This window comes from Choloepus didactylus, chromosome 4 (genome assembly GCF_015220235.1).
Source record: "Choloepus didactylus isolate mChoDid1 chromosome 4, mChoDid1.pri, whole genome shotgun sequence".
NCBI lineage: Eukaryota > Metazoa > Chordata > Mammalia > Pilosa > Megalonychidae > Choloepus > Choloepus didactylus.
The window spans coordinates 86,992,038-87,136,216 of NC_051310.1; the positions used below are offsets into that span (position 1 = coordinate 86,992,038).

Consider the following 144,179-nt stretch of genomic DNA (forward strand, 5'->3'; position numbering starts at 1 on the left):
AACACATTCATATATGTGTATATATATGTGTGTGTACATATTCAATTCCTGTAAACACATGCATATATGTGTTTATGTCTGTGTGTGTACATATTCAATTCCTATAACACATGCAATATGTGTATATATGTGTGTGTACATATTCAATTCCTACAAACATGCATATATGTGTATGTGTGTGTGTGTATATGTATATATATGTGCATATGTGTGTGTATAAATTTTGCTCAAGCCTGTAAGTTTGACTCTGAGCTTTCTATTCCCTTCCATTCATCTACTTATTTATTCTTTCCATACTATAAAAGTGTTTTTATTAATATGTTACTATGGCCTTGCAGACAGTCTTACTGTTAGGAAATAACCCTTTCTTTACTCTTCAAAGGTTGTTTTTTTTTAAACCTATTCTTGCATCTTTAGTCTTCCATATAAATTTTAAAGTAAGTTTATTGAGTTGCTTAAAAAAACAGAGTTTTGAATGCATTGGATTTATACATAAATTTGGGCAGAATGTATATGTTCATAATAAGTTATGTCATCCAAGGGAATGAAATGTAATATGTCTCCATTTATTTAGAACATTATTTTTAATGTTCTTTATTGAATTTTAAAGTTTTTCATAGATGTCTTATGTATTCTTAGTGAAGCTTTTTCCTAGATACTCTATGGTTGCATTGGTCTAGGGAATAATGTCCAATTTTTAATTATATTTTTTATATGGTAGGAAGGGTCATATAGAAACAAGCTGATGAGTCTTGTAGGTTAAGTCTCTTTACTGGGCTCTGATTAGATGTATGGTTACTACTGTCACTCTATGTTTCTTGTCTGTTTTTATAGACTTTAGTCTCTACATCTCTTAATCTTTCTTCCATACTTTCTGTCTTTCTCCCTTTGCTACATTTGGATTAATTTCCAGTTAATTCTCTCTTCAGCTGTATCTACCGGTGATCCAGCCCTCCAGTACATTTTTAGAAGAAAATATTCTCCCCATGTTATCATGTTATGTCTTGTTTTAAAAGATGGGTTTATTGAGATATAATTTACAGACAATAAATTCACCATTTTAATTGTACAGTTTGAGCAGATTTGACAAAATTATACAGTAATGTAACCACTAACACAATCATTATATGTATCATTCCTATCCCCCTAAAATGTTTCTCATGACCCTTTACAATCAATTTCCTCTATCCTCCCCCAGCTCTTGGCAACCATTGATCTATTTTCTGTAGAGTTTTGCCTTTTTCTTGAATGTAATATGAATGGAATCATATAACATTTAGTCTTTTGTACCTGGCTTCCTTTGCTTAGCATAATGCTTTGAGATTCATCCGTGCTGTTACATGTATCAGTAATTCATTCCTTTTTATTGCTGAATAGTATTCCATTGTATGGTTGAATCACAGTTTGTTTATCCATTTGTTAGTTGATAGACATTTGGGTTGTTTCCAGTTTTTGGCTATTATGAGTAAAGCTCCTATGAACATTTGCTTACAGGTCTATGTGTAGTTATATGTTTTATTTCTTTTGGTAAATAGTAGTAGAATTTCTGGGTTGTATGGTAGATGTATGTTTAACTTTGTAAGACACTGTCAGAAATTTTTTTGAAAGTTGCTGTACTACTTTGCATTCTCACCAACAATGTATGAAAGCTCCAGTTGCACCATATCCTTGAGCGCCCTTAGCATTTTCAGTCTTTTTTTTCCTTTATTAGAGAAGTTGTGGGTTTACAGAACAGGAATACATGAAATACAGGATTCCCACATACCACCCCACCACCAACACCTTGCATGGGTGTGGAATTGTCAGTCTTTTTTAAGTTTAGCCATTGTAGCAGGAGCACAGTATTTCTGCAGTATATTTTCAATTTCAATTATTTTTCATTTCTAGTTCTATTTAGTCCCTTTGCAAACCTGCTTAGTCAATTTTAGATACTCCCACTCTACATCCATCTCTGCTTTACTTAAAAAAAAAAATTAAACATCAAAAACTTTATATTTTGTGTCTGGTGATCCCAGTTCCTACAATGTTTGCAGGTCTCATCCTGCTGTCTATTTTTCCACTGAGCTTTGTTTCATAATTTCTTGTTGTTGACTGTGAGCTCGTATGACCTGAAACTTTACCTGTGGGAACGCTTTGAGGGCTGGGTTGACGATGACTTCTTAAGTCATGGCTGCTGTCAGTTATCAGGGCATTACCAACCCAGGAGTCGTTGAACTGTATTTTTACCTTGACATCTCTCTGAGTTATAACTTGGAAAGGAAGTAGTGCGGGGCTGGGGCAACAAGTCCAGGGAAGCTCAAGGTGAGAGAAGCAGCCCAAAGCACAAGGGTCCTGTACCGCAACCCCCCTCGGTCCCCCACACCCCACTTTCAGCGCTCTCGGGGCCCATCTGGGCTGCTGACCACCTAAGGCCCCACCTGGCTTGGCCTCTGAGCCTCTGGAGGAAGAGTGCCTCATCCTGCCTCGCTGAGGTGCAGACAGGAAGGAGGGCCGCTGAAGAACTAGATCCAGGGGACGGGGCTTGGGGTGGATGAGATGATTCAAGTTGCGGCTGGAGGGAGTGAGGACCACGTTTCTAAAGCGGGAGAAAAAGATGGTGAGAAGTAGGAGAAGCACTGGAGGACTCCCAAAGCACAAGAGGAGATTAGCATTGGTCACCAAATGCCAAGGAGACGTTGGAGAGGAGGAAACGAATGAGACCACAGGTTTGGGGAGTGATCTTGGAGCTTGGGAGTAGTTTGAGAGCAGCCTGGGGCTAATGAGAGAGTGGGAGGCAGAGGGTCCTGCAAGGTAGAGCACTCCTTCAAGGAATGTGACTGCCAAAGATTTGGGTTAGAAGTGAGAAGAGACTGTCGGAATCAGTTCAGTTTGGTTTATTTAAGAATGGGACATCTGAAATGCTGGAGAGTGAAGGGATTGAGGTCTCAGAGCTCAGAAAGGTGGAGTCAACAGCTCTTATCCAAAAAGACTCCCCTGAGGATGATCTCAGGGCTGCCAGGTATAGTTGTATGGGTTGTGCACTGTACAACCTGTACATAAGCTGAGAGATAGATATAAGCAGAGATGGCTGGCGGTGAAGCTTCAGGTGCCACGTGACAGTTCAGATGTATAAGAGAGGACCCTTACAACCCTAAGTTGACCTTGCCCAGCTATTCAGCTTACAGTGATGGGCAAACTGGCCAGGATGACAGTGCAAGGTTAGTGGGAAGGACTTTCTCAATTACAGGTCCATAAAAGAGAAAAGAGCTGATTTCTATATACTGTCCCTTGAGTGAAGCTGGCTGTGTCATCTTGGGCAATAAAAGTAGGAGTTGTTGGGAATGGATGTGACATCAAAGCCTCCAGCTCTGCAGTCACCTGGTGCATAGGCAGACCTCTAAATGGAGAGGGTGGTGGTGTTTCTTCCTTTCCACCTGCGTGGAAAAGAAAGTGAGAGTCTCTACCTTGTGGGAACAGCTGTCTTGGCCTGCTATGGGGATGCAGCTGCCTGCCCCACAGTCCACTTTCCTCCACAGCTGCTGCTGCCACCTTCTCCATCACCCAGGCTCCGGAGGTTGCCCCGGGCCACACCTGGTGCAGCCCAATTCTGCAGCTCCCCCTCACTCCCCATCCCAGGTCTCCATCACGCCACTCCCAGGAAAGGAAGAGAGCTGAGCGGGGTCAGCCTGGGGAAGAAGTGGGTGGCTCCACTGCTTCCTCAGTGCCCTGGTTGCCTCCTCCCTGGGCATGGATGAAATGAGCCCAGGATGTAGGAGCACCTGGCACAACCTTGGCCAACATGGCCAATGGCATACTGATAACTAGCTCTTGTTGAGCATTAATCACATACAAAATTCTTTACATTGGATTACTTCACTTAGGCCTCCCTACCTTAGAGCTAAGTACCATTTATTAACCCATTTTATAGATGAGGAAGTTGGAGCACAGAGAGGGTAAATAGCTCTCTCTCATAGCTGATAAGTGGTGGGAGAAAAAAATCAAGTAGGTAGTTTGAATTCTGCCCGTGAACTTGCACGAGTCTGACAGGAGATTACAAACCCTCGGGACATGATTTTTCTCCTCTACTCCTCACAAAGGTTTAATATGGATAACTTTTCTTGCAGTCCTTGGAGAGGCAGGTTTATTTCTAGACCATCCTGACACTGAGGGTGTAGTGTTTAGGGTCCCAGCTTTTTGTTGGGGCTCTCCCAGTACACTCTCCACTTTGCATGGGCCCTGAGCTTTGCTATTCCACAGGAAAGACAGGGAGGAAATGGAATTGGGCAGGTGACCAACACTGTCTAAGGTAATGCATGCACACACGTCCTAAGATGAGGAAATACAAGGGCAAAGGAGCAAGACGGAAATCCTTACAGGTTTACCTGAAGACGGGTGTGAGCTGACTCTGAGGACTTCAGCAACAATTCTGCTTCAAGGCGCACAGACCATTTTCTCATTCTAGAAAACGTCTTGGGGTTCTCTCTAGCATGCCCATAGAGCTGAACTACTGAGGCATTTAATTCCTCTCTCTCTCTTTTTAATATTACTAGTGTTATATGGTAGAAACGACCACATTCCAACTTGGATGTGAAAAAAACGTCTGGGAGTGTCTGTTCAAGGCAGGGATTGAGACCTCGTCTGCTATTGTAATTCTCTAAGCATTCTTGGATTTATTACTTCTCTGCTTGTCTGATAAACTCATTAGAACAAATTACTAGAAGCAGAATTGTTGGGTTAAATGTATGCTCGTTTTAAATTTGGAGAAGTATTACCTAATTTTACTCCAGTTCCTCTCTCATCAGTAGTGTGCAGGAGTTTCTTTTCTTCCATATCCTACCTAACACTGGTTGTAATTAATTTTTGTAAAATCTTTGCTTATCTGCTAATTGACATATTGTTTTAATTTCCATTCATTTTATTACTAGTAGATTGAACATCTTTTAACATTTATTTTTCCTCTTTCATTTGCTCGTGCATGTCCTTTGCAAATTTTTCTCTTAGGGTGGCTTTCCTCCCTTTGATTTGTAGGAGCTGTTTTTATCTCAGCCCTTGGTGGGTGACAGATTAGGGTTGAGAGCTTGGGTTTTCTGGATATGGCTTTGGACTAAGTGATTTAAATTCTTTGTAGTCACTTCCTCGTGTCTAAATTCGTTCCTGTTTCATAGGCACGAGATATCACTGCTTTTTTTCTCACACTGCCCAACTCAGCTACAACCCTCCAGGGATAATTGGAAGAGACAATTATTGGTAGCAGCCGAGAGAGGATTGGGTGACTACCTCATAAGGAAGTATCCTGAGAGGGCAGTGATCATCAAGAAGAGAGAACAGACATTCTAGAGGATGAATGTAGGGAGAGAAGATTAAGGATGAATGTACAGAGAGAAGATTGGCAGCTCCTATACTCTGTGGGACATGGGGAAGGTAGATTGGCTAAACTGTGCATGTATGTGTTTAAAGGCAGATTTTCTGGGTGTTGTAACCTTCTCTTAGCAGACTGGCTCTGCCCCCCCCGGACCTATTTAGCAAATAATGTTCTTTTTCTGAACTTTGACTCAGAACTCTGTTTCTTTAGTATATATTTCTGTGTTATGCTGGCTTTAAAGAAAGCAAGAAGGCTCTCCTGACAAGGGGAAGTAACAGATGGGGTATGTGAGGTGCGTGATGCAAATATTTCCCCCAATTTGTCAGTAGTTTTAAAACCAAGTTTATGACATTTTTGCCCCTTAGAAAACATTTCTTTTTAACTTTAAATATTTTTAAAATGAAATTTATTACACGTGTATCAGGTAGGGTGGATTTGGCCTCAGGTAACAGAAAACCCAAGGCCAAGAGCCCTAGACGGTGGTCAAATGGATCAGCTCCCGTAAAAGGACGTCTAGCGGTAGGGAGGGCCTCAGATCAAAGACGCAGACCTCTTCACCTCTCTGCTCCAGCCTTTGGAGTGTCTGCGACATCTTAGACTGATTTCTCTTGTGGCTATAGGGTGCCTGCCAGCAGCAGCCAGGGCGTCTCCCTTCCCTGGTCACCTTCAAGGGAAAAGAGAGAAAGTCTGGCTCACCCTCTTGGTCTTTTTGAAGAGAAGGAAGTCTTCTTCCAAAAAACGTCCATCAAGCATCTCACCGTGCCTCCAGTGCTGTCGGCATCCTATCCCTGAGGCCATCACCAGCAAAAAGGAGGAGCATTCTGTGCTTGACTAAAATCTGGGGTTCTCAGAGTGTGGCCCCCAGAACAGCAGCAGCACCGCTTCTTTGAAATGCAAGTTCTCAAGGTCCCGACCCAGAGCTACTTGGGGTGGGGCCCAGCACTCTGTTTTAACAGGGCCTCCAGGAGATGCTGAAGTTTCTCTTGAGTTCGAGATGCTGGGGAGGCATCAGCAAGGTCCACTATGTACGACAAGTGGTCCATAATTCAAAGCCCAGGTGACCTTTTACACTTAACTTTTTAAATTGAAAAATTAATACATGCACATAGCAGAACATTCAAATTGTAGACAGAGTATGGGAGGGCATCTGATGTTCCCAATTCTATACTTCCCTTTTCCACGTGATATATCAAGATTGTTTTACATCAACACCTACAAACTTCCCTCATTGTTTGTAACAGCTTCATGTTACTCCATTTCACAAATGTTCTAAAATTTATTCAATCAGTCTCCCATTAATGGATCTTTAAGTGGCCTCTAATTTTTTTGCCCATATAAATGATGCTGCAGTGGCATCTGTTGTCTATATACCTTTGCGCGTGAAAACATAAGTAGAAGTGGAATTTCAGGCTCAAAGGGAGGTCCATTTAAATTTTGATAGATATCTGAAAATTGTCCTCCAGCAGAGTGGCAACAATTTATACTCCTACCAAGAATGTATGAGAATGCCTCTTCCTAACGCCCCACACCCCACCAGCACTGGATATTCTCACACACCTAGATCTTTGCTTATCTGATAAGTAAAAATGTTATTATTTTAACGTAAATTTATCTAGTTATTTAAATTTGCATTTACTTATTTATGAAATATTTCTTATTTTCTTTTTCATATTTTCCCCCTTTCATATTTTCTTAAGCTTAAAATTCATTTTTACCTCTTTTTCTGGGGACCGGCCACATAGACATTTGTATTTATGTGGTCCCCTCTAAGCTTTCTGGCTTCAGTAGCATGCAAACAAAGATCTTCTCAACTCCAAGATTTTAAAGTGATGTTCTAGTAGGAAAGACATTAAAAAGAAGACCTCTGGAGAGGTAAAGAAGGTTAATGTCATTCTATTTGCAAAAATGTACTCGTTTGCAACTTTTCAGGAATGCATGTCTTGAATGTAGAGCTGCACGGGTGTATTTCTTTACCATCCAGATGCCTAATAAAAATGGCTGCTAACCCTTCTGTTGTGCAAGTAGGAATTGCTTCAAGCCTCTGCTTTTGGAGGTGGCCGGAGCTCTCTGTCCACAGGATGAGGTGTTTGCAGCTCCAGGTTATCTGGGACTTTGGTGGAAGCCCCCACAGCATGCCCCCCTCTCTCCCTTCTGTTTGCCTCCCATTCCTAGCACCTGGTTGATCCTCTTTAGGTTGCTTTCAAATACCAGCTCCTCTGGGTCCTGTTAAAATACTTTATCAATGCCCATCTTTCTCGGCAGGGGTGACCTTTAACTCATCTTTGCTGTCACTACCTGACTTGGATAACCTCCAAAGAAAGGTTGCCATGGCGATCCAGCATTCAGCTCAACCAAATCTGGCTTCTGTATCTTATTAAATGTTCCCTAAAAAGGAAATCACATGGAGAGACGGAAGATGAGGGTCATTCACATGTAGCAAAATATTCTGTTGTTCTCTCCCCCACCCCAATTGCTTCCAATTCCACAAGCTCGGTCACGGCCCCTCTTCTCCTTTTCCTAATCTCAGTTGTCATGGCAAGTGCTTAAATTTCAGGGAGCCAGGGCATGGGGATGGTTATGGCAAATGTCAATCTGCCTTTCAAAAGACGTTTTTACAGCTCAAATCTAAGTAAGCACCACTGGCAAATGTCAGAAGTGGCTGCATAATGAGGCTGTGTCAGAAACACTAATTGGGTGGAGAGCCGCCTTTTTGTTTTATTGTGGCATTTCTCCCCTTTTTCCAGGGGACTCTGTTTTCACGGTGATTCTCATTAAATCTGAAGAGATAATCTCCCTTTCAACTACAAGCTCAGTGCACCTTGCACTGGTAGAGTCGCTGGAATGCACAATCACTGCTGGTGACTTCCCAGAGGTTGTTTTGTATTCACCCCGTGGTTAAAAGAAGAAGGAAGAGGGCAAGAAATATGTGTCACCAGTTGCGGGAGGACAGATCGGCCACTTGCTCCTTGGGTAACGGCCTGGCAAAGAGATGGATGACTGGGTTTCGGGGAAGGCAAAGGCCACTCTTGGAAAGGAGAGGGGAGACCCGACCCTCTGGTTAGCAGACAAGACGAGTGGGAGACCCGGCAGGCAGAAGACGGGGGCCATGCCGGGTGCTGTGAGGGAGCCTCGCCTCCTTCCGGAATGTCTTCTCCACCTGCTCCTCACCAGCTCTTGTTTCGGGGCCACTCCTTCCCTGGTGCTGTGTTTTCAGAGAAACAGCCTGGTTTCTGCCTGGAAGCCTGTCTCAGATGCACGCAAGCCGGAACAGCGTCTGGAACCTCATTTTCAGTAGGTGTCAGTTACAGGAGTTCAATAAAATTTGATGTTCAAATAATGCAATAACCTGTTCTTAAGGAGGTAATAAAGCATAAGGTTTCAATGAAATAATAAAAGTTGTAGGTTAGGTCGCTCGTTACATGCTCTCATAGCTCCCTCTTCTTCTCTTTTGTTGGACTCAGCAGAGTCATAATGAATACACCGCTTGCCTAATTATTAGCTTATTGTTCATCCACTCCACTTGACTAGATGCTCAATTGGGCCAAGGGCCACATCTGTTTTCATCATCCTGTATCCTGAGCACCTTGCATGTAGTGAGTGCTTGAAAACTATCTGGCAAATAAATGAATTTATGTGCATCTTATTTCTTCCTCTCTGAGGAAACCCATGATCGCTGCCTCAGATGCTTTTCAGGCAAGTCTGTGTCCAAATCCCACACACACCCGACAATCCACCCACAAGCACCGGAAGGGTGGGGCCTTCCCCAGACAGTGGCTTTGCCTCTTTCCTCCGCCTCCTCCTGCATTGCCTTAACCCCAGAGCTAAACACTGGTCCTTCCCTTTGTTTTCTAAGAGACAAATGCAAACAAGCTTTGCCAAGGCTTGAAGGAATTACATTAAAGACAATAAAACCTTAAAACCAGCCCTAGGGCTTCAGTTGCTTCAAAGCCTTTTGTTCCTGTGATTTCCCTGGGGTCCTTGCTCCTGTCTCTGCCTTCCATCCCATAGCCATATCTTCTCCTAGCTCTAGGCCCACCTCCAAATTCTGGGGCCTCTCTCTCCATAGGTGAGGGTCCCGTTTAATCAACCCCTCCTTTCCTCCCCTACTCCCCTTCTAGAGCCACTAATCCCCAGTCTCTGGACCAGGTTGGAACGAACAAAACTTCACTAGTATCAAGATGGTCTTTGAAGAGATGTCCCCTGACTTCTGTGAAGAGATCCTTTTATGTTGTTAAACCTGGTGTTTCACATCCCAATTAGAGCCTCTGCATCTGCATTAGCAGGCCCAGCCCTCCCTACTTGAGGACACTCGCATGGGACGTCCAGCTGTGCCCGGTGTAAGAGCCAGAGTGGTCTCTCCCAGCACAAGGGAGAGCCTGCCCCAGAGAAACATACCAGCTGCCGCCCCAGAGCTAAGGGTAATAAGTCATCCCAGGCTTTGGCTTCTAACCATTCAAACCTCAGAAATACTGGGGTTCAGTTCAAAGACCCCTATTTTGCAGATCTCCCTCCCTGTAAATGAGGGCCCAGGTGACATTCTAAGATGTTAAGGGTGGGTCAGCTCTGAAAGGCTCAGCTTAGGGCAAAGGGCAGTGGGATTGCCCAGTGAGGCGTGGCCAGCCCCAAATGGCCTGCTTTCCTGGGTGATGGTAACTCCCCCAGTGCAGGGCGAGTCCTCGTAACGGGCTAAGTGGAGTGGGAGAAAGAGTGGGTTCTGGACCTGCCACAGGTGGCCAGTCCTATTCTGTCCTCTCGGCTCCCTCTGCAGACCCAGGACCAAATCAGGGCCCATCAGGGCAGGCCCTAAAGACAGGGCCTCCCTGGGAAGAGCACAGTGGAGCCTGTGCCTCCCCCAGGGCGTGGAGCCCCTCAGCATTGGGGAGTCTTAGAGAATATCCCCACTAGGTCTGCCCATGAAGAGGGTGAGGAGATGGGCTGGGGGTCAGCACCCAGGCCCCACACAGGGAGCTGCTGGGTGTGACCGTGGAATTAGCTGAATTCCCTGGATCATGGGCTGTCACCCTGACCCAGGTACTGGGCCCAGTATTTCCCACAAATATCAACACTCCATTTGTTATGGCTTGAATCGCGTCACCCCAAAAGGCATGCTCAAGTCCTAATCCCCCGTCCTGTGAATATGCAGTTATTTGGAAACAGGATCTTTGAAGATGTTATTAGTTAAGATGAGGTCAAACCAGAGTAGGGTGGGCCCTAATCCAATACGACTGGGGTCCTTATAAGGAGAGGAAAGTGGACACAGTCAGAGAGCGAGAGCGAGAGAGCAATAGAGAGAGAGAGAGAGACACCACCCTGTGAGGGAGGCAGAGATAGAGTTTTGCCACAAGCCAAGGAACATCCTGGATGACCGGCCCCCACAATAACCACCACACTTCAGAGGCAGCTTTAGCCCCAGCACTTTCACTCAGACTTGAAGTTTCCAGAACTGTGAGACAATAAAATTCTGTCATTGAAGCCAATAGTCTGTGGCATTTTGTTGCAGCAGCCCTAGGAAACCAAGAAGCCAGTGGGTGTCTAAGCCTTGTGCTCAGGGTGAGAGCTTGGGGCAGAGTGTGTTTCCAGGGTGATCAAGGGGCCAAGCTGGAAGCGGGTGAGAGCCACAACCAGCCCCACCCCAAGGCCCAGAAGGGCGGAGTCACCCTGGGATCCCCCAACAAAGAGCAGCGGAGAGCCCGGTCTACAGGGCATGGAGGCCAGGAATGCTGTGTGTGGGGGGGAGGTATAGGGGATGCCTGAGTTGACAGCTGGCTCCGAGAACCAGGTGACATCCCTGCTCCATGCTGCAGCACCACATAAATCTCTGGGATTCAGACTCAGCCAGAGGGAAGCAAGGAAACCCTGAACTGACTGAGTTAAGAGTTTTCCCTAGACTGGTGGAGTGAGTTGTCGAGAGAAGAGGCAAGTTTTATTACTTGTACACTGAATTGGGGACTATAATTTGTGTCTGCTACACATGTTACAAGATTTAAAGGCCATTTCTTCAGGTGGCACAACTCTGGGCTAGTTCCCAGGTAGGGTGTTGGAGAGCAAAGAGAATGGGGCAGGGCCATTCCCGAAATGGCATATAGGGAGATTCAGGCTTCTATGGGGCAGGGGCTGATTGGGGTTGGGGAGGGCAGGTGGGAGAAGGCTATATTTGGTTTCTTGTCCCAGGAAAGGGGGTGATGAGGCAGGGGTCAGTGTCTCAGCAGAAAGTAAATCATCCAAGCCTTGGCTTCTAGTCAATTTTCTTTTAGAAGCAAGAGTTAGCTCCCACCCCAGGTAGCCAGGCCCTCTATCTGAGATTGAGCGCCAGCTCAGCTCCATATGTCCTGCCTCATCCTGTTTCTTTACTTTTACAACCAAGCCCATGAAGCTTGCCTAGATTGGCACTTGCTGGGTCAGCTGCTGACAAATAACTTCTCGATGAAGAATGCTGATGTGTGTGCTCTGAGGCAGAGGGTACCTGATATAAATTGTACCGAGGCTCATACTGAGTGTTACAATGAAGAAAGGGAAGGAAGAGAAAAGAAAAGGAAAAAAAAAGAACCTCCATGATTTTCCAGCAAAAAAAAGTCCCTGAGCCACCTTTTCAAATAACCTGCATGTTTTTGTCTTTTGCTTAAAATGGATACTGGACAGCCAAAACTGTCTTCTGTTAATTTCCTTCTACCTTTTTGTACTCACCTTAAAAGCACCAGAGGCCACATAATAAACAGATGCAATAACTTCCATAACCTCCAACAAATCAAGCAATAAACAAAGTACAATGGCTTTGTACCCACCACGTGGTCTGCTACAAAAAAAAAAAAAAAAAAAAAATCCGCTTCTGACCGAAGGATTCTAGTAACATTTTCTCTTGGAAATGATTCAGGTTTGGGTTGCCTTGAACTCCACCTTCTGTGATCACCTGGGATTCCCTTAATGCATGCACTTTTGAGAATGTCTCCTGTTTAAAATAATCCTGGTAGCTTTTCACAATAATTCTGCTTTATAGCAAGAAGCCAAGAAATATGTGTCCATGACTCCTGCGTCTGCCAGGACCCTGACAGATGGGAGGTGAAAAATTGGTCTAAAAAGTAAGATTTCCAACAGTGGTGCTTAGAGCTCTCAGATTCTTTAGACGTGTCAGGATTTTTCCTTTGGGGGAGGGGGAAGCCATGAGCCCCCCAACCTCTCTTCAAATGGAGAGGTTCTTCTTGCTGATTTCCTTTCTGGGGGACAGTCTATGTTGCTGAAATAAGTTTGAAAACCATATGACAAAGACAACCAAGAACGGATGATGAAGAAGCATCAGGCCTTCATTCCGTAGAAAAAGACCAGCAGTGTGGGGTTTTTTGATGAACTTTGGCTTTGATCACTGGTGTGCTCTGAGTCACATAATAAAGTGTTAAGGAGACAGAGAGGAGGCCATCATTCAGGCTCCGCCTGGTCCAGGTGGGAATGATGCCATCACAGTTTTTTGCAGACCCCAGACTGCACTGCTTTGGATAAGGAAGTAGTCGGTTTTCCTGTCAGCCCTAGTACTTCAACCACAGGCTGAGCTATTCCAGTGAGAGATGCACGAGCCTAGATGGGTTTTCTGTCAGGGGCAGCCCTGCCACCTTGTCCTGTTTAATCTCAGCATTGGCTTTGGGAGAGGAACGCCTGGTTTTGTGTCCTGGTCTGCCACTTCCTAGCTCTGTGAGCTTGGCAAATGTTATGCATTGAATTGTGTCTTCCAAAAAGATACATTGAAGTCCCAATGGTCATTACAGATGGAATTAGGTAAGTTAAAATGAGCTCTTACTGGAGTAAGGTGGACCCTTGATTCAATATAACTGGCGTGTTTACAAGAAGAGGAAATTTGGACACGGACAGAGAGAAGACAGCCATGTGATGACAGATGCAGAGACTGACTTATGCCAAAAACCAAGGAATGCCTGGGATCGCTGGCCCCCGCCAGAAGCTGGGAGAGAGACATGGAACAAATTCTCACAGTAAGCCTGGCCCTGCCAACACACTGATTTCATTCTTCTAGCTTCCAGAACTATGAGACCATAAGTTTCTATTGTTTCAAGCTACTCGGTTTCTGGTACTTTGTCATGAAAGCTCTGAGAAATTATGACAGCAGCTTACTCTTTTGTCTTCAGCTTCTTCATCAATAAAGTGGGGAGAATGGTGCCAAACTCAGGAAGTCATTGTAAGAATGAAATGAGGTGATTCATGTGTAATGTAGAGCATGACACCTGGCTCAGAGTAGAGTGGCACCACATCCTTACAGTTATCCCCATCCTTTGGTGACAGCATCCAATTGCTACTATGACCTCGGGGGTGGATGGGGTATTATTCAGTGACTGAGCAGTGACTGAAGGCCGCTGTTGAGTTGGGGCTGCCCGTGAGCCCTTGGTGACATTCTCACGCATTCTGTGACGTGGAGGCACCACACGGTCAATCGTGGATGAACTTGAAGTTCTCTCACTGCATTTAGGAAGGGCAGGTCTCCTGCTCACCTGGCCTGCTCACTAGAACAAGCGGTCCGTGGAGATTATTGGAGCGGCATGAACTGGGCTCTCACTCACAAGGTGACTGACGACATTAGGCAGCTTTTTAAGAGCACTTTCTTGAATTCTGCCTCTCAGCCTGGACCTGGGGAGTTGATGCAGGACCAGCTGTGGCTAGTGTTGTGAACCTCTTAAAATCTGGCCCATTACTGCAGCCAAAATGCATAGTGGATTTTCCTGGGGGGCAGGGGGGGGGATGACACAATAATAACTTAATAGAGAGTAGCTTGAAAGAAGGAAAAAAAGCATTTTGTTCCTTCAAGGAGACTATTGAACACTCAGTCCACACACTAATTCATTACTTTACACCAAGCAGACATCTTTTAAATTAGGCAGAATACAAACGAGTCTTGTTTTGTGCCATTAATTTCAATGGTTTTACACAATATTTGAATCACTGGCTTTTCTTCTCCTTTGGAAGCAGACCAAATCAGGCGGAATCTACTTGCATTAAAAGCCATTCATGGGACCCAGCCAGCCCTATCTTGCAGATGGAATGCCGTATGTTTTGACTGCCCCCACCCCATATGGAACAGTAATATGCAATCCAGGAATAGAATGCACTATTTCTCTGTGTCTGCATTCCCAGTCACCTCTAACCCACCTATCTGGATAGAGGTAGGCAAGTTCATCTGGAAAAGATTAGAAAGATGCTGAGAGACTAAAGTGATGGATTTTGTTTTCTCTGGCTCCTTCTAGACTCAAATATAATCAATTGTAAGAGTTTAGTGCACCCACGATGTGGCACTTGGAAGTATTCCAGTTTTACTTTTCCAGGAACACATTAGGCCTTCTAACTTGAGAGTGTAACATTTGACTTATGGCTGAGGTCTGGAGGCTCTAGAAATCTAGTTAAGTGGTTCTGGTCCATTGAGAAGCGTTTGAGCCTAATTTGATGCTTCTTGGAAGGATCTTAGGATGGTAACGATGGCATCTGGATCAAATCTACAACTGGAAAATGCATTGTGTTTTTGGAGAGGCTTGATGGGAAGGATGAAGCAAATAAGTCTCCACCAAAGGTAAATAAGAGGAAGGGGTCCTTTCCCCTTCATCCGGGTTAGGCTATTGGAAGAACATTGGACTGGAAGCAGGAGCACACAGGCTCTTCTCTTTTCTCTGTTGTTGACTAGCCACGTGATCTTAGGCAAGTGATAGAACTTGACATTCCTCACCCATAATATAGGAGAATTAGGTAGAATTGGGGATGGAAAATATATTTCATCACTATTGCCCTCTTGGATCAATGGATATCGGCTAATGATGGGCTCAGTGGACAGGGTGGTTGGATTAATTAGATGTTTGCCAAGAGCACAAAATGTGAGAGGGACGTGCCCTACCACTTATTTGATTCAGACTAGAACATCTCCAGGTCCCTTGCAGCAATAACATTTTATAACTACAATTTAGTGTGTCCAACAATCAACCTTAAGAGACCTGGGCACTGTTCAGAAGCCTCTGAATGACTGAAGAAGGGTACTTCATCTTCCAAATCATTCTGACGCTAGGAGAGCCAGCATACAAACTTCTATACCCATCTGTCCGTTGCTGTAAAGTTTCACTTCCTGGCTAGGGGACAATTCTAGCAACAGACCATTTGATGTCATGGAAACAAAGATGCCACTAATCTGGAATTCTGATTTTGATGAGATTGTAAACCAGAGGCAAGGGACAGATAATACTTCTTCATCTTGTTTCAGATTGTCAAGGTCAGGCCTCAACTTCTTGCAGTTCTTTAACTTCTAGTCAGCCATAATTATGGCCCTTGGGTTATCAAATTTCTATCTTCTAGGTTCTTAGAGATTGAACTCTAAGAAATGTAGGGTCAGACCCTTGAGGATAGGTTTCAAGTGAACTGTCTGAATTGCCACCTGTAACAGCATATAAAAATGGGACTGTCCGTCTCTCTTTAAGCTGAGATGACAAAGGCCAAGGACAGAACAAATGCTGCAAAGTTCCCTCACATTCCAAACTTAGGTGCTAGACATCTATACAGGATTTGCAAAGGGGGTGGCCTAAAATCAGCATCCTGACCCTTCTCCTGCCACTCGTCTCAAGGGTGTAGAGTCATTGAAATTGGCAATTGGAAAAAGGGGATATTTTGGGAGAGAGTGTGATGGTACACAACGTGATCTGCACCGTAGCCCCAATCCACAAGCCCTAAGGGAGGGAGGTGAAAAAAGTGAGAGGCCATTGGGAGGACATTTTGAAAGCTAGTGTCTTCTCTGTAATTGGAGACAGTGGACTGGGGCCTGACAACTGCTTGAATTAGAGGCTGAGGCTGTCAACCTGAGGCAGCAAGGCTGGGAGAGCCAGGGCTTCTGGGAGGCAGTGACGTGAGTTTCCCATGAGTCAGATGGACCTAAGGAAGACTTTTGGCCTGGAGATGCCTTGCAAGGGACTTTGTCCAAGAGGGCCACCTGGAAAGGTGATGAGACCCTTCCTAGAAGTCACCTGAAGGGTACCAAGGGGCTAACAGTTGGAATTGTATATGGCCAGTCAGAGGAGCCCTGTGCCATGGTATTTTAGTTTGTTAGGCTACTCAAGCAAATACCATGAAATGGGTCGGGTTAAACAATGGGAGTTTATTTGCTCATGATTTGAAACTAGCAAAATGTCCAAATCAAGGCATCATCAAGGTGATGCTTTCTTCCTGAAGACTGGCGTTCTGGGACTGGTTGCTGGTCATCCTCGGTCCTTAGTTTGTCACATGGCAATGCACATGGTGGCCTCTCCTGGCCTCTCCATTCTCTTCCGTGCTCTGTTGAATTTCAGCTTCTGGCTGCTCCTTGGGGCTTTCTCTCTCTCCTTGTCTGAATAGGTTTAAGACCCATCCTGATTGGGCTGGGCTGCACCTTAACTCAAGTAACTTCATCAAAAGTCCTACTTACAATGGGTTCACACCCACAGGAATGGATCAGAATTAAGAACCTGCTTTTCTGGAGAACATTCGGCTTCAAACCACCACGCTTGGTTAGAGAGCTGGAGGAGGAGAGGGTAGAGCCAGGAGAGAGAAAAGTTGAAACTCCCTTTCCTTCCCCACTCCCTCACTCACAGGCTTTCAGACAAAAGCGTTAAAGACCTGAAGGAAGGGAAAAAACCTCTAAATTCATCCATGTATTAATAGACTGCTTCTTTTTATTGCTAAGCAGTATTCCTGGATATTACTGTTTCACAATTTGTTTATTCATTCTCCTATTGATCAACATGTGGATTGTTTCCAGTTTGAGGTTTATTAGAAATAAAGCTGCTATGACTATTCATACACAAGTCATCGTGTGAATCTATGTTTTCATTTCTCTTAAATACCAAGGAGCAGAAGAGATGACTCATAGGGTAGCTGTATGTTTAACTCATCAGGCACAAGGGCCATGCTGATTTTCTCAGTACATATGCTGACAAAGTGAACACTGTCTGGTTGTTTTGGACTGTGTGCTGCTCATTTTTTAGAAAACTTATTTGTGGGAAATCTTTATTAGAGTCAGGGCTGGAAATCAATATAAAAGCCAGATTTTGGTCATGATTGCCCAAAGAAAGCTTTTAGAAGTTTTGTTTTTTTATTTTTTATCCCTCCTGCTCTGCTGAGTACCAAGGAACCTTTCCTTACAGATACCTGGGTATGGGTGTAAGGTTTCCTTCTGATTTCCCTTTATCCTGGTGTTGTCACCTTTGTTGTCCCATTAAAACCAAAGCTTAATTTCACTTAGAATGGCACAAGCCATTGCTCAATTTACCTCTCTGGATTTCTGCTTTCACATAGGTTTACGATGGACCGTAGATTACTCTCTTGCCAATGTTTTGATGTTTTTAATATTTTATCCAGCATTTTTAGTTGTTTTCAGGAGGAGCGTTGGTCAAATAACTTTTCCTGCTATATTATTAGATAGAACGTATGTGGGTCTACTTTCATTTAGTTTGCAGGACAGTTGGTGGGCATTTTAAAATTTCAATTTGCTAATATTTCTCCCCTCAGTTTTTTTTCCATTCTTTCTCTCTCTCTTACTCTCTCTCTCTTACTGAGATATAATTCACATACCATAAATTCCACCATTTCAAGTGAAAGTTAAGTGGTTTTTAGTATATTCCAAAAAGAAACCCTGTGTCCGTTAGTGGTAGCTTCCCGTTCCCCTTCCCCACCCTTCTCTGGCAACAACTAATCTACTTTTTGTCTCTACGGATTTATCCATTCTGGATATTTCACATATTGCAATATGTGGATTTATCTGTCTTCTTTCAATTAGTGTAATGTTTTCAAGGATCACTTATGTTGTAGCACACATTAGTACTTTTTCCTTCTAATGGTTGAATAATGTTCTGTTGTATGGATACACCACATTTGTTTATCCATTTACCAGTTGATGGACATTTGCCTTGTTTCCATTTTCATTTTATTATGAGTAGTGCTGCTATGAACACACATGAACACACATGAACAAGTTTTTGTGTGAACAACTGTTTTTGTGTGAACAACTGTTTTCCAAAGTGACTACATCATTTAACATGCCTGCCAGCAGTGTATGAGGATTCCAGTTGCTCCACATTTTCACCAATCCGTGTTATTTACCTTTTTTTTTTTAAAAAATAATTATTATAACCATCTTAGTGGGTGTGAATTTACATATAGGGAATTATAGTTTCCTAATGAATAATGATGCTGACATTTTCCATGTGAGTTGTCTGAGGGCATTGCTTTTGGAAGTGACCCGGCTGGCCACAATGAAAACACACAGTGGACACGCCTTTGGCAGGGGTATGCAGGGCTGTGGCAAAAACCCGTGCCTTATGGGTTTCAGTGCCCACTAGCTGGCATGCTTTGATAAGATCACTGATAGCTTGTGCTTTAGTGCGAATGGGGCCTGTAGCTTGTTGGCAATCTGCATTAGCATTTTCAAAGGCTAATTGTAAAAGAATGATGTTAGCGGTGCTGCGATGACTGATCTGCTGCCCTATGGCTTTTGTAAGCTGATCAACAAAATCTAGGAAAGGCTCCTGTGGACCTTGATGGATGTTAAGGAAAGAGCCTTGGGTGTCTGTGCCTTAGTCAGGTAAGCATTGTCAAGCTGGTAAGGCACAAAGTGCTGCTTGTTGATAGGCATTGTCTGGCCAATTTAACTGTTGGTTCACATCTTCGTATTAGCTGCGTCCCTGAAGCTGTTGTATAGTGATATTTACTTCTGCTAGACGATTATGAGCTACTTGCTCTAAACAACATTCATCATATTCTGTACGCCACAACAAGTAAGCACTAGATTCAAGGATGGTGTGAACTAAAGCATTCCAATCCCAGGGGGTTAAAACAAAACCTTCAGACAAAGCTTTCAATAGCTCTTTAGTAAACGGACTTGCGGCACCATTCTCGTGAATGCTGTTTCTGAGTTCTTTGTAAGTCTGATAAGTTAATGGCTCAAACACTCTTTGATTTTGCTGGTTAAGCATAACAGGACAAATGAGATCACCGGCTAATGACACCTCATGAAGACAGCGTTGCAAAACTGGTGCGGCACTTCCAGAGACGGAAGGAGGAGGTGGTGCTTGTGGTGGCGGCGGGGGCCAACCCATTTCTGCTAGATCCCCACTGCCCTTATCAGCTGTCGGCAGAGGAGCTGAAGGGTCTGGAGGTGGAGAGCCACAGACAGAGGCAGTGGCAGCCTTCCCCTCATGTATTTCAGTCTCTGCAATATGGAGAGGGGCTAAGGCAGTGCGAATGAGAGGCCATGTGGTAAATGTCTTAGAGGAAACCTTTTGTCCCTGCTCAAAATGACGCTTTAAATTCTGCCCAATGCATTCCCACACATCAAGATCCAATGTGCCTTCCTCTGGGAACCAAGGGTTGTGCTGAACAACATCATGCAACACGGAGTGTAAAGTGTCTTCCAAAACAGAAGCTCCACTAGCCTGCAGCAGCCATTGCAAAGTTAAAACATATCAGTGCTGGGGAACAATAAGAGACTGACACATAATGTTGAGTGGCTGAACTACTGAACCACCGCGAGACAACTCGCTTGTACTTACTGTGCAGCTTTCCAAAATTGTGGTCAGGATTGAAATGCCTCATATGGGGCATCAGTTGTGGTTTTCCATCCAGCAGTAACCATGGTGATGCAATGAATTACTTGAGACAAAAGTCAAGAGAGGCAAGAGTCAGAACAACTCAAGGGAGAGTGTCTTCCCAAGCAGCTCTTATCTCAGTTTTTATTGAAATTTTTGGGGTAGGGAGATGTGCTGGCACTCAAGGCTGTTTAGGGAGGCAGGAGGGGAGGCAGGACATTTTGACCTTTATGACACAAAGATCAACAGGCAAGTAGACAACAGATAAGCCTGGCCTTGGGAGTGGAATGGACTATGTGCAAGAACATAGCATAGCAAAGCGAGACATTCTAGTTTACAATATTTTATCTACAGAATTCCCACACATGTGCTCATTGTCCTTTTGCATATCTTCTTTGGAGAAATGTCTATTCAAGCTCTTTGGCCATTTAAAATTGGGTTGTCTTTTTATTGTTGATTTGCAAGAGTTCTTTTATATCAGTCTAATTTGGTTGAATCCCAGCCCAATTTCAATAGTATACAAAACTTTACTCCCAAATAGTTCCATCTTCCATTCCCCCATTATGTGTTATCGCCACAAATAACATCTTTATATATTGTGTGCCTATATCAACATAGATTATAATTAATGCTTTTTCCAGTTGTCCTTTAAATCATATAGAAGGAAAAAAGAGCTATAAACAAAAATACATTTAAACTGTCTTTAATGTTTACCTACGTAGTTACTTTTCCTGTGCTCTTTATTTCTTCCTGTGGATTTGAGTTAGTGTCTATTTTCCTTTCATTTCAACCTGAAGGACTCTCTTTAGTATTTCTTGTAGGACAGGGCTGGTAGTGACAAACTCTCAGTTTTTGCCTATATGGAATGCCTTAATTTCTCCTCCAGTGTTGAAGGTTAGTTTTGCCAGATGTAGAATTCTTGGTTGCCACTTTTTCCCCTCTTAACACTTTGAATATGGCATCCCATTGCCTTCTGGACACCATGGTTTCTGAAGAAAAATCAGCTGTCAATATTATTGAGGATCCCCGCTCTCGTGTATGTGATGGGTAGCTTCTCTCTTGTACTTTCAAGATTCTCTCTTTGTCTTTGGCCTGTGACATTTTGATTATACTATGTCTAGGTGTAGCTTCATTGAGCTTTTTGGATGTGTATATTGATATTTTTCATCAAATTTGGGACGTTTTGGCCATTACTTCTTCAAATATTCTTTGTGTCTCTTCTTTCTCTTCTCTTTCTAGAACTCCCATTATACATGTGGTGGTATGCTTGATTGTGTCCCACAAGTCTCTGAAGCTTTGCTCATTTTTTTCCAGTCTTTTTTCTTTCTGTTCTTCATATCTGATAATCTCAATTTATCTATCTTCAAGTTTGCTGATTCTTCTGACTGCTCAAATATACTGTTGAGCTCCCTTTTGAAATTTTCATTTCAGTAATTGTGATTTCAACTCTAAAATTTCTATCTCTTTACTGACACTTGCTATTTCGTGAGACATTCTCAAACTTTTCTGTAGTTCTTTAGATGTGGTTTCCTTTAGCTCTTTGACCATATTTAAAACCATTGATTTAAAATCTTTGTCTAGTAAGTCTACCATGTGGGCTTCCTCAGGGACAGTTTGTATTGATGGCTTTATTTCCCTGTATATGTATAATATTTTCTTGTTTCTTTGCACATTTTATAATTTTTTTGTTGAAATCTGGATAGCTTAAACAATGTGGTAATCCTGGCAATCAGATTCTCTCTCCTCTCCAGGGTTTATTGTTGCTGTTAATTTTTTAGATGCTTTTGTTTGTTTAGTGACTTTTCTGAACTAATTAAGAAAATTCTATATATTCTTTGTCATGTGTGGCCACTGAAGTCTCTACTAGGTAAGCTTCATTGTTACCTAATGATTGGTAATAGATTTCCTTAAATGCCCCAAACCAATAAATCTCTCCGTCTTTGCCAATGGCTCTGTCTGTGTGCTGTGTTTGCCTTCAACACTTGGCCAGGCAGTTTACAACTCCACCTTAGCTTTCACTTCCTGCTTACATAGATATTCAAGATCATACAGACATTAGAGCTTAGAGCTTTTTCAGGTCTTTTCTGAGCATGCATACAGCTACACACATGTGCCTAGACTTCTAGAGTCTCAGGAATATGTCAGAGCTTTTCAGAGTCTCTATGGTCATTTCATTTACCAGATTTCCCTTTTAAGCTTTTGTTTAGCCTATTGTTTCCCCATCTGTTATCCATCACCTCAGGCAGCAATAAAGTTAAAAACACTTTGGACAAATGAGCTCCTGGGAAGGAGACTGTTAGCACTGGGGGAACTCTGAGTCATACTTTAATGTGGGGTTTTCCAACAAACCAGCAGATGGGTCAGATAATGACACATTTGGAATGGAACTTTGAAAGAGCTCCAACTCCAGTTTGTTCTCTCCAGTGGCTGCCAAGCCACACCAGAAATGTGGATTGTAAGTTTTCCAGGCTACTGCTGAGCTGGAATGCAGGAGATGGGACTAGGGAAAATTACAAACACTCCTAATTTTGCTGTTCTTGTTAAGATTCAGCTGTTTCTTAAAGAAATACTTCCTGGGTTATTATAAGCATTTGGTTAATTTCTATTTCCAGATTTCTAAAAATGTTGATTCTGACTGTTAAAAATTTTTTTTTTTGGCCAGTTTTTCATTGCTTTTTATGGAAGGGTGATTTTTTTGGAGGTCACTACTCTGCCATTTTCACTGACACGACCCCCTCCATAGTCTTTTGGAACTGTGGTGGATCTCCTAAATTGTCTGTATTTTTTTTGTTTTATATCCTTTCTTCCCCCATCTTTGTCTTTTTGTCCTACTTTCTGGGAGAATTTCTCAAGTTTCTTTTCAAATTCTTGAATTTTTATTTTTTGCTGTTGTATTTTAAAGTCTAAGAACTCTTTTTTGTTCTCTGAAAGCTATTTTTTCCCTCGATCTAGCATTTCTGGTTTCATTTCTCAAAGGCAATATCTTCTCTTATTTTATTTAAACTATTAGTGTTACTATTTCTTCTCTTACTTCATCTATGTTTCTCCAAACTTCTGTCTTCTGTTTGCTTTAGCCTCTATCTTGCATACTAGAAGTTTTCCCCAGATGTTTGGTAACCCTTGACTGCTCATGTTTAAGCACTGTTCTCCAAAAAGCTGATTGAAAACTGTGTGTGTGTGTGTGTGTGTGTGCGCGCACGCGCACGTGGGTGCTTTGTATTAGTCAGGAGAGATTAAATTTATATTTCGAAACAAACAATCTCCACTTGTCAGTTGCTTAACACAATAAAAGTTCATTTCCATAACAACATATCCAGTGAGAGTTTCTGTGGTGCTCTGCTCCACAGAGTCACGCAGGGACCCAGGTTGATCTGGGTTCCATTCTTCTGTGCTTATTCCATCTGGAGCATGCAGCCTTTTTGGGCACCTCAGTAGGGGAATAGACAGCCAAAGGATTGTGTGCAGTTTCTTCTGTGTTTTATCCAGAAGTACCATGTCACTTCTGCCTATAGTGGATTGGCCAGTACTGGTTATAATTAGGTCCTGCCTAAATGTGAGTGGGTTGGAAAGTGTGAGAGAGCAGATGAAATGCTTGCAGGCCACTGCTGCCTTTGTCACAAGTTTTTTGACTTTGGACTTCAGGGTACAGTGAATTTGCTTGCCCCTGGTATAAGTATCCTTAGGTATTTTCTCTTGAGCTGTTCATACATTTCCAAAAGAAGTCTCTTCTAATCTTCCACCTAGAGGTTGAGTCCTGATAGCCAATGATCTGTAAGCCTAGAGGGGGAAGAAGGCTAGCATGGAAAGGGAGATCTCAGTGTTCAGTACATATTTGGTCACTCAGTCCTCCTGTTTTCTGTTGTACCCTTGTCCTCAACTGTGCCTGGTGTCCACAGTTCTTTGGTTCTGTCTTCTCCAGGGTTGGGTGTATGAGGAGCTGTCATCTAGCTTCGAGGTGGGGAGAGCCAATCTGAGGGTCTAATTGGTTCTTTAAAGTCTTTTAACCAATTTTCCTGTTTTTAGCTCTGACTTTATCCCCACTTTCATGGGCACCTGCTGCCACCTTTCCTGTTGCCAACTTACACTGTAGACACATCAGTTCCCATTCATCCATCTGCTTTCCATCTACAAAATTTCTCTTGTTGTTTTCCATCCCATTCTTCATATGCCCATGGATTTGTATCCATTTTTTAAAACTCATTTTAGTGGAGTTTCTAGAGGGAGTGGAGGTAAATGGATGCTTTCAATCCCCATATTTATACATATTTTTCTTATTGGCTGACTGTGCCTGGAATCTTAAACTTATCATTCCAAGTTGTTTTCACTGGAACTTGAGACAGCTCTGTCTCACTGCCATCCAGGAAGCAAACTAGGGCATTTTTACTCATCCAATCTTCCTCCTATTTGGAGAGTGATTATATTGCTTGGTTTTGGGAATGGCAAGAATTCAAAGCCACTAAGATGAGAAAGACTTACCTGCTGAGGCTCAAAAGGGCCAGTTCGTAAGCCAGGTTGTTTTTTTTATAGCTTGTGGAAAAGCTGATCTTGGAGCATTTTTGTAGATTACAGATCATTGTTAATTTTAAAAAGCTTGGTAGAGTAGGATCACTGAATATAGAAAGGGAATGCTCTTTCTTACCATCCAGAACAGAATGCACCCACCAATATGCTCTCCAGACCCAAAATTGTTGTGCTGTGTCTCTGATACCATAAACTTTCAAAGTATAAAACAGTAGCATATTGTGGCTTTATCATGGCCTTTTTCAACCTAGAAAATGTGTAGTGTCTCTTAATGTTTTGAGAGTTTATTTAATGGTTTATTTAAAGCTTTTTGGAAGCTCAGTTTGTTTTCTTTATAGGGAGTCATAAAAGACCTGATTTTCAGAAACGCATTGTAACTTAGCTGATTTTTTTTTCTTTGAAGATTTTGCTTGAAAATTATGGCAGAAGGAAAGGAAACTTTGGGGGTGGGAGTGAGACACAGGGACAGTATGTATAGCTTGCAGCCTGGAATAGACTTCTCGCAGACTTCATTTTACCTCCAGTATAAGTGGGCCTTTTTTCCCCTCTCTTTTTTTTTATCCTTTCCAAAGGACAACAAAGTGCTTTGTGCTTAGGGTTTGGCTTCTAAGCCCTGGTATTGGGTTTAGAAGGGTCTTGGGACTCAGTTAACCAACATGCATTTATATCTACTCTGGATCTACATTAGGTACATTAGAGCTACCCCTATATACTTACTTACATGGGGACATCTGGCATATTCAATTCCTTGGTGCAATGCTAAGATGCTTCTAAGGTAAGCCTAGCGGCAGCCACCTAGTTTCATGAGTAGGAACCATGGGCTAGAGTTTCAGAGCCAAAATAGGCCCCTCCATCCTTTCTAGGCTAGCTTTCTGCCTCTAGCACATCCAGGAGGAAAAGTTTGGTTTGAGTCTAGCCTACGAGTTACTGTTCCTCTGGGAAACCCCATAGCAATTCCAAAATGGAAGTCATGTTGTTCTTAAAATTATCTCTCAGGATTGGCAAGCACATTGTCTGAAGCAAAAGCAGGGAAGCTTCTCTTTGTGCCCCAGCTCCTGAGAAAGGCCAGATTCTCACATTGTGCCTGCTGTTTTAAAACAGCCTGAGTTCAAAGGGATCATCTGGTATAGACAGAAGTCTAGCCAGTGTTTCCCACGAGGGAATGAGCCCAGGGATGAATTCTGGCCAAGGGTTGGCATCTACACTACGGGCCATGAAGTTATAAGCCCTGGGTAAGGCACCACCACTTAACTTCATGCCTCAAGGCCCTTCTTTCACTTTGCTTCCTCTAACATCTTTTCCTCAGTTTTAACAAATGTTGGGTCAACTTACTACCTGAAATATTTTTGAAAATACACCAGTTTGGAGAATGGGCTTCATTACTTCTTCTATCCAACCCCAGATATGATTCTTGGGAGATCTTCCTGCTAGGATTTCTTTTTATTTGAGGGAACAAATTGTGAGGCATCCGCTATTTATTGTGTTGCATTTATTTCTGCCATCCATCTCTTCCTCTTGAGGAGGTGCTCTGATTGGGACCTCATCTCACATCCTTCATCCACAGACGGGGTGAGCAAGATGCCCAACAAGAATAATACCCTTGTTCAAGGATGGAGGTTTTGGTAACCTCAATGAGATTCTGACTGATAACATCATGAAGTGTTGAACTTTGCTCCCCATACCACTAAAGGTCTGTTCCGCTTTGCTAATGCTGCCCTTTTGCAAAACACCAGAAATGGATTGACTTTTATAAAGGGGGTTTGTTTGGTTACAAAGTTACAGTCTTAAGGCCATAAAGTGTCCACGGTAATGCATCAACAAAGGGGACCTTCACTGGAGAAAGACCATTGTCATCCGGAAAACCTTGTTAGCTGGGAAGGCACGTGGCTGGTGTCTGCTCCAGAATTCTGGTTTCAAAATGGCTTTCTCCCAGGACATTCCTCTCTAGGCTGCAACTCCTGAAAAATGTCACTCTTGGTTGCTCTTGGGGCATTTGTTCTCTCTTAGCTTCTCTGGAGCAAAAGTCTGCTTTCAAAGGCCGTCTCCAAAATGTCTCTGTAAGCTGCAACTCCTCTCTCAGCTCCTGTGCATTCTTCAAAGTGTCCCTCTTGGCTGTAGCAAGCTCTCTCCTTCTGTCTGAGCTTATATAGTGCTCCAGTAAACTAATCAAGGCCCACACTGAATGGGCAGGGCCACACCTCCATGGAAATTATCTAATCAGAGTTACCACCTATAGTTAGGTGGGTTGCATCTCCATGGAAACAAAGGATTACAATCTAATCAACACAATACCTCTGCCCACACAAGATGTATCAAAGATAATGGCATTTTGGGGGACATAATAATTCAAACTGGCACAAGGTCCTTTTCTCTCTAGGCCAGAATAGTCCTTGGAAAAATTACCTCCTAAGTCTGAACTCCATTTACTCAATATAGCATTTGAAGAATTGTGGACACTTGATATGCTGCAATTGGGATACTTGCATTCATCTTCACTCTCTTCTCTGTTGTATCTCTGGGGCTGGAATTCCAGGAACTACATTTCCCAGCATCTCTTACCAGCAGATTCTGGTTGAAGTTCCACCAATGGGAGGTACACATGCATGATTTGTAAAGTAGATGAAAAACTGAAGTCATTATTGCTCCAGCAATGTGATGGGTAGGAACATGGGCTTCAGGAGACAGCAGATGTGAGGTTTTGACAGTGTCTTCTGGAACCTCTTCCTAGTGTTCACTCACTTTGGGGTAGCAGATTTTCAGATCACCAGTGGAAGTTTTCTGGGGTCCCTGTACCTTCCAATTTCCTGAAAGTTAGTGGTGGCTTCCCCTGACTTTTATTCTCTCAGCCCATTCAACTGTACTATATGCCTCTAATTCCCTGCATTGAATCCCTGCCTATTTGAAATACCTAGAGTGGTTGGTTTTTGTTCTCCTGGCTGAATCTTATCTACATATCTGATTTTTAAAAATACAAAAAACAAAAACAAAAACAAAAAAAAAACTGGTGAGAGAAAACAGTCTGATGCGTTCTTAGTAAGAAAGAGGAATATTTGAAAATCTGAAAGATTGACTCTGGGGACTTGAATTGGAACAACTGCAGCTGATTAGAGATTTGAAAATTAGGAAAACTTGGCAGTCTGATGTTTTCTTAGTGAGAAAAAGGAATATTTGAAAATCTGAAAGATTGACTCTGGGGGCTTGAATTGGAACAATTGCAGTTGATTTGAGATTTGAAAATTGGGAAAACTTGGCTCAGGTTTATCCAGGAGAGCTTGAGGAAGAGAGGATGGAAAATCATGAAGACCTGAGTAAGAAACGAGATTTCAAAATTATTTATCTTCCTCTGCCACTGAACAAGGAATTCTTTTTTTTTGCAATTTTATTGAGATATAATCACATAACATACAATCACTCAAAGTGTATAATCAGTGTTTCACAGTATCGTCATACAGTTGTGCTTTCATCACCACAATCAAACTTTAACATTTTCATTACCCCAAAAATTAAAATAAAAATTAAAATAAAAAAGAACATCTAAAACATCTCATTCCCTTCCTCCTCCCATTGTCATATGCTTTTTTTAATACAGTTTTATTGAGATATATTCACACACCTTACAGTCATCTACAGTGTACAGTCACTCACAGAACCATCATATAGTTGTGAGTTCATCACCAGAATCAATTTTTGAACCTTTTCTTCACTTGAAAATAAAAATAAAAGCAAAAAAGAACCCCTAGCTCTTTCCATCCCCTCTATCCCACCCTATTCTTCGTCTAATTTTTGTCCCCATTTTCCCACTCATCTATCCATATGCTGGATAAAGGGAGTGCGAGCCACAAGGTTTTCACAGTCACACAGTCACACCATGCAGTCTACATAGTTATACAATCGTCTTTAAGAATCAAGGTCACTGGGTTGCAGTTTGACAGCTTCGAGTTTTTCCCTTGAGCCATTCCAACACACCAAAACCTAAAAAGTGATATCTATATAACACATAAGAATACCCTCCAGAGTGACCTCTAGACTCCATTTGAAATCTCTCAGCCACTGGAACCTTATTTTGTTTCATCTCTTTTCCCCCTTTTGGTCAAGAAGATCCTCTCAATCCCACAGTGCTGGGTCCAGGCTCATCTCCAGGAGTCATTTCCCACCTTGCCAGGGGGATTCACACCCCTGAGAGTCATGTCCCACATATGGGGGAGGGCAGTGAGTTCACCTGCTGAGTGAGCTTAGCAAAAGAGGGGGCCACATCTGAGCAACAAAGAGGCTCTCTGGAGAGGACTCCTAGGTACAATTATAAGTGGGCTTAGCCTCTCCTGAACAAGGAAATGTTGACAGCAGAATGATCTTGAACAGAATAAATTAAAGAAAGAAAAATGTAACCAGAATGAAAAATAATCTTACTAATGCCGATGTTCGTGAGACTGTAGGTGGAGAAAAGCTGATTGAAATAGAGATTTATTCCATAACAGACAGAGCGGTGGGGAGAGGAAGAAACCTACCATCGCAATGAGATGATAGCTCTTTAATGTTTTGCTGGACAAGCATTGTGATCCCTTTCAAATGAATGTCATCTGTACCACATACAAACAGCTTTTTTTGGAGTTTGCAAATTGTAAGATTTGAATTCTCCCTATCTGCTGAGAAGCAAGATTTCCCCTTCTCCCTTGCAGACCATAAGACACATCTTAGAGGGGATCCTAAGTTGCACCCTGGTATAAAAGAAAGCCTAGAATTTTGATATACTTGACAATGGGGTGTGGATGCCAATCAGTGTCTGCTTGTAAGGGTTCCCTTCACCCGCTTGTTTCATACAGATTTTCAGTAAAAGACAAAGCCTTATTTTAAAATCTGAATCAGTTATCTTTTTTTTTTTGAGTCAGTTATCTTATTTCCCCCCACAAAATCAATCCAGATAAGGGAGCAATTATTAAGGAATCCAGGATAAAACAATAGGGATGTGTTTCTTCTGTTATCTGTTAATGGCTACTCACACCAGGCTGGGCTTGAGAGAAGCAATTTCTCCAGATGGTTCTTATCTGAGCTTCGTCTTTCTTTGAAGTTTAAATGCACTTCCTTCCTGTCCTAATACCTGGCAACTGGATATGGAGTGCCTTGAGGGTGGGGCCTGGGAAATCCCTGTGGTCTCCCACCTGGGCTGCCTAATGGGAGATTTTTTGGGGGAGACCCTAAGGCTAAAGGATGGACGGAGAGGAGTCAGGGGTGGACCTGAGCTAGGAGAGGATATGGCAGGTTGAGCCCAAGAGGAGCAAGCAAACAGAGATGCTACATCTGGAGACTGGATTTAGCGAAGCCCATGGCTGGGTAAAGAGTGGGAGCAGACACAGAGCCCAGAAAGTAAGCAGGACCACCTTGGACATAGAGGAGCTGTGGTTGCTGGATTGGGCCCTGACTTTTGCGATCTTGAATTCTCATGCCTGATTGCAGGTGATGGCTTAAGGTGTCCAGCTCCCTCAAACTCCAACTTCTCCTACTATTGGGTAGATTTGATCAAATAATCTATTATTTTGGCTGAAGCACATATATTAGGATAAGTAATAAACTTGTTTAAAATGCATTTGTTTAGGAACTTTAAGGGAGTTGTAAAGGTATAATGTGCTTCTATGTGTAGACATAGTTTGTTATATTAGAGAATTAATGCTAAGTAAGTCAAGAAAGGGGGTCCCATTCAGTAAGGACCAGGAGAAAGAGAGGCTAGGAGGAGTTAGCCACGGAACTTGGCTGCAAGTGAGGAAATCCAAGAGCACAGCTGGATGTTGACCAAGTGGAGCAGTGGAGCAGAGGGTGCAGCCAAGAACACACTGAGCAGTCCTCCATGCTCAGTTCATTTGCTGTGGCTGCAGGGTCTTCCGTAAGAGAACATTCAGGGTCCTGCTAACCCAGCTCAAGAATCTACGGCACTGCCACTGCTTGCACCCTTGGTTCCTCTTTTCTGTCCAGTTTGACTCCTATGAGAGGGCAGCAAAAGACTTCCATCTTCCCCAAGAAAGACCAGGAAAAAGCTGTTTTGTGCCTCAATGTCATATTCAGTTAACAATAATCCTGGGGAACTCTCTAGTATGTCCTTAGAAACTGGACTGGTGACTGGTGTTGCAAGGAGAAGAGCCATCAACAAACAAAGGAAACTGATTAAAAGTGGAACATTGAGGTGTCCAGGGAAGGTGCAGTGGAGAGTGGATAAGGGCATGAGAAAACAAGCTGAAGCTGCTTGGCTCAGTCCTGGCATGGCTGAGACAATTTTCCACAAACAAAGGTCTCATGAATCCACGTGGCCTCACTTGTGATGACATCATGACCTGGAGAGGAGGATGGACAAGAGGTGGCAGGGCTTATTTACTTGGTGACTTGTAAATTGGTGGGGGTTGTGAGCAGTGTGGCAGCCAGCTAGAGTACTTTCCTTGCTCTTTGCTGCCCACCGAGGACGGTTGAGCCTTTTCAGAAGGGGTAGGATAGGTTGTTGAGAGAGTCAACATCTAATGATCAAAATCCCACTCATCTTTCAAGATACAGTTCATTTATCATCTCCTCTATGAAGCTTGCTCTGAATCCGTCCAGTTGCTTGGATTACTATTTCCCCTTATTTCATGTTGTCATTTTAGGTTGTAATAAAGAATGTGACTGATCTTTGTCCCTGGTTTCTGGGAGGTAACTGCCAAACTCATGGAATTTCTGAGCATCTTTGTTATTCATGGTGAGGGTCTTTGGACTACACCTAATGGCTTAGGCTAATGAGGTGACTCATGATGAGCCCCTAATTAGTTTATGCCAAAGAGATGACTTGGGAAAAGAGGCCAGAAGACCAATCATGTGATCAGAGGGTTGGGGCTTGGAGCCACGTGATAACAGCATAACCTCCTGGTTGGGGATGGGGACTGGAGATTGCGTTCATCTTGGTGGACAATGATTCAATCAATCATGCCTGTGTAATGAATCCCCAATAACAATTCTGGACAGTGAAGCTTGAGTGAGCTTCCCTGTTGGCAATACTCTTGAGCATTGTCATATTTTGATGTTCTGAGAAGGTGATGTGTCCCTGAGAAAGACAGAAGATTTGTTTTTGAACCCTCCCTGATCTCACCCTATTCATTTATTCTTTTGGTTGGTTCTGATTTGTATCTTTTTGTTATAATAAAACTTTAATCATAAATATAGAGCTTCTCTGAGTTCTGTGAGTTATTCTAGTGAATTATCAAACCTGAGGGATGGTGGGAATGCCTGAATGTGTAGCCAGTTGGTCAGAAGTGAGGGTGGCCCTTGAGAACCCTGAGCTTGCAGCCGATATCTGAAGTGAGGGTGGTTGTCTAGAGGACTGTGCCCTCTAATGGTGAAGTTTGGGCCAACTCTGGGAAGTTAGTGTCAGAAGTCATTGCAGGTGGTTTTTGCATGATTGCTCCTCCCATTAGACCTGAGCACTCAGAGGCAGGTCCTGTGTCTCCAACAACGGTCAGAACAGATGCTGGTTCATTCCCATCTCTCAGTGGTGTTGGTGGAATTGAATTGAATGAATGGAGGCAGAGACTCTGGTGACACATGGGTCCTCTCCTTCTTGTTGGCAAGACTGATTTGTTGGTTCACAGGTATGGCCTGTGCATTGCACATGTGGACTACACCCCCAAAGCCCCCAAGCTGGAGGGCTTCAAAGTTTTGGAGGGGGGGTGAGAACCAGAGTATCATCAAGACCCATGCCTGTGTCCTACTCTCAATCTTCCTTTGCAGTCTTTGTGTCAGTATAGGAAAGGCAAGTTGTCTTCACAGGCTCGTGAATTCAGTCTCTAAGCCTTTTTTCAGAGTTCTGTTTCCCCTATTATTGTATAGAGAATGGCAAGTTGAAGAGGAAGGAGCTGATGTGTTAGCAAGGGACACACTCATTTACTATAGGAATTCAAATGTCTCCTCTACTGTGAAGGCTCCTTGAAGTGTCCTTCTCCACGGGACACCCCCTAGTAAGCAAAATCCCTTGCTCATTTCTTTGTGCATGTGCTCTCTCTCTCTCTCTCTGTCCTCTCATAGCAGCAGTCTGTCCATCCCTCTATAACAGCCCTTCCAGAGCTGTACCACGTGTCTGCCCTCCACCTTCAGTTCCCACCCCTGGACTGTGAACCCCCTGGGAGCAAGGACAGGGTGTTTATGTACTGAAATACCTAGCGTGCACTCCCTGATGCATCTTAAATGAGTGGGTGATGGGGTGAATGAATGAATGAATGAATGAATGAATTTGTTTCAATTGCTGGGTGGATTAGAAGGCAAAGATTCCTAGAAAGCAGCATCAAGTTAAAAGTGGGTTGGTTCTCAGCTCTACCACTTACTAGCCACACAATAAACCATGAGCCTTGGCCCCCTTAGCTATAAAATGGGGTCAATGATACAGACCTCAGAGGGCTGGTGGAGGAATGAGAGAATGGAGGCAAAGTGCCCCATACAGGGGCTGGCACATGGTAGGCACATGACAAATGGAAGGCTCTATGGTTACTTGACCCTGGTAGGATGCTTCAGGGGCACGAAGTCATTTGGAGAAAAGTACCTCTTTTCTCCAAATGCAGTGGGGAGGGAATTTAGGGGTGCCAACATTAAATTATGGGTGCTGACTGGACACTCAAAAACTGTAGCTATCTGCTATGTTACTATGACCATAACTGTGATTTCAGGTAGAAGGAGGCAGAGGTATGGAAACCAAGGCTCACGGAGTCCACCTGTTGAGTAGCCAGAGAGAAATGTTTTCAGGAAACTGGGAAGCATCCATTCATGCATTCATTCATTCATTCATTCAACAGTTTATTGGGCATTTATTCAACAATATTTATCGGACATCTACTGGATGCCAGGTCCTGTCCACTTGCCCAAGTGACAGCTAACTGAGCTGGGAACTGAGTAGTTCTCACCACAAACTAGACTTGGCCTAGAGAGATTGAGACCAGAGAAGAAGGAAGTGAGTTGCATTCTTTGGATAAAGAATTTAATATTCTGACTTAGCTTCCAAGCACTGCCCTAACAAATTACCACAAATGAAGTGGCTTAAAACAAGAGAAATTTATTGTCTCACAGCTCTGGAGGCCAGAAGTCCAAACTCCAGATGTTAGCAGGGCCATGCTCCCTCTGAAACCCATAGGAGAGAACCCTTCCTTGCTTCTTCCAGCTTCTGGTGTCTGCTGACAATCCTTGGCTTCCTTGGCTTGTAGCTGCAGCCTTTGAGCTCTGCTTCCATCATCACACAGCGTTCTCCTCCCTGTGTCTGTCTGTCTCTTCTTCTAAGGACGTCAGTCATAAGGGATTAAGGACCCACCTACTCCAGTATGATCTCATTTCAACTAACTCCATCTGCACTGACCCTATTTCCAAATAAGTGCATATTCACAAGTCCTGCACTGGGAATTAGGACTTGAACTTATCTTTTTGGAGGACCTGATTCAACCAAGAACACGTGGCTGATCTGATTTAATCATGACAACATCTGAGCCAGGCAGGTTTTTCTCGTTCCCATTTTACTTGCGAGGAAACAGAGATGGGGAGTGAAGTGGCTGGATCCACTTTGCCCAGGCAGAAAGTGGTGTTGGCAGGGTTAGAACAGGGGCCATCTGACATGTACAGTTTCCCAATGCTGCAAAGGAGGGCTGAGGGTCATTTCTCTGCCATAACCCAGTCTGGTGCAAATACCTAGTTTGAGGCAGATTTTGGAGCAAGTATCCTATCTTGGACAGCTGGTAACTGCTGGCAGTGTTCACAGCAAAGTGTGATGTCCTTTCCCACCCGTATTTGTTGAGTTCCTGCTCTTTATCCATTGGCTTCTGTTGTCTGACTTGTTGGATTCACTCTGGGTTTCACATTTTCCTACCATACCAGCCTGCAGTCTGGCAGTGCCCTCACCTCATCCCTAGTTCCTGGGCCCAGTAGCCCGGCTGGTGTGCGCAGAGGAGACGTTCAATCCCAGCTCCCCCATCAAGTTCAAAAGGCAGCAGCTGCAGCCACGGGACCTGAGGCTGTGCAGCCAGAGCCTGTCACTGTCGCTGCACTAATGAACATCTCTGCTGGGTGGACCTGGGGGTGACAGCTGGGGGTGGGAAGGGGCCAGTGGCGGAGCCTCACCTGGGAACAGCAGCCGTGGGGGGTGGTCGGATTGCTAAAGGGCAAGGCTGATGTGGCGTCAGGCTGGAACTGGACCCCTTGGGTGCAAATCCAGCTCAATCACTTCCTAGCTGTTTGACCTTGAGCAAGTTAATCAATGTCTATGCGTCAATTTTCTCATCTGTAAAGTGGGAATAATAACAGCACAGGCCTCAAAGGGGTGACTGTGAGGATTAAATGGATCTGTAAATGTAAAGCATTTAGTGTTCCAGGAGAGTTACCTGCTCTTTTACATTCAGGTTGGCTCCCTCAGTTTGCTGATCACCCTCTTGCCCCTCCCCTGTGCCTCTTATAGGTACTATTCAAGACAATCATTTGCCCATTACTAGTCCTGGGACTGTCATAAGACGCCTCTCCACCTTCTTGTGCCTCTGATGCTTTCACACTTGAATATGCAATCTGTAGCTCACAGCACTGAAGAGGGTGCAGGGGTTCAGGGATTGGGTCTGGGTCAGTGGGTCCCAGCCCAGGCTGCACTGCGGGATACTGATTACGTGCTTCGACTTGGCGGGCCTGGGCTGGGGGACCTGATCAGCCCCTGGGGAGGGTGGTGGGCATGGGCGACAGTGCCCTCCACAGCCCCCCAGGCTTGGGAAAGTGAGGCCGGAGGCAGGCCCCATTTCCTCACCCAAAAACCAACCGTTAGAGGAAGCTTGCCAGAGAAAACTGCCTCCCTTATCTTGCCACACACTCCGCGTTGCCAGAGCAACTCCCGCCCGCTGCAACAGCTTCCGCGTCCTCTCAGAACCAATCCTAGCCTTTCTCCCCTCAGCATTACCATTTAAGGCTCTTACACCCCCACTCCAACCCCTCCCTTCTTGCCAGCCTATATAACCTGTGCTCACCCCTGAATAAAGTTCCTTTTGTTCTACCCCCACTGGAGGAAGAGTGTCTTTCCTTTCCCTTCTCGCCGCCCTCCACACCTTGCACGCCACCGCTGGGGACCTGGCCAAGTCCCCCGCCTCGCCTTCGCCTCCGGGAAAGAGCCCCCGCCGCCGGTACCCTCAGAGCAGCGCCGAGAGCTGAGGGTTCAGCAACCGGCCGCCATCCCCCCAGACGATTTAACTGCGACCGCAACTGGTGCCCCGTGTGAGGCTGGTCCTCTCCACACAACGGTCCAGTAAAATCACCCGCTCGCCCGGACGCCTCTCCAACTCCCCTTCTCCTCGCCTGCAAGGTAAGGGCCGCCTCTCCCTCACCGCCCCGCGGAGCCGCCTCTCCCTCGCCGCTCCACGTCCGGAGACGCCTCTCCCTCGCCGCTCCGCGCCCGGGCCGCTCCTCCCTTCCCGAATTAACCCGGCTATTGCCCCCGACTACCTTTCGTCTTCTCTTCCTATGTCCCCCATTCCTCCTGACACTCTCCCTCTTCCCCTCCATTACTTTGCTGTAGTCCTTTGTGTCTTTGTTTCTTTGTTTGGCGCGGTGTGCCTCTTTGCGACCGCCCCCCCAGACTGCTCCCGCTACCAGAGGGTCCTGCTTTCTGCTCTCGCCATCTCCTTCGGCCTTGCGGCCACGGTTTACCTCATTCTCCTTGCTCGGTAAACAACCCCCCCCTCCTTTCCCCTCCGCTATGGGTAATCGTTTATCCACACGCCAAGCGCCTCAAGTTCGCGCTCTGGCGGGTCTCCTAAACACACATCATTGTAAGGTGTCTGTCCGGCAGCTGCAAGTATACTGGGACCTCCTGCTGCCCTTTAACCCATGGCTCACCACTTGCCATCTTTGGGACCCTGTTACTTATGATCGCCTTATTGATCGGGTCACCAACGCCATGGAACATGAGAGCAAGCGCTTCCCTCCCGGCTTGCTCCCCACCTTAATAACCATCCGCTCCTGCCTTCAAGGCTCCCTCCCCCCTGATCGAGGCCCCATTAAATCCAAGGAAGCCCTATCAACTCAATCAACAGATTCAGACAGTGAGACTAATGCGGACCACGATTCGGACACAGAATCCTTAGTCGAGCAGATTAACAACGCGCTCGAAGTCGCCCCCCAAAAATGAAACAATACCGAGCCTCGCCAAGATGGCGAACTTCCTCCTTCTTCTTCCATCGAGGGGAGGAAGTGCTCCGGCGATGACGTCAGCCCTAAGCTAGGCCGGAAACCGCATGCGCTTTACCCCGCCCTTCCACAGGGCGGAGCTAGTCCGCCATCTTATGCCTTAGCCACGCCTACCGCGCCGCCATCTTGCGACGCTTGGGGCCTCCCGCTTCCGTCTCCCCCTTTGGCGAGCTCCCCCTTGGAGCCGCTACTGGCGGCTGCCGCCGCCCCTCCCACCCCGCCAGCAAACAACCCCTGGCTGCCTTCTACACCTCAAGGCAACCCTTGGGGCAACGCTGCCCCTACCCCCACTCCTGTGCCAGGCCCTCTGCAAGCGCGTCCTCCTTTCTCTCGTGCTCTTCGCTGCTTTCCCCTTAATGTTACCCCCACGCCGCAAAAACCGTACAACTGGTATCCCATTGACTCAGATACTATCAAGCAGCTTCGCAGGGCCGTCAAGGAAGACGGGTTAGGTAGCCCATACGCTTCCCAAATACTGCAGGATCTCACCATGGACTTTTGCCTCCCCCAAGACTGGGCCTCGCTTGCCCGTACCATCCTTAACCCCGGCCAGTTCGTTGATTGGCGTGCTCACTTCCAGGCGGAAGCAGCTAGGCAGAGCGAGCAAGACTCAGCCACTGGAGTCTATCATCACCCCGAAGCCTACTTGGGCACGGGAGAGTTTATACACGCATCCACCTATACCTATGCACCCGCCACCTTTTGGCCTATCCTTCGGGGAATCGCCTTACGAGCGTTTGCCAACTGCTCCGCCTGTCGGCCTAATAAATTCACCAAGCTCTTCCAGGAGCCGAGTGAGCCTTTCGCCACCTTTGTCTCCAGAGTCAAAGAAACCTGCTCTCGAAAGGTTAGTGATCCCCAGGCCCAATATTACATGTGCCCATCCTCAAATCCTGGAAAATCGTACTGCAATTCCCCCAACGAGTACTACTGTGCATACTGGGGGTGTGAAACATTAGCCACTAATTGGAAGCCTCCTGTTCCTAATCAATACCTTACCTTAAGGTGGGCCCCTCCAGGGTGCAAACTCCCTACTGTTAACTGGCTTGGCCAAGAAAGTGAGGGATCCTGCACACATCTTAATCTTACAGTGCAGCTCCCCACTGATCCCTCCTGGTTACTCGGTCGAACTTGGGGCTTCAGAATCTATGAGAAAGGAGCCGACCGAGGATCACTTATTCTCATAAAAAAGGAGGCTGCAAGCCAACCATGCCAAAATACTGCATTAAAAACACCCTCTGGCATCGGTCCCAACCAAGTCCTTAACCCCCTTAATCCACAGCCCTCCAGCCGTACCTCAAGTACAAGCAGCGCATCCGGAAACCGCACCTCAGCTACAAACAGCGCATCGCCAACCCCACCACCCCAACTTTTCCTACCCCCCTCTCGTTACTCCTCTCCCCTCCTCAGCCTTATCCAAGCGGCCTTCACCTCAGTGAATTCCTCCAACCCCAATCTTACCTCCTCTTGTTGGCTTTGCCTCTCCACTTCCTCCCCCCTGTATGAGCCAGTTGCCTCCAACCTCTCCTTTTCAGAAAACACAGAGGACAGCCCCTCGGAATGCAATTGGAATACCTCCGCCGTCCCCCTAACCTTTCATTCAGTCTCCTTTACAGGAAAGTGCATCCGCCCTCGCTCAAGTAACTCTCCCAACCTCACAGCCTGTGCCAACTACTCATCTCCCAGCAGCTCTGCCAAGTTTCTTATTCCCCACAACTCCTCCCAATGGCTCTGCTCCTCTACAGGACTTACCCCCTGCCTTAACGTCCAAACCCTCAATTCAACTAATGAAACTTGCCTCCTAATTGTCCTTATCCCTAGGGTCCTGTACCACAGCGAGGAAGACTTCTTCCTCCGCCTGGAAAGAACTGCAGCTCCTGCCCCTCTGCAAAAGCGAGAGCCCATCACCGCCCTCACGATTGCCTCCCTCCTAGGTCTTGCAGGCGCTGGCACCGGAATCGCTGCGTTAGCCAGTCAGGGTTCCGCCCTAACTCACCTCCGGGCGGCCGTTGACGAGGACATTCGTCACCTACAAAACGCTATATCCCATCTTAAAAACTCTGTTAACTCCCTCTCTGAGGTTGTGCTCCAAAACCGCCGAGGTCTCGACCTTCTTCTCCTCAAAGAAGGAGGCCTTTGCGCCGCCCTAGGAGAAGAATGCTGTGTTTATGCCAATTCCACAGGTCTCGCTGAAGACAGCCTAAAGAAAGTCCGAGAGGGACTAGAACAGCGCAAAAGGGACCATGAAGCTGCCAGCTATTGGTCCCACATCTTTACCTCCCTCCTCCCTTACCTCCTCCCCCTCATAAGCCCCCTACTAATAATTATTCTAGCTCTCACCCTAGGACCCTGGGTTATCCGCAGGCTTCGCCAACTTGCTAAAAGCCAGGCCAATACCAATGCTATCCTCTCATCATTTGTGCAAGTCCAGTATCAACAACTTGCCTCCACTGAAGAAGCTAACCCTCCGCAGCGTCGCCACCCTCGTCCATCCCGCAAGCAGCGAGGCCCCTGTCGAGCGCCCGGGCGCCACACCAACGTCAAGCTCCAACCTCGCTGAGCCACCGTCAACCCCTTTTCCCCTCCCCAGCCTCCCCCTTCCCTCATCCCTTAGCGGACCTCTCCGGTAAGCTTCTTCCTTTAATTAGAACAGAAGGGGGAAATGCGGGATACTGATCACGTGCTTCGACTTGGCGGGCCTGGGCTGGGGGACCTGATCAGCCCCTGGGGAGGGTGGTGGGCACGGGCGACAGCGCCCTCCACAGCCCCCCAGGCCTGGGAAAGTGAGGCCGGAGGCAGGCCCCATTTCCCCACCCAAAATACAACCGTTAGGGGAGGCTTGCCGGAGGGAACCGCCTTTTCCCCACCCCCTTATCTTGCCCGCACACCCCCCGTTGCCAGAGCAACTCCCGCCCGCTGCAACAGCTTCCGCGTCCTCTCAGAACCAATCCTAGCCTTTCTCCCCTCAGCATTACCATTTAAGGCTCTTACACCCCCACTCCAACCCCTCCCTTCTTGCCAGCCTATATAACCTGTGCTCACCCCTGAATAAAGTTCCTTTTGTTCTACCCCCACTGGAGGAAGAGTGTCTTTCCTTTCCCTTCTCGCCGCCCTCCACACCTTGCACGCCACCGCCGGGGACCTGGCCAAGTCCCCCGCCTCGCCTTCGCCTCCGGGAAAGAGCCCCCGCCGCCGGTACCCTCAGAGCAGCGCTGAGAGCTGAGGGTTCAGCAACCGGCCACCATCCCCCCAGACGATTTAACTGCGACCGCACTGCACCTTAGAGCCACGTGGGGAAATCCCCAGTTGCTCCCGAGATGAATTGCATCAGAGGCCCTGAGGGAGGGTCCGGGTCTTTAAAGCTCCCCCAGGGGTTCCAATGTGCAGCAGAGGCTGACAACCACTGGCAGAGGTCCTGGGGTGGGGCTGGGGTTCTAATGCCTGCTATGGCTGGAAATGAGCCCCTGTGTAAGGCAGTGGTCATGAATCACTGTAAGTGGCTGAAATGGGGACAGAGAAACTCTCCCACCAGCTGCGTTAAAGTGGGAAGAGTCACCTGTGAGAAATTCAAAGCTGGCCTGTGTGCCCTAAGAGTGCCAGGGAAGTGGTTACATTGCCAGCCAGTTGCCAGCAACATGGATGGAGACATTAAAGACAAATTAGCCCTGAGCCAAGAAACTGTAGGATCCTGATGTTGGCAAATGTACAATTGATTACCCTGGAGGGCGGCCACTTCTGCCACCCAGGGCAGAGGGACTCTTGTGAAAAACAAGCACCCACAGAACATTCTAGAAGTATAGGCAGACAGTAAAACAAGGGAGTAAATATGTGTTTCTCAGTCCTGACTGTGCAACAGAAGGATCAGTTCCCAGAGACATTGTTTAATCCTGTCTGGGGTGTGGCCTGGGCAGCAGGATCTTTTACAAAGCTCCTCAGGATTGAAAACTACAAAATAAATGAGATAATTCAGATAGTTTTCAGGGATTTAAAGACAACCTAGCAGGATAATGTGATATGTAAGAGAGAGTAATTAGTTGAGGGTGGCCAGGGAAGGACTCCTCCCAGAGGGCACATTTGATTTGAGACTTGAAATATGAGGCAACCACTATGGGGCTGGGAGAAAAGCTTTCCAGGCAGAGGGAACAGCAAGAAAGCAGAGGCAGCAGTCCTGAGACTGGAAAGTTTGGAAAGTTCTAGGAAAAGCATAAAGGCCAGCATGGCTGAAGTGTTGTGAGTCAGAGGGGAGGAGCTTTCAAGACCTTTTAGGCCATGTAAAGAAACTTGGAATTTTCTTCCAAGGGTGATGGAAAGCCAGGATAATGGCACAGACTGATGTGGGACAATCAGAATCCTCAAAACTCACGGCTGCATTCATTTCATTTGCTCTGTGGCACTGAACCTCTCCCACCATGTCCAATTTCTCTACCCCATCAGTAGGTAGATGTCATCTCCTTTTTCTAGAGGAGAAAACACCAGAGCTGAGTGGCCTCATCCACAACCCCTGGGTTCTTGAGTGGCAAGTGTTTGAATCTTCTGGTACCCACTCCCGAGCTCTTGCTCAGAGATAGGAATGCTCATGGGCCTGATAAGCAGCCATGCAACCTGTCCCATGGTTGTCCTTATGAATTACAGTCTTGTCAACCTCTGCCATTGGAATGGAAAGCACAATTCTGGCTTTCCTTGAGAAAAATCGCTCACATGAGCATGGTCTTTGCACCATCCAACTTCCATTAAGTACTAATTATTCTGATGAGCCTGTTGACCCTTCACAGACTCTGTCCAGCAGCTCTACTGTCACAATCTTGTTTTAGAAGATCAAGGCACTGGGAACCAAATTGAAAGGGTGTCTTTCTGCACCAGTCTTGGTTTGACTCACCCAATACAATGCATCAGTCCTCCTTATCAGTGGGGCCCGTCAAGTCAGGGTTCACATGGGGCATGGGGCAGCTATCCCGCTTCTTAGCTGTTGGGTCGCCATTTTCTATTAATTCCCCTGAGATTGGCTGCTCATGGGTGGGCTCGGTCAGTTTTGAATAAGCCTCTTCAATAACTGAAAATATTGTCGTGGCCCAAGCTTTTGTGTACTTTCTTGTCACAGTTCTTGGGAGCCCATTGTCCACCCCAGACTCAAAGGGAAGGTGAGATGGCTGAGGAAGTGGTGAGAATGGCTGGGAAGGGCTACAGAAGGCCTTTCTTCTCCCTGTTGAGTGGTTCTATTGGGCTATGGCCATGAAGAACTGGGCGGATTCGAGACCGAAGGTCTGATAAGGGACTGGATGGCTCCGTGCATTGAAACCAGCTCCTCCCACCTTGATTGCTAAGGATGGAAATTAAACTCCTACTCTCATCAGACAACCCAGGGGCCACTGAAGCATTGCTCCTAGACAGTAACCATGGAAACCTCCCTTTGTTGCGGACATCCTGCCACCAGGACAGAAGCCTCTTTGTTTCACTGTGTCCCCGAGTATGGCACAGATGCTCACCATCCTCCTGCCTTCCTGCCATCTCACCACACTTCCCTGGGAGAGGGTTCAGGTGCCCAGGAAGAGCTGGATTTTGGCTCCCCGGGCTCTCCCTGCTCTTGGTGGATGCTGAGGGGAAGAGCCCTGGAGAGTGGAAGCAGGAGGATGGGAATGGAGATGGGAAGAGATGATATCCAGCAGCGCTGGTGAGACAGGCAGGCGGGGCGGGCTGCTGGTGTCATTGGGGAAGCTGTTAAGGGCATTCGTGAAGCATCACGCACGTCTGGAGGCCCATCTGATCAGCATCAGCAAGTGTCCCCGTTCCATTCATTCTGGAGGGGGAGCCTTAATTAGGCATGAAGAAATTTATCAAACAGCAGCCCCTTGGAGCGGTTGGTCTCGCTGCCATCTGGACTGATGGCTTCCTGTTGCAGGGGGAATGATTTATGAGGTCCTACAGCTCCAGCTCCACCCCCACCGGGCCTGAAAAAACCCAAGTGGCTTTTGTCCTCCCCAGCCCCACCAAAAGGAGCGAGATGTTCCCTGTGTTGATGAGCACATGTGCTGGGTTCATGGGAGGTTCACCCTGGTGAGTCAGGGTTCCTTGCACTTGGCTTGCAGTGGAGAAGGGCAAGGTCATGACTCCGTGAAGGTGACACCAGCTGGGGCGCAGCCGGGCCTGTGCTCAGAGTCAGTTTTCAGCTTACAGTGATCCCTCTACAAAGATTAACAGAAAAAGCCTGGGAGTGGGGGAGAAAGGACCTGTAGATGCCACCGGCGCACTCTGTGGCGTAACAGCCTTTTGCCTCAGTTTTATGACCTAGAAGATGGGGATAATGATTCTTGCTTCTTCCCAACCCACATGGTTTTCTGAGGTTCTTGTGAGATCATGGATGCAAACGACTTCATGAATTATACAGCCCTCCACAGGGGTTCAGGATTTCATTCACAAACATTTATTGAGCGAGCAACTGCTGTGTGCTATGCACCACGCCGGGCACTCTGATGGACACAGATGAATAAAACACAGTCCCCGCCCTTGACGAGCTTACAATCTAAGAACGGCCCTAGGACAAGTGCACAAATAACTATAATACAAGGCAGAATGTGGTAAGTGCCATGAGACAGGTACAAATAAAGTGCGACGGTGGTTCAGCGGAGGGAGTGAGCCCAGCGGTTGGTGGAGGCCTTCATGAAAGACGTGGTCTCTGAGTGGGCCTTGACAGGAACAGAAGAGAACATTCCAGGGCATGGGAGGAGCAAGACCAAAGGCACAGAGAGAGGAGGATGCAGGTGGCCTTTCAGGAATGACACCTATTCTGGTTTGAACGCTGGAGGGTGTAAAGGAAGAGCAGGACCTTATTGGGAGGTCCTTATGTCAGCATAAACACTTGGTACTTTGGTCTGTGGGGATAGAAACTTTCCAGGTGCATGAATGACTGGAGATGGAAATGCCTACGGATGTTCAGGATGGATTGGAGAATGCCAGCGTGTGAAAGGAAACCCAGGAGAGAGACTGCTGAAATTGTCCAAGTGAGAAGGAAAGAAGGCGAGTTAGTGCTCGTGGGGATGGGTAGCGAGGAAATGCATGGGAGCAGAGCCAAAGGTGACTTTAGGGTCGCAGTGCCAGGTGGCTGACAGGGTCATGGGTCTTCTAATTGGAAGAGGAGAGGTCATGGGTGAAGAGAAGACGGAGATGATAAACTTGGCGTCAGACATGTTGAGTTTAGGGCATTGCAAGAACAGGTAGGGCCAATGTCCAGCAAGCCGTGTGCAATTGGAGCCTGCAGCTCGGAAAAGAGCTTTGGAAGGCATGGCAGAGATGGCGGGCAGGAGGTGTAGGGATGTAATAAAAAGGGGCTGAGCAGAGGAGCCCGGGGAAAGTCTACATGGCAGGGCAAGGAGGAGAGGAAATGGTCAGCTGTATCTTGACTCCTTTCCACATCAAAGGAGGGGTAGCAATAAATAAATCATAAATATACAAATAAATAAATAAATAAAGGGCAAAGAGGGGTTGGGAGGTAGGAGTAAAACTGTGAAAACATGGCATTCTGGATGCCAAGGGGGCAGGGGGTGTCCAGAGTGGTCACTTGGGAGCTTAGCAATGCAGAGAGCTTTCATGATGACAAGGGGCCTTCCAACTTGGCAGCAGGAAGGGCTCTGGGACCCCAGCCCCAGGAGCCTGCCAGACTCAGAAAGCTGGGGAGGAGGGACTGAAAGCTGGGGAGGAGGGACTGAAGGCTGTAGAGGAGGGACTGGAGACTGGGGAGGAGGGACTGGAGGCTGAGGAGGAGGGACTGAAGGGGAGGAGGGACTGGAGGCTGGAGAGGAGGGACTAAAGGCTGGGGAGGAGGGACTGAAGGCTGGTGGCCGGAAGGAGAGGCAGCAGTAAGTGCTGATGTGTCTTCCCAGTTGCGGTGGTGAAGGGAAGGTGAGGGAAGTGGCTGCAGGGAAAGTGACTGAGGGTGTGGGGGAAATGTGACTGGCAAGAGGAAGGATGTTGCTGCCTCCGAAAGGGAGGGACCAGGTGAATGGGGACATTCTCATTTCAGAAGGTTCACTCTCTTTAGTGAAGGGGGAGGCTGAGAGTGGGGTCAGTTAGAGTGTTGAGTGTGAAGCAGTGAGGGTCCAGCTACAGCTGACTGACCTTCTGGGTTGTCTGCAACCAGTGCAATGATGAGTCAGTGGATCAAGTCACAGGTGCAGGCTGTGACTCCTCAGGGCCACCCAGGGCCAGCTGGCCTGTGCCCGAGACTGCCGTGGAACCTCACTCACACTGAGTTCTAAACAGACAGGAGGGACACACTCTGCCTCTTTGAGTATGTGTGCACAGATGGACAAAGACAAGGAATGAGGGAAAGCCAAGGTTCCCGGAGCTCCTGTGGCCAAAGCATTTGTCAGCGTGGGACCCTCTGAGCTGGAGAATGGTGCACATGTTGATGTCCTGGTCTCCAGTCCTTCTTGAATGGAACTAGAAGGCAGGTTGTAAGGGCTCCTTCCCCTTCAACTGCCATCAATTTCAGCTTCTCTCTGACGGGTGGGAATGCTGCCTGGTTGATACCGTGACATCCGGAGCTCCTCAGGACTCACTATGGAACATTCTGGAATCCCAGGCCTCTATTCTGTACCTTGGCGGATCCACTGAAGCTCTGCTGGTGATTCTGTCAGGAAGAGAGAACACTGCAAGCCTCAGAAATTAAATGTCTTCTGAGGCCCTTGAGATCCTCAGGATGAAAGGCCCTGGAGAAGTGTAAAATATGATACTAATTATTTCCACTTCTCATGACGAGTCCACACCACTCAGTTCCCTCAGAGGCTATTAGGACTTTTGCTTTTTAAAATTTTCATTTTATAATGCAAATCCCAAATCTCCAAAGGCAAGCAACAACAAGAACGACGATGAAGAACCTCCAGAGATGCATCGTCGCAATCGCTGCCTTCTGTGTGCGGGGTGAATGGTTCTGGGTAGCTCCTACCACGGCCACTTGCTTCCTGTCAGCCATTAATTTAGAGCAAATGCTCTGTTCCAAATTGCCATTGATTAATTATGTCCGGTTGCATACGTTTAGAAACAAACCTTGATTACTTTTCTCAACTCCTTTCACCTTCAAGATAATGGTTTTGTACTTATCTTTCAAACACGTTTTAAAACACTGCTATTTCTCAGGGAAGGTAATACATCTAACAGATCTAGCCAGCTAATGCTTCTCTGTATGACCTGCGATTCCATCCCCCAAATTATTGGCACAGAGCCCAAATCTCCCTGGGAGATGAGGTCTAGTGTTTGGATACTGCATTTGGCTTTGGGTTTCAGAAACAAAGTTTTAAATGTGAATCTTCATGGGGGAAAAAAGGGCTTTTGCAAAATTCGAAAGTAACTGCCCCTGTGGGGATGGGGGTGGGGGCCATTGGGACTTCTCCCTGCAGAGTTGGAAACCTCAGCGTCAGAGCTCAGTGCTGGCTCGTGTGACCATCAGGATTGGAAAGTGACGAGCAAGTGACACAGACACAGCAGTCTGCCTGCAGAGGCCCCGCAGAGTGCGGAATGCAGAAAGCAAACAAAGAGAGTTGCTGCAGAGAAATGGAGCTGGATATTTTAACATACTTCCGGGTCTCACACTCTGGGGCTTTTTGAGGCATCCAGAAAGGCAATCATATATATATTTTAAAAGGGGTGATATTTATCTTGACAGTGCCCTTTCCAGCTTTTGCTGTGGCTTCCCTGGTGGGAGAAGAGGACAGTGCCGTCCCTCATGTGACATTTTTACAGGGCGGGAGGGAGGTTAGCCCCTAAAGTGAAATCCTGGGGTCTCTTCCTCCTTGGCTGACTCAAGTTGCTTTAAAGAACACCTAATGCAACACCCCATTCTGGATACCCTTCTGCCGTATTCTCAGGTGAGGTGATGGCCCCTCGCAGGTAGTCTCGAGTTTTCAAAAACACGGTTTGAACACCCTCGTTCTCTCAGTGTCATGTGCCTGCTCCACCCAAGGTTCCTGGTGGGTCTGGCCAAGCCAGAAGATGAACCGTCCACTGGGTTTTCTTAGCCTTCTCTCCATAGCTACAGAGGCCCTTCCGGAACATACGGATCAAACCTGGTCAACCTTGGACAGTTTAACTCTGTTTGTGGAATAGACCCTCAGCTCGGAGGGGGCCCCTGCTTCTTGATTTGCTTGTGCTCCTTTGCTTGGCTGAACCCTCCAGCCTCCCTCTCCTTCACGAACACCATTGTAGACTGGGTCAAGTTGTCCCCTCTGGGTCTCGGCTCACCCAGAATCCACAAGTCCCAGAGGCTCAGGGCAGCTGAAAACAAGTGTCTCTCCGTTTATCCATTAGCCCAGAGATCCCTCCAACCCAGGAGGCCGTGTGTCAGCCAAAGACACAGGACTGGCTTCTTTTTGTGCCGAGTCCTTCTGCCCCCAAAGGTGGTCTGCGTGTCAGTCCGGTTCAGGTGGATCCTCCACACCTTTTTCCTGTGGCTTATCTGCCTAATGCTAGATGAACACCACACAGTTTTATAAATACTCAGGTCAATATATATATGCAGGTATAGATATATATATTCTGGTCACTGTTTACACTTTAACAAAGAAAACCACTAGCCTGCTTGTTCTATTGTTTGTGCCACCCCGACTCTCATCTGCCCGTGGTGTAGCTGGCAGGAAACGTGAGCCCCCGAGTCCCACGGGGCGCCCGCCTTACGTGGCCCCGTCGCACTGGCCCACAGTCAGTTTCAAAGCCCCCTGCTCGTGCAGGCCCTTGAGAGCCTTGAACTCTAAGGGCATGGTGTGGGGACTGGCCTGCGAGGTGTAGCCGTACTTGAGGCTGTCGTAATAGTGGTACTTGACGGGGTTCTGGTTCTGATCTAGCGGAAAGGGCCAGAAGCCGTAGAGGTAGATCTGGTTGCAGAAGCGCGTGGCCAGGGTGTACATCAGGAGGCCGGTGGTGGGTCTTTTGATGTGGACTTTGTTGGTCAGCCAGTATCTGGGAAAAAAAAAGAAAGAAAGTGAAAAAAAATAAAGAGAGGAAAAAACCCACATATGAGTTTGGGAATTATCCTTTCTGGGAGGAAGAACATTTTATCCCGTCCAGCAATGCCTCCCAACACTCCGGGAAGAGTGGAGACCAGCCAGGTTACTGATCCTGGTTTCCCACTTCCAGTCCTGGAGGACTGACCATTGCCCCTTAGGCTGGGTGCTTTCTAATGAGATTCATAACACAAGTCTGTCGGTAGGTACAGATGCAGAGACGAAGCTCAGAGATGAGAAGTGGCTTCACCAAGGTCAAGCAAGGAGAAAGCTGTGGGTCCGTGACTTGAACTCATGCCTGTTGAAAGCTAAAGCAGGTGTCACCGATTTTTGCCTTAAATATTTCTGAGTTTTTGCCCACACAACCTCTGTTGCAACCACTCAATTTTGCCACTGTCGCACAAAAGCAGCCACAGATGGTGTGTATGGGTATGGCTAGATTTGGCTTGTAGGCCATAGTTTGCAACACCTGATAAAGTGCCTGCTCTTGCCAATTCATTAGTGCTTTGCTTCCACGTCTCTTGAGCACTGCTGGATTTCCGTCATGTCCCTGCCTGCTGCATGCCCACCCTCTGACCCCGGTTGACCATCTGTGACCCTGCGTGACTTCCTTGGAGAGCTGAGGGGTCCCTGGCGTGGTGTGCCCCGTGAGGCTGGGTTCTGCCCACACTTTGTCTCCTGAAGATCTGTCACCTCAGTCTCGGTGTATCTACCTCTGAAATGAGAGTCGTTGCCTCCAGTCTCAAAGGGCAAAGAGAGGCGGCACTGAGTATGGAAAGAGAGGGTGTTAGACTGGGGGATTCCTAGGTTGAGTCAGGCACTGTGCTAGTTCTTTTCAAACAGGATCTTGGAGTATCTTAATCAAGAATACAGTGAAGGAGACACCATCCCAGAGGACCTGGGTTTTAGGAACTGTTCTGTCACCAGTGATCTGGGTGCCCCCGAGCAAGCGTCTTCTCCTTGCAGGGCCTACTTTTTCATATTTATGCATTGACGGGGCACAGTCCAGATGATCTCCAAGATACCATTCAAGCTCTAACATCCCACAACCACCTAGAAGCTTCTGTAGAAGTGAGAAAACATCAATCCCATCTGCCATCCTTCTTGCTTTCCATCACAGTTCTTCCCCTGCCTGGATTTGGTGCTCACTCTGATGTGTGTTCTAAACCTCTTTATTTCTAGTAAAAACTTCCACTTGACCTTTAAATGTAATGAATATGCCTTGGTAAAAAGATGTAATTCCTTACCACAGATTCCTTACCACTGGGTCTCCAGACCTGGCATTGTCCACATTTTTCTGTCCTCAAACACCCTCAGTGGGCTCCCATCCCACATACTCCCATTTGCCACTGGAAATAAAACTCACTTCCCATCTGTGGCAAAGGCCAGTGCAGATTCTGATGTGATGATGTGACATCTTGGTGCTGTGTTGTCTGTGACTTTATCATTAAACCCACTAGTTAAATCATTAATTCATGCCAGAAGTAAAAGTATGTCAGACTCCATGTACATATTGCTGAAAGTTGAAACTATTTCACATTATTTACGAAACTTTTAGTTAAAGGGTGCAGGGCAGGGGGGCAGGCTTTCTAGAAGTCCAAGTGCCTCCTTCCTTTTGCAAAACTTTCCTCAAATGAGGGGACTCAAGAACCTTCTAGAGAGTCAACCTTGATCCCCTGAGTCAGCCTCTGAAACAGACATGATTATAGATTCCTAATTACCCACCTAAATTGCAGTAAATCATCTCTTATCTGATAGAATGAAATGTATTTCAAGGACTTCTCCCCACCTGCAATCTGTCTGCTGGGCCTGGATGATTTGAATCTTCCCAATGGCGTCACCGATGGAGGCCGAGGTCACAGATGGCTGAAATCGGTGTAAACGTGATTCTCCTGGGCTCCGCCTCCCAGGACTCTCTAATCAACCACATTGTCTCATAAACCTGTCAGCTGAAGACCCTCTTCTGTGTACCTCTTCCTTACAAATCCTGTCTGGGCCAAGAAACTTTCCTTTGGCTGAATTCCCCAACTGGGCATCTGGTGGACAAAGGCCCAATGGGCAAACACAAAAAGAATTCAAGAACAGGAGCAACTGTTTGTGTATACACTGCTGACCTTCATCACTGCTTCCCTGCACTGTCAGAAGTCTCTGTGGCTGCATCCCACCCTGAGATTCACCCTCCACACAGACATCCAGTTCTCTCTCCATCTGAGACCTCTCCTGGCTGTAGGTAAAATCCAAGCTCCATGGTGTAAAGCACAAACTCTGCAAGACCTGGCCTCTGCCTACCCCTCCAGCTTCACCACCCACCTCCCACTTGCTCCTCCCCAGCCTGAAGGACCCGCTGCTCCCTGGGACACTGCATGTCATACTGCCAGACCTCAGCCTGGGCTATCCCCTCGGCCTCCCCTCCCCTACCTCTCCTACCAAGGCTCCAAGGGAGAAGTCTTTCCAGTTTTTCTCATGGCCTCCCCTCTCTCCACGGGCTAGGGAATCACAGGGCTGTGGAGTGCACACAGTCCTCTCCCTCCATTCTCCGGGGTGTTCTCCAGCCTGTCATCTCTCTGACACCCTTCCAAGCACAGCACCTGTGCAAAGGGTGCTTTGGGGAGTGAGAAGGATGCTTCCTGGAAGAAGTATGTGTGTTTGTGTACTGATGACAAAGAGATGGGTTATTTTTTTTCCTCTTGGGCCATATCAGACCTTCTAGGGCTTAGGTGGAGGTCTGGGTGGGGGGAGTGCTGGTCTCCAATAAAAAGTTCTGGGAGTGGGAGGGGCAGCCTTTGGGTGGCATTTCCTGCTGAGTCCCTGCCAGTGCTCCTTCATGGTCCCAAGATGCCACCTCCTCAGCCACAGGCAGGCCAGGGCGGGGTCAGAGAGAACCCAGAAGTGCATCTGCCTTCCGAGTCTGCTGCTTTCCCCAGAATGCAGAAATCATTTGTCCCTATGGCTTCTTTCCCTCTAATGGAGCGCCCCTGGCTGTCCAACCCAGGAGGAGGTGGAAGCCAGGCTAAGCGCACATGACAGGGCGGCCTCTCCCTTCTCTTGGGACCACAAACCCCAGGGCAGGCCCCCTGGCTCACCCGGTTCCGGGTTGGTGGGGGCACCTGGGTATCAGCTGTCCCAGCTTCAGACAAGGGAACTCTGCCTGGAATGCCGACACTGGGGGCCCCAGGCCAAGTGACGAACCAGTGCCACGACCTGAAGACTTTCCATGAAGCTAAAACTATTGATCACAACTTCTTGGCTATTTCCAGCTGGCTGAATTGTGATCAGGGTTATGGGACAATAGCCCCACTTCTCAACTCTGCTCTGAGCATTTAGGTAAGGTCTAAAGGTCTGATTAGAAAAGATACTCTCAAGCCTCTTTCTTGCATCTTCAGACCTTCCTGGCCATTAACATGGTGATTCCCCTCCCTCCCTATTGCCCAACTGAGATCTGGACCAACTTCAGTAACCCGCTCCTAGCATCTCCACCCAGCACCTCACACAGTGTGCTCACCTTCCTACAACACAGCCTCAGGCCCAGGAGGAGAAGACAAGGCACCACAGCCCCCAGCTGGTAAGGGGTAGAACTGGGGTCTCCTTCAGGCCGTTTGATTCCAAGTCTAGGTTCTTGCCCCTTCATGATGCAGCCTTAACAGATACCTGGGCAGCCAGGGGAATGGGGCCGATCTACTGTGTTTAGGATTACTCCATGATGCCATCTGCTTATTTGTTGGCAAACATTTAGGAGGCACAGCAGTGGCTCGGAGGAAGTTTGATGTGAGATTGGGGCTTATTATATAAAGAGCCCTTCCCTGGACCACCTCAGCACAATACGTGCTCATCAGGGCCAAAATGACTTAGGAAGGACCCTTGGGGACAAAGGCAGGGAGCACACAAGGAGACAAATCCTATCTGAGCCACAGCTGGGGTTAAATCCTCCCACACATCCTTGGAAGGGCTCATGTACCTTGGTTTAAACACCTCCATAATGGGAGCTCGCCTCCTGCCCTTAGTTGCGTCATTGCCTCTTTAGCCTTAACTCGGTGGTTCTCAGCCCTGGCTGCACACTGGAAATATGTGGAAAGCTTTGAAGGGATGCACGCCTGGGACCCACCCCCTAGATATGGCTGGGACACAAGAATTTTTAAAACCTCCCGCAGTAATTCAAACGTGCAGCCCAGGCTAAGAATCCCTGCTCTCACTGTGGTAGGTGGTTCTGCCAAAAGAACTGAAGAGTGAGACATAATTTGAGAAAAGGAGTAAAAAGAGTTAGAGTAATGACTAGACATGGATTTTTAAAAATGACTGAGTCCAGAGAGCTCATCTAGTGGGGCTCTGGTGGAGGGAGCTGGGCACCGGCATGCACGTATAGAAAACCAATGCCTGGCCTCGGTGGTGGAGTGGCGGGGACACTGCCATCTAAAGAGGCAGCCAGTTTTATTGTTACCCTGTGGGAAAACCAGTCCAGTGGTGCCCAATTTTCTGATTTTTTAAAAGAGTATCCGAAAGCTGGATTTTTAAGGAAAATTCTCCACATTTTTGATTGTTAGGAACTAATTTTAAAAAATTCAAGAACACTGTGAGAAGATCCATTGGGTGAGCTGAACAGACCATTCTGTGGGTGACCCCAGGCCTCCTGGATTAAACTGTTCCTCCTCTTTCATTTGTCAGAGGAAAGCACGGGAGTCCAGGGTGACTCCTGAGACCATGCAGTTAGTTCGACAGAGCTCTGATAAAAAGCAGGCCCCCTGGTTCTTGGGTGTTTTTCACCCCGAGGTGAGTCAGGGAGACCCCCGGATTGAGCTGGCTGCCGCCGTGGCCGACCCTTCTCGGGGACACACCAGCCCCGGCAGTGCCCCCGCCTTAAGCATCTGTCGTTCTCTCTGTGAGTGAAGACAAGACCTTACGCTGGCCCGAAGCCATATGAGGGATTTGTGGTTTGTTTATTTTCTGGTAGTCTCGCTGTAAGGTCTTAGCAAGGGAAGGCTTTCAGAAGTGAATCTCTTTTCAGACCCTCAATGCTATGCCTTAGAAAGGGGGATAAAATAACATAACCACTGGTGTAATGTGGTTCATAGGTGTGTCTGAAGGTCACACAGGCTCGTGTTTACTCACACCCCACCCCAGATGCTTTTCCCCAACATGTCTCTTTGGTGAACGCTCTTTTCTCTCCTTTAAACAAGTACGGGCATCACATCTTCCTGGATCTTCCTGGATCTTCCCTTCACTCCATCCTCTTCTCCCCAGCAACTGCGTTAGTTACCTCCCCCATTGTGAGTTTGCGTCTCCTTCTCTTGTGTGTATGAGCGTGGGCTGGAGATTCATTACTGCCTGGCTCGGTCTCCCACACAAAACCGTGTTGGGGTCTTCCCAAGGGCAGGGGCCAGGCCTTTCACTCCTTTGTGTGGGGATTCAAAGGCACCTGGCTTCCTGCGGGTGCTCCCCTATGTTTCCCAGCCTCCCTGTCATTAGGCTGGGGTCACAGGACTAGCCCCGATGTCACTTCTGGGGCAAGGGTCTTCCAAAGTGGGTTCTCCCACTTTCTATTCCTCTGCCTCGGAGAACTTCAAAGCCTCGTATTAAGACGGGGTCATCATAAGATGGAGGAATCCTAGATCTTCGAGTCACTGCTTGGAAGAGAGCGTCTCCCAATGCACATCGCAGTTTGCAAGAGGGAGAACTGCACTTCTGTTGTGCTAACCCACTGAGATTCCTGGGTTTGTTATTGTAACCCAGCCTAGAATTGATTATCCAGACTTATGTTGTGCTCACCAAATGTTTCATTCGAATGAAATTGAAAAATGGATAGAAGCAGAAAATAAGAAATGTGGAAGCTAGCAATGCAAGCAGCTTTTTAACTGCGGCCAGCTAGGACAGGAATAGAAATGCCTGACCTGTCAGATGTGGTGCCAGGCTTTTCACCCAGAATCACTAACTGGAAAAGGTGTTAACAGCAAATAAGGCTCCAAAATGAATTGAGAGCTCAGCGGCAATGGAGGGACCCACTTATTTGCAGTCCTGCCTCCGCGGGTAAACCAGAACTCCAGAGCGAAGTCTGACAGGGACACGAGGGCGCCGTTTAATGAGCAGCTTGTAATAGAAGCTGACTGAGTTATGCAGGAACAAATCACTCTTGATTTCTTTTATATCTTCTCAGTCATTCTGGCCAATTTAGAGACTGTGTGTGAGGTCAACTTGTAGACTCTTTCCTTAGGATAACAGCTGGGTGTTAAAACACAAACTAATTAATTTTGTCTTCCCCAGTGAGGTTAGCTGGTGCATCCTGGACATTGTAGTGACAATGCACCTTTAATATCCCAGCCCTGAGATTTTAATTAGAAGGCAGTAATTATTTTTCAAATTGGCTACCGCAATTGCCATGACGATTAAGCACTGTATTTCACGAACACGGAAAGCAATAAATGAGGATTGCCAAAATCCTCTCTAAAGCACATTTGTCCCTCTTGCTAGATTCCTGGCTCTGTATGTGGTACGGATCTTGGCTGTCACTGTTGGAAAAAAGGACGAAAAGGGCTTTCTCTAAGAAGCAAAAATCACTTTGTGGGTTATAGCTCAGATTGTCCTTAAGGAGCAGAAATGTTTTAGAAGTGGCAATCAAGAGCAACTTGGTGAAGCTTTGTGCAAGATCATTTGCAAAGCTGGGGCCAGAGCTCTCTGACTCCTGGCTCCTGGCCCCGGCCTCTGCAGCCTCGCCCCTGCTCCCCTTCCTGGGAAGCACTGATTATGGCTCCGGTGTCCTGGGGGATATCTCTGGGGTATCTCAACTTCGTGGTCTGCAGATCTGGGTTTTGTCTCAGAATTTGGGGCTGAAGTGCACAGTTGGTCAAGACACAGAGATGCTTGAGGCCCATCTCTGTTTCTGGGCCTCCACGCTCACCCACGCCAAGGCTCTCATTCAGGCAGGCCAGGCTGACCTCACAGCTGACGACGCAACCACAAACTCGCCAACGACTCACAGCCTGAGTCCACGGGCTAACATCCAATTGCTCAGCCAGGCTTGGGAAGAACTTGTGATCTGGGCCTGCAGATCTCTCCAGACTGCTTTCTCCCCCAACTGGCCTGCACGCCACGCTGCTGGGAGGAACTGCATTTGCTTCTTCCAGGACACTACCACTTCCCAGCTACCAGCTCCTTCTTACCCTCTCAGCTTCAACATTGCTTCTGGACCTCCCCGGATTTTTTTTTTTTTTTTTTTTTCTGGTTCTTTCCCTGTCTAGCACTTATCATGCTACATTTAATGGCATGTTTACTCGTCTTTCTCCTTCCCTGTAATTTTAAATTCTATGAGCAAGTGGACTGACTTCCTGCTTCTTTATCACTATACACTCCCACAGCCTAGCCTCGTGCATGAACCACAGTGGGTGCTGCACAAATCCTTATTTAACAAGGTAATGAATGAAAACTAGCAAGCATAGGCCAGTGGCAGACTTTGGGGGCATTTTTGGAAGAGGTGAGTGAGCCCAGCCTCATTTTAAACCCTTCTAGGTCAACCACCAGGTCTGTGAATCTAAAAGGCAGGCTGAAAACATGCTTGAAAGTAATGAGCCAAAAGAAAGGAGGAGGGTGTATGATGCAGCTATTTGAGGGGCTTCTGCTACAGGGTAGACCCCTCAGGATCTCAAGAGAATGTAGTTCCTAGAGGCCCAGCAGGGGTCCAGCAAGACCAGTTCTTGGGGGCTGACAACTTGTGGCTGGATTCTGGAATTTAAACTGACACTAATCGAAACAGCAAAAAACATTCAACCTTTATTCTTAATTAAAGAAATCCAATTTCAAGCAATAATAAGATACCATTTTTCACTGGATCAACAGAGATACAAAATGTTGATGACACACCCTGTTGGTGAGGTTATGGGGAAACCGGCACTTTCAGTATTGTAGGTGGGAGTGTAAATTGGTACCTACGTCTAGGGAAGGCAATTTGGCAATATCTACAAAAATTAAAAATGCATGGATCTGCCTCCCATTTTGGCAACTCTACTTCAAAAAAGCAAGCCTATGGATGCACATATTCTCGCAGCTATCAGGACAAAGCTGACTGCAGCAGAATTGACTATATCAGCAAAAGACTGGAAACAACCTCAATGCCTGCTTCTGATTACGTAAATTATAGTACACAGACAGTGGAGCTCTAGAGGTGGCTGAGAAGGAGAATGAGGCAGTATGTGTTGATCGATATGGAATAATTTTCAGAGTTTAGCAAGGTGCTTATGTGTAAAATGGGATATTTCTGGAAGAATACACAGACAGAAAGCCAGTTTAATAGGCTGCCCCTGTGGAGGAGGACTAGGAGTCTGGGGTGGAAACTTACTTTCTTGTTAAATCTTTTTATATTATTTGGATTTTTCCATTTACTATGTGCACTGCTATTTAAAAAAAAAAAAAAAAAGAAACAGAACAAGAAAGACAATTCATTAAAACAAACCAATGCCGGCTGGTCAGAGTGCAGTGGAAGTTACAGCTTATTGATTACAGTCAGTTACAGATTTCTTTGTTCATTGTCTTCATTCTCTACTCCTACTGCTTCACTTGACTTGTCTTAAAAAAATACACACAAAAAACAAAACAAAACAAAAACACAAAAATCAATGCCAGTCACTACCTGTGCTTTAATACTGTAGACCTCCCTCTTTTTCTTCTCCATGTAACAGACACCCACAAAAGAGACTTCTAGAAAGGCGAGTCCAGTTCGCCCCAGTCCCTTTGCACGGGAAGAGACTGAGATGCAGAGGGGGGAAGCGACTGGCCTGGGAACCCACTGTCTGGATGGTGATGGGCATGCCTGGGGGGAGATGGCCCACCCATGTCTTGCTTACTCTTTCATCCCTGGGCCTGCCCCCTGGCCCTCGAGTTTCTGCCCACTGCTGACGGACAGCAGGGCCTGCTTCAACGCCTGGGCTGGGACGCGAGCTGGATCAGTGCCGTGCTAAGGCCCGGGCTTAGCACTCGCGGGTGCCTAATGAAGCACAACCATGCCAGGCCTGCGGGCAGCTGAATGGGCCAGCCACCACCTTCCTGCCCAAGAGGCTGCCCTCTCTGTGGGTCACAGCCTCCTCCATTGTGGTAATTGAATTAGAGCCATTCACTACCAGCTGCCCACCAGTTTCCCACTTCCCGCAGACTTCCTCAATTGCCTCAGTGTCTCTCCTCCCCTCTGTGGCTGGGCACGGTGCCATGCTGAAAGCAGGCAGAGTTAGAGGCCCCCTGGAAGTCTGGATGTGTGCTCAGGCTGGGGCAGGGGGCCGAAGCCTGCCTTGTTGGCCCAGAGGCTGGGTTGCCAGTGGCTGGGTGAGCTGGCTGCTCAGAGTCTCTGCACCAGGCTCCCCTTGCAAACCCTGTGATTCCAGAATCCACCAACTATATCAGACGGACAGCAATCTTGAGGGCACGCTGTGAGTCAGACGTGAGGAATCGAAGTCTCAGAGTGGGAAGGGGGACCATTAACCCCAGTCTGTAGGACGTTGTGCTGGTTTGGATGTGTTAAATCCCCCAAAACGCCATGTTCTTAGGTTAGAATCCTTTGATTGAGTGTTTCCATGGAGATGTGACTCAATCAACTGTGGGTGAGAGCTTTGATTAAATAATTTCCATGGAGGTGTTACCCCACCCATTCAGGGTGGATCTTAATTAAATCACTGGAGTCATATACCAGTTCACAGACAGAAGGAGCTCAGAGCAGCTGAGAGTGACATTTCAAAGAGCAGCTAAGAGAGACACTTTGAAGACAGCCACCAAAAGCAGACTTTTGCTGAAACTCTGTAGATGTTAGTGTGGAGTTTGCTCCTGAGAAGCTAAGAGAGAACGAACATCCCAAGAGCAACATTTTGAAGAATGCACAGGAGCTGAGAGCAGAGCTAGAATACAACCAGGATCAGCAGACACCAGCCACGTGCCTTCCCAGCTAACAGAGGTTTTCCAGATGCCATTGGCCTTTCTTTGCTGAAGTTATACTTGTGTTGATGCCTCCATTTGGACATTTTCATGGCCTTCAGACTGTAAATTTGTAACCAAATAAACCCCCTTTCGAAAACCCAATCCATTTCTGGTATTTTGTGTAATGGCAGCATTAGCAAATCTGAACAGATGTGGATTTCCTTCTCCATGTCCCCACTAAGAAGCATTCACTGCTGACTGAACATCTCCAAGGATGTTGAACTCACTACTTGTTAAAAAAGAGATGGGTCTTTACTTGTCGGATGGTTCTCCTCAGTGCCCAGATGAAACCCAGCTCCTGGAAGTCATCTCCCAGCCCTGGTTCTACACCCGGAGCCTCACAGGCCAAGCCTCTGAGTCCCTCAAGGGCACGGACCTTGTTTTTTTGATCTGTGAACTTCCCCAGCACAGACTTGGAGCCAGGTAGGTGTTCACTAAGGATCTGCTGAAGAAAGAGAGTGTTCTCATGTTCCTTGGAGATGTCTTCTCTCCCCAAACCCTTTAACGTTTGAACTTCTCTGCCCTGTGGTCCCAGGATGGTGCTTCAAACAGAATGTGATTCTCCAAGTGGGATTTGCCTGTGCAGAGAAAACAAGGCCATCGCTGACCTCTGTGACTCTAGAAGATGTTATGCGTCCACTGCTGCATCCCAAGATCACTTAATCCTTTTGAGCAACCACACGCCTGCTATGATGGACACTGTTCAGCCCTCTGTACTTGCCCAATTGTTCTTTACAAGTACACAATCTTGTATTTGTCTGCATCAAATGTTATCCTCTAAGATTGGCTCCTTGCTTCAGCCAGTCAAGAGATATTCAGATTCGTCTCTGTGGCCCAAAATATTGAGTATACCCCAAAAGTCATGCCACTCGTGAATTTCCTACACAGACCATTATGTCCTCATTTAAATAATTTAATAAAAAGGGGGACAAGGACCAAGCCTGGTGGCAGGCTCATAGAGATCTCCCCATTAGTCAATAAACATTAATCAAATTAATTAGTATTCCTTAAATATCAGTGGACAATCAGAAAGGATCTACCAGTAAAGATATGAAAAGGGGGGAGGTAGGAAGAGTAGAGACCTTTGAATCCTTTGCATGTGGGTTCTAATCCCAGCTCCCTCCTCCTCCCACTTGGGCAATTTACTTAACATTTCCAGAGTCAACATTTCCTTATGAGTAAAATGGGGATGAAAACAGAAGCTAGGTATAAGGTTGTTCCGAGAAGAAAGTTAATATTCTTTCCCTTTTATTCCCCAAACTGTCAAAATCAGGTCACAGTTCTCCTGGCTATCCAAGAATCGCTCTGTCAAAGCAGCCGGCTTCAGTGCAGGTCTGAAATGATTGCACTGTTCCCCAGGCCTGTCTACTACTCTCCTTAGAAAAGGAAACCAGAATGGCAGGCCCAGGGGTTTTCCAGGGGGCACATCCTGCTCTTATTGTTGACCTCTCCATCTTTCAGGGTTCACGAGCCATTGAGGCTCTGGCTTGGGGTTGACATCACGCTCACTGGTGTCCAGCTTTCCCCCGGGATTAGAAAATTGGAGCGAAGATGGCCCATCCCAGATTGTCCGTCTCCAATTCTGCATTATTTGGTGAAGATCATGGTCAACTGCCACGTTTTCTCCTGGCATGTGGCTTGGTCTTGATTTTGTTGAGAGCAGTGGTCCTCAGATTTGGGTGTGTGTAACATTACCTGGAGGACCGATTAAAACAGAGATTGCTGGACCCCACCCATGAGGTTTCTGATTCAGTGGGTCTGGGTGGGGCCTGAGAATCTGCATTTCTAACAGGTGCCCAGGTGATGCTCCTGATGGTCTGGAGACCACTTTGAGAACCACCGGTTTAGAGCAACAAAGTAGGACTGCAAGTAAAGATACTAAAGACTTGTTACCCTGCCCAGGGAAAAGATAGGGTACTTTTACCGAGAAGAAAGATGCAGAGTAGAAGTGGAGGGGTCCACTTTCCATTTTTCTTTAGAAGCCTCCACACCAACCACCTCTATCTTTTTGGTTCTTCTTACCCTAAACATGACTTTCAAAACCCACTGTGTTTTTCTCAATACTTAGGTTCAAACTCATCCTGGCTTTTGTCTTCCTGATGTTCTTCTTCTGGGGTCCCTGTCACCATGTCCTGGTTATGGGCAATGGAGAGGAACAGGTAGCCATCAGGAGCAAGGCGGGAGCCCCAGGCCTATCCCTTCCCAGACCGTGCTCAAGTTACTTAGCCCCTTATGCTCAATTTTCTCATCTGTAAAAATGAGGATAATGGTAGTCATCCTCTCATTAAGTGAGTTAATGCTTGGCATTAGCTACAGTTATATGTGCCCCTTATCTATTTTGCTACGTGTCCTTTTTCAGTCTGAGTTCCCTGGAGAGCCCCCAGCCAGTCATCTGGCGCTCTCTGAGTGTTAGACCTTGGGCAGGGGACAGGGATGCTACATGGGGAAAAGTGGCATTGTTCCTGCCTCCTGGCTCTTATGGCTTAAATAACTGGTAATGAGACATACCATAAAAATAATCACAAATGTGGGCCAGGAAATTGTTTAAGTGGAGGATCTGACCCCCACCCAGGTCTCTTGATATTCTGAAGCCTGGCCCTGCCATGCACCAGGTTTTAGAGCTAGATGGACTTTAACTAGCATTGAGCTCTAGGAGATGGGATGTATGTCAATTATTTCATTTGGTCTCATGGCAACTCTACTTGCTATTATGAGGATATCTCAGTTCTTCCCACGAATGTTCAGCTTGGGGATACTGAGTAAGTGCTAGCTGCACCCTGACTTGTACATGGACATGTCTTCTGTGTTACAAGCTATGCACGGAAGCATTCAGAATACGCGATTGAGGAGGCCTGCCTTTCTTCTGAGAAATGGTGTGGATGTGAAGGGGCAGCAAGCGAGTTTGAGGCCCAAGGCAAAGGTCGAGAAACAGCTGGGACTGAGAGCCTCAGCTGGAGTTTCAACAAGACTGTGCCATGCTTCCAGTGCTTGTGGGTGGTTGGTGGGACTCGGCGGTGTTCTATCCTTCCAGCTTGTTCCACCTGGTGGAAAACCCATCCCGTGCTCTGCACAACTGTGGGGTGTACATGGATCCTTGATGTGCAGCTACCCAGCCTTGGGCTACAAAGACCACTTCTGTGGGGTGGTGGCCTCCAGCTCCCTAAGCTCTTTGGGCTCCAGATCTCAAAACTGGATGGGTGCAGTTTTCTGCTGCATCCAATGCATTGCATTGGTGTCAGATAACATGATTCAGTTCCTGGTTTTGCAGCTTAGTGGCTGGGGGACCTTGTACTAATCATCGAACTTGTCTGAGCATCAAGTTCCTTATTTGCAATATAAAGATACTATAGTACCTCAAAAGTTTACTCCTCCCACCTCCACCCCCCATTCCAATAAAAAGGGAGGCTACTGGGCAATAGAGTAAAAAAGAAAAGGAAACATGATTCTGCAAACTATAGTTCATTATTTGAACTTAGAGATAAAGAACTCATGATAGGCTAATTTGACTCAGTCCATTGCTTTGTTAGAGTTATTTACCAAACCGGGTCTAAATGTACTTTCTTCCTTGTGGCTTGACCTTTTGGTCCTAGTTTTACTTCTTGAGTCAGCAAGACAACTCTAGTTTCTTTCCCAGGTGATAGCTCTTCACGTGGTTGATGGCAGCTGTTATAATCACAACGACCACGATTTACTGCATGCCTACATCTGGATCTGGTTTGGAGGTACACAGAGTTTGCCAGGGTAGAGATGGAGAAAGCAGGACTCAGGGACACAAATAACCTGCTCAAGGTGGTCATGCAACCAAGCAAGTAATGGAGCTGGGATTTGAACCCAGGTCTCCTACCCAAAGCCCATCTTTTTGACACTAGGCCACAATGCCTCTTGCCATGTTCCTCCTTAGTCTTCTTCTCTACAAGCCCCTTGTTCTCTTTGCATGTGGCTTGGTTCCACATCCTTTGCCGGCCCATTCATCCTCTTATGGAGAACACCAGTGTTGGGATTGAATCATGCCCTGTATCCCCAACAAAAGACATTTTCAATCTTAATCCACATTCCTGTAGATGTGAATCCCTTTGTAAATAGGACCTTTGAAGATGTTTTTATTAGCTAAGGTGTGGGTTCATTTGTGAATAGGGTCTTTGAAGATCCTATTAGATGAGGCCAAATGGACTCAGGGTGGGCCTTAATCTATATGGTGAAAAGTCCTAATAAGGAGAGGAGATCTAGACAGAGACACAGATGACTGAGAGGGTGAAGTAGAAGCCAGAAAGAGAAGCCACATGACTGAGGCAGAGATGCAAGCCAAGGAACCCCAAGAATTGTGGCAAGCCAACACCAGAATGCTACAGACTGTGAGAAAGTGTGGCCCATCGAGACCTTGATGTTGGATTTCTGGGCTCTCAAACTATGAGACAATAAGTTCCTGTTGTTTAATACAACCTGTTGTGTAGTATTTGTCATAGCAGCCGTGGCAAACTAACACAGCCAGAAATGGGCTCACCATGACACTGCAGATGCTGCTATCTTTTCAATGATACCCTCTTAGACCCCACACCCTACGAGCTTCAGTGGCCCCATGGAGGAGAAGATCATTGACAGAAATCCATTCCAAGGCCTCTGATGTCTCTTTCCCTGACCTCCTCCTTCTCCTCTCCTTACTAAAAGCAGAAGTCCAGTCTACCCTTCTCTCCTGTGCTATTTCCTCCCAGGATTTCCTGCAAAGGAAGATGGTAAAATCTCAGGATTAACAGCCTGTTTGTTTAAAGGGCTTATTACTGCTGCTTAATGCTATTTTGACAGATGAAAGTGAGTCAATTATAGCTGGAAATAGCTCTGGCTTCTCAGCTTCCTTCCAGGTGGTTGCCCATCCCCTCCTGTCCAAGGAACTTTCTCTCAGGTTACCGATGGACATCCCTTCTCCTTCTCTTGCCCCTTTCAACCCCCAAACCATCAACACAGTTTCCTCCTTCCAGGAAGAAACAATACATGAGGCATGGAGCCTAAATCCATGAGCTCAGGGTTGCTGCATAGTCCCACTCTGTGACAGGGAGGATGTGAGGATGCTGAAGGGGTCTTGACAGGTTGACCTCCAGGATACAGGATGTGGCTCCTTGGCTCTGGGTCCATTCAGGTGTCACTCTGGCTCCAGTGGCCACAAGTGCAGCTGCCTCTCACGGAGCCTCTCCCCAGGTCTCTCTTGGGGCAGTGGTTGGTGTGTGAATACCCACTGAGGACAACAAGAATCCTGGGCGGGTGACTCAGAAGGTGTCCTGGGGTCTCATCAGTTATGTTAAGGCCACAGTGAAGAGCAACCCAATGTCCCTCAGTCAGCTGGGGGTTTATGCACTGGCCTCTCTCATGTCCTTGGAGCAAGATTGAGATCTGCCATGTGGTTGGATGGGCACCTGGGTGCAGTGACTGAGCCCAAGCTGGGAGGTCAGGAGTGTGTGTGTGTGTAACAAGCATCTTAAAATTATACGCCCAAGAAAGAGCTTGTTTCCTCAACACCCCCAAAGACATGTGTGCTTCTCCCAACTTCTCCTATAATAGAAAATGGCACCACCATCCACCAAGTTCCTCAAGCCCCAACCCTAAGGGTCATTGTGGAGTTTTCACTTTCTGTCACCCCTTAAGGTCCTCAAAGGGGATCCACTGGCAAATTCTGCCACCTCTACCTCCAAATTTTATAGCAAATCCAATCAAACTGCTGCACCCCTTTGTCACCTCTCTAATTTAAACCACAATTATTTCCTGCCTGGACTGTTGCAACAGCTTCCAACAAATATTTCTGCCTCCATTCTTGTTCCCTGATCATTTATTTTTCACACAGTGGCTGGAGGGATCTTTTAAATACATAAATCAGACCCTGTCCCTCACCTCCATGGCTGCCCCTCAAACTTAGAATAAAATCCAAACCCCTTCCCATGGTCCACAAGGGCTAGGTATCTTCCAGCTCCTGCTCCTCTCACCAACGTCATCTCCTACCCCTTTGGTCCTTGCTCTCTCTGCTACAACCACACATGCTCCCACCTCAGGGCCTTTGCACTTGAGGGTCCATCTGCCTGGAAGTTTCCTCCCCGAGATCTGGGCACAGCTGATACCTTCTCACCATGCAAATCTTAGCTCAAGCCAACATCTTTCCAGAGAAGGCTTTCCTGATAGCACTTTCTGAAGGTATCTTATTTGTTTACTTACCTGTAATTTATCTTCTATAAAAATGAAAGCATTTATGAGAACAGGGACTTTGTTTTATTTATGACTCTATCACAGTGTCTAGAACAGGGTCTGGCCCATAGTAAGCACTCAAATATTTACTGAATGCATGTGTGGAGGTTTTAGAAGGTATTCACAAATTCTTTGATACTTCTCCCATTGAGAAGCGGGGCTTATGCCTTTCCCCTTGATTCTGGGCCACCCTAGTGATCGGTTGGACAATGGATTATGAGAGAAGTGACAAGGGGGTCTTAAAAAGCAAGACAGCTTCTGCCGCAGGCTCCGGACCACTTGTGCTGGGGCCTGGACCAGTGTCAACAGTCTGACTGCTCTCAGGCCACCAGGCTGGGAGAAAGCACAGTCTAGCCCATGCAGAGAGACCACACAGAGATTACACGGAGAGATGGAGAGAGAGGGCCGTGTTGTGGTCAACCCCCAGATGCTCCTGTACCCCTGTTCCAGCTCCAGCCACCATCTAACGGCAACTGGATGAGAGATCCTAAGCTGGAATCATCCAGCTGAACCTGTGCTGAATTCCTGACCAACAGAAATTGTGAAAAATAATAAAATGATTGGTTTTTTTAAGGCACTAAGTTTCGCAGTCATTTATTTCACGGTGCTAGGTAACTGTGATAGAGTGAATAAATGCTTAATATCCAACTATTCTCAGACGGTTGCTATGGATGAGCACTAGTATTATAACTAACCAGTTTCTTTGTCCAAGAGTCGGCCTGGGAGGTCTATGCCATGTCACATCAATGCAAGAAAGCAAACAGGAGGGTAGAAGTTATAACTCGTTTGGTTGGGGCTGTTGAAGAGCCTCATCTGAGGGTGGGGGGGGCATGGACTTGTTAGCAGGAGTAGTTTAGACCCTCCTCAATATTCTCTATTCATCTTCCTTAATTCCTGGAATCCTTCTTCTGGAATTAGAGGCCCACAGTGTAACCAGGAGAACCGCACATGATCGGTTACTCCAATCCTGCTCAAAACTCTTCTCAGGGAGGGGGGATTCCAATGCCTGAACTCTTCTACCTCTTTCCAACTCCCTAGGTGACACTTCTCCTCCATCACAGGAAGGGACCTTGTGGACAAAAACAAACCTCATCAGACCCTCTTTTGGTGCTCTCTTAGCACGGCCAACAAGCTCTGTTATGCAGTTAGAGATTGTTTCATTGGGAAGGAGAGATGGTGACAATGATGATGATGATGATGATGATAACATTGGGTGTCTCTACTGGCATCATACTCATTTTACTAGATATTTTAGGTAGATTTTACCATTTAGCTTTCATATAGTTATGATATTTCTATCATAACTGTATTTTAATGATGAGGAAACTAAGCTTTAGAGGGCTTAAGGTGACTTGCTCAAGGACACATGAAGCAAAGTCCACCTGATCCTGCTCCTCTTTCTTGGAAATCACTACAGGGGAAGGCAGATATATGACCCACCAGCCGACATCTCCCCTCTCACGTCCTGGCATCTGTGCCCACTGAGCCTCCACGCAGCCTCAGGCTCATGCTCAACCCAGCTCTCCAGGCAGCCACACCAAGTGGTCAAAAGTGGCATGCTAAACGAAACCCATTTCTCAGCCCCCTTGTTTCTTAAGAAATGAAGACTCAGAGAAGTCCGATGGCTTGCTAAGGCCATACAGCGGGCACGTGGCAGAGCTGAGACAGATGTGCATCTGGGAAAGGGAGGTTGCATGCCAAGCCCCTTCCCTCCTCAGTGACTACCCACCCCAACCCCACTTCCCTAGGGGAGGCCGCTCACCCGCGGACGGCGTGCAGCAGGCGCAGCGAGGGGTAAGCAGTGCGGACGTTGACGTGGTGCTTCAGGATGAGCTCGTTGACCCAGTCGACGCGCTCCTTGCCACCCCTGGCCATGAAGGCTGGAATCCACAGGATGCTGCCGTTGAGGCTGTGCAGCCGCTGCAGCAGCTTCTCCCGCCATGTGGCGTTGACCAGGTCCTCGAAGGCCCGCTGGATGACAGAGGGGTTCATGGTCACCAGGTCAGTCTTGAGCCCCACGTCCTGGGCGTACTCCTGCACCGGAGCCAGGTTACACCTGCAGGAGGACAAGGCAGCAGGGTCCTTTGGAGAAGCTGAGGCAACACTGTATCTGTCAAACTCCATCCCACCCCTTGCCTCATCTTTCTTCCTCCTCATCTCCAAATCAAAGATTCAGAGCATTTTCCTGCCCTCACTGGTGCCCATCTGTCATTCCTCCTCCTTCTCCTACCACAAACATTTGCTGAGCTCCTACCACTTACCTGGTCCTCTACTAGCCCTGGGGAAGTAAAATGCCTGCCTTTCCAAGTTCAGGATCTAGGAGAGGCGGCAAAAAGCAAGAAAGCTCACAGCCACAGGATGACGATGCTGTCAGCAGGTGTATCCAGGGCCCACTTGGTGATAGAGAAGAAGGCTCAGCATGCAGATTCTCAGGTTCAAAACTCTGCTCTGATATGTTCTACCTCTGCAATTCTGGGCCCCACTTGCTCAACATCTCTGTGCTTCTTTGTAGCTCCCTTTGTAGGAAGGAAGGAATAGCTGAAACAGTTTCATTAGCTATAATGGATGTCACAACAGGGGCTCCCTCACTAGAGTTAAAGGAGTCAGGAGAAATCCAGCACTCGGCACACTGCTGCTCTATAATAAGAGCTAAGTACATGTTAACTATTGTCATCATGTTTATAGGTAAAGGGGCGTATCAGGTTGTCTTCACAGAGGTGGTGACCACTGATGGATGTCTAGAGGATGACCGAGTGGAAGTCCATTCATGCACAAGGTACATTATAGGACAGTGTTTCTCTAGCACTTCATAAGAATCACCTAAGGCCCTTGGTAAAAATATGGATTCTACATGTCCCTTGCCTGCAGATTCAGATTCAGCAGGTGAGGGTAGGAATTGATATCTTTATAAGTTCTTCAGGTAGTTCTTATAATTAGATCTCTTAGGAAACACCATGGTATTTAGGGGAAGGCAGTGATTTGTTCTGCCTTGGTGGAGAGTGTGGAGGAAGTGGGGGTAGAGAGGTAGGCAGGCATCTGTGTTTCAGGAACCTGGTTCCCAGGGCAACAGGGAGCTACTGAAAAGTTTAGAGCAGCAGAGTGATATGGATTTGCATTTTAGACAACAATGAGATTAGGTTGCAGCACGTATCAGAGGGTGACAGAGGTCAAATTAAGAGTCCCCTGCAATCTCTTTTTGAACCAGCCAGGAGCCCTGGGGAGGGGCAGTTTCTATTATCCACCAGAAGTCTCCTTCTTGGGGGATGTGCCAGTCTGAAACTGTTATGGACCCCAGAAAAGCCATGATCTTTTAATCCAATCTTTTTGGGTGGAGTATTTTGATTGAATATTTCCATGGAGATGAGACTCACCCAATCGTGGGTGAGAACTTTTGATTAGATCATTTCCATGGAGGTGTGGACCCTGCCCATTCAGATTGGGTCTTGATGAGATCACTGGTGTCCTTTAAGAGAGCTGAGAGACACATTTTGGAGAGAAGCTAAGATATGTAATCCAGAATTTTCCCCAAGGAGAATCAAAGAGCCAACACAGACTGAGATGCTTGGAGACACCGGGAGATGCAGACAGAAGGATGTTTGGAGATGCTAAGCTAAGAGTTGAAGCCCAGAGTCTGCCCTGGAGAAGATAAGAGAGGACTCCCAGATGCTTAGAGAGAAACGGCCTGGGAGAACCAAGCAGAGAGCTGAGAGAAGCTAAGAGAGACAGAAGCCCAGAGACATTCTGGAGAAAGCCATTTTGAAATGCAACCTGGAAGCAGAGGACCAGAAGACACCAGCCACGTGCCTTCCCAGCTGACAGAGGTGTTCCAGATGCCATCAGTCTTTCTCCAGTGAAGGTATCCCCTTGTTGATGCCTTAGTTTGGACACTCTTATGGCCTTAGAACTGTAAATTTGTAACCTAATAAATCCCCTTTATAAATGCCAATCCATCTCTGGTATTTTGCATAATGGCAGCTTTAGCCAACTGGAGCAGGGACTTTCCCATCTCCCTGGGTGCTGTCTGGGTACACATACTTGGACTTTTGTCTGTGCTGAGGGCTGATGGGATGGGGGGCAGCAGGGGCAGTGCTGAGGAGGCCTGGCAGCTACCTGCATTGAGAATTTGTTGGTGGCAAAGCCCTTTGGCCAATGGAAATAGATCTGAGAAATAAGAGAACAGAGGCTAGAAATGTGAAGACCAGGGGCCAAAGTCATTGCCAAATGAACAGATTCAGAAGAAACAATTTCTCCCTCTTTTTAAGCAAGGACTTTCCTCCTTCAACAATTGGGGAGAAAAATAGGATCATCAGAAAGAAAGTTAACACTTCCTAAGCATCTGGAATGCAGCAGCCACTGGCTGGCCCTTTCACAGAGGTGAGTGTATTTTATTCCTCCTCAGCTGTAACCACCCTCATTTACAGATGAGGAAACTGAGGCCCAGATGTGCGAATCAACTTGCCCAAGTCACAGAGCTGGTCAGGAGACCACGAGGGTTCAAGCTCAGGTGTGTCTGACTCTAAAGCCTGTTTACTATGTCAGACTGAACCCCCTAAAATGTCCACTCTCCACATTCCCACCCTTAGGGCCTTGCTACCTGACTGGGGCTAAACACTGCAAGGGGATGGAACTGCCTTGTGACACTTCAAGAGTCCTGGACTCAGAGAAACGGGGTGCCATATACAGCACATCAGCCCACCTGGGCCACCCAGGTCTCGGTTACCCCCTTTGCCTTGAGGCCAGGCTGAGCCAAGTTCCAAGACTTTGCCAAAGGTCTGGGGCCTCTTCCAGGCCAACCCCCAGGCCCAGGGAGGCAGAAACAGGTGGATTCTATGCAGTTCAGACTCACTGGGGTTTATCCAGGGCCAAGAGGAGCTGCAGGAGAGGCAAAGAATGAAGCAGATGTAGAGCTTGCCCTGGGTGGGCTTAAGGGTAGGGGCAGGAAGCACACACCCAGCTATGACACTGGCCAGTCTGGGATGGGGTCCACCAGAACCTGAGGGCTGTGAGTTCTCCACTGGCCGGCCCACTCTCATTCAACTTATAACCCAGCCCACTGTCGGCCTCCATACCCACGGGAGAGAAAGAGGGAGGCAGGAGAGAGCTGTGACATCCAGGCTTCTCCAATGGCCATGTCTCAGGGTCTACTTGCAATGGAAGATGCTCTGCCAGCTCTGCCAGCTCTGCCTGTGTGCACCCTCTGGACATGCTCCTGCTCCTGAGCTTGGGGTGGGTGAGTCAGAAGGCTCCTCCTTTTCCACCAGTGGGCCAGAACCCCGATAGTTACTCTGTGTCCTTATGGGTGAGCCCCATAGTTTGGATGGGCGTGGATCTGAGCTAGAAAGGAGTCAGTCCCTTCTGGAACAGCCACATCTACTGGCCCATGATGAAGAGAGAGTGCCCAGTGAGAGAGGGGGCAGCTTGGGCAGGTTCTGCAGCCAGACTGCTGAGCCCATAGCTTGACCCTGGCTCTTACTAGCTGGGCAGCCTGTGGGTCCTTGCACCCGACTGTCCTCACTGCCCAGCTGGGATAAGAACCGAAGAGCCCTAAAGAGTGGTTGTGAGAATGAGCACCTGATACATGCTAAGTGCTAGTAAATGTCAAGTGATGAAGATGCTGCTGCCGATTTATCTGTGAAAGGGCATTTGTTCATAGGCTTCTCCCTATGGAAGTTGTGCGTGTATGTGTATGTGTGTGTGCACGCATGAGCACACAATGAAGGTTTGATTTCCAACCATCTGGAAATTTATCTCTGCACACATATGATCCTGAATTAGGCACATTCCCTTTAGCCTGGAATTGCAGGCTCATGGGGATGTCATGGAGACCAGCCCCCCCGTCTCAACTGGACTCACACTCAACTCCCAGCAGAGCTCTGCAACCTATGCTCGGTCAAACAGACAGCCTCCCAATTCATGAATTTACCTTCTGGTGCCCATGCCTTTCTCCTGCTGTTTCCCTCGCCTCACCCTTCTCATCTGTCAAAGTCAACCACAGTGGAAGGCTGACTCTTCCTGAAGCCTTCCTGAACTCCCCCTGGGAGGATGTGGCCGCTCCATGCTTTGACACCTCACTGTCTCTTGCATGCAGTGTGACCCCCATGACTCATGTCATTGTGGATGTGCTCATTTCCCCCATACTGAGCGCTTGAGAGTAGGACGAGGTTGACTGTGCCTTGGTGCTCTCCCCACTGCACCATCTCCTACTGAGGAGGTGCCCAGTACATTGGCAAGGTGGACTGATTGAAAACTCAGGTTGGCAGAGACAGAGACCATCTCCATCAGGACTTTCGTAGTATCTGTTGTTTCACCAAAGCCATCCAAGTGCTGGGCATGACCTTGGCATTGGAGATACAGAGATGGACGTGCCAATTTGCTTTGGAGGAGTTCACAGTTGTGGGGAGAATGGGGTGGAGACACAGGGTTGACAGAAGACTCTCATTCAGAGACAAATGCCACAGGACAGGTGTGTGCTGAATCGTGGGGGACCCCCACCAACCCCAAGGAAAGGCAGGGAAGGGAATTAACATGTCATGTGCCCCTGTTGGGTGGGCACAATCATATATGTCACCTCATTCAAGGCTCCCAATGTCATACTCCACTTATTCTTTTTGTGCAGGGCTGTGGCCTATAAAATGTCTCCAAGTGGGGGGCACAGAATGATCCCTAGGATGTGAAGAACTTGGAGGAGTCCATATCCTTAGCAGCATCAAGTAAGAGTTGTATACACTATGGGGCCATGTCTTCTTGTCCTAAACACCACTCAAGTCTACCCAGAGACATGCAGACTTCTGAGAACCACATGCATAGACCTAACAGCCAAAGGGCAATAGCATCTTTCTGAGTTGCCCTCTCCTTGGCATTTCAGATCCCTCTTTTCCTAGTATGTGCAAACAGGTGTGGACACGGCATCAAAGAGTAAGGCAAAGCCAATGACACTGTGCTCCTCCATGTGTGGTCCACAGATCTGGAGCACCTCCCCTGTGAGCCTGTTGGAAATGCAGAGTCTCGGGCCCCACCCCAGACCTGATGAATCTGCATTTAAATAAGCCCAGGTGATTCGCAGGCACATCAAAGTTTGAGGAGCACTGGGCTAGAGCATCATGCAGTATTCACAATGGAAGGATCCTCACGTTAGTCAGTCCAATCCACCCATTTTATAGATGATGGAACTGAGGCCCTGAAAGGGGAGTGACTGCTCCAGGATGGTGTGACAAACTGGCAGAGCCGTGATTGGATTCCCGATGACACCCCACACACCTTGCTAAGTAAGCGTCCTAAAAGGAAATTATTGGCTCGAATTTGCCATTTCCTTTGTAAATCCCTGGGGCAGGGCCCGGTGGAGCACAGAAGGCTCACTGTTGAAATTCATTCCTTGTGACAAAGGAAGAGGCTCCTCTTGTGTGGGTCACCCTGGGTCAGAAAGGCCCCCTGAACTCACCCCGACACCCCAGCAGTTGCTCTGACCTCACTGGGATATATCGACTGCTCTATGCCCCCACCTTTAGCACCCATCCCATCCAACCTTCACCCCTTCTCTGCCTTCTAGACAAACCTGCCACACTTCTGTCCTTTCCCCTCACCTCACCTGCCCTCAGCGAATCTTTAGACCAAAGGGCTTTGAAAAATAGGGATTTAGCTATTGGGCATGCCAGGTACACACAGAACCGAGCAAAGAAAAATAAGAATAAAAAAAACCTTGGCTGCTATGCTGCAGCGTCTCTTCGATCTGGGAGGATTCGAGAGTAAATACACCGACAGGGAGCTTGACACAGAAGCCCCAGGACAAAGCTCCCTCGTCAATAGACACTAGAAATGTGAGACATGGTGTGCGGTCCCGCCAGGGCTGGGAGCTGTTTGCAATGAAACTCGAGGCTCTGCATGCCCTACTTTTGCTCAGGGAATGGCAATGCCTTGTTTCCAAGTCTGTCTGGGTTGGGATCAGATGTCAGGATCTGAGTAACTGTGTCCCAATGTCCCAGGGAACTGAAATGTGAGCACTGATGCTTTTACGAAAGTGATGGTCAAGTACAAAATCCAAGTTTCTGTCTCTTTGCTTCCCAGACTTTGACCATAGGATAATAAAATTACTCAAAGAGTGCCACCTTCCAGGGTTTTGCAAACTTGGACCAACAAATATCCAGCTCAGGTGATTTTCTTTTAAGACTCTAGATCAGGGTTCAGCAAACTTTTTCTGACTCTAGTTCAGGGTTCAGCAAACTTCTGTGAGGGTCCAGATAAGGAATACTTTAGGCTTTGCAGGCCACAGGTCTCTCTGTAGCAACTTACTCATCTCTGCCCAATTTCTCAACTCTAACATGTGGTGTGAAAGCAGCCACAGATGACATGCAGATGATGGGCACGGCTGTGTTCCAATAAAACTTTATTTTCACAAAGAGGTGGTGGCCTATAGACTGCCCACCTCTGCTCTAGTTTAGTGATTCTCAGCCTCGGCTGCACACTGGAATCACCTGGGCTGCCTGGGTAACACCCCCGCCCCACTCCCCAAAACTGGTTTAACTGATCTGGGGTGCAGTCTGGCCATTGGGACTCTTGAAAGCTCTGCAGGCAATTCTAATGCACAGTCAAGGTTGAGAATCACCACTCAGGGACTAACGCGACCAGTGCTTTTTGTTTTATTCTATTGGGACAGGGACACCGTTACCTTATGACAAAGCTGTGCGTGTCAATCTCCTGCCCGCAGCCACTGTTCAGCAACACCCCCGAGTTGCCCACGATGGCACAGGTCCGGAAGTGCTTGTTCTTCAGCGGAGAGATTCTGGGGAGGAGCTCGTACAGGTTTTGGGACACGTTCATCGTGCTGTCTCGGTCAAAGATGTAATGAATTATGTCTCCGGGCTTCAGGGTCCCCTTGAGGACAGAAATGTCCTTCTCAGCATCCAGGAACTTCAAGATTTGCTTCCTACAGAAACCAAACACATGTGAGGAAAAAGTCTCCCTGTTCAACCCTAGCTTTTCCTGTCTCACTGTGCCCTAGTCTAGGAAACGGGTAAAGTGAGCTGAGTTCAGATGCCTTCAGTGAACGGATTTCCGGAAGGGCTGGTCAGAAAAAGCCCAGGGCCTCTATGGCGGTGGCCAAGCTGGTTGCCATGCTTACCCCCATAATGGTTTGCCCGCGACTGCTTGGTTTAAGCAATGAGTCTCGGTCCCAGGGCCCCTCAGTCTTGGACAAGTGGAGTCAGCTGGTCACCCACTCTGCACCCCCTCACTCAGAGGGCTTCAGGGCTGTCGTCCGACAAGGAGTCCTGGGCTAGGAAGGGGAAATCAGGATGACACATGCTCCCCAATCCCCCGTAGCCTTATTTCCTTCCACGGAAGCCTTCTCTGGGCAAAGGGCTGCCCCTTGGGCTGAGTGTGAGTTTGGACACTGGGAAGTATATCAACAATTCTACCTTTGAGAATCTCAGAACACGGCCTTTCTCCTGGGAGCTGCCCCATTTTGTGGCACGTGCTCCCTAGCTCTCCACCATGGACTAGGGTGGGGTGTGCACACGTTGGGAGTGCTCTGTCCCCTCAGAGAAGGGTTTCTTGGTGAATGACAGCCGTCCGGGCTCTAGGGTGACATGGATTTAGGTGAAAGCTTCTCCAATCATCTAGCATACAGAATACGATGGAGTGGGGTCAGGAAAAGGATGGGTGGCCTCTCCAAATCACCAGGGAAGTTTAAATTAAACCATAGGAACCTGGCTGGGAGTTTTACTTAGAACACATTTTCACAAAGCCATTGAATGATAATGGATAAAGAACAGTCTGAATCACCCAAAAGATCTCTAGATGTAATTCAAGACATTGAGAAAAAGAAATTGGGTGACCAGATCTACCCAAATTAATTTCATTTCTGGCAACGAGGCTCTACCTAGAAGGATGCAATGGGCCAGAGGGGGGTGGGCAGAGCCTAGAGGGACAGAATCTTCATGCATTTTGCAGATGTGAAAAGCTGCACAATGGTTCCCCACTGCCCAGTGTTAACTGATATCTGAGAGACAGACATCAGTGGCTTGGAGATGCTTGCAACATGTGGCTCCCCCAGGAGGTCACACACATTCAATCACTTGGGGAACTATAAGGAATTCAGAAACAATAGGCTGACCCCTGAGAAGTTCTAATTTGGAGAGAGCCAAGGGGCAGTGCTCTTCAAAAAACTCCCCATGTAAATATACCATGGTCAGATTTTTTTTTCTCGCTCTCTGGATTGGGGCTAGGACAGCTGATTCAACAAAAAGTTTTTCTTTCTTTTTGTTCAGCCCTAATTTCAGCAGATCAAAGATGTGTTCAGGCATTCCAGATAACAGGTGTTATCTTTAGATATTATATTTGACTTGTCATGTTAAATATCTGTCCTTAATGGGTTTGAGATGTGCATCTCTCATTTTGTATTTTTCATAGACTATGCTATGGGCAGAATTAAAGTCACTGGCGTAACACTGGCCTGGTCGGCCCATCAATGTCAATCTGTACTCACGGCAGCTTATCTAACCAGGGGTCCTAACCACTAACATTGTGACTTTGCTTTGAGACCCTTCCTCTCCCGGATACTGAGGTGCTATGAAGCCATCTGACAAAGATGCATCACATGCCTGGGGCTGTTGCCACTACCTGATTTGTTTATTTGCAATTTGAGCCATTTAAAGACCAATAAACCTCCTTTAAGCAAAAAAAAAAAAAAGCTCCCCAGGTGATTCCCATGGGTTAGGAGACAGGCATAGCCCAGGGGCAGCTGGGACACTTGGCAAGCTGGACACCCTTCTTCAGCCCTCTTTCCTTATTAATGACCTGGATCTCTTGCCGTCTCACAGGGGAAACAACCCTTGCTGAATAATTTGTACCTCTTGATGGAAAACAGAGGCACTGTTTTTATTTACTGGGCTTTATGCAATGCGACAAGCCAACGCAGACTGGAAATTGCTAAGACTCTTGCAAGTTGCTTACCCTAAAGTATTTAAAAGCAAAGAGAGCCCCCAGAAAGCCCATAAACAAACACTCTGTGAGGGAATTAATTCCTAACCAATTATGAGAAATTACTATCAATTATTAAACATCATTCCAAATCACCTGCGGAATCTTTTATTATAAATAATTTGAGTGAATAATTGGCTGAAGTTGAAATAAATTCTTTTTCCCCCTGGGTGGAGGCAAATTGTTCCTGCCAAAGTGCCTGTGTGTTTGCAAGCTCACCACGAAGGCTACAGCCTGGTTTTCTTTGAAAGGGTGAGTCCATTTCTCCACCCGGTGGTGGGAGAAAAAGGAGAAGGGACTGCACGTGAGCTCATTTTGGCAGGAGAATTTCACTTACTGGTGGTGTAGAGGGCTGAATGCTGCTCCCCCGAACCCCAAAGATTTGCCCACTTCCTAAGCCCTGGAACTTGAGCATGTGGCTTTAGTCAGAAAAAGCGTCTTCACAGACGCAAATAAGTCAAGGATCTGGAGATGAGATCATTGTGGATTTCCTGGGTGGGCCCTAAATCCCATGACAAGTGTCCTTACAAGAGACAGAAGAGGAGATACACAGAGGAGGAGGCCATGTGGCCACAGAGGCAGAAATGGGAGTGATGTAGCCACAAGCCAAGGGATGCCAGCCAGAAGCTGGGAGAGGCCAGGAAGGATTCTTCCCTAGAGCCTCCAAAGGGAGCACAGCCCTACTGATGCCTTGTTTTCAGACTTTTACCCTCCAGAACTGTGAGATAGTACATTTTTGTTGTTTTAAGCCTGGTCAGGGCAGCCTTGGAAAATCAGTATAAGTGCTCTCACAAACTGCACGGTGCTTGCTATTAAAGGGGTCAGCAATGCCAGCCTGCAGCTGCCGGGGAAGCATGGCTAGGGCAGAGGGCAGCTCCCAGCAGAGGGAAACAGAATGGTGGAGACCAAAGTCAAAGCTCCTTTAGATGGTTTCTCAGCTGCCAGGTCCCCAGCTAGAACTAACTCTTCCCCATTAACCATACCCCTCCAGGTCCCAAAACACAGTCTCAAAAACTAGGGGGTGGGGGTATTTCCATTTTGACAGTGAGCCCAACTGGAAGAGGCAGCTCTTTGCTCTGTGTGGCGGCACTTTGGGTGGCTGTGGTCAAGGCTGACCGCTGTACTCCAGCCCCCCTCTGCTTATTTTTCTCAGGGTGATGGCTCTGGAAGGTCAACCATGAAGGTCAAGGCTTTCCCCCATCGGGTCCTGGCTACTGCTCCACCCTCATCGCCCCCCGTTCCCCACCTCCCACCTCATGCTCCAGCCACACTGAGCACAAACATCACGCTGCTTCAGACCTTGGTGCCTGCAAGATGGAGCTCTGCATGCCTGGAAAACTCCTAATCATCCTTCAAAACCTATGGCTCCTGACCAGTTTTTCCTGGCCAGCGCTTTTAGTCCCACTACAAAAAAGATCACTCCCTCCTCAGTTTTCTCTCTTTATTTCCAGTGGTCTGCCTGCTGAAACAGCACCTAATGTGTCTACCACACTGTGCTCTCATATCTTTGTTTATACATGAACCTTCCACCCAGCACAAGGCCTGTACATGAATGTCTGACTGATACTGACTGATATTTGCTCAGTCCATCACAGCTCTATCAAAGCCAACAGGCCAAGGTGACGAAGTTGTAATTCTGTCTCTATAGTTCCCCCCAACAATGGTGATTTCCAGGCTCCGAAAACACCACTCTGCAAAGATCGGAGTCTGTGGGCATGTCAGTTCTTGGGGTCAGCAATGCTATTTAGGGATTTTCATTTTCATATTGTAGAGGAGGGAGAGGCCACTCAAGCTCCAAGGACTGTGGGAGACGGCAGCTCTCCAAAAACAAAGTGGAGGACTACTGCCACCCAAACTAAGGGGCAGGTGGGTCTGAACGAGCAGTGTCTTCTTAAGGCAGCAAAAGGCATGCTCCTTCTGGGGCAGGACCCCTGAGGCCCCTCTGAACCCGGGACCGCAGCAGGGTGCCCCTACCACCTCCCCGGCCCAAGTCGTTGCGTCCACCTGCTGGGCTGCTGGACCTGCCTGGGGTGATCGCTTACAGAGGAAACATGCCTCAGCGAGAGGTACACATTTTATTTCTATCCTGAGTTCTTCAGATTGATCGAGAGTGGCAATTTGCCAGCTTATTGCTGAAGAGGGGCAAGCCCGTCTCCTGGCCTGTAGGTAATTACCAGTACCTGATTCTCAGAGAGAGTGTCTGGTTGTGTCTCCACTTGGATGAGGCTGGTTGGATGTTGTGTTTAATGCTTTCATTACTTCTGTCAGCAACAGCTGGCGATGAAGAGCTGTTTATTACAACTTCAGCTCTGGAAGGGAAAAAAAATTAAAATAAATAAATAAAACCAGGAAGAGGGAGACATGATCTGTTAGCACACCAATGACAAATCTAATAGTTTTGTTTTTGCACTGGCTTGAATGTAAACTTCTTTGGAAGAGCAAAATTGCAGTAATATTACCTGAGAAGGGAAGGGAAGTCTATTTATTTTCTAAGATATACAAACTCTCTCCTTTAGGTATAACCCACATACATACAAGAAGGGGGGGATGATAAAATTATCTTTCCCTTCTGCCTCCATGTTTCCTCCCAGTGAAGCCTGGCAGCCACTCTCAGAATAGGAATATTTCTCATTCAAGCTGCTTACAAGCCACTCCACAAGTAGCAGTTTATTAGCAGCAAAGGGTCATATGATGGTTTATGAAGTTCATAAAAAGAAAACACAACTCATACCAGGACAGAATAATTGTAGCCTGCAGTTTTGCCCCACTCTTCCATATTCTCATCAAGCCCTCGTTTGTAACTTGGGATGCCATTTGAAACCCCCTCGCTCTTGTTCCAGAATTATCTGTGCAGTGTTTCTCTCTTCCTGCTGATTCTAAGCTGAGGATCTCCCTCATGTGTCTCGGTATTCCCCAATGATCTAACATAGCAGGTGCTCAATAAACAAGCATTTGTGGAATTTCAATATGAATTTAAAGCCCGGTGAATTTTCCCCCGGGGAGTTCTGGCACGATGCAGGAGCTGGCTGGCTTTGTTTGCCCAGGGTGGCTTGCAATTCTAGGTGCATGGCATTTTCCAGCCCACTCGAGAACACCAGGCATTACATGATGCTCTTTAATTCAGAGGCTTGAAATCTATGCCAGTAGGTTTCTAAGAAACTAGGTTACAACGATGTCTTTAAAGGCAGTGTGGGCGCCAGGCTGCTTTCCGTGGATGCACACAGAAAGCACGTGGGTCACATCAGAAGTTCCTTTTGTCTGGGCTGACAGCAGATTCTGTCAATTAGAATAAGTGGATACGTGATGCCAAATTCTGCAGCTTTAAAGAGTTGAAACCAAACATCTACGCCCTCTGCATTTATCTTGGAACAGCCTAGTTAAAAAAGATGAAATCCCTTCATACAAAGTCTAAGCCCAAAGCTCTAGTTTGCTTTTTTTGTAGGCAGAGAAGAAATTTCTTGGAGGGGGGCACTTTTAAGCACTCCCCACATCCTCCACTCCCCTATTTCCCAATACTCCTGACTCCTCTAGTTGACAGAATTTGTCTTGTTTTCAAATCTATGTAACTTTTCAGAGGAGAGAAAATTAAGAAGGCCTGTGAGAAGAAACAGGAGACCCAGACTTTTGGAGATTTTGTTGTTTTCATGAAAGGAGGCAGTGAGTCTAGGGGAAAGCCTTCATAAGCTGTGTGACTATGGGTAAAGCAGTTTACCTCTCTGAACCTCAGTTTCCCCATTTATAGAAAGAGGATGTAGAAGAGGATGATCTCCAGCTCTAAGATTCTAGAATTCTGTAAGAACCACAATGTTTCCTGTCCCTCATGAGGCTCCGGGAGGAGCTGGCAGGGGCTGTATCCCTCCTCCTCCTTCTGTGGATGCCAGAGGCCAGAGCTGAGACCACAGGACACATACTTAGCTGCCATAACCCAAGACCCCAAGGCTTCACCAAACTAACATCTGGAGGTATGTGAAACAGAAACACTTTACCATTTTGTGACAAGGCACAATGTCTTCCGAAGAGGATAGCTGGGGTTCTCATCAGTAATCAGAGTATATTAGACGTGGAGAGCTAACTCAAGGAATGAAAGGGTAACTGGGGCTTTCATGTTATAGTTTAAGGTGGATTCAATCTAGGGCGATGCTCATCAGAAGCTGGGGCATGTGGGATGACCTTGGGCTGTCTCAGGAAATGTATTTTATCATGGATGTCTGCAGAGGGGCCCTGCTCAGAAGCTTCCAGCAGTGGTTTCCAGGCTTCTCTTGAACACAAGGTCATGGACATAGGAGAGGGAAAGAGATATATTCTGGAATACATAGTGGCAAAATTCCATTCCTGTCTCCACTTCCTAGCAAACCCTTGGACGATGTCGTTCACTGTCAGCCATGGTCTTAGTGGGCTTCACTGCTATCTAGCTGGGGACTAGGGGAAAGGCGCTTCAGGTCTCTAGCCTCTGCCTTCTTATCTGGAAAATAGAGGGAGTGGATTAGATAACCCCAGGGCCCACCTTGGTTCCCGGGATTTATATGTTCTGTTACACAAATAGTTGAACGGGTGAGTTGAGATATGCCTCTTCAGTGAATGTGTCATCCTGCCCCCAACTTCCCTTCCCTACCTCTATATTATGCCACAGAGGCATTTCAGGCTTAAGTTGCTTCATCTGTCAACTTCACCCTCAGCGTTCACTAACATCAAACCCTGATGCCATGCGTATGTCTACAGTGGTAGTAACAGGTGCCTTCTCACGTCAGCAGCTAGGCTAGACCCTTGCATTCACTACTTCCAATCCGTGGAACACCCTCCGAGAAGGCATGGCATTTTATTCTAAATGAATAAGGAAACTGACGCTCAGAGGGGTAAAATAACTTCCCCAAGCTCCCAGCCTACAAACACCCAGACTATACCTCACCAGGCATAGCCTAAGCTTCATTGGTAGCTCCAAGGTGGTTAAGAGGCCATTAGTGATCTAGACACAATGATGTCAGGGACAGAGGAGGCAGTTTTCCAAGTCAGTCATACAGAGTCAGGAACAGGCATTCTTGACAGCTCTCATGTCATCAAGAGACTTAAAAAACACAGAAAGGTGGCTAACAGTCTGTACTATGAATAATTTGGACCTCTCATTCACAGGGTGACCAAAACAGGGTATTTAGAAATTAAAGCGAGGCCTTCGTGTTGAATAGTGGCCTTTGCTTATGGCAGAAAACTTGGCATTCCCTTCTCCCGCTCACTGCTCCTTAAGCTCAGGCTTGCAGGACTGTAGGTCAGGGGGACGGGGGCAGTTATCATTGGAGAATGGGGACACAGGCATGGCCCAACAAGAGCCAGGGGCCAGCTTGGGTCTGTTGATTTGCAAAGCATTTGCATGCTTCCCTGCACTGGGCTGCCTCCCTGGCCCAGGACAGGCCCAGAGTCCCCCATTTCGGCATGGTTATGTAAGGCCATGCTCCTCCAGAATTTGGTATGCACATTCAATAATCAGGATTAATCTGAACTGAGCTGATTCCTTAAATATTTTAAGAGGTCTCAGAAAAGTTCCTGAATGCTTCCTTTTCTGTCTTAACCTCCTGGACAAGCCTCTGCTACAATGAAATTGGGTGCAAGTTCTGGGTCCCTGCAGGCTCTCCACTGCTCAGCAAAAACGTGAGTTACTAGTAAGCTCATTGGTGGTCCCGGTGCTTCAAAGTGGGTGGGCTCTTACTCATCTACTATGTTTTCCATCTCTGCAGCCTCTAGACCTTGGGCGGTTTCATGTGATCTTTCATTGACAGCTGCCCCCAAAAGTGATTAAGGAAATGCAAAGCCAAAGTGAAACGAAACAGATCTGTTTGCTAAGTAAGAAGGGCATCATCCAGCAAAAGAGGAGAAGCAGATTAATAGCTGCCTTACAGCAAAAACAAATGAACACAAAATCTAATTTACAAACCTATTAGATTTGCTATGTAAGCTGTTCACAGCTGATCTGATTGTACCTCTGCCTCCAGAATTCCTGCAAGACAAAGGAAATGCATTATTTATAAACCCAGCTCTTCTTTACAAAGCCCTCTTCTATCCTCAGGAGACCCCACAGCCCACCTGGAAAACTACAGAGGGAGGATAAGATCTTACTCTGGCCTTTCCAGAATGGGCAACATTGGGGCCCAGTCACAAACCTTGCCCCCACCCCATCCCTCCATACATTGCTGCCTCCTGTTTGAATATTGTTTTAATAGCACCATGGTTCCTACTTGAGACTTGTGGAAAACCTCTTTGGGATTAGTCTCCCTTTGTTAATCCCACACCAGAACATGCCTAAACATAACTCAGCATCTGCTCTAACATGACTTAGCATCTGCACTAGCATGATTTAGCATTTGCACTAGCATGACTCAGCATTTGCTACCTGTCTTCTCCTGCTTTTACTCATACTTGGTAAAATGTTGTCCATCACATTCTCTCCAGACTTGAGACACTGGAAAGTCAAAAGAGGCAGTGGGATTAAATCAAAAGTGCCTTGGACCAAATGTGATATCACATCTGCTCTTTGGTGGATGGAGAAATAATAAGTGGTGCCACTTCAATGGGAGTTGGTAGATGGGTTACTGGCTAGAGGGGTCCTTTGTCCTTCCTCTGGAAAATAAGCCTTTGGAGTAAAAGCACCCCAAGACCCTTTGCAGCCCCAACGTCCCTTCAGTTCTGCTGAATTCCATTCTGGACCAGAGCTGTCTGGCCACACACTTTTGCCCTGCTTCATCATTACCTTGGACCAGGGGATGGGGATTGGTGTGTGCCTGGACTGATGTGCCCTGCATGTGTTTTAGAAAAGTCATGTGTGAGCTAATTATTTGCATTAAATTAAATCATTTTCCACTGGTTTATAAGATGTATGGTTTGGGGAGGTACTTCTTAGCACTTTTCTCATTTTTTAAAGTTCTATCTAGCCTTGCAGACAAGGTGTTGGTGCATTCCACAGAATAAATGAAATCATTGGGGAAGCTGTATGTTTGAAGGAACCCTGTTATTTAATGAGGACTCTTTGGGGGAATGTAATACATATCTAGATAATGGTTTTAAAATTGGATTTTTCTATCCTCTTTCTTTAGCATTAACATATTTGTGTATATAACCATTTGTGTGTGTGTGTGTGTGTGTGTGCGCGCGTAAACATATATATGTCTTTTCCTAATAGATTGAAATATTATTTGGTGCATTTCAAAGCCAGACAAGAGGTCAACGTGAAGGGTGCTGTGATTTGTCCAGCGTCTCATCCCATGTAATTCACTCTTCAGGTCTCCAATCTCATCACTCAAGTCTACTACTTTATTACTTCAAGTATCATTTGTTCTTCTGATTTTAATTTAAGGCCTAATATTTATTTATTTTTGTTCCTCCCACATTTCCCTTGGGATGCCGGAGCTCTTGCATTTCTAACTTGGGATCTGGCCCTGTAACCTGTAATCAACTCAGGTCAAGACCAAAGTGCTTTGCAGGATGCGCTGCTGCCAACAGGTGACACTGATCTTTCACATCCCTCCACCCCCACTCCAGCCCTCAAAATGTTTGTGTGAAGGGAAGATCTGCTGGGTCAGATAGTAAGTCAGGCACAGTGATTTAAAGTGCGGTAATAGCTCAAGAAAGATTAATGGAGCAGACATTATGTTGCACATTGGAATCAATATACGATTTAAAAAATCATTATCAATAGAAAATTCAATAAATGATTTGGAGGAGTTGGCTAACAGTTTGGGGTGAGCTGAGGGGACATCAGTTGACTGTTACTTTAGTCTAGCCAGCAAAATAGAGTTCAAATGGTTTTAACCAGCCTGGCTGACTTGGGCATCACAAATTCACAAGTTCCCACCATTGCTTTCTCCAACTCAGGTTTGCTCAGCCTCAGTACTATTAATATTTTGGGTGGGATAACTGTTGTGGACTGTCTTGTGCATTGTTGGATGTTTAGCAGCTTATCTCTACGCACTAGATTCCAAGAACAAACCCTGCCCTCTCCATGGGACAACAAAAAAAAATCTCCGGACATTGCCAAATGTTCTCAGATACCAGGAGCAAAGACACCCCCAGTTGGGAACCACTGCTCTAAGTCCTGTTTTCTGTCTGGTGCCTCTCAGAAGAGGAAACCCTTCTCCTAACCCATCCCCATCACTTGCCATGCTTAATCTCAAACCTGTGCCTCCCTGCAAAACCATCCAATTTTCAATTCCCAGCCACTTTTCCTTTTCCTTCCAGACCATTCTATTCTGTTATAGCATTTGTCACCTTCTTCTTGTATCTAATTATTTCATGGAATCACACATGGGAGACTTTCAAGAAATCTCATTTCTATAGGCTAAACCCTTCCTCTTATAGATGAGGAAACCAAAGCATGGGGGTCTGGGTCCCAGTTTCAGCTTCCTGATCTGCTCGCCAGAGTAATGCTAAGCCCTTGAGAGTGAGACTCGTGACGTGCCACCCATGTAGCCTTGACGCATCAAATCAAATCAAACACCGTGAAGTTAGCTGGGGCTTTTCTTCTAAAAGTCTTCCTGGCAGTTTGCACGCCATGTTCCCACACAATATTTCTACTTTTACAAGACATGGCTTCACCTCACAGTCTCCTGTAAGATGGGGAAGAATGTCATATGCAGAAACTGCAACTGCAGCTGATTGACTCTAGGAGTCTCATGAATTGACAAGAGATTTGTTTTGTCCTAATTAGGTTTTGCCTCCAATGTTACTCAAATAAGCTTATAGTCCCTGTGAATGGGGAATGCTGATAACTGCTTGGTTGAGTGACAGGACAAGATAATTAGGTGAGAAAAATAGCTAAGGATAATTCACAAAGTGCTGAAATCATAGAAACATAGAGGCCTGGATCATCCAAATGATAAAATATATGTGAAAGCACATGGCAAACTATGAAGAACTCTACAAGACAAGGCATAATATTAGTAATAATACTGTCCATTTGACCCTGCTACAATATTCTCAGCCGTAGTGACAACAGAGGTGGACAACTTTAAATATTAGAATGCCAATCTCCTTCTCATACTGACATGATATTCCCTCCAAGTAAACTAAGAAAATAAATAAAATTAAAATAGTTATGTAAAAAACAAAACAAAACAACATACCATGCACAGTTGAATTTGTTTTATGAAAAGCAATTAGCAAAACTGAAAACTGCATTTGTGCTTAGCCTTTTTTTTCCAAGCCCAATTTCTTTTACAAGTAAGGTAATACCCAGTGTGTTGAAGTCTCGTAGCTATGCTGGAATTTCCCACATTTGCAGTTTCTCACTGGAGAGTAAGGCTCAGTAAATGAACTTTCAAGAACTGCCAGCTTTCATTAAGAGTCTGGACCCAATTTAAACAGTCGATTAGTCTTGAGAATGAAAGACTGAACTAAAGTACAATTCATGAATATACATATGGTTTTTCCTTCACTTTTTGGGGTGGATACTGAATGCTTTTATTAATTTGCATCTAAAAATCACTGATGGCCCTGGTTGCTGACATCTCAGGGATTCACTAACTATAGGGGTTCATGGACACATGGGGGGAAGGGGGAGAAAAGCGAGGAAAAGGAAGATTCTCGGTCAGTCATGTGAACACAGAGCTAGGGCTTCCAACAGAATTCCAGAAGGTCCAGTCTGGCTTTTGATGAGGCAGAGCTAAAGAGGCCATGAGAACAGCATAGGAACAGGGAAAGAAAAGCCCCCTCCAAGTATCGGTGCCTGGTGCCTTGAGCAGAGGTAAAACCAGCTGACGGTGCTTGAAGGGCCTCCTGCTCAGAGCTTACTCAGCTAGGGGGTTACATTGGTTTTGGTAGAGTTCCCCCCAAATTCATGTCCACTTGGAACCTCAGAATGTGACCTTATTTGGACATAGGGTCCTTATGGATGTAATTAGTTAAGGGGAAGACATACTGGATTAGGGCGGGACCCTAATGCAATAACTGGTATCCTTATAGGAAGAGGGAAATTTGGGACAGAGACACAGACACACAGGGAGAAGACCATGTGATGACAGAGGCAGAGATTGGAGGGATGTGTCTGCAAGCCAAGGAAGCCAAGGGCTGCCAGCAACCACCAGACGCTAGGAAGGGGCAAGGAAGGATCCTTCCCTAAAACTTTCAGGAGCGTGGCTCTACCGGCACCTTGATTTCATACTTGTGGCCTCCAGAACTGTAGGGAATAAATTTCTGTTGTTCTAAGCTACCCAGTTTGTGGTACTTTGTTACAGCAGCCCTGGCAAACTAATACAGATTTTGGTACTGGGAAGTGGGGTGCTGCTGAAACAAATACCTGGAAATGTGGAAATGGTTTTGGAATTGGGTAATGGATAGAGGTTCAAAGAGTTTTGAAGTGCATGATGGAAAAAGTCTAGAATGCCTTGAAGACACTGTCGGTGAAAATATGGAGGTTAAAGGTGCCTCTGGTGAGATCCCAGATGGAAATGAGGAACATGTTATCAGAAACTGGAGGAAGGGTGATCCTTGTTATAAAATGGCAGAAAACTTGCCTGAATTGTGTTCTGCTATTGGGTGGAAGGTAGAACGTGTGACTGATGAACTTGAATATTTAGCTGAGGAGATTTCAAAGCAAAATATGGAGGGTGAGGCCTGGTTTCTCCTTGCTGCTTACAGTAAAATGCAAGAGAAGAGAGATACACTGAAGATGAAACTATTAAGTAAAAAGGAACCCACATTTCACGATTTGGGAAATTCTCAGCCATGCAGATAATATGCTGTGGGAACAGGGACAAAGGTGTGGCTGGGCCAAATCTCACTGAAGAGAGGAGGTATATGACTCACAGACCCAATCTGCCATCTCATCAGAAACCAGGCATGGGGAAGAGATGGGGTTATACAGGAAGGATCCGTGGAAAGCTCTCATGTCTAAGGTTGTGGATCCCCTTGACAGTCACGGAAGACTGACAAGATTTTTCAGAATCTTTCATCAGCAGGTGCACTGCCATCCTAGACTGAAAGAGACAGAGACAGGATAAAATGAAGGAAGAATGACTGAGAGCAGAGACAAGAGAGGGTGGGGTGGCCAGAAGAGCCCTGAGCCAGAGAGGATTAGTTCAGGCCTTGAGTTCACTCTGCTGAGTCTTGAGCTTGCTTAGGACAAGTGACTCCTTTATTTCTTCCATTTCCTCCCTTTTCAGATGAGAATGTCTACCCTATGCCTGTACTTTGGAAGCACATGACTTGTTTTGTAGTTTCACAGGTCTACAGATGAAGATGAATTTTTCCCAGAAGGGCCATTCATATCCAGAGTCTCACCCATATCTGATTTAGATGATGAGATGCTGAACTTTTTGAGATGATGATATTTAAAGGAGATTTTATGTTTAGAGTTAATGCTGGAATGGGTTAAGAACTTTGATGATGTTAAGACAGGGTGACTACATTTTGCATGAGAGACAGATGTGAATTTTGGGGGAGGGGCAGACGGTGGACTGTACTGGGTTGAACAGTGTCCCCCCAAAATTCCTGTCCACCCAGAACCTCAGAATGTGACTTTATTTGGAAATAAGGTCTTTGCAAAATGTAATCAACTGGGGGTGGGCCCTAATCCAATGACCTTATAAGAAGAGAAAAATTTGGACGCAGAGACACAGAGACACACAGACACCCAGGGAGAATGTCACATGATACCGGTGGCAGTGACTAGAGTGATGTGTCTATAAGACAAGGGGCACCAAGGATTGCTGCAATCAGAAGATGGTAGTAGAGGCAAGGAAGGACTCTTCCCTAGAACTTTCAGAGGGAGCAAGGCCCTATCGACAACTTGATTTCAGACTTCTGGCTTCCAGAATTGTGAGAATACATTTATTGTTTTAATCCACCCAGTCTGTGTATTTTGTTTTGGCAGCTCTAGGAAATTCATATAAGGGTTTCTGAATTTATTGCTGGCAAACTGAACTTTGGAGCCCATTTCCTCTTCCATCTGAAGAGTGGGTTGTACTTGGCCAAGTGTTCAGATGGGTGAGGGACACAAGCCTTGATGGATCCAGTGCAGATCTCCACCACCGGCTGGCAATGAAAGTATCTTCAGTTGCCCTAGCAGAGGGGCAAACACTGTGTCCCACCTTTTGGACTGGGTCAATTTGCACACCTGAGGAGACTCCATCACAGGGCCTATCTGATTCACTTGAGCAGGAAGCAGGTGCGTGATGCCTCATGCATGGCCTTGGCAATTCATTCTGGATCTGTCTCATGAGGCTATCCCCTACCACTCGGATACTACCTGCACCGGTGGAGAACTTCTTCCAAGCTTCCCAGTCATCCTGGTCTAAGACATCTTCAGCTGGTTAGGGGTGATGTAACTGCTGGGGTCTCTGGGACACCTGGAGATCAGGTCATACTTCCCAAACCAAAGAATGTAGAGACAATTGTGTCCATGCCATTTACCACCTCATCACATTTCATAGCAACTCCAAGATTTCTTTATTCTTTAGGGTATAGGTTGGAAAGCTTTTTCTTTAAAAGGGTCAGACAGAAAATATTTTAAGCTTTAAGGGCCAATAGGCAAAATTGAAGATATTATGTGGGTAATTATACAACAAGAGAGAAAAGAAATTTTCACAAACTTTTTATTGACAAAATTAAAAATATAATAATAATTGACTACAACATTTTTGCAACAGGTCTGCTAATGAAAAGAATGTAATTCTTTTTGGGGGGGGAGGGTTTAACATTTTGCTTAATTGGGCAACATTGGGGTTCGAAGTTAGTGTTCTCTTTCATCATTGAAGAATTGTGGCCTCAATCTCCTGCAAAGCCTTCCCTTGTTTCTCTGGAACACCATGCTCTTCTCTCCTTTGAATTCACCAGAATGTTACCTGCTTCTCTCTTGGCCCTTATACAGTGTTCTCATAGTGTTGGATAACTTTTCACATGGGGAAGCAGGCTAAAAGCAGAGATTCTGGGGTAAAGCTCCCTGGGTTTGAATTCTAACAGGACGAATCATTAGCTATGTGATCTTTGACTATTACTTAACCTATCTAGAATCTTCCATTTGTCCCTTCATCTATAAAATGAATAACTGTACCTAGTTCACAGGGTTGTTATAAAGATTAAATGAGCTAATAAAAACAAAGCATTGGAACAGTGCCTGGCATATTGTAAAATACTTGACATAAATATTCTTTTGATCTTTTTTTCAGCCATTTAAAACTGTAAAACCATCCTTGGCTTGAAGGCCATACAAGAAAAGGCTGGATTTCACCTGTGAGCTACAGTTGGCTGACTCCTGCTCTAGGATGTCAAAAGCAAAATGCTCCTCATCCTCCATGTAAGAGGCATGTTTGCCATCTTTGCCCTTGATGACATCCTTCAAGTTGAGACAGGCTTCTGCTCCACTGAGCACAGCTTTCCTTAAGTCACAGCTCCAACAGAGACAACCAGGAAGTCCCACATTGCCAGCTTTCTGCTTGTTCTAGTTTGCTAATGCTGCCGGAATGCAAAACACCAGAGATGGATTGGCTTTTATAAAAAGGGAGTTTATTTGGTTTCACAGTTACAGTCTTAAGGCCATAAAGTGTCCAAGGTAATACATCAACAATCGGGTACCTTCACTGGAGGATGGCCAGTGGTGTCTGGAAAACCTCTGTTAGTTGGGAAGGCACGTGGCTGGTGTCTGCTCCAGGGTTCTGGTTTCAAAATGGCTTTCTCCCAGGACGTTCCTCTCTAGGCTGCAGCTCTTCTTCAAAATGTCACTCTCAGTTGCTCTTGGGGCATTTGTCCTCTCTTAGCTTCTCTGGAGCAAGAGTCTGCTTTCAACGGCTGTGTCCAAACTGTCTCTCATCTGCAGCTCCACTGTCAGCTCCTGTGCATTCTTCAAAGTGTCCCTCTTGGCTGTGTCAAGCTCACTCCTTCTGTCTGAGCTTATATAGGGCTCCAGTAAACTAATCAAGGCCCATGCTGAATGGGCAGGGCCACACCTCCATGGAAATTATCTAATCAGACTTACCACCTACAGTTGGGTGGGTCGCATCTCCAGGGAAACACTCAATCAAAGAATTACAATCTAATCAACACTAATAGCCTGCCCACACAAGAATGCATCAAAGATAATGGCGTTTTGGGGGACATAATACATTCAAACTGGCACAGTGTCAGTGTGAGAACTACCAGGGATCACACAGAGGCTGAAATGGGCAGGCCCTTCTGGAGTGCCAGCCAGGTTCCAGTGTGACAGTAGAGTCCCCCTCATCAGCAGTTCCAGCTTTACAGGCAGCAAGCAACACTCCTACTGTGGTACGTGCATCCAATGCTGATGTATTCTCAGTGCTGACCAAGTATCCCAACAGCATGACACTCTCCTCTGGTTCCACAACGCTAAGCTCCAGCTCATCAGTTCAGGCCTGATAGCTTGAGCAATGTGCTGACTGGTTTTAAGACAGTTTTTCCTACACAGCAAATCTCACCATTGTACTAAAGCTCTCGGACCTGAGATACCGACTGAGACACTGCTGGGCACAGTGGCTCTGAAGAGCCTGGTATGGGTTTGCACTTGGATAGTGGCATTTCCATGACAGCTGAGATCTCTGGGCTCCAGAGGGTGCCATAGGTGCCAACGGGGAATGTTAACTCAGCAAGCTCATGGGCCCCTGAGCGTCTTCTCCCCTTGAGCTCTGCTCATCGACTACTCAGCTCCTTTTTCTTACCATCTCCCTTCCTTCCCTTTAAGTATTAGCTTGATTTGATTTTTCCATTTGCTTTGATTTCAGCAAACTTCTCTTGTTAGCCAGCCATTGTGGAGGTACAGAAAGGTACCGCCTTGCTTTTAGCTCTCCCCTTCAGCAAACATGCTCACCCTCAGAAAACATCCGTGAGCATTCAGGGCTTTGATTATGTGCCAGCCAATTTGCCTAGTCTTTATATAAAAGCAGTTATAGTCATCTGTGCATCAAAATACAAGGGAACAAGTCAATGCATGCCAAATACTTCCCACCATGCTTGTTCTTTTTTCTCACCATGAAACTGTGAGTCACCTATATCCAGGGGGACCATATAATAATTTATCAAACCAGAACACTTTCAGAGTGAATGGAGGCACCAAATCAGAGAGGACACATATGCTGGGACTAACAGTTTATGTGGAACTAAGAGTCTCCCAGCTTATACCATCTTATAAAAGAGGCAGACTTTATAATATAAGGCCTTTTAAGATAACACTGCATGTCAAAATCCTCACCACTCAAAAACCCAGCATCTAAAGCAGTTAAAGCCTAGAGGTGACACATATGTTGAGTGAGTTGGAGGTGGCTGAGTTGAAGACTCCTTCTGGAAGGTGTTCCTGGCTATACAGCCTGACTCCCCATCTTCCCCCATTCTGAAGCCCCCTGCTTCACTGTGAGCCAGGGTCCTTTTTCCCACCTCCGTGTCCTGCTCATCCCTGCAGCAGCAGAGGGCTCCCTGCACTTGGCTGCCACTGCCTCCTTGCAGCTCTACCCACACCCCCCAGACCGTGGCTGAGCAGAGGACTGGGGTCCTGCTCATCTCTGTAATCCCATGGGAGGTGGGTTTCATGCATATCATTTGTGCTCTAGAGAGGATTTCTAGATGAACAGATGAGCCAAAAAAAGCTGAAGATGTCCCTCCTCTATAGAGAAGAGGGTTCATCCTCCCAGCAGCGTGGCTTGGGGAGGAGAAGGGGGTGCCCAGCCTTACATCTGCCACCACTGCTCACCCATCCACACTGCCCAGCATGCTGCACTGAGGCCCAGGGCCTTTGCACTGGCTGTTCTCTCTTCCTGGATCATCTTCCCACATCTCCCCACGGCTTGCTCCCCCTCCTTCAAACCTTAAGTCTAACGTTACCTTTGTCACCTTTGCAGGGAGGCCTCCTCTGAACTTTGAACCCCAGCCCTTCCTGCCCTTTCAGGCTCTGCCTCTACCAACTCTTCTTTCTCTCTTCTATGTGTCCTAGAGCTTCCTTTCAGCTCTGTGGTGTTTCCCATATTTATCACGGGCTTGGTATATGTTGGTCCCTGCTCCACTTATTTTATATTAATTCATCTAAGCCTCATAATACCTCTGTGAGGCAGGGATGATTCTTGCCCTCTTTCTGCAAAGAAACTGAGGTATAGAGAAGTTGAAAAACTTGCCTAACGCCACACAGCTACTAAGTAGTGAAACCAAGATTTGAACCCGGCAGGTGACTCCAGAGTCCAGGCTCCTAATTACTGTGCCACACAGCTGGCTCATGCCCATTAGTATTTAAAGAAATGTTTGCTTTTCTCATCTTCAGTAAACAACCCTACCTTAATTCCATATTCTCCGTCTGACCCCAAAGCTCTTCACAAACTTCTTCAAAGACTCATCTATACTAGCTGTCTGTTTCCTCACTCCCACCCATTCCTCATCCCATTCCAATCTGGATTATGTCCTCATCACTCCATCAAAAGAGCTGTTGGGTGATCACCTTGCAATGGACGTTGTTCAGTTCTCATCCTATGCACAGCCCGTCAGCGTTCAACATGGCGTCCGCTCCCCTCTTCCTGCCTGAGAGGGGGGGCTTCATGGGCGGTTCCCGCTTCTGCAAACGCCCCCTGGAGGTTCCCTCAAGGAGACATGCTACTCGGAAGGGACATGGTGAATGATCCCAAGTGAAGGGATGCCTTAAGAGTCTTCAGAGCATCTTTAGGATTCCTTCTGGCTCAGAAAATCCATTATTTTAAATCACCGCTTCTCAACACTTTAAAACCGAGGTCCCATTTACAATGACATAAAATCCCTCCTTGATTCCTGTGTTCCCCTGGCAGAGGGTACCCCCAATTACAAATCTCTATATTTCTCTATATCCACACCCAAGATTTTGTTTGGCGTTACTTTCTATAGTGTTTCTTACAAAATGACAGCTCAAAACTTTCCAAATACAAACATTGTCAAATGTGGTTTTTTTCCCACATTACACAGCCTCCCTGTCCCCACCAAAATTTTCTCCCAAAGGTGATACCACCACCATCCCAAATGACAATCAGTGTCCCAGACACAGTCGTCTTCCTCCAACTATTAGGAATGGGGTGCAGTTTCCAAAAGATTGATTAAAAACATTAATAACTTCATTCATTAGAGTCCCGCTCTTTGCCCGCACTGTGCCAGTGGCATATTAATTTTCTTATTTCTTCCTCGGTTTTAAAAACAGGACATGCAGCTCAGAAAGGTTACATGATTTTTCCCGGGTCACACAGCAGGATTTGCATCTAAGTCTGCATGTAACCAAACCTCGGGGGCTCACAGAAAGCTGCCCCCCTGCACCCTGCCCATTATTTGCTGCATGTCAGGATTTAATATCCAAGCAGGAGGCACCAGAAAATTAAGAGAGAGCCAACATTATTCAACAAATGTTCCGAGACAGTTGGTTAGCTAATTGGGAAAATCTTCAGGTTAGGGTCTCCCCTCACATCCCACAAAGGATAAAATGTTCTTCAGCCATTCAAAGCTACATTTATGAGCGGTTTTATAGAAGAATTCCTTCACTCTTTCACTGCTCAGGTATTTAGTGCTCATCACTGGCCATCACTGGGGCTCATGCTGCACACTCAGTGCTAACCTTGGCTGTCATTTCTCTCTCCCTCTTTTTTTTTATTGTAGAAGAAATATACTACGGCAAGCCCAAACCCAAGACGTTGCCAGCCCTGAAAACTTCTCATTTGATTCTTGGCGTGTGCATGGATAAATCCGCACTCTAAAAGCGCAGCAGAGCGGGCGGCGGTTCTCTCTTGAACCTGCCTCTCCGGGGCTTGAAAGGCCTGTGCGTTAAACCTGGCTTTCTTCCCTCGCTCGCTCCACTTCTTGACAGACCCACTTTTGGAAGCAGCGTCCCTATGACCGCCAACAGCAGCCTTTTTATGAGAAAATCCCTGGAGGGCAGCGGGGTGAGGGAGGATTTTGGCGTCCCTCTTCTTCTGGGTGTTTGGCTACATGCCCACTCCCCGGCCCTGGCAGCTGCAGGGTCCCCACTCACGACAGTTCTAGATCTGTCTCTGCCCGAGTCCAGTGGAGACTGAAGGCCTGCTCCCGGAAGGATCCTGGAGTTGGAGCCCTTGCCCTCTCTGTGCCATTTCCTTCTCTGGAAAGCAGGGTTCTGATGTGGGGTTAGCATGAGAAGCAGTGGACAAATGTGGATGCTAGCTGGGAGACCCCTGCCGTCCTTCGGAACAGGATGAACCGATCTTTGCTCAGGGAGTCCAGCGAGTCCCCTCGGATCAGCTGTCCTCGGGGAAATTGCTTTTCCACAGGGCAGTGCATTAAGGGAGAAACAAGAAGCAGTGGACGTGAGGAAATGGAGAAAACCACGATTCCTGCTACCACTGCTGTCACTGATTGGGTGCTAGGGGCCTGACTAGAGGAGGACTGTCGGGAGATTAAACTTGTGCGATTCCTTTTTTCAGCAATTGAAGTGCTCAGTGAAATCTCGTGAAAGGCACAAACTCACGAGGCCGGGAGCTGGTCTGGGCCTGCCCTCAGTCCATGGGGCTGTGGGGGATTGAACTCCCACAGGGCCAGTGTGGAGACGCTGGCAGGTGAGCTATTGGGGCTCAACACCTAAGAGGGCTGAGGGAGGCCCACTCCTCTTTCCCTGGGCCCTGAGTGGTCTGACTGCGTGCTGGGCTCAGGCCCTGTTGGTTCTCTCTGCTCTGCCCATGAACCCACCAAGACCCCGAGATCTCCCTCAGGCCACAGGCTCCCTTCTCCTTCATCCAGCGGCAACACTGTCTCCTGGTTTCTTTGAATTGCCATCTCCCACTACCCCTCCTGCCTCCCTCTCAGCCTCCTTCCTCTGCCTATCCCTGAGATACTGGGGTTGCTCAGAGCTGATCCTTAGCATGGGCCACTTTGTCCAAACCCCAACTTCCATCGTCCATCCAGATGCCAGTGTCTCCCTGACACGCCTTCTGGTCATACCTCCGGCAAGGTGACTCCTCACTCCAGAATCAGGACACACTGGGTATCTCCATGCAGGCCTCACCCCTTCTGGAACTCACCATCCCTGCCCCTCTGCTCTTCCCCAGCGTTCTCTCAAGGAATGGTGCCACCACTTCGTTCATTCCAGAGTCACAAGGTGTTTACACTCCACACTCTCCCTCACCAGGCTCCCCCTCAAAGATCACCCGGCCTTTGGGTTTCACCGCCTGAGAAGGGCTGGTGTCCCTGCCCACGTCACCCTGGCTCACCCCCCATCCGCAGACAGGGCTCATCTGCCAACCTGCCCTATGGAGGACCCAGCTTAAACACAGAGTGCAATGTGTCACTCTCTCCTTTAAATGTCTCAGAGTTCCATTATAGATCCCGAAAGCTTCCAGGATAAAGTTCAAATTCTACAGCACAGCACAGAAGCTCCTTTCTGAGCTCTGAGCCGGCCCCGCCTCCTGCTCTGTGCTCATCTTCCACCTTCCATGCATCCACCTTCTGACTCCACCGAGCAATGTGCAGTTTCTGGAATGTGTCAGGCCAGTTCACAAGGTTGTGATTTTGAACACCATGCTCTCTTGCAGGAATCTTTTACTCTATTTTTCATTTACTTAATTTGAAATTTATAAAGAGATAGTCCCAGACCAAATCTGGCCCAAATATATATTTGGGGGCCTGTGTAATAATAAACTTTTTAAAAACTCATTTGCCAATATTTAAAACTCACAAAACTTGTCATTATAAAATACTCTAATTTCTGACTTCTTCTGAACAATGAAAAGATCTGGTAACATTGAACCATAGTAACTGCTGGAGTTGAAAAGGAGCTGTGTTCTTAGATTGGAGAGTATACTCTACATTTTTTCCACAGTCCAAACCACTCTCTGTTTTCTTACAATGAGCTGCTATACTTATTTATGTTACCTGCCTGGACCCTGAAGGCATCTGAATCTGAGATTTGAGGACTAATTCCTAGTCAAAAAGCAAACCACACCTCATGTTGCCTTCTCCAGGAGCTTCCCTTAGAAGTCTCTATTATGAATTGACCTCCAAACCAAAACACACACACACACATGCACACACACACAAACATACACTCATTTCTATTTGTTCCATTGGATTATAATCATTCATTTACTGGCTTCTCAGTGACAAGCTTTTTTTTTTGTTTTTATTTTTTTTTTTTTTTTTGTTTTGTTTTTTTTTAAGGCAAGGGTCATGTCTTATTCAACTTTGTTTTGACAGAGCTTAACCCAATGTCCAGCCCATGATGGTCCTACATTTTGCATCTGCAAGGCCTATGAACATCCATGAAGAGCAGGACTGGTCTTGAAGAATGGCACCTCCTGTAAGTTCTCAACCTTGTCTGCACATTAGAGCTGTTCAAAATAAGATACTCAGTCTGAACTCCAGACCAATTGCATCAATGCTCCAAGGCGAAGCAAAGGTCCAGTATTTTCTCAATGCTCCCAGGGGCCCTCATCACAGCCATGGGTGACATCCAGTGGATAGGCCAGAGAAGCTGGGTCTAGGTAGGGATCTCCGAGGGTGAAGTCAGAGAACACAGATGAAGGAGCTGCCTGGAAGCTGAAAGCAGGTGGCCTGAGGCCCAGGCACATATTTCAGGTTACCCCCTCGACTAGAGGCCGGGGTCTGTAGGTCAACCGGGGAGGCCAGAGGCAGCGTTAAGCAGAAGCACAGCCTGGCCCAGAGCCAGCAGGGCTGCTCTGGGGTCCACTGCCTGTGACGAGCCTGGGAGGCAGGATCTTGGGAGGCCTGGGACTTGGCATTCATGCTTTCTACCTCATTTGACTGTAAGCCCCTTGCAGGCAGGACCTGGGTCTGTCTTGTTCACTTAGCACAGTGCCTGCCTGCCTGGATGGCCACAGTCCAACCTTACCATACGAGTGAGTAGATGGATGGATGAACAAAAGACCTTGAGTGTGGGATATTTTGAATGTGTGTCTGGGCCCAAGGGAGGCTGAATGAATTGGAGAAGATGGTCACCAGAACTGAGTTGGTGAAGGGCTGACCAACCTCAGGCAAGGGAAGGGGCAAAAGGAAAGCTGGGACTCTGAGGCTGATGTCACCAAGGGAGGTGCCCCATGGTTGGTGATTATGGCAACATGAATGACAAGATGTAGGAAAACAGGGACAGTTGCTGAGAGTTGGCCAAAGATGTGAGTGGAGAGGTGGAGGGCGGGTGAGAATGGAAGTGGGCAGTGCGTGGTCTTATCTCCCCATTGGGGTACCTGTCAGGCATGGGCAGGCTGGGTGAAAAGAGATTGTCTTAAGGAGGTGGTTCCAGGCCCACTGGAGGAGACATTGAGGGTGAAGTTTGCCCACAGTACAACAGGGCTCCCCCAGGCACCATGATAGGGCAGAAGGGCTAAAAGAGGGTGGGGACTGGGGTGTGGTGGGCAGGGAAAGGAGTGGCGCAATTGTCAATGTTGGAAACCAGGAAGGGAGTGATGGAGAGCGTTGGCAGGTGATGTTTGTGGCTCATGGGTCCTGCAGGGAATGGACTGGAAAGGAAAATCCTAGCAGCCGTGCTCAGAGTTCCAAGTCAATGCAGGATTTTCACCTGGAATTGCTCATTCTGCAGCCTCCCAGGACGGTAGCTGGGGGCATGGCTTGGAGATCAACGGTGGAGAGGGGGCAGGTTGGAGACAGGGCAGGTGGGGTGGAGGGGCTGCTGTGGCTTGCCTCCGGGCAGGCCAGGCACCACGGCCACCACCAGGGAGGTGAGGCCAGCATCCAGCTGGAGGTGAGGAGAGGCAACAGGTTCTGTGTGCAACTGGAAATCAAACTTGCAGGCAGATTTATTTAAGTCCCATTCAGAACTCTCTTCTGGCAGCATATTCTGCTTCTACATCTTTGTACTTCTAGTTTTCTCTATTTTTCTTAGCTACAAAAACTCCAACTTTGGGCCAAAAAGCAGAAGTGTTTGTGTGATACTCAGCGAGAACCTTGGCAGGCTCAGAACAGTCTCAGGATGCTGAGATGGTGTTGGTCAGAGTGAACCAGCCCAGGAGAGGAGCCAAAACAGGCAGGGACAAGGACTCGGGGCATGGGCTTGAGGCTGATGAACTGGGTTTGAATCCTGGTCTAGCTGGGAGACTTCTGGGCAGGTTACTGGGAAGGACAAGCCAACATTTTTGAGTGTTTACTATGTCCAGTCTTTTACTAAGGGCTTTACATGTGTTATCTCATATATAATCCCTAATACAGCCAGTGAAGAGCCTATTATCTCCATATCCCCATTTTACGGAATTGGAATTTGAGGTACAAAGTGGGCTAAAGTGACTTGCCCAAAGCCGTAGAGTGGCAGAGCCAGGATTTTAACTCAGGTTTTCTGGCTCCAAAACCTCAGCTTGCAATCCCTACTTTATTGTCTCCTCCAAGTTCATGAACTCTCTCTGCATTGCAGCTTCCCTTCTGGGTTGGGGTGGGAGTTAAGTGATATAAGCAGCATGGAGGGTCTAGCCCAAAGCCCAGCACACAGAAGCCATTCGATAGATGCTGTTGTATGCGGGAGGTTGAACCAGGCAGGTGCAGAGGCCTGACCTTCAATCAGGAGGGGCTGCAGCAGGGCAAGAGGAGGAGGCTGTGGTGAGGGGCTGCATCCCCATGTAGACAGCTGCCCTGCGGCCAGACTCTGCAAAGTCCGGGTCAAAGACACCCAAAGAGCTGTTGCTCCAGGGACCGGTCAAACCCTCCCAATTTGAGGATGCTTCCTGGTAACAAATTTGCATTTTCACTTGTTTCTTTTTAGATCTTTCCTCTTGGATAATGCACCTACGATGCTTCCCAAACATCCCTCGTGTCTCTTGAGTGCCTCTGAGGTCAGTGTGGGTGCTAGGGTGAGGGGGCATGGGCTCTGGGTGCCAGGGTTAGGGCAGGCTCTAGTTTTCTCTGAATGAAACCATGTGCCCTGAGATTCAAACAGATGGAACTTCTGGGAGAACAAAGTGAGGGTGAGGGCGAGGGTGAGTCAAAGGTGCAGGGTGAGGTGTGGGGATTGCGGTCAGCTCTTCATCCCTACCAGGTCCAGCAGCCCTGGAAGACGAGCAGGAAAGTGGAGGATGTGGAGACTGCAAGGGAGGGGGGTAGTTTCTAGAGCCAGTCATCAAGGTCATGGTGCTTATTGATGAAACTGGGCATGGCACTCAGAAAACAAACAGCCAGTGGCACGGTCCTTTCCCCTATAATGTTCCAAAAATAAAAGTCCTGGAAAAGGAAATTTGGCAGTATGTTCCTTAAGATCCGGTGTGAGAGGTTGCTTTCTGGGGTTTGCTGATCGACTGGCTGATGGAATAGGAAGAGAAAGCCCTCCCCGCCTCTGAGGAGGGTACTCAGTGCCAAGTGTCTTCAGGTGTCAGCTGTGGTGTGCTGCAGGAGACCTGTGCTCTGGGGAGGATGGTGGGGGCGGGGGGCGAGGTTCTGTCCCCTGGGTTCTCCATGTGAGCATCTTGTTGGTTGCCTTGGTTCTCAGGGTGGAAACAAGCCCCCTGGCCCCGGGGCTTTAGGACATAAAGAATGACTTCACCCAACCGATACCACTGTAGTGCATAGCCTGTCGGGGTAGGTGGGTTGGTGGCATGGAGAGGATGGTGGCACCCAAGGCCAGGTTGATGCCACAATCAAGTGTCCGAACGGTGCTTTGAGGGGAACTTTGCTAGGATGGACAGAGCAGAGAATAGTCATAATCACCACCATTAATGCCTGCTGAGCACTTACTATGTGGCCCTCCTGGGGCTGAGTCCTTCCCATGGATTTTCTCCTTTCATCTGCAGCACAACCCTCAGAGGCAGGATTTTAATTACTCCCATTGTGCTTAGAGATGCTAAGCATCTTATCCAAGGTTTTAGAGCAGCGAGGAGGTGGCTGGAGACAGGATTTGAACGTGGCTCTTTCTGACAGCTTGTCTCCAAATTGGGAACGAGGTGTGAGGTGGGGATGGGGAGGTCAGAGCCTGAGCTGAGTCAAAACTGGGACTTCGTGTAACAGGAGCAAACCAAGAAGGGAAGCCAGAGAACAGGGCCAGGTGGCCTTGTACCTGGGTCACTGCACCTGACTCCTGACAGGTGCCAGAAGCATCACCTGGCCAGAACTAAGAGGACAGGGGATGAAGCCAAGTCAGGGCAAGGGGAGTGCATGCCGGGGCCCGGGGTCGCCCCATCTGACTTTCCACCTACCCCCTCATTCATGGAGGATTTCGCCCTCACACTTTGTTTCCAGCAGCTTCGAACAGGAAGTTCAGGAAGTGCAGAAGTCGGGGAGCCTGGGTTCTGCTTAAACACCCATAGGTGAGAGGTGTAAGGATGGAGGTAACAGGTAGCCCCCCAAGGGGATGTCTTAGTCACAGGCTTAGCAGCCCCCAGGACCTGGCTAATGGCTCTGGACAGTGTCCTGGCTCCACTGCTTGCTGTGTTACTGAGGGCTTCCCATCCGCGGGCTGCCCCGGAGCTGCACCTTCCTCCTGCTTCTCCTGCCACTGGATTCCTGTAGAAGATGTCAGGAAAGAAGGCTGGGGTGAAAGGGGCATAGCCTGCCCCCTGCTTGGGATTTAGAATAATCCAGAGACAAACATAATTCATTTCCTGTCAACTTCACGTGCCCAGAGTGGGCTGACAGGTGGAAGGGAGACTTAACCCTTTTCTCCAAGTCAAATCACATTCTCTTGAAAAACACCCTGGCAGGCGGAGGGCTTTCCATGGGGAACATTAGAAGTGGGAAATGCTTCGGGCAGGAATGGGGAGAGGAGACATGGAGCCCCCTACCTAGCAGAGCAATGGGAGAAAAACAGGGACCTAGCTTTTCTGTTATCCCAACAGAAATGCCTCTTTGATCCAACACCATCAAAGAATGAGGTAGTGAAAATGAACGCAGGTTTCAGTGCTATCCCAAGCTCCACCCTAACTAGCTGAGCATTCAAATCCGAGTTTCCCCACTCCATAAAATGAGCGAACTGTGAAGAGTAAAAGAGATGATGAAAACATATAAACAGCTTGGCAGATTGGATACTGTGTTTATTTTTATTGTTGTCATTATTAAATTCCTTTCTGAGAAGAGAAAGCAGGTTCTGGCCGAGTTCCTCTGCCTTCCCGTCTTTGTTTTCCAATTAACGACGTGCATATATTGAGCACCTACTGAGTGACAGGTACTGAGCTGGGCTCTGGGTCACAGCGGGGATGCAGACAGATAAAAGCTCTAGATTGAGGTTGCTTAACATCTAATGTTAGAGACAGGAAACACTCACACACACACCCATACAAAACAACCAGCACCCCAGCAAAGGAGCAGAGTCTGCCCCCACCCAGCATGGAGCTATGAAGCCAACAGGTGGGGAGCAGTGGCTGAGGGCAGGGTTCAGAGACAGGCAGTTGTAGGAGATGGCTTTTCATCAGAACCCTGAAGGATGAGGGGAGCCAGCCTTGTGAATCGCTGTGGGAGGAGAGAGGGTGGTCCAGGCAGGGGGGCCTGCAAGGGGCCGGGCCCCAGAGGCAAATCTGATGGTTTGCAGATCCTTCTTTTAAAATCCATGATGCTTCTGGACCTTCCTCTCCCCAGAGGCGGTCTCTGGGTCTTTATCCTTCCTCATCCTGGGTTGTTGGCCCCATTTTCCCCTCAAGGCTCTGGCGTCATCACAGAATAACCTCTCCTTCTCTTCTCGGCCCTCACTGGTTTCTTACCAATTTACAAATACACTCTGATTGGTGAAGTATTCCCCGCCGACCTGCTTCTCCTTCCCTTCCAAACCCCTAATCTGTTCTCACTGCCCCCTTTAATCAGGAACCTCATGTCGCCCCCACTAATCTAAGGAAAGAGGCGTCTCAGATGTCACCAGGATCCCCCTGATGACCCAGCCCAGTGGCCCTTGAGCAGAGCCCCTTCCCATGGCCCCTCCTGCTGGACACAGACCTCTCTTGCTCACCGCCTTGGTCCCTAGGTTCTCCTCACCTCTCTTCTTGTCCCCCTCTGTGACTTTTGCTATCTTGGTTTCCACTTCCAATTCTCTCAATGAGGGCAAAGACCAAGGCTTAATCCTGGGGTCTTTGCTACTTTAGGGATCTTGTCTACACTAATGGCTTCAACCACCATTTCCCCCAAATGCTTCTGATCTCCATTTCCAGCCCTGATCTCTCTAATCTTTTGTGACTTGGTCTCTGGTTGCCCACCTCCCATCTCTGGGCCTTACCTGTAAAATACAAGGGGAATGGGCAGGCTGGCCTCTCATGTCCCTAATGACTCCAATAATCAGTGAGTCAATGATTTTTAAATGCCCCCATTTCCACATAAGGTAACCCTTCCTCTTAAAATCATCCTTATTAAAACTGAACTCACCATCTAACCATAAAACACAACTTTCCCGCTGGATCCCCTATTACCACAGTGGGCTCATGGCTCTCCTGGCCACCACTGATGGTTCCCTGAGTGCTGTCATTTCTTCTCCATAACAATGACTCTCAACTCCCTCTTCCTTTCCATTTATACCACCCTACCGCAGACCCTCAGCCCTGCTGCCTTGCATGATCTGAGTGGTCTTTTGTCTTCCCAGATCTTGCCCCCTCTGAGCAACTTACCCATTGCACTGCACAGCCCTTGTTTAAAGTATTTCAAGGGTCGCTATTGTGCACAGCAGCTCTCCTTAACCTTTTGTGGATCCCTTTGAGAATCCTTTGAAATGTATGGATCTTTTGCCTAGAAAAATGCTATAATTTCAAGGGGTTCATGGATCTCCTGAAACCTATCACAGACCCTTTAAAGGTCTTTGAGAACCAGATTAAACTAAAGAAATCCCTCCAAACTCAAGTTTGAGTTTTTTAGCCCTTAGCCTGTTCCAACTCCTCTGTCCTACCTCATTTTCCTCTACCTCAAGGTATTTACTCTGCCTTTGCTCCAGCCAAGACACAGAGGTATAATAACAGCTACTTGTGGTACACTAGGACCTTCTGTGTCTTGGGTCATCTTCTTCTAAGGATCTAACAACTACCAAGTTCATTCTTTTCCCAGCTAAGTCCTTCCACTCTTCCCAGAAGTCCCACTCTAATCCTTCCTTCTCCAGGAAGTCCCTCTCTGTGTCCCCCTTCCATGGTGGGATTCCCTCTTTGAAGCTCCTAGTGGATGATTATCAGTAGAGTTAGCATGATTTTGCCATGATTTGCTTTTATCACACATCAGGGCTCACCGCTAAGGACAGGGATTGTAACTCAACTGATGCACTGCACACAAAAGACACAGAAAAAGATTTGTTGGTAATAATAAATTTTCCTGATAACCAAAGGAAGGAGGCTTCTGAAATCTCAAAATTTAGCTGTATTTGATAATAGTTTTTCTACATTTTGTTACACGTACTCACATGCTTTTACAAAGCATGGTTTATTGAGCACAATTCATGCAGAACACTCATCTTGCTGTAATATGATGATTCTCAAAGTGACTACCAAGAGATGGGGGAATAATGATGCTGTGACACCACTGCAAGTTTATCAAGAGATCACCGAGATGTGGAAGTGTCTAATGCAATGTCTGGCACATCGTCGCAGTTCAGTATATGCCAACCTGCCTTCCTCTTCCCTGGTAGAGGGCCTTTTTCCTTTTTAATGTAGAGCAGGTGATGGGGGAAAATAGATTAACACCTATTTATTGGCCTGCTCTAAAATTTCAGACTAAGAAATGTTGAACATAGCAAAAGGACTGGCTGTTTCCATCTCCATTCAACAAGGAAACTCACTGAAGGAGCTGCCAAATCGTGACATTTTAGAGCTAGAGGAGGCCTGTGGGTTCATCTAGCCTAATGTTACCTACAGATGGGGAAACTGAGGCCCACAGAGCTTCGGGGCTGCCCTGATGGTAATGATGCACCGGCAATAGAGCCACAACCCATGCCCAGATCTCCAAACTCTCACCTCAAGACATATTTCTCGGTACCCCACAAGAACTCCCCCTACCACCCCCCCAGACCAGACACTCCTTGAGCACCATATCTGTGCTCTGTTTATCACTGCATGTTGTTAGTATCTAGCACAGGGCTTGTAAACACCCACATGCATAGAGCAAAGCAGATGCATTTTGCTCAGAGAGCTTTGTGGTGGCCAACCAAAGAACAAGGCAACTGTCACAGAAGCCAGGAACCAGGAGCCATCCTGAAGCCAGCAAGCTTTTCTCTGGGGTTTCTTGTAAGGCTGCCACTTCTGCATCCAATCAGGGACAGACTGGCCCATGGCACAGGGTTCATACTGGTTGAGCTGAAATGCTAGATTGGAGAAAGAGTCATTGAATATCTGCTGGGTGCAAGATATCAGGCACTCAGAGGTGAACAGGACTGAAATGGATCCTATGCTCATGGAGAATCATCCAGCAGAAGATGGAAACAATGAGAACCCAAGTTAAATGTGCCACCACCCAGTCCAGGCAGGACAGCCCTCTCCAGAGGCCAATCTCTGTCTATTTGCAAGAAAGAAAATAAAGACAATGCTGTGCAATGGGACTCGGACGAAGACAGCAAATCCAAAAGTCAACATATTTTGCTTTATTTTATCTCAATTGATCTCAACTCCCAAATGTTCGAGCTTCAAAAGGTAAGATTAGGTACCATTAAGCCGGCCAGACCAGCATCGATTTAAAACCCTCCTTGATGCTGGAGGATTGAGGAGGTTGCAGACCCTCATTCAGCTCTTTGTTATCAGCTTGATCTCAGCCTGCCAGGAGCCAGCTCTCCTGATTCCCAATTCGCATCGTATCCCTCCATCGTCTGGCTTCTCAGCAAGAGGCCACGGAGCTTGTATAGAACCGTGACTTTACCCTGTGAGGAATACTTAAATTGTGGGCTAGCCTTTCTTCATGAGATTAGGAAAAAGGAAAGCAGTCATCATCTATAAATAAGGATTTTAAATCAGACTGTAGATTTCAAATCAGGCACTTTTTTTTCAGTCCTTTGGTCATAGAGAGAAATAATGTAAATGAGGCCCAAACTTAGGTGATCCCAAATCAATGAACTATCTCCTTCCGCTGCCCTCCCTTCTTTCAGTCCTTCCTTCTCCAATTGAGCCCCTCCTCTCTGCCAGGCACAGTGGGAGGGGCTGGAAATACAGCCTGGCAGGTGTCTGATGTGGCTCCAGCCCTGGGAGAACTACATTCTACCAGGCAAGGAAGACACCACAGTGGAATTATGCAGCACAGAGAGCAAGGAGCACCCTAGGGGATGCAAGTCGGGGCTTCAATCTAGTGGTGTTGAGAAGTGGTGTTTCCTCTTGGGCCTATAAGTTAAGTGTTTCTATATCGACCCAAATCATCTCCTTTTCCCCTGGAGGGACCATCCTGTCTTGGAAGAGTGTGGGCGCAAACCTTTAGAACCATCCACAAGATTATTTCATTTGGAGGCTTCTTTTTTTTCTGAGTGCTGGGCAATCTCCAAGATATAAGAGACAAATCATTTCTGTAACAACCTACCTTTGTTGAGGGTTATCTCACTCACTCTCTATAGAAGTTTTGCAAAGAATGTCAAGAATTTGCCACCACAGGGGCTAGATAATAGCCATGGGGAAGGAGGAAGGCTGGCATGTCACCGCACAAGTGTCAGTCATTCCGGGTCTACCTTCATGTGTTTTGCTAACAACATTATTGGCTTAATATTTTTCTTTAAATTGACTCACTTAAAAAGGAAATGAATTTATCATTAAAGGACTCTTTATATCACTACCATAAATAGATCACCAATATCCCTTGCCCTAAATAGAAGGTAATGGCAAACAATAAACACAATTAAATTCTTCACTTTCAGCCTACCTGGAGGCTGCTTATCTGGAAGAGCAGATTGGTTCTGAAAAAAATCCTCTATACTGGCCTTTAATTGCCCCAGAGGCCTCTCCACTCAGTTCCTCCCCTTTTTATAACTAAGAGCTGAGTTTGGAATTAGACTGTAAGCAGGGCAGGTCACCAAATCTCAGTCAGGAACCCCAAGAACTCTAGGGAGCTGTTACTGCACGTGCCAACTGTGAAGTGCTGTCATTTGCTGCGTGAATGATCACATCGCAGCCCAGCTCAAGAGGGGGCTTTGAATGACATGGCCAAGGAGTGCTTTGCTGATCAGCTTCTCCAGAACTTTCTTTCAGTCAAGTGTCAAGGTTGTTTCTGGAACAGACACACTGTAGGCTCCTTAGTAAATCAGTTCAATCCTTGGTTAAGATTTTTCCTTGCCCCACCTCCTGCCTTAGGCCTTATCTGGGAGAGGGACAAAGGGAGAATTAGGTCAATCCATGTGGCTAACACTGGGCACAGGAAAAACTAGCCAGATAGACGTTGATAAAATCCAACTCCTTTTTCTACCTGTGTTAACCAAGCAGTTACTTAACCAAAGTCTCAGTTTACTGGTCCATAAAATGGGTTTGCATACAACGAGCACGTGAAATAATGCACGACAAGCTCCCAGGGCACACAAAGTCATCCAAAAAGTGGCTGCAATCATAATTATTATTCATTTTTCTGATATCTACTGAGGGCCATTCTAGGCCAACTTCCACGGGCAACAGAGCTACTTGGAAAAGTTCCACCTGGATTCATGGCCCAGCCGCTCACTCTCTCGGGCTCAGCCTCTGCAGAAGACAGGGAAACCAATTATTCCCGCTTGCAGAGTGTGCATACAAATTACCTGGGGCCTAGTTAAAAAATGCAGAATCAGCAGGTCTGGATCTGGGTGGGGCCTAGGTTTCTGCATTTCTAACAACCCCCCAGATGATATCTATGTTGCTGTTCTGAGGAACACACTCTGAGTGACCAGGTTCAGTGGTTCTCTAAGTGTGGTCCCCGGACGAGAAGGATCAGCATCACTCAGAACTTGTTAGAAGCCCAAATTCTAATCAGAAGCTCAGGGAGGGGGCCAGCACTCTGTGTTTTAATAAACCCTCCGGAGGATTCTGGTGCAGCTCAAATTTGATACCCATTGCTTTGGCACTGCTTGGCCCCTGGAATCTGTATTACTTCCCGTTCTTGTTGTCTTGTGGGAATTGCATGGTTTGGGCATAAAAGGGAATAGACAGCTGTAAACCAGCTCTTCCCAGCCCAGTGGGAACCAAATCTCCAAGCATCATCATTTTGGGTCTAACTTCTCTTTTCAGGTTCTCCTGGGAGCCCAAATCACTGGACAAAGGCTACTCCCTGCAGGTGACAGAAAGGGGAGTACATTGGGGGGCAGCACTGGGAGGGTGGGGTGCCTTGGCCCTGCCTTCCCCGAGGTTCCGGCTTTCAGGAGACCTTGTGGGGCCCTCCGCTGAATTTAGACTAGCAGGCAGGCAGGCCAACAAGCGTTTAGTGAGTGGCCCCCCAAAAAGCATGTATTTGCACTTTCCACAATCCTGAGACCTCGTCATTGGGTATGTAGACCACCTCCAGTGAATATATCTGGACATACGTGTAACAAAGCAACGGTTGCTATTTTTCTAATTCTGGATCTATGTCCCTTTCTCTTTTTCACCCTCCACTTCTTCCCTACCATGCTTTTTTGACACTATATTATTTTTTATATTAAAGAATATGCACACTTTAGTTGCTTTGTTAAAACCAGGATTGTGTTCTTAAAATCCATCATGTATTAAGCACCTGCCAGGCACTTTCATGGCTGCTTTGGTTTGTGTTTTATCGAATTCTCAGAATACTGTGAACTGGATATTACGGAACCCCACTTACAGATTACGAAGCTGAGGCTCAGAGAGGTGAGGTCACTGGCCCATGGTCACACAGGTTGTAAGTAGATACAAGGGCCTCAACCCTCCAATTCTATCTCTGCAATCATCACCTGCTCCCAAAGGGTGGCTGAGGCTTAAGCCGTGAGTACAGCTCTTGGAGAGGACTTGGCAGCTTTCTAGATGGGAGTAAAGAGAGGCCTTGGCCTGGTAGGTGGGAGAGATTTATGATGAAGATCTAAGTGAGCCATTCTGACACTTTGCTGGAGGTTAGAGCTCTGGTGGACAGCACTGGCAGGGCTGGGGTCATGGAGGCTTGGCTGGATCTGCTACTGAAGCTGGGCATTCAGTGGGTCTTGGGGAGCCATTTATCAGCAGGCTGGTGCCTGCACATACAGCCCGTGTGAGCAGCCCCCTGCCCAGGCCAGGACAGACACACGGTCAGGAGTTTTCCTTTTGCCCTTCTCTTTGCTTCTTCCAGGAACTAAACATTTTGATTACAACACATCACTCAGAGTCCATTTAAAGTCAATACCCGAATCTCGGGAACCTCAGAGGTGCAGTAGAAGGGGCTCTGCTGCGTAACGGAGAAGAGCATACAAAAGTCACCCACCCTATCAGTTCACCAATTCGTTTTCCCCAGACATCTTATGCCTCCTCCTTTCATTATTTAAACTATGCCGGCACTTATCAAGACAGATGTAAATTAACACTGGGTATTGCTCCTCTGAGCCTGGCCGATATTCTTGTTGTCGATATCAGAGATGGGAAACCTAATAGCAAGTGCTCACACCTCACCGGCAGACGCCAGCTGTTGTCTGTCCTTCCTTGACACCCTGCTGAAAGGATGCTCCCCAGGAGGATGGCTGTCCTGGTGCGTGGGAGGCTCATCGGAAGGAGTAGGAGGATGTGCAATGAGTCTTGTCTATACTCTCAAATGTTTCCATCATCCCTTTACAAAGTCCCCATGGGATACAGAACATGGGGTAGAATGTAAGAGGCCCGGGGTGGGAGGGGGGAGGCACAGGAAGGGCCAGGAAATGTCAGTACCAAAAAAATAGCTAAGAGCAGCATGGACCGGGGACTCCAGCAAGCCCAGTTGGAATCCCAGCTCCTCACTGAAAAGCTGTGTGACCTTAGGCAAGTATCAGAACCCTTCTGAGCCTCCCTTTCCTCATCTGCAAAAATGGGTACACAGGGTGGCTGTGGGAATGAAACGGGATGCCCTGTATGAAAGCTCTCAGCACAGGGGCTGGCACAGAGGAAGCCCCTAGAAAATGGGGCTTCGTGGGCTGGTGCTACTTCCCTGCATAGAGTCAGGCTCCTTCCGGGGCAAGGCTCCATCCTGCCTGGGGAAGTGCTTCCCACCGCCCCCAGCCCTCCTAGTCCTTTCCCAGAAGAAAATTCCTCCAGGCTTTAATCATTTGTGTTGTTTCTCTCCTCCCTCAGTGTGTACATCTCTTTTTCCCTGGTAATGAGATGGTCGAACAAATACAGTGCCTCAGGGCCATGCTGGTGAGAGGCTCAGTGGGTGGGGGCAGCGAGGCGGCTGGAGGAGGGAGAGAGAGGAGGGAGATGCAGAACCAGCGATGGTCTCCCCTCCCCTCATCTGCAACAAGGTGTTTCGGAGCTGGCAACCCAACATTGTCTCCATCTTTTCGGCTGCCACATCCCATTAGTGCCTCGGCTCTCCCATGCTGTCCCCCAAGTTCTCTCTCTCCATTGCTGTTTTGCAGGCTGCTTTTCCCACAGACCTTTGTGTCTCCAAGGTTTACCCCTCGGAAATACCAGCACTGCATATTTTTCCAACTGGGTCTTGTTTAGTACATCCTTTTTGGACAGTTCTCCTTGTGTGCTGGAGCCAAACAGCCTGGTTTCCAATCCGGCTCTGCAACTTTGGACTTTGGCCAATTTATTTAGCCACTCTGTGCCTCAGTCTCCTTATCTATAAAATGGGGATAATGAAAACGCAGACCTCACAGCCTCGTTGGAAGAACTGCTAGCATCAACCCAGCTAAAGTGCTTAGAATATTGTTTGCTGTACAGTGGACAAAAACAAACAAACAAACAAAAAAAACAAAAACAAAAACCAAAAAAACAAAACCAATTACTTGTCATTGTTATTCCCTGCAGGCATCAGCCGCCGTGGGGAAAAACGTGTGAGGAGTTAGGCCATGTTTCCCAAACTGATGCCCTCATTTTATCTTGAGATCCCAGATCCTAGAGTATTGGATTTCAGGGATCAGTAACAGTTCCCAAAAACTGGAGTTGGGAAGCCATAAAGTCACTAACTTATCTGGCCAAGAAAGAGCATTATACCTACCGTCTACCATCACACTCTTTCACAAAAGAAAGGGCATTTTATCTCCTCCAAAGAGAAAAAGAACATTATCTCGGGATACAGAAAAGTTCTCAGGAAATGACAGTTGACCACTCGGAACTGACATAATTGTCACGGCCACACTGGGATTTGTTTTTAATTTCTGTTTCTATTTGGATGACCCCCATCTGTGGACCAGCACTAGGATTCATCCCTTCAACCTGTAGCCATGGATAAAGAGGCAAGAGCGGGGGGAGGGCCTGTCACCCCAAACCTCAAAGAGGACCAGGGAGCAGAGCTGGGTGCTTCTGTATTCCTCGAATAACAGCAAAAACTTTTTGTTTGGGAAACTCCCTGGCAGACTAGAGGGCTTGATTCTTGCAATGCAGTTTCAAAACTCACACCCACACCCACACAGTGTGGGGGGACCCCAGATTTCCAGGAGTAGCCAATCAGGATTCTGAGCTGCTTAGAAGCGCTAGAGAACCCACGGCACTTCCGCTCCCTGCTGTGTGTGACATGGAAAGACATGCGCCTCTCCTGTTGGAGCGTTTCCCTCCGTGCCACTGCGAAGCCTGTGACAGCTGAAGCTGAGAAAACCCTGGGACAAACAGGTCCCGTCAGGACACGGGCGTCTTCCCAGCCGAGTGACAAATTGCAGGCAACTGGGGAGAATTTAAAACCAGCCCGGCTGCCACCCAGGAGAGTGACTAATCTCGACCCTTAAGGAGATTCTCAGCACCTGAGAGATGGCAAGCAAGCCCCAGACCGGCAGGCAGCCACAGAGGATGGACCCCTGGGTGCAGATGGCCCGTGAGGGCCTCCCCGGGGTGGCTCTGGTGGAAAGGAGCATGCCCCCATCCTCCGGGGGAAGATAGAATGGCCCCCAACTCACTCAGCTGCTGGCTGCCACGTCCGTGCATCTTTCCATCTGTCTAACTCACTTTGCTTAAGACAGCTAGGAGCTAGGAGGCCCCTCAGCATCCCTAGGACAGACACAGCTGTCACAGGTCTTGACTGCTCCATTCCTAGTTTGACCAGCACTTAAAAATAATGATGCCACTTCAAAAGTGTTTAAAAAAGGAAATTTGTGCAATGACACACGCTGTATCGACCCTGCATTTCTTACTTCTCAATTGTTCAAACACACAGCTTCTAGCATCCTTTCTGGTGACCAGCCCTGGGGGGATGAAACAGCTGGCCCCAAGTTCCTGGTCTGCTCTCAACACTAGCATGGAAGCCCTTACTGTGATAAAGATGGGCAGCACCGACTCTTCCCCTCCAGGCAGAAGGGACGGTGGTGGGGGGAAGATGCAGTGGTGCTGCTGGCTGTGGCAGGGCTAGAAAGGACCATCTGGAGAATCAGGAACTGGGCAGAGGCTGGGAGCCCTGGGCTCTGCATCTTGACTTTTTAATCTGAATTGGCAGTGGGCAAAGATGCCACTGGATCCTTCCTCTTTTGCACACCCGAAAGGGGCTTGCATTTCCATTCTGAGATGATGACTAATGTCACAGCCAGACTGTACCCTTCTATGTTGGCTATTTGGGAAGACTAATGGGCTTTTCTGATCAAGTGAGTGTGTTTAATTGTTATTAGTTTAGAACATACCTTTTGCCATGACCTAGGCCCAGTTTGCTCACTCAATAAATATTTTATGGATTTCAAATACTAAGCCATATATTTAGCACAGGGGCCGGGGGTAAGGGATAAATAAAGCATGATTATTGAATCCATCTCCACAGGATGCTGGCATAAGGGATATTAAGAGTGTACCCAGGATAGGTAACTAACCCAGACCGTCATAGGAGGGGAAGGCTTTGCTCTCTATCCTTAAAGAAGGAGACAGTGTGGCTGGGGAAGGCAGGACAGTGGGCAGAAAGGATAATGTATATAAGAAGGGTGTTCCAGGCAGGAGGAACAGCATGTGCAAAGGCACAGAGGCATGAAATCATGGTGCACTCAGAAGGACCTGCAAGCAATTCAAACATCTGGAGCCCAGGGAAGCTGGAGAGGGAGGCAGGGGCCAGCTGATGTATTGCCTGGTACGCTGTGGTGAAAGCAATGGCGAGCCTTTACAGAACTCCACTGTCTCTGAGAAATATTTATAATTTGTAATTTACAACATTCCCAATTTGTAAAACCAAAACAATTTTAAAACCTAGCAACCCTGCTTTCCAAGGGGGAAAGAGGCCCCGAGTGGTGGAATTGGTTTCTAAGATGAAAATCTATTTACAATTTAAATTTGATGCTAGGCAACAAGGACTTGGAGCAAGTGAGTTAAAACCAGACCTTCTTTCTCGCCCATTTTGTCCTTCCAACCGGGTTCAAACTTGGGTGGAGTACACCAGGACTGGGGAAGAGAATGGGCTTTTTCCAAAAAAGTTGCATCAACTGGAGCAAATGTGTACCCTTTATGGAGTGCCTGGACTGACTGCACAAGGTAGTTTTATTTCACTTCCACCTGCACTCATCCCCAACGAGTGCAGTTGATGATCTGGGTTCTGCTCTACTTTGTTACTTTTCCATGCCTGGCCTGATGCAGCAGCATCACTGGCCACAGTGAACTGGGCGGCATCAGTTCTGACTGGTCTGGGGTGCTCAGTGCCCTGGCAATGTAAGCTTCTCTGGCGAGTCAGGGGTTAATGCCATTCTGCCCTCCAGCACCATGTTGAACTTGGTTGCACCAGAGGAACATTTTGAGGAGACAAGCCCCAAAGTCCTTCTGTAGAGTCTTCATCGTTCACTTTCTTTTTCTGAAAACACAAAGGCCGGACCATGCTCTTAGATAAGCAGATAAGGAGAACCCTGAGCCCTTGGAAGAACCCTGGGGAATGAGTTAGAAAGGCTCGTCCTAGACCTCTCCCCTAACATGAGCACTGGGGGGGAATAATCCAGAAGACATGGGCTTTGGCTTCCCGCAGAGCTAAAGTCAAGCACCCGCTTTATTACTAGCATGTCATATTACCTCTCTGAGCCTCAGTTTCCTCATAGATAAAACGGAGCTTAGAAGGTTTGGTGAGGGTTCCATGAACAAGTGCTTTAAAGCAGTTCGCACACTGCCTAGCACACAGAGCTCACCAAAAAAGCAAAGGGTTGCCACAAGGATGAAATGTGTTGAGGTCTATAAAGCATTTAGAATAGTTCCTGGCTTGTAAAAAGTGCTCAATAAATGCCAACCGTCATCATCCTTTACATCATCTTCATGATTACTACTGTTATTACTAGTTGCTCATCTCCCCTTTTAACTGAAGTTCTGTAACTCCTTTATGATTAGAGGAGCTGATTTGGAGGTTAGGGCATTGGGTTACAAATGAGGAATTTCACATACTCTCATCCTGTCCTTAACCAGCTGCATGTGGCTTTGGATAAGTGACGCTGCTTCTCAGGTTCAAAATGCCCTAATTTGTACAAAGAGGAGGTGCGTCTGTGGTCCATTCCTGTCCCAAGGTTCTATGAGTCTCAGCCTTCCCCAAGGATGGCGTGTGTGCCATCAATGGGCCAGACCCTGGAAGGATATTCAATCCAATGGATATTTATTGAATGCTCTGTGTGCCAGGTTCTGGGGGCACTGTGGTGAGCAAGGCAGCCATACCCCTTGAAGTCCCCCTCATGGAAGTTACAGCCAAGACCAAAGCCCAGGGGACGACCAGAAGATTTCAATTTACAACTTGGTCCAAACGACTCTCAAACTTGGAAGAGCAGTATGAGTGGATCAGGGGTTAGGTTTTATCAGAAGACCCATCCAATCTCTGCTTCAGAATTTGAATTCACTCCTTGGAAACTGGGCAGGGCTCTTTGGGTCCTTTGCAGGGAACGCACCTTTGCCCATTTCCTTTTCCCAGCCAGCCCCAGGGAGGTGCTTTGGAGAACGAGCACTTTAGAAATAGAACTTTGAAAATAATCACTTAAGAGGAGAAGAGACATGTCTCTCAGAAAAAGCCCTTTGATGAAGACCTTGGACCTTGCAAACACGTTGTTATGATTCCTCAGGTAGGACAGGACCTCTGACACCACCACATCAAGACCTTATGTTATAAAAAAAGGGAGTTGAGTGCTTCAGGAAAGCGAATCTCAGTTTTGCTCCTCCAGAGAGTACATGCGTAATTCTCTGTCCTCTTACACTTTTCATTCCTTAATCTCTGAAAAAGTACCCCAAAATGAAGTTCTGTCCTTCCTTCTTTCCTTCCTTCCTTATTAACAGATCAGGGGTCCCCAGTGAATTGTCTTCCAGAAGCAGCTATCTTTTTACAGGACCGTTGTTTTCTTCCAGGGACTGACACTGGAGCAGAATATGCAGGCTGAGATCAAATTGGGGAAGAGTGAGCAAGGATGGTGTAGTAGCACAACAGCTGTCAGCCTGATTCGAGGCTTCTGGGGAAGGTATATGATGAGAAAGAAAAAGCCCTGCTTCTGTCCCACCTCACTGGCCACTGTGCCAAGACACTTATCCCAGTTAATAAGCCCAGCTGCTCACAGTTGGGGTGGTTCCATGGATTAAGTAAACGATGGTGCTTTGAAATCTCACTTGTAAATTGATACAAGGGGCTGTTGATAAACAAACACGGCAAACCCCAGACATGCCTCTGTTCCTCTTGATTAAACATGAGTGGTGTAGATTGTGGGTGGGACTGGAATGCTAGTCCAGGGATGCCCCATCAGGCGTGGGTCATGACTGGTCAAGGCAGGGGTCAACATGAAGATGTGGGGTACCAGAGAAGTGGAAGGACCCACAGAAGATTTAACCTGTTTGGCAATTTTTCCCAGGGTCAACCCAGCCAGGAGCAGAATAAAAGGAAGTAGGAGCCCCACCCCCACTCGCAATAAAACAGGTCCCAGGGGACACACCCATAGCAGAAGAGCCCTGGGTTTTAAATATAGATGTAAATGTCCTTCTTAGCTCAGGCTTTGGTGCGTATTCTTAGACATCCTATTGGAAGAACTCAATGTGGGGAGTGGAAGCTTTACAATGCATTTGGCAGGAAGGGGCAGCATTATGTGCAAAGCGATTTCCTGATTGCATTTTAACTTAAAAGTCCCTGGCGTGTAGAAGGTAGTCAGTAAAAGTTCAGTGAATGGATGAAGAAGGGAAGCATAAACGAGCATGGCACATCTTGTTTTTTACAGAACAATGGGCAGCTGTTGATCCTTCCTTACCACATTGGCAAAGGTCAACAAGTGGTCTGGGCCAGGCAGAGCCCACATCTGGGAGAAGAGATGGGGGAGCAGAGAGGGAGGTCCTCTCCACTGCGTACTCCATCACCCCAAGACTTGCCTTGCCCGATTTCCTTTCCCATCCACGTTTTAGATGCAAACAGCTACAGAAAGCAGAGTGTTTCTTCATCTCCGCGTGGGAGCTGGTGGCACGTCGTGTATTAACTGAACAGCATTTGGGAAACTTTTCGGAGCTCTTGGGGAAACCAAGTTCCTAAGGATAGGGAGAGGATGGCGGCAGAGAGAGAGGTTCTTGAAGGGCAGAGGAGTTCAGAGAAGGAATTCTAGGGTTGTAGAGACGGTCGGGGAGAGGAGAGAGCAAGAAGTGGCACCTGCCCCAGGTTTGGGTCCTTAGTACCCCGACATCCTGGACCCAGGACTGGCACCTCCCTTTTGAGAGTTGCCAGCCGTCAACTCGCGTTAGTAATGGAGTAACACATGGGACTGACGAAGGGGCTCTGGCACCGCACTAGCCCCATTGCAGAAGGGAGATTCCGCACTCTTCGTACCCACATTCTCCCTGCCTAGGCCAGGAAGCGCTCCTCTGAGCAACTCAGAACCCAGCTGCCATCCCACCCGCCCACCGCCCTCTCGCTGCTCTTTGTCGAGCCACAGCGGAGAGGGGCTGGGCCGGGCGGGACAGAGAGGCAGCTGCCAGGCCAGGCGCGAGGCTGGGCCTCCAAGACCCACGGCGGGTGCGTCCCGCGCAGCAAGTGCGCCTTCCTGTAAGCCCCGCGTCAAGGCCTGGGCTCGTGGTCCCGCCCTGTCTCTTGCCGCTGGGCGAGGGGTGCCCCATCAGGGGCCCCTGGAGAGATTGGGAGAAATGAAAAGACGAGACCCCGAGCCTGGGGTGCAGAAACCCTCCGAGAGGCAATACTGACTTCCCTCAAACGTCTCAGTCCCCTGGCTGCGAGCGCACGGGGACTCCGGGCCGCCTGGGTTGCCTGAGCGTCCAAATCCAGCCCCGCCCCGCGCGCCCCGCCTTTAGCGGTGCCAGCCTGAGCCCCATTGCCCCGCTCCGGGGCTGGCGGGAGGCGCGTGTGCGTGTCTGTGCGGAGAACAACCCCCCTCCACCTCCCCAGTTCAGACCCCCGCCCTCCTCTCCGACCCAGGGATCCCTTCCCCCTGCGCGGAGATCCCCGCGCGTCCCCTGCCCACTTTGCCAAGGCGAGAAAGCGGCCGAGCTGGAGACAAAGAAACTCCTGCCTCCTCCACTCTCGGTCCCTCCGCCCGCCCCAGACACTCCCCGGCGCCCTCGCTCGACCTCGGCGACACCGCGCGCGGACCCGCCAGGGAAGGGGGGACAGGGTCGGCAAGTCCGCTCCCGGACGCGGGCCAGCTGGGGGCTGCCTGTGTCCCCCGCCCGAGGATACCCCATGGCAGCCGTGCCCCCTCCCTCAGCTCCCCTAACCGTCCCGGGCCCCTGGCACCGCCACCCCGGCCAAACCCGTCCACCACCTCTCCAACGGAAAGACAGGGATGGGGGGCGCGGCACACACAAAAGCAGGGGCGGAAAGGGGATGGAGGGGAGAGATCCTGTCACCGCCCGGCACGAGCCCGGGCGCAGCTATTTACCCGATATCTTCTTCGATCTCCGAGATGTCTGCGAAGATGAAGAAGACCACGAGCAGCGTTAGCGCGGCCAGCATCCAGCTCCGGAACTGCAGCTGCATGGTGGGTTCGCGCCCTCCGGGAACCGCGCGGGCCAGCGCAAGGAGCGGGGGCTGAGGGCGCAGCGGCGGGTGCCGGAGCCTCCGCGCGGCGCGCAGCGGGGCACACACCCTGCGCTGTGGGCGAGTCCGGGCCAGAGGCGGCGGTGGCAGCGGCAGACAGGGGTTGCTCAGGCGCGGCGAGTCCGCTGGCTCCCTCTCTGCTCCCGCCCGCCCCTCCCCTTCCCTCCCCTCCCTTCCCCTCCCCGCCTCTCGCTTCCCTTCCCCCGCCCCGCGCTGGGCTCCGCGCGCAGTTTGACAGCTTTGCTCGGCGCCTCGGCTCTCCTCCTCCCAGCCCAGTCAACTCCAACGTCCAGCTTTTGCTTCTCCCGCCTAGCGTCTTTCAGCTTCCGAGGGCGCTGGGAGGCGGCCGGAGATTGCCACTCCTCGGCTAGCGAGGCTGGGTTCGGGGCACCGCGTGCGCCCGGGTGACGAGCTGAGCCCAGGAAAGAGCGCGCACCGCCCGGCGCACGCCGGCTGGCAAACGCCCTCCCTCCCCAGCTCTTTGTCCAGCGCCCTTGCTTTCTCGCAAAGTTTTCCCGACACAAAGACCAACACCTGGAGACAGCCTAGGGCGCGCGGCTAGGAGGCGGTTTCAGCCAGGCAGATGTTTCAGCAGTTGACGAATCAGGAGAGGAGGTGGGAGAGGGGGACGAGAGAAGAAATGTCGGAGATGGGGCAACTTGGCAGAGATTTCGATTGTTATGTGTGGACGAAGTGCTTAGCCCTCTAGAAACCACCCATTCCAAAGGGCATCTTTGTCTCCATTTATAGATCCTGAAACTGGGTCCAGAGAGGTTGTCTGAGTTGCCCAAGGTCACACAGCAGTGACTTGAAACCAAATGCGTGGGCCCTTGTGGTGCTCATTACGCTGGGTAGCGTTTACCTAGTTTTTGCCCTCTCGGAAAAATCAGGAACTTCTCTGGAGTCCTATCTTGATCAAAAGGCCTGCTGGAAAATACGGCCCTTACGAGGGGTAATGCCCCCACCCCCACCCCCCATGCGGAATATTTTATACTTCTCCAGCCTTAGACAGTTTATCTCAAATTACATTTTGCACCAACCATTAGCCTGGGGTGGGAAGGGCCCCATTAAGTTTTACTGGAATTAGATAATTACTTAAATTTTCTTTTCTTGCACTAATTGTAACAAGTCCTGAAATCAGGAAATGTAACTTCCCAGAAATGGTCATCTGGTTTATGTGGGTTTGAGTGTGGGCAGAAGAGTCCTGTTGAAGAAGCTTCGTGTGGACTGTCCTAACTGCCTGGAAAGGAAAGGAGAGGAAAATGAACGGGAGGGTCAGGTTGGCTGTGCCCCCAGAGCCACCCATACAGAGCCAGGCCTAAGAGGGACACAGCGAGGGGGTGGCAGAGGTCAAGCCCTTTCACGGGAGAGCACCTTAAAGCGGTTACCCTGGAAAGGTGACAAGTCTTTTTTATTTTCCCACCAAAGTGCTGCTTAAACCCAGAGTCCTTCTGCTTCTCTGAGTGTAGGAAGGAGGGAAAGGAGGGAGGCTTCCAAGCTGTGGGGCTGCTGGACTTTGCTCACTCTGGGAGCCAGGACAAGCTTTCCCCTTCAGGAAGGATTCCCAGCACCCTGCCGAGAAGTGGGGAGACTGCATCACTTGCTCTGAGCACAGGAAGCAGGTACCTTCTCCCCAGAAAAGGGATATATTAAAACCCGTGGCAGCGCTTCATTTCTTTCCCAGCCCCTTGCAAAGCCCATGTATCTCTGCTCCTTTTGCAGTGAGCTCCTTGGGATTGCCACATATTTTTCTTGGAGTGAGACTTCCTGATTTTGAGCACATTGTTGGAGGATATTCTCCCTGTCCGTAAGAGCTGGGGACAGACATCAAGAGAGGGTTTTCCGTCAGCGAGGCCAGCCCTGTGTTCTGAACCATCCTGTTTCCAAGATTTCTAAGTGCCTAGAGCTTTCCCTCTGCCTTGCTTGGTGGGTGGTTTAGGAGTTGAGTCGTCTCAGTTGTCACTGTTTTGTTTTTCTGAGACGAATGGTTGGGAAGTCTGAGGAGGGAGGAGTAAGAACAGAATGCATCTGTCATGCTTTTCAACGTTTCCATCACACACTCATTCACCCCCTCACTCAGCAGTAGTTATGGAGCACCAACCTTGGGCCAGGCCCTGTGCTAGGGGCTGGAGACACAAGGGGGAGGCTACACGTTTCTTGCCCTCCAGTGGCTCACAGTTCAGGAGGAAGACAGTTACGTCAGTGCATAATTGCATGGCATGTAAGGTCCAATAGAGCGATGGTTTCCTAAGTAGCTTCTAATCGATCAGTAAGATCACCCAAAAGAGCAAGAAGAACCTAGCTGGTCTCTCTCTCCTCTGCTGTCCACTTCTCTCCCAGCTACATACCTAGTATGCAGAACATAATGGAGATATCATTGGCATGACCCCCAAATTCATCCCACGTCAAGTAAACCTCATTGCTGCAAGCTATTATAAGAGAGTTTATTTCCATTTCCTATCAGATGGTCCATGTTATCTTCCCAGACTCAGAATCTTCCTCCTTTGGACGCACCTGAGATGAGTAACTATGACTGGACAGGAAAGAGTGACACCTTTTGTTGAACAATTCCATCCCTTATGGAGAAATCCTTGTAACCAGAGGTGCATCTGCTGGGAAATAGAGCGAGCTTTGTGATGTAGAATCTATCTTTGCAAAGAAAGCCATTGAGATGGGATTATTCTTGTAGGGTAATCAGGATCCCCTGTGATAACTGACCAAAGAATGCTGTATAACGCCCTTAGGTTTGAAAGCCCTGCGCCAGCTATTTTTAGCGGACTGCGGACACTCACTGACCCTTGCAGCTGTCTCCAGAAAATGGCTGTGGTCCTGGGATCTAGAAAGAGGAAGGCCGACTGGCAGCAAATGTCAGGCCTAGTGACACTGGGTCATCTGCCACTTGGGCACATGTTTGGCTTGGCCCCCGTGGCCCCTTCTCTCTTTCTCACCCTTCTGTTTAAGCAAGTCCCTTTTCCTGCCTGGGTCTTCCCAAGAAACTTCTTTAGGCTAAGCTATTAATGTTTGGGTTAAAATGCTGGAGCTATATGGGAGTGGCAAACAATTAAAGTCGTTACTATCCCTTCTCATTTCAGCTCAAATTAATAGAGTAAAGTATCTATTCAGGCAACTCCTAAGGCCCTGGGAAGTGTGTGTAGATGGGGGCTAGAGGAGACAGAAGCTCTGCAGAAGCCCCAGGGGGTCCACTGGTTTCTATGCAGCAGGTGGGCTGTTGCTCCATGTCTCCAACACTGGCTAAGGCCGTGCTTTGCTTTCCTGCTCCCGACATCAAGAGCCAGGTGCCCCCACCCAGAGCCCCAATTCTTGGAAACCACCACATGTATCTATCATTTACACATGTAACTAAACTTTTCCCCAGCTATGTAAAGTGTCCACCTGAACTAATGCTTGGGAATAATAATTGATAATAGCTTGTCCAAGTTACTGGCTGGGGAGAGAGGAAAAGCCAGATGGGCTGAGGAAGTAGTAGGGGAGGAGAGCTAACATTTATTAAGCACCCAAGTGCAAGGCACTGTTCTGGGCTAATTCCCATATTTAGTCCTGATAGTGCTTTTGTATGGGCACTATCATCTCCATTTTACAGATGAGGAAACTGAGGCTCAGAGAGGCTAAATTCCCCAAGGTGACTCAGTGGGACGAGAGGGATGTTATTTTTCCTGTTTTTTTTTTCCTATTTAATTTTGATCTGCTCTACATGTTAGATTTGTTTGAAGAACAAGTTTTAATGCTTACAAATTTTTGGGAAAAAAAATTCCTGGACTAGATAATCCCTAGCATGCTAGCATCCAGCAGGCTCACGGTTCATTTGGAACAGCTTTTGCTGCCCTCCCACCTGGCAGGGCTTCCCCCCAAGCCTCTGGGGAACACAGTGGAGGGCACTGGGGCAAGGAGGAAGGAGGGGTGTGGGCCCAGCAGCTCCAGGACGCCCTGGATTTTTCTCTGCACACCGGGAAGAGCAGTGCTTGCAGCAAAGTGGCTGCTGGGCCAGGCACTCCTCCTGTCACAGCCTGTGGGGCTCCAGATCCTGGCCCACCAGCTGGTCCTCCCTTCAGGATATGCTGCAGCAACCCCATTGACCATGTCTAGCATCTCGTCCTTCTCCAGCACAATGTTACAGGAGCCCAGGTAGGGCTCCCGCTGTTCCCCCACCTCATCATTTAGAAGCTGATACTCTGAGGACCCCCATAGAGTCTCCAAGCAGGAGGACGTTGGTTTTGCTCTGAAGCTGCTGGAAGTAACTGGAGTTCTTACACATGGAGCTGGCCCTGAAATCCCCATAGGAAATCATTTTCATCAAAATCCTTGTAGTTAGACACAATATGGATCTTGGGATGGAAAACTTTCATCTGCTGGATGATTTCTTCCAGGACCCCACCGATGCTTGCAGAAAAGATGAACAGAGGAATGTTGTTCTGATAGTTTGTCAAAGGACGTCTTGTGTCCCTTCCTAAGTGTTCCATCGAGCTCTCTAACTACCAGGGCTAGTGGAAACATCTGGATTTTCTGTTGACACAGATGATAGTCCGTTTGGTCCACCATTCCACCATGTAGAGTGACTTCTCTTTGAAGGTCCGGTTTGGGTCAATCTTAATTGGGTAATAGTGGTGAAGGAGCAGCCGCCCTTAGCTCTTTAGGGCACAGAGGACCTTGCTTTCTGTTATATGCAAACCTGTTCAGATGTGTCAGCATCAGATGTTACCTGTAGGTGGTCTTCCCCGCCCCTGCAGGGGGTGCCCATGATCACATGCACCCACCTGGGCTGCCATGTCAGCATGCTCACCTGTCTTCACAACCCAGAGAACCACTTACCCTGGCTCGGGCTGGGCCCATGGGAAGTGTGGGGCTCACTCAGTCACCCCCGCGACTTCTGGATTCATGTGATCACCAGGGTCCCCTCGGACACTTCCGGCAATTCTAAATGGATTTGTAATCAGGTGTCTCCTTTGATTCTTACTGTATCCCCTTTGTTCTCTTATGCCAGGATTCGGGGAACAAATCTGTCTCCACTCACTGACACCTCTCATCATTTGTGAGGCTTCATCATAAATCTTAATTTTCATCGTTCCACACTGAAGAGATTACTCCTTTCAATCAATCTAGCCTCTTTTTTTTTTTTACTCAAGAATAAATAATAATTATCTCATCCAAAATTCTGACCTAGCACCTAACACCCTTGAACTCTCCCAAAAAGCAATTTAGAATGTTAAATAGCTACAAAGTGGTAATGGCCTTGCTGTTTCATTGTCTCTGAAGGAAAAGCTGTGAACAGCTGGACGTGCTGGTGTGTGTACTGGCCGTGGGGAGGAGAGGGGTGTAAAGAGGTAGAATACCATGCTCGGAGTTGACTAATAGGCTATTGTGTTTCTGCACCTCCAGTAACTCAGAGAACCTGCCTTCCCTTTTGAAATTTACACTAAATTTGAATGTCTTACAAATGAAGTGTTATGCCCCTCCAAATCAGAAGCAGAGTGGTAACAATACAGCAAAAGTAAACTGGCACATTTGCATTCCATTTGCAACTTTTGTAGATAACCATTGCTGGAAATGTTTCTGGAAATATCACCCTATAGGGGAGAGACAGGGAAATGGGCTTTACGTTGAGTTGGGGGCGGCTGAGTAATGATGGTGGGTGAGGTTGGGAGGCGAGGAGTGGTTTCAGTTTTTCACTGGGATTTTTTGCAAACTCTTCGGTTGGTCTTAAAGCAGATAGCAGAGATGAGGGAAAAGGATCACATGATCCCTGTGATCTCGGAATCAGATTTCCTGGTTTGTCCAAGTTTGCTCAGGTCCAGCGTGACTCGCCCCCGCTGAGGCGTCTGAGGAAGCTGGCCCGAGGCGACCATCCCTGGCCGTCTGTCTTCTGTTGCTTTCCCTTACCCCTCAGTTTGGATCACGTACCTCCCCATTCTCATACCTGGAAGGGCCGGTGGAACTCGTGTGCTCCTGCCCATCCTTTCACTCAGCAAGCATCGCTTCCTGCTTGGAATTATGTGTGGAATTATGTTAGAGGGGAGAGGTAGCTCCTGTCTGCATGGAGCTTGGAGTCCAGTGGGATTTTACAGATGGGAAAACCTGAGACCTAGAGAGGTTTGCCCACAGCCGCACTGCCAGTTTCAAAGCTAACAGATTCTAGCTCTCCTGTCTCCTTGTTGAGTTTGGGGCCATTCCTCCCATACTAGACATATGCTATTTTATTTTAATTTTTTTGTGTGTGACATTTCACTGATATCATAAACTCCCAGAGAGTAGGAAACTTTTTTCCTTTTCTACCTCACACTGTCTACCTCAGTAGAAACCCAGTTAATGCCAATTCCCATCATGGTCCATTTCAAGCCGCTTCTGTTATGTCACTGAATGCAGAGCTGGGAAGGGATGAATGGCAACACAGTGTGATTTTGTATTTCTACCTGATAAATGCAGACAATCCCAAGGATAGATAGTAGTAAGATGTAGAAAATATATTAGGATGTGATGGGTTTGGAGTACTTATTACCTTTGCTTTTAAAATAGTTTATTAAATTCTAAATGTATATGCTTTAATTTTTAATAGTGGCATACACAATTAGTATAAGCCATCTCCAGCACACCCGCAGTGACCAGTGGCAGCAGGAAGCTGATGCAGCCATGATCAAGTTGATGAGCATATTTGGTGACTTACCATTTCCAGAATAAACCCCAGATGAGGGAGTCCCCAAAGGCATGGCCGCAACCACTGGAATGTCAGCCTGCCAGGCTCTCAGCACAAAACACTGGTCCAGGGAGAGAGCTCCTTGGCCTCAAGTGGATTTCTTATAAACTGTTCATTTGGGATTCCCCTTTGACTTCTCCCTGGCCTCAGATGGATTCTGTATCACTGTAAGTCCTCCCTCCCCTGTTTTCCCATCCAGTTTGACGTAGCAGCCTGGGGAAGACTGCTGGGGGATTAAGAGATCAGTGCTTCTGGCTGCATCAATATATTACTTTGGATTAGGTTTGGCTGCAAGAGACAGTAAACCCCAAATGCTAGTGGCTTATTCAAGCTGGGTGCTTACTTCTCTCTCATGTGAAAGTGCCTGTGCTGGCTTGGCCATAGTGCCCTACAGAGCCCTCAGAGAGTCGGACCCTTCTAGTTGTCTTCTCCACCAACCTAAGGTCAGGCCATTTCCACAGCCATCATGCCCAGGTTCCAAGCAGTAGAATGGAGGAAGAGACAGAGATGAGAAAATCACCTGTAAACTGCCAGACATGTTCTTTGACCAGAACGTGGTGATATGGCCACACCTAGCTTCAAGGGAATCAGTGCATACCTCTTTATTCTGGGCTTCCATGAGCTCAGCTGAGAAATCTATTATTATGTAAGCCAGACATGAAAGAACAAATATTATATGACTCCACTTTTATGAAATAACTATGAATATGCAAATTCATAGAGAAAGTAGGTTACAGTTTAGGGGATGAGGAGGGGTGGTGAATGGTGTGTTAATGCATAATGGGTGCAGGGTTTCTGTTCAGAGTAATGGAAAGTTTTGGACATAGATGGTGGTAGTGGCAGCACGACATTGTGAATGTATGAATGCCACTGAATTGCAATATATATGTTACCATAAGGGGAGGGGGGGTGGGGAAGAAGAGCCAATGGCAACTAAATGCAATACATGATCCTGGACTGGATCTAATAATGGAGGAGAAAATGCCCAAAAAGGACATTCTTGGGACAACTGGATAAGTTGGAATATGGACTGTATGCTTTATATCAATGTTAAATTTCTTAAACTTGTTACCTGTATTAAGGTGGTTACATGAGTGAGTGTCCTTGTTCTTAGGAAATGCACATGGAAATGTTAAATGTTAGAGGAGCATGATGTATGCAACATGCAATCTACTCTCAATTTTTTAGAAAATGGTAGATAGATGGATAGATTAGATTGATAGAATGATACAATGAATGTGGCAAAGTGGTAAAAGCTGGTAAATCTGGGTGTATGGATGGGGTTCTATGTATTGTTTTTGTATTATTTTGCAACTTCCCGTAAGTTTGAAGTTTTATCAAAATAAAGAGGTTCTTCTTTTAAGAATCTATTATTATGGAAAAAGGAAAGGACAGATATGGGGGACAACTGGTAGACTCTGCCATAGTGGGATTGGAAAAGACCTTCTTAGGGTTTTCTCCCTCATCTCAAGCTCTGCATGAGAGTCCTGACTAGCCTTCTCTCAAGAAGAGAGAGCAGTAAGTTACTGCCCTCTGTCGTGGGTAACAAAGCTCTTTCCACAGCTGATTTCACACCTCCGCATCTCCCTATCTTTTAGCACCCTACCTGGCTGCATTTATTTCAATGTTATCACCCTAAAGAGGCAGAGTAGTGGCTGTGAGCACTGCTTTTCAAGCTACAGTCAATTCTGAATTAGAAAATACTGAACCACTGCTCCTAGGGGAAATACAGGGTTAGGTTCCTGAGAGTTTGGTCATAATATTTTCACCAGCCAAGTAATGCATAGCCTTATTTTATGTGTGTTTCTGTTTAAAGACACTTTATTTAATATATATTGTAGATTCACTAACAGTGAACTCATGGCCAACAGCACTAGAATTCAAGCCTGAACAAAGCTTATCAAACAGATGCATTATCTCCATCAGGCACCTCACAGCCTCCTTGCACTTAGGAATACTAGACGGCACTTCAGCACTACACTTGGAGACCATTTTAAACAGCAAAATCACCACCACCAACAACAACAACCAACAAAAAACAAAAAAATGAAAAAAATACAGCACTAAGCCTACCATGACAAGGACACTTGTTTACTGTATGATAGCTGAATCAAGAAAGTAGAGCATCAGTGTGTTCACCTTCAACTGAGGAATGTATGTGTTGGGTGACTCAAATTTTTCATTGCTTTGAGCATGTCCACAAATGTCTGCAAGACCACTGTGAGTATTGGTTTGGGGGTTACACATAAATTTTAGTGAGTAGATTAATTTACAAATACAGAATCTGCAAATAATGAGGATCAACTCTATTTGTGGTGAAGGACCAGTTTTTTTTGTTGTTGTTGTTTTGTTTTTTTAATTTCCAATCAATTGCAGACCAACACATCTTCCTAAAGCATGGAAGCATGCAGTTCATACCACACGCCACTCACCATGCAAGTTGGACACGCCCAAATCCCCTTCATCAAGAGGAATCCCTGATCACACACATAAGTAATACAACAATGTGAAATGGCTACAAAAATTTCTAAATGCTTGCCCTCAATTGATCTGCTAATCTCAGCATGGACAGTTAATACACAGGGAAGCATTGGTCCATGGACCACTTTTCTGATTAGCTCTGGTTTAGAGTTGATTTTAAATTCAGATCTAGGTTGAGATGCTAGCTTTGCTTCTTGCTGTTTGTCTGATTTTCACATTAAATGGGGATGTTAGTGATATTTAACTCATGGTGTTTTCGTAAGCGTGAACTAAGCTAATTTATCTAAAGTACTTAGTAGAATGCTAGCATAAGGTAAATGCTCATTAAGTTGAGACTCTTTGTTATTATTTATACAAAAATAGGAAGGATATATATAAAATCCTAACCTTTGTTATCTCTGGATCATGAAATTTGGGTTGATCTTTATTTGGCCTCATCATACCTTTCTCTTCTTACACATTTTCTACAATGATCATGAATTAATCTGTAAACAGGAAAAAGTCATTAAAATTTGTTATGTCTGTTTTCTCTGCACTGGATTTTTTTTAAACCAGATTTTAATATTCTTTCTCAATCACTCAATATAAACACACATATTTAGTAAGATTGGTTTTGCAAACAATTTCCAACTTCGCTGATGTTTTCTAAGCGTCTAATATTCATATTACAATTTCCAGGAGGGGAGAACATAGTCCACACAACTTTCCTCTGCTGTCTTCGGAAGCCCTGGAAATGCTTTAGGGTCTCCCTCTCATGCCCATGGTAACACATGCCCTCTGATCATCACTGAAACTGGGCTGTTCTGTTGAGAACTCCATCAGGGTCAAGCACCGGGGTCTGGAGCAAGGAGATTCTGAGAGAGGTGTGCAAGGCCTGCGCAGCCGCTTCACACCCACTTCACACCTGATAGCTGCCCCCATCCTGGAGGAGGCTCCAGGGCCAGAGCGGGCCCATGTGGCTGCTTCTGCTGCTGCCGGCGATTTTCCATAGGCACCAATACTGGGGCACATTAATATTGGTGGACAAAAGATAAGCACAAGAACTCAAAATCAAGAGATCCCTCCTTTCGAATCTTCCCAAAGTCCTAGGCAAAGCTTTTCAAGTCACGCCATGCCTACACACTTTCTTTGAGAAAAGTAATCCTCACCTTGCATGCAGCTCTAAGACCACTACATATTTTGGAATAATCTCTTTCTGCTAGGAGGAAATTTATTGAGACAAAAGAGAAGGCAATAACTCAGCTTCTGTGGACAGCTTTTCAGAGATTTATAAAATCTCAATTATCTCCAACTCTTCCAGACTCTAAGAGGGTGTTGTGACTGTTTAACATGTGTTGTAGTTAACATTCATTTGGAAGCCTGTATTTATGACCTAGTAGTGTTGCATTTTTGTGTGTTACAGCTATTCTTTATGGTACATTGGAATCCCGTGCATATGACCAAAGCTTAGAGTAAATATTTACCAATGGGGATTTTTATTTTGCATATCTGCCTTTTTATCAACATGTTGTTTCTAAGAGCTCTGATTTATTTGCTTCCAAGTCCTTGTCCAAGTCCTTGGTCAGTAACAGAAACTTCAGTTATAACCTTCCTTCAGTGGAGAAAATATAGGCCATTTTGCAGGATTCTGGAAATTAACTGAGCTGAAGAGTGAGTCGCTCTTTTGATCTGAAAGCCATTTAGTAAATTTTCCTGAGTGTCCCTGAGAGAAGCTGTGGCCTCAGGCCATCTGACATCTCTGGGGGGTAGACTGGGCACACCACAGCAACCCCTGTGAGCACTGAAGTTACTCAGGTACTGAGTCAGAGAAATGCCATGTGATTTTCCCAGTATAGCAGAGGATGGGTGTGAGAGATTGGGAAGGCCAGTGGGATCTTTTTGTTTTCTTCCAAAGGCAAAAAGGGGTCTCAGAGATAAAAAGGCCCCATAGAGGGTTATTGTACCTTTCCAAGTTCCTGTAAGATCCTCGGCCAAACTCTCCAAATCTTATCAGAGGGACCTACTGGCTAAAGTCCACTGATTTCAGATTTTTATTTCGATCGTGGCTCTCTGTTATGGGGTGGGGGTGGCTGGGAGGTCAGAGAGGAGTAGAACTCCAGTGGCATCTGGAGAAGACCTGAAGACTTTCTTTGTCAATATCCTCCCTTTTCCTTTTTTGTCTGGGTGAATAGTCCCCATTTGGACCATTTGGGACAAGTTTGTTACAGTTATTTTGTAGGTTTTCAAATATAAGGGACTTTATCTGGCATTTTATAAGGGTCTTCCAAATTTCCAGCAGTTTTGCTCTATTGCTAACTGCTGGATTGCTAACTTCTTGGATGTCTTATGTATCTTATCAAGATTTTATTTTAAGTAGTGCGGCTCACTTCAAATAATAAGATTCTTTCGTTGTCCAAGTTCTGGCAAAGGGAAACACGTCCTCCCTTCTGTACCTTTTCTTTGACAGCCTCGGGGGGGGGCACCCCCTCCTCCCCGCAGAGGATCAGTGCCGGGAGGTGCAGACCCCAGCAGGCCGCTGGCAGAGGTGTGCCAACAAAGGAAGAAAAAAAAAGCATTCATTTCAAGCTCCATTAGGGGCATGCGTTGGGTGAGGAATCAATGGGAACCATGAAGCTGGCAGGAAAAGAACTTTTTTTCCCTGCTTCTAGAATGGAATTGACCGCAAATAATGATGGGGCGGACATCAGTAAGCAGCACCCATTTTAAAAATAGAGAAATTTAAAAATCACATCCAACAAACGTTGTCATGTGCAAAGCACAGCTGAAAATGATAACTGCTTCTTCTTCTTTTTTCTGCATGTGGCAAAATACCAACCGGGACCCAATATTACAGTACGCTGCTCACGATTGTGAGAGTGAGATCCTCTGAATGAAGCAGGAATTACCGTTCTGAGGTTGCTGCAGCCATTTGAAAGGATAAACTCTTAAGTATCAATAATATTGATGATTCATCATAATTTGCTAGGAAATAGAAAACCATTTTACAGTTTTGCTTTCAGAAGCCAGTAAAGAGAGAGCTTCCTTGGGGAGTGGTTAACCACTCAGAAGTCATCCTCATCCACTGACAAAATGCAATATAAAAGGTATTTGTAGAGACAACGTTGACTGAAGGGAGTTTAGTTTTGATGTTTGTAAATACCCTCAGCAGGATCAATCCTTTCTCTGCTTTCACACAACTTGTGGATTTATGGGTAGTTCCACAAAAGGCGGAACTCTCTCTCTTTCTCTCTCTCTCCATCGGTCATTTGATTTCTCCATCTGTCTTCATTTCCACTCCTTTGAGAAGGCCAATCCCTGCTTTTGTTGTTCTGCTGTAGTAGCAGAGGGCAGCCACCAGGTGGCGCTGGGCAGCACCAGCGACTTGATAGGAAGTGGAATTGCTGTGCTAAGTCAGTGCTGGGTAAACACTCCACCAGGGAAGGCACAAAAGGGAAAGTGAGAGCATGAGAACAGGAGGACCCTTCCTGGAGGGAGAGAATCTTGCATTTTGCTCACTAATCTGTGTTTGACTCACAGAAACCAATTTTAATCACCTTATAACTGGAGTCAAGATAAAAAGTGGACGTGGTGTCTCTGGAAATCAGTATTCAAGAACAAACTAATGCCCCATCAAGGGGAGAAGGACACTGACCACCCAGACTTGCTTGGAAAATGCAGGGTACTCTGCAGTGGGGTCCTTTTCTTAACACTCCTTTTGTGGCCTTAGTGAAGAAATTCAATTTAAGCAGTTGTTCTTCAAATAATTAAGAAGGAAAATCAATAATAGAATGACACTTTAAACTAATGGTCCCTGATCTGGGCACAACCAGAAAAGATCTGCATTTCTAGCTGTTTAAATTTTTAAAAAAATTAAATAGAATATCTCCCCACTTTCCCTATTTATCCTAATATATTATTAGACCAAGAACTAGAGTCTTTGTTTTAATACTGAAATTAAATAGCCAGAGGAAGGTGTATTAAAACAGTGAATTCACTTCCTTGAGGGTGGGGAGGAGGGTGATGAAAATACAGCATTTGTATCCTTACAACTCATGTGCCAAACAGCGGGCGCTTCTTAAGTATCCTCCCTTTAGTGCCCAGCAGTGTGCCTGGAGCTGTGGTAGTGAACAAATTCCAGCCTTAGCTCTCTACCCAGAGTCTTTGCCAAAGATCCCTGATTCAATTATCAGTGGCACTTGTCACATGTTGCACAGATACAGCTGTGCCCACCCCCTCATTAGTTTAATGAATTCCACACTCAGTTCTCCAGGGACGTGGCATTGAAGCTGCTGAGATTCATGGGAAGTGTGGGTGTATTTATAAAGCATCTCCCGTTACTCCCAGGTTCTGAAAGTAAGCGAGCTCTGCTCCTGTAACTGGTGAGGAGAAAATGAACCCTGCACCAAGAAGCTGTCATCATTTGTTCAGTCATTTGTGCTTTTCGTGATACCTAGTTTTGCTTCCCAAGAACAGAAAGCTTATTAATTTTCTCTGCACTTTGCCCATCTTGGAGCTCTCACTGAGCCCATTTGTATGACTTTTTTTTGTGTGTATAGTAAAGGTCTCACTTCTTTCTGGTCACCAGAATGAGGCTGTTGGCTTTGCTTAGAGAGTGCTTTTTTGCCATGTTCAGAGACAATAACCATGTCTGACCAATTATCCCTCAAGTATCCATCATGGATCATAAACTGGCAGGCCAGGTTGAATCCCAGGCACAAAAATGTTTCCTTGGGCCAGCAAAGTGTTTAAAATGTTTTTGAATCTGAAAGCTGTTGGTGGGACACAGATTCTCTAGGCATCACCAGATTCTACCACTCCTGCTGTTTTACATCTAGTCTGATTCACACACTTTTGATCTCTGTCTGGCTCCAGAAGCATCTAAGAAATGGAAAGACATGAAACCCACATTGTTATTAGGAAAAATAACCCAGAATGAGTGTACTGCATTGAGGATAGGTCAGCACCTTTTCAAATAAAGGATTGGAAATATTGGGATGAAATCCAGACACTGCCCACAGTGGGGTAAATTGTAACAAGTTCTCTGGAAGGCAATTTGGCAATATAATGGAAGCTCTGATTTCCGACATGAGTCCAGCAGTCTGGTGAATTGCTATTCAGCAGGAACAGTGTGTGGAGACGCCAGAAGGAGGCCTGTGCCTCCCGTATGTCCAGCATGCCCTGGGGTCAGTGTTATGATTTGCAGAGAGGAATGAAGGGCTCTTGTTAACCTAACAGGTCCATTAAATGTTATGTTTCCTAATGGAACAAAAGTCTTTAAAAAGATCACACCCTTCAACCCAATAATTCCACCCATCTCTAGGAATTGTTTCCAAAATATCTAAATGTGTGTGGAATGTGTTGATGCAATAATTTTCACGATGGTATCATTAATAGAATTGAAAAATTGAAAACAATCTAATGCCCAGCAATAGGGCTTCATGAATAAATCACATGACAGTTATTAAGTGGAATACTACGTAGCCATCAACAATGATATATGGGTGACATTTATGGATATAGAAGTGTATTTACATTTTAGTAAGTTGAAGATGAGTATAGAACAGGGCGGTTCCATTTTTGCAAACATAAACATGTGTATTTGCATGGCATGGCAGACAACCTTTAAGACGGCCCCCAATGATGTCCGCCTCCTGGTGTTCACGACCTGTGTGATGGTTAGGTTCATGTGTCACCTGTGTCTGGTCAAACAAGCACTGGCCTGTTACTACAAGGACATTTGTAGCTGGTTAATAAACCAGAAGGCTGGTTTATTAATTCATCAGTCAATTGGCTGCAGCTGTGACTGATTACCTCAATGAAGGGTGTGTCTTCTACACTGAGAGAATTCAATCAGCTGGATTTAATCCAATCAGTTGAAGACTTTTAAGCAAGAAAGTTAGAGGACATTCACTTCTTCTTTGGCTAGCCAGCAAAGCGTTGCCTCAGGAGTTCATCGAACACCTTTGTTGGAGTTGCCAGTTTGCTGCCTCAGGAGTTCATCAAACACCATTGGAGTTGCCAGTTTGCTGCTGCCCTACGAAATTTGGACTTGTGCATACCCACAGTTGTGTGAGATACTTTTATAAAATCTTATGTTTATAGCTATCTCTTGTTGATTCTGTATCCTTAGAGAACCCTAACTAATAAAACCTGTGTAATGCTTCCCTTTGGGTAACTTGATTCTAATCAATAGAACACAGCAACATTGAGAAGATGTCACATCCATGATTAGGTGACAAAAGATGAGGACTGCTGGCTTGAGTTTCTCTGTTGCCTTCTTGGTTTGCATACTTTGATGACACATACCGCCGTGTTGGAAAGTCCTGCCTGGCAAGGAACTGAGGGTGTCCTCCAGCCAACAACAGTCAGCGGGGAACTGAATCCTGCCAACAACCACTGATTGAGCTTGGAAGTGGATCTTCTCCCCAGGGAGCCCAGGCTGACACCTTGACTGCATCCTTGGAAGAGGCCCTGGAGCAGAGGACCCAGCCAAGTCTTGCCTCAACTCCTGACCCATGGAAACCATGAGATATTAAGAGTGTGTGGTTTTAAGCTGCTAAGTTTGTGGTAATTTATTATGTAGCAACAGATAGGTAATGGTCATGGTAAGAGGTCTAGAGATATTTACAGCAAAATATTGGATGTCAGTATGTCTGGATGGCACAGATGCAGCATTCCTAAAATGTTTGGGGTTTACGGATCACTTAGATGTAGTACTGGCAGGCTTTTATATTCTGTCCTGATGGGAAAAAATGAGATTTCGACACTGTCATTCAATAAACAGAAGGGTGACTTAACAGTTTACAATTTATTTGGCTGATTTCATGTATTTATGACAGAGTTACCATGTCTTTGAGACATACTCTATTAAATGGTGGGGGTTGTGATTTTTGGGTGGCTTTAATTTACATTTTTTCTTTCTGGAAGCAGATACTGAGATGGAGTTTGGGGTTCAAAATGTTTATTAGGGATCAACCTCTGTGAAAGGAAGGGTGGGGAGAAGACAACAGGATTGGGTAGAAGAAGGGGTTGAACTGTTCAACCCAAGGAGGAGCTCTAGAGCAAATTTTGTCCATCAGCTGCGTCTTGCATGGGGTCAAAATGGCCAGGCCTCTATGGCCCTGCCTTGCTCAGCCACTGGACATGGGCTGCCCTGAGAAGGGACTGACCTCTGGCTTGGCTGCTCCCTGACTCTGACACAGACTTGGAAGGAATTTACAGCTAGAGGCTGTCTTTTTCCTGCTCCTCCTCAGCTGGACAGCAAGTCCTTCCGTGAATGGGGTTCTGTGCAGCTCATTTCTGGGTCTACCAGAGTGGAGGGGAGGGGATGGAAGGAGGGTTGTGCAGAAGGAGAAGCTGAATTGCCATGTAGACCTAACAGAGGCTCAGCCAACTAAACAGAGGACTCTGGAACAGAGCTTTTCTGCACTGGGCAGAAAAGATCCCTGGATGTGGGTATCCCCTTGGCTGAGGTAACTCTGTGGCTGAGGCAAACCCTGAAGGAGCTGACATCTGGAAGTTGTCTACCCTAGTACTCCCCGCAGCTGGGGCAACAAATCCTTCCTTCGGGGGGATCTGGGTGCTGCATCTCTGCATCCAAAATCCACACTGTGCCACTCGGATCCACTTCATATACATTCTGGGAGCAGCTTCTTTGAGTTTCCAGTGAGCCTCCTCCCTTCCTGTGGGAAGTTGAGAAGAGGAAGGTTGGTAGGAATTAAAAGCCCCTGCCACCACAGCTGGTCTTGGGGCCATGCCTGGGACTCATCATCTCTCTCCTCCACTATCCATTCTGGATTCCCCTTACCCTCACCTTTGCTGTCTCTTATCTGCTAAAATGACCCAAACTCTCATCCCCAAGGGGTCTGAGTCCCTGGTCCCCAGGCTTTCCTTAGATCAGGGTTGCCATACTTGTCCATATACCATCACAACTGGGCAAGGGAGAACCAAGAGTCACCCATATGCTTGCCTTGGTATCACACACGTTCCTATTATGCAGTAGCAGCTCCACCTCATATTCAGGGACAGTTTCCCCTTTCAAGATGGAGAGTCCTCACTTTGCCTGTCTGACCCTGTATCCAAGGAATCTGAGATGCTCAGACAGCAGCCATCGCATGTAATTCAAAGAGGCCTTTGCTCTGACCCTGGAAAAAGTGTGCCTCCTTTGAGAAACAGGACATCTAACTGTGCAGAACCGGATTTCAGGAATGAGAAGCACAGAGTCCTCCAGTGGGTGATTGGGAGTGATGCTAAATGGGGCCATTTCTGCTTCTACCCCTTGATCCTCAGACCCATGCATTCTTCCTATTGGAGATCCAGTACCCTATAAAGATCTTTGATTCCATGTGTAGACTGCATCTTCAAGGCTGGCTCCATTCTCATAGAGGATTGTTCCAAACTGATGCATCAACTGAACCTTCAGTAGACTATTCTTATGCTCATGAGGGTGGCAGCTTCTGGGTGGTGCATTATGATGCCCACTGCCACACCTCTTTGCTGCAAAGTGTGACACGATATTACGTAAGATCCCATGCATAATTTATAAGCCCTTGGGTAGCGGTGCTGGCTGAGATTCTGTAGGCAGAAAAGACCAACCTATACCTAGATTATGCATCCATTCCTATTGGAACGAGTCTCTGGCTCTTCCAGGATGGAAGGATTGAAGTGGCCAGCTGCTTTCCTTTGGGCATGTTGCCATATCAGGGACTCGGGGTTGTTTCTGTGGCTGGTGGACTAGACATTTAGTAGCAGCAATAGCTAAATCAGCCTTGGTGAGTGGGCCCATGTGTTCCTCCATTCATGTGCCTGTTGTTCCAGCACCAGAATGATCAGTGACAGGGGTGACTGATTCAAATGGCTGAGCCATTTTGTCCAGTTGGTTGTTTAATGCCTCTTCCATGGCGGATGCTCTGATAGATGCTAACACATGAAAAGAGATCTCCACACCTCATGCCCACTGCCATATGTCCATCCACACGCCTCTACCCCAGACCTCTTTGCCATCAATTTCCCAATCTTTATCCTTCCAGACCTCTGATAAGTCAACCAGGCCATTTGCCATGACCCATGAGCCATATATATTTGAACCTTGGGCCACTTCTCCTTTCACATAAAGGTGGCCCATCCAAAGCTCTGCCCATTTGGAAGAATTTCCATAATCATCTTCTTTCATGATAACCCCTGAGTGAGATTCAAATGCAACAGCAATCCATTTCCAGCTTGTATCTACATACCAAGCTACCTAGCCACAAAGTAGTCTGGGTCTTCTCTTCCTTCAGCTCATTATACAGGCTCCTGATACAGCCATAGGTGTGGAGTGAGGGAGAGCTGGTGCAACAGTGGTGGGGACTGGGGGATTCTGAGCTCTGGTTCATGCCGCTTGCTTGTGCCCCCTGGGCCTACTGTTATTCAGCCTCATCCCATCCGATCTTACCATGGGCTGCTGGGCCCACCCAACCTTATAACTTGGTGGGTCTAACAGACCCAGACCTTAATGGGTAGTTCTGGACTCATGATTTCCTGGCATTCTGTGGTCAGGTGCTCCATCTTTATCAGGAGCTGTTTGTTCAAAAAGGCGTGTAATTCTCCACTGCAGATGATATGTCCTTGCTTTAGAGCCTCAGTGGCCTTCTCTGTGATTCTTTTGCTGGAATTTACCACCTCCTTCACTCAGCATCTTTTTCCACAACTGATACCTCCAATACCAAAGATTTTGCTGGATCATGTGGCTTAAGTGGAAGGACTGCTTACACTACAGACTGGACCTACAAAACACTTTCCTGCTCCAGGTTCCACTCAAAATAGACTGTTTCATTTCACCCAGTATATGGGCTAGGATTATATTGCAAGGTGTGGAATATGATGCCTCCAGAATCAGAAAAAGCCTATCAAGCTTCCTTTCTTCTTCCTTCCTTTTCCATGATGGGAGATGCAAGATGCAAGATTTTAACTTTGACTTTAGAGGGGATGTCCTGGCATGCCCCTGATAACTGTACCCATAAAATTGCATTGATGTGAATCCTTGTAGAGTACCTCCTATCTTTAAAATGGGTACGTGTCTTATCAAGGCGTATCGATCTCTTAGGTCTCAAGAGTGCATAAAACCTTGGTACAAAACTATGAATGTATATTGCTGCCCATTCCATGTAAATGCAAACTATTTCTGGTCCTCTTTCTGAAAGTGGTAGAAAAGAAAGCATTGATGTACCAAATCAATAGCCACAACCATGTACCTGAGGCCATGTTAATTTGAGCTGAAAAAGATAACCCATCTGGCTTGACAACTGAAATTGGGGCTACTACTTGGTTGAGTTTGCAGTAGTCTATTGCCATGTTTCAGGATCCATCTGGTTTCTGCCAGGGACCAGACTAATGAATTAATTTGAAATATTATGGTGACCACATACCCTGCATTCTTTAGATCAGTGTCAGCAAACTTTTTCTGTAAAAGGCCAGATAGTAAATATTTTAGGCTTTGCAACTACACAATCTCTGTCACAACTATTCCCCTCTGCTGTTGTGGTACAAAAGCAGCTGTAGACAATATGCAAACAAATGTGCCTGGCTGTCCAATAAAACTATTTAGAGAAACAGTTGGTAGGCCAGATTTTGCCTGGGAGTCACACTGTGTCAACCCCTTCTTTAGGTTGCTAAAAGTGGCTCTAGATTCTACTGTCCTTCCCAGGATGTGACACTGATTTTGATTTACTATCTAGTGTTGGGGAGGGCAAGGTATCAAATCAAACAGTCAAAAAGTTCCTAAGTTTGCTTGCGCACACTTCTATAAATTTGATTGGTAAGGGAACAACAAGCCAAAATGGATTTAAACAACTTGTTGCTCATGGCACAGAATGTTTGCAGAGGTTTTCCTTGGGCCTCCAAGTTCCACAGGGATAAAGTGGAGCCAGCTTAGATGATTGCTGAACACACTAGTCTGTTTTACAGCAAGAAGCAGTGAGTTTGGAAAATCTTAATCTCCTTGGGAGCTGTTGGCAAACACGTCCACCTTTCCCTCCAGACAGAGATAAGGTTTATTATCCTGGAAGGTAAGAAAATCTTCTCCTGGCCGAGGAGGCAGATTTTATCATTCTGGAATGTCTCCGAGGGTCTCTATCTTTAGGGAGACCCTGTCTCTAGCTTTAAGGCTATTTGTTATATAAACATCCTTACAGTGCCCTTTGCTTGGAAAATGTGCGTAAATGCCAGAATTATGGAGAATTCTCTCTAAATAAGGAATCAGTTTTGGAAACTTCCACTCGGCCTTCCCACTATGATAACTTCCACCCCACAGGCAAGAACCTACTTTGGGGGTTGCACCAACTACTATGTTATGTCAATCCTGAGTGCACATTGGGGCCATCCCCCCAAAAGTAAGCACAATGTGGGTTCACGGAGCCAGTGGATTCATTGTATGCGAGAACTTGGCTAGAACTCCATTATTACCTGGTCTCCATGCAGGTATTGAGGGGTGGGAGGGAATGGCGATGCTTTAGGTCTACAGGTATCAAAGTTAACTCCTGCAGACCCTGTGTCCAACAATCCTCCAACTGTTTGAGTATTCCCCTTTCCCCTGTATACAATAACCTGGAAGAATAACTGCAGACTCTTTGAGGAAGGATTGTGTGTACTTGCTATGGTGATCTATGGTTCATCCTCCTCTTCAGTCAATGGGTTTTGAGCCTGAGAACTGGCTTGGATACAGAATATGGGCAAGGGATTGTGATATTTTATTGGAGTGATTGCCTTCAGCCTTCTGGTCACCCAACTTTGATTTCTTTTGATGATTCAAGCTCAATAGGACCCTTGTTGGCTCCCCATCTCTTTTAACCTAGTGACATCATGTTCTATTCACTATCTCCGTAACTTTCTGAATTTTTTGCTTTCTGTGGACCAGCCTTCCTTAGCTGCCACACCATCTCTGTTTCTCATGATTGTTGGGTCTACCTGATTTCTGGTAGTTAATCACTGACACCTGCCATCATTGTTCCAGGGTCCCATCACCCCACTACTCTCGGTGGGTCTAGATCTCTAACAGGCTTTCCTGCCATCAGCCCTGGCTTACAGAGCTACCACCAGGCTTTTTAGTGATGTTGGTGCCCCTTAAGCAGTGCATGCCTTATTGCCTTAGAAAATGGTATATTCTTTGGGTCTTTCTTAATGTAAGTATCTGTTGGGTCTTCTAGCTTCACATGGTCTATCAAATCCAGTATACCCAGTTCTCTGAGCTTTTAATTCTTTCCTCCAGCATCTGCCACGGTGATGCTGGCATTTCAGCTTCATTTCACATAAGCCATCACTGTTTCCATGTTTCTAGGTGTCATTCTAGAAGCAAGTATGGACCATCTCTTAAGGTCCTTGCTAGGATGTGTCTGGGGAGAAAGCTCCCAAATCAGCAAACTCTGCCCTATCCAATCTTATTTACTGACTCTCCTGGCTCCTGCTGCATGGTAGCTAGGTCTTACAGGACTTTTGGGTATAATTCCTTCCCTCCTTTCCTCCCTTATCAGGCTCAGCATGTTCTCAGCTGAGTTATGCTGTAACTAAACCCTATTTATAGGTCTAATGGCCAGGAATAGGGAGAGATCCTAAGGGGAGGGGGGGAGGTTTATGTCATCTTGTGGGGAAGAGGCTTCTGAATTGTTTTAAGCAATAGGCAGTGCTAGATCTTAATGGGGAGTTTTGGGCCTCTTTCATAGACTCAGAGGATTCAGAAGAATATGGGGATTCAAAACTCCAGGGGCATCTTTCCCATTCCTCATCCCAAGTATCAGCGTTCCTTCTTTTTTCCCATCTAGGACCCCAACCTTGACATAACAAAACTACCTTGGTTGGGGGTTTCAACCATCTCCAGAGTTTGTCCACTCTTACTACTGACTCATGAGCCTGGTGCTCAGCTTTTTCTTTCTTCCTGCTGCAAGAGATGAAAGCCCTCTGACTTTCACATTGACTTTCAATTGCCAGCTTTTCATTAACTTGTTCTAGGGTATAAGTGGTGCTTAACCATAGTCTTCCAATTTATTGTCCTTATGGCTACAATTTCCCTGTACCTTTGATAAATCAGACCAGCTAATGCATTTGTTCCCACTGGTAAACCATTCCAATTCACCAGTGGTGAGGGTTTTACCAACTAGACTTCCACCTTGTACCAAGGGCCATTTGTGCTCCATCTTCTACCAACGATGGGGTCCTTTCTATCAGCCAGACAAGAAGTGATTCCGACCTCCCAAACTTCATCTCATTGCCTGCTTTCTTGTGCCACTCCCAGTACCAATTTTCCCAGGTTGGGCTCTCCAGAAGGAGACTGAGATGGAGTTTCTATGGAGATCAACACCTGGGGGTGGGGGCAGGGAGGAGGCAGCAGGATTGGGCAAAGAAGAAGTCAAACTGGGATGCATGACAAGGCCTAGGCCAACCCCATGGGGAGCCCGGGAGGGCGTGTTGCCCATCACACTTGTCCCCTATTGGGCCAAAACGCCAGGTGTCAATGATGAGTCATGGGATGTGGGCTTTCCTGGGAAGGACACGCTCTTGGATGCAGTGGCTCCCAGAGCAGAGAGCTGGAGCTGGCTGCTGACTGCGCTCCCCTTAACTTGGGGCAATAAGTCTTTCCTTGAATGAGAATGTGGGTTGTGCATCTCCACATGGGTCATATGAAATTTCCCTCTTTCTCTCTTTAAATTTTTTTCACAATGTTCATGTATTATTTTGCTAATCAAACTAATAAAGAAGGAAAATGGGACAACAGTCACCCTTTCTTAGTTCAATGATTTGATTTGTGAGAATACAAATTTGGTTATAATTTCTTAAGGCATAAAGTAGTATGTATGACCGGGGTCCCAAATATCTGGTAGGAATAGAGGAAAATGTGGTCATAACAGTTGATCAGTAGATAATTTTAACATCTTCATTGAATCCTCCATAGGCTCTGAGTCCCTCTTGGGTTGGCTAAAGCAAGGGCGCTTTGCATCTGCAGATGAATTCAGATCTGACGGCCAATCCAATGGCCTAGGCCCTGGAAGATAGTGCCACTTGATGTCCTTGAACACGGTGAGTGACAGGCAGATCATGACCCTATCCCAGCGTGGTGTTGACTTGCTAGTGCTTGGTTCAGTTTTGGAGTTAGCTTTTTTGGCTGGCTTGGATTTGTGTGGCCATCAGTATTTGCACAAATACTAACTTATTAACCTGAAACAATCAAAATGAAGGATTGTCAATCTTTTTTCTCTCTGCTATCTCTTTGAATATTCTCCTTCTGTGAAAGTAGTTGTGGGAGAGAATTAGTAGAAGGCACTGGCTTTTGGAAATACAAAGACCAGCCTAGGGCCTCATCACTGCTTCTTTCTGTCTAATTAGCTCTCTCTTCCAATGCGAGAAGTCACCTCCTGAGAAGAGGCTTTGAAGAATAACTAGGGAATTTAGTTTCTTTCCAATAACCATGGGAAAACAACAGATAAAGAACAACCTGGAGGTTCTGTCTGGGGCAGAGAAGATAGCAGAGGATTTGGGGACAGCCAGCCTCAGGGGTAAATGCTCCCAACTAGACTTTGGTAAAGTGTATAAACTCTGAAATTTACTTTCTTCATTGAAATAACCAAGATCCTACATTTGAAAATGTCGCTTGGGCTCTAAATCATAATTGCAATGCAAGTTATGGTTGTGTTGTTGAAAATGCAGAAAGTTATAGAGCATTTGGGTCTTGGTCACACATGATTAATTTTCAGCTCGGAAGATCCCCCTGCACTTTCTCCAACGCAATTCTCTAGTTCTCAGGGAGAGCTCTGAATTGAGAATACCCTTGAGGAATGTTCTCCAGAAAGAGGATTTATACCCTCAGTTTAGGGACCTACTTGGGGAGAAGAATTTCTGAAGGAAGAAAGAGGTTTTTATTGTGATGTTTGCTGAGGAAACCAAACTAGAAATGGCCCCTGAGAGGCCCTTGTCACAAAGGGTCTTCCTGTTTTTTATTCCACTTTCAGGGCTGTGAGAGGGCTGGGCACAGCCTAATTATCCCTTTAGTGCAGAAGAAAGATCATGGAGCATGTTTACCTCTCATTCCAGCCCAGCCCTGTGGGCATCAGGGGGTGTCTTACCCTGGCAGAGCCTTGAAGCTATGGCCTCATTTGCAGGAAGAACATGCTGGGGTTCAGGACATATATAAATATATATAAATATTTTATTTTTCCATGCACATGAGCATGCTACTTAATTTCACTGAGATAAGTTTTCTCACCTGTAAAATGAGAATAACAATAAATTCCATGCTGTATAAGAAATCCCTTTATTTCCATTGATTTTTACATTGAAAAATGATACATGCAGACAGTAAACATTTAAAATAGCACAAAATGGATTTTGATTAAAATACTTTCTTCCCATCTCACACCTCCCAAAGCTCTTCCTTGAAGGCAACTGCTTTCCCAGTTTCTCCTTCAAAAAATATTTTACATGTGTATGTATATATATTTATATAGGCTTGTGTATCTGTGTATACACATAATTCTCTCCGACTTTTTAAATGACACAAATGGAAATAAACTATACACACCATATTACATCTCGCTATTTTCATTTTCTTAGTATTTTAGAAACAAATCCATATCAGCATATATAGATTGATCTCACTTTCTCTTTTTTCAGTTGGGTGTGAATGTGTGAATGCACTATAATTTTTCTAACCAGTTCTCTACTGATGGATATTAGGTTATTTATTATCTTTTGAGGTTACGAACAATTTTGTAAAGCACATCAAACTGCATGCAAATCTGCACACGTTAATTCTTTTAAAATACTTATTTTATTGAATGTCTACTGAGTTTCAGGCAATTTCTAGAGATAAAACAATAAATGAGAAAAACTCCCTGCCCTCAAAGTACTTATAATCTAGTGAGTTGGAAAAAGAGAGTCAATGAGCACCAAGATTAGATAGATAGATGGATAGATAGGTAGATGATAGATAGAAAGGACATAATACAATAGAATACAAGTGCTATGAAGAAAATAAACTAAAGTAATGGGATAGACCGAGCCAGGGCTAGCTAAGCCTGGGGGCAAGGAAGGCCTCTCTGCAGAGCCGACATTAAATTGGATTCATGAGAAGGAAACACCATGTGAAGATCTGAGAGCAAAGATCTAAACAGAGGAAACAGCAAATGCAAAGGCCCTGAGGCAGGTAACAGCTTAGAATGTTAGAGGAATAGAAAGCAAGCCAATGAAGCCAAAGCACAGTGAATGGGGCAGGAGAGTTGCTGGCAGCAAGGCTGGAGAAGCAGGTGGATTCTAGATAATTTGGGGCTGTGTAGGCCAGGGATTGGCATGCTTTTTCTGTACAGGGCCAAATAGCATGTGTTTTAGGCTTTGTGGGCCACACAGATTTTGTCCCAGCTACCTAACTCTGCAGCTGTAGCACCAAAGCAGCCACGGGCAATCTATAAATGAGAGTGTGTGATTGGGTTCCACAAAAACTTTATTTGTAAAAATAACCATTGGGCCAGATTTGGCCGGTGGATGATATTTTGCTGAACTTGGATGTAGGGCATGTTAAGGGATTTATTCAAATTGCTATGGAAAGTCATCGGAGAGATTTAAACAGAGACATACATGATCTGATTTACATTATTTAAAAGAATGCACAACTATATGATGATACCATGAACCATTGATTGTACACTTTGGATGGTTATCTTGTATATGAATATATTGCAATAAAATTGCATTAAAGAAAAACACCTCTGTGACCTCTGTATAGAAAATTAACTGCAGGAGCAGAAGAGCAGGGGCAAGGAGTTGAGTTAGGGGGCTGAGTACAAGTGAGACAGGCGTTAGCGTGGGCTATAGTGACAGCCGTGGAAATGATGAGAGGCAGTTGGTTTGGGGATGTATTTCAGAAGCAGCATCAACATGTTGACGGACTGGATAGAGTGTTGGTGGAGCATTGAGTGAGGCAGTGGCCATGAAGGAAGGAGAAGAATCATGAAGGACTTCTAGGTTTTTGGTCTAAGCAACTCTACAGATGGTGGTGCCATTAACTGAGGTAGATCATTGTTTCTATCTGAGATAGATCAGTGGTTCTCAAAGTGTGGCCCACCTGCGCATCTCCAGCCCCACCCCAGGCCTCCCTCATCAGACGCTCTGAGGGTGGGGCCCAGTGATCTGTGTCTCAAGAACCCCTCCAGGCACTTCTGATGCATGTTATAGTTTGAGAACCAGACTTACAGGATGTAGTGGAAGGGAAACAACTTTAGGTGTTTGAAGCACAGAAGGATTTCGTGTAGCAGGTGTTTGCAAAACCCTTGAAAGGGTAAAGGAACAAGGGTCAAAGAAGAGAACCCCTGCTAAGCTGGTACATCTCCAGCTTTCAGAGAAGGAGGAAGTGGCAGGAACTTTAGGAACTCTCTTTAAATAATTTCAGCTTTAGAGGTTGGTGATTTCTAGAAAAATGCTGGAGGCTGCAGCAGAACTTCTCAAGTGCTGAAGCCCAGGAAGGGCAATTATTTGATTTCTGCTTCACTTCTTCCCTCCAAACCTCTTGCAAGTGCTTCTTACTGATGGAATCTAAACTGAAAATGTATAGGCAGGGATTCTAGAAATATAATTGCCAGAGTCCCAGCTTCTGTGACAGAGTGCAAGAACATAAAAGGGTGACAATAGTGTTCAGTTAGCCACAGACAAGCTGGCAGAGTGCAGTGGAGGGGGTGGAGAGAACAAGAGTTTGGTTTGAGGAGCTGAGTCATCCCAGTGGAGACACAAGGTAGGCAGTTGGATATTTGAGACTGAAATTCTGTGGTGAGGCTGGGCTGGAGATCTAAATGTGAAAGTCCCCAGCATGTAGAAGGTATTTAAAAGCCTTGGAGCCCCAAGATAACATCATCCTGAGAGAACATGTAGCTGGAGGAGATATTAAAAGACTTGGAGCTGAAACCTGGAGCCTCCTGCAAGTAGTGGTTGGCCAGAGGAGAAGCAAATAATCCAGGACCCAGAGAAGAAGGGGCCAACTACACAGGAGGAAAACCGGGTGCTGACTCGGAGACCTAGAGGTGGGAGAGTTTGAAAAGGAAGGAGTGGCCGACTGAGCCAAATGCTCCTGGGAGGTCTGATAAGATGCAGATAGAAAACTAACCCTTGGGTTTGCCAAACAGAGGACACCTGTGAGGTTGTTAGGAGCCACTTCAGTGGCATGGAGGGGATGAAATTTTTTCTGGAAAAGGTTAAGGAGGGAATGAGAGTAAAGGAAGTAGGGACAGAGAATTACCAACTCATTCAGGACATTTGCTATGAAAGGGGACAGAGAAATGGGCCAGTAACCGAAGAGGTACGAAGGGTCAAGAGGAAGAACTTATTTCAACATGGCTGAGATTAACGCATGTTCACAAGTCAATAGACATGAGCACTGTGGGAAAAACTGATGTTGCAGAAGAGAGAGAGAGAATAATTGTAGGACAGAAGTCTGTGAAAGGGTGATGTGTTTAGGGCTCCAGAGCCCAGGTAGAGCGTTGGTCTTAAGGGTAGGGACATTTTTTTCTGTTATTCAGGAGGGCAGGCAGAGAACATGGATACAGACATTGGTGCACTGGTGGATTTGGGGATGGGAAAATAAGTTTGCATCTGCATCTATATCTCAGTGAAGCCTGAGGAGGGGTCCCAGTTGAGAGAAGGAAGCAGAGCAGGTGGAGGTTTAAGAAGTAAGGGGCCGATATGATAGTCTTCTAGGAGTGAAGGGAATCATTTGACTTGGGAAGAGTGGTAGAGTCGCTGAGCAGGATTGGAATGCCTGCTTGAGATCCAAGCTTATAAATTTAAAGCAAGTCCAGTCTCACATGTGTGGTATTTTTTCCAGCAACATTCACACAGGCCTCCGTGGCTCTGGGATGAAGCACCAGGAGTGGAATTGCTGAATCCAGGATCATGGACATTTTACATTTGGGTGGCCATTGCCAAAGAGCTATGCCAATTTATTCTCCCACCAAAACATTTCTCCACACCTGCTAATAGAGTGTAGTATCAAATTTGTTGGTCTCTGCCATCTGCTAGGTGGGAAAAATTACATTTTGTTGTTTAAAAATGCAAATTATTTTGCTATGCCTGAAAGTGAACATCTTTCCCTATGTTTCTTCTATAAATTGCCTATTCATGACGGGGACTACTTACAGGTTTTAGGGTAGTCAGATCAAAGAGAAAATACACTGGTTGGTCAAGGTACTGAACCAAAATAGAAAAATATTAAGGAGGAGGTCTTGATACCTGGGGTTGGACTTGAACCCTGGCTTCAGAAGGGTGACTTCCTGAAAGGTAATGCTGCCCCTGACATGGCAAGCCATGGGGTCACAAGACTCGTGGAAAACATCTTTATCCTACCCAGGGGCTGGGTACCATCTGTCCGGAGCCCAGCA

The 144,179-nt window shown here is 46.9% G+C and overlaps 1 protein-coding gene and 1 pseudogene across 2 annotated transcripts; both read right to left on the minus strand.

The window, feature by feature from the left end:
* Positions 1-47,183: 47,183 nt before the first annotated feature.
* Positions 47,184-115,693, minus strand: ST8SIA2 (ST8 alpha-N-acetyl-neuraminide alpha-2,8-sialyltransferase 2). Of its 2 annotated transcripts, XM_037835334.1 has the most exons (6): positions 115,471-115,693; positions 80,704-80,766; positions 76,961-77,089; positions 72,469-72,726; positions 65,569-65,862; positions 47,184-47,595 (listed from the first exon to the last, which is right to left on the minus strand). In XM_037835334.1, exons 1-6 carry the CDS (start codon positions 115,566-115,568, stop codon positions 47,310-47,312), a joined length of 1,128 nt encoding a protein of 375 aa, XP_037691262.1. In that variant the 5' UTR covers positions 115,569-115,693; the 3' UTR covers positions 47,184-47,309. The 2 variants fall into 2 exon arrangements, with proteins under 2 accessions (XP_037691262.1, XP_037691263.1); XM_037835335.1 differs by lacking the exon at positions 80,704-80,766.
* A 244-nt stretch (positions 115,694-115,937) lies between these two features.
* Positions 115,938-120,384, minus strand: LOC119532724 (annotated as a pseudogene).
* Between the last annotated feature and the right edge of the window lie 23,795 nt (positions 120,385-144,179).

Bases quoted from the DNA above. Each gene is read 5' to 3' on its own strand.
- ST8SIA2 (XM_037835334.1), bottom strand. From the start codon at position 115,568: ATGCAGCTGCAGTTCCGGAGCTGGATGCTGGCCGCGCTAACGCTGCTC. The intron at 72,727-76,960 runs GTACTGGTAATT...TGGTTTCTGTAG, and splicing joins ACACTCTCTCTGAGAATCAG to GAAGCAAATCTTGAAGTTCC. The intron at 65,863-72,468 runs GTAACGGTGTCC...GTCCTCCTGCAG, and splicing joins ACGCACAGCTTTGTCATAAG to GTGTAACCTGGCTCCGGTGC.